General features: G+C 39.2%; 3 protein-coding genes across 5 annotated transcripts; 1 reads left to right on the plus strand and 2 right to left on the minus strand.

Annotated features, from left to right (window-relative positions):
- Window positions 1-8,995: 8,995 nt before the first annotated feature.
- On the minus strand, window positions 8,996-52,688 carry LOC130921858 (RNA-binding protein 38-like). Its single transcript, XM_057846189.1, has 4 exons — window positions 52,283-52,688; window positions 31,792-31,915; window positions 26,118-26,172; window positions 8,996-10,557 (listed from the first exon to the last, which is right to left on the minus strand). Exons 1-4 carry the CDS (start codon window positions 52,493-52,495, stop codon window positions 10,221-10,223), a joined length of 729 nt encoding a protein of 242 aa, XP_057702172.1. The 5' UTR covers window positions 52,496-52,688; the 3' UTR covers window positions 8,996-10,220.
- A 2,204-nt stretch (window positions 52,689-54,892) lies between these two features.
- Window positions 54,893-64,753, minus strand: rae1 (ribonucleic acid export 1). 3 transcript variants are annotated; one of them, XM_057846041.1, is made up of 13 exons: window positions 64,626-64,753; window positions 64,055-64,173; window positions 63,851-63,955; window positions 63,671-63,763; window positions 63,506-63,592; window positions 62,355-62,441; window positions 62,208-62,279; window positions 62,005-62,112; window positions 57,414-57,520; window positions 57,182-57,257; window positions 56,789-56,983; window positions 56,580-56,665; window positions 54,894-55,917 (listed from the first exon to the last, which is right to left on the minus strand). In XM_057846041.1, coding segments are annotated over exons 2-13 (1,107 nt in total). In that variant the 5' UTR covers window positions 64,145-64,173; window positions 64,626-64,753; the 3' UTR covers window positions 54,894-55,916. The 3 variants fall into 3 exon arrangements, with proteins under 3 accessions (XP_057702025.1, XP_057702024.1, XP_057702023.1); XM_057846042.1 differs by lacking the exon at window positions 64,055-64,173 and having other exon boundaries at window positions 54,893-55,917; window positions 64,626-64,730; XM_057846040.1 differs by lacking the exon at window positions 54,894-55,917 and having other exon boundaries at window positions 56,576-56,665.
- Window positions 64,754-77,893: 13,140 nt separating this feature from the next.
- On the plus strand, window positions 77,894-99,146 carry LOC130921763 (bone morphogenetic protein 7-like). The gene is made up of 7 exons (XM_057846025.1): window positions 77,894-78,332; window positions 87,908-88,097; window positions 89,425-89,573; window positions 91,642-91,848; window positions 91,969-92,039; window positions 95,682-95,792; window positions 95,878-99,146. The coding sequence occupies exons 1-7, from the start codon at window positions 77,939-77,941 to the stop codon at window positions 96,025-96,027; spliced, it is 1,272 nt and encodes a 423-aa protein (XP_057702008.1). The 5' UTR covers window positions 77,894-77,938; the 3' UTR covers window positions 96,028-99,146.
- The last annotated feature ends 3,278 nt before the right edge of the window (window positions 99,147-102,424 follow it).

Genomic DNA, 102,424 nt, shown 5'->3' on the forward strand with positions numbered 1-102,424 from the left:
TTGTGACATAATTTGTTTAAAAGTTTAAAATATGCGAGTGAATAATTTTTTTAAAGTCGTTTTTAAGTCGGGCAAATTAATAATAGTTCAGGGGCTTAATGCGCCATGAATCTGCTATGGCAGCATATACTGGACTGTCTCAGAAAATTAGAATACACAATATTCTAATTTTTTGAGACAGTCCTGTGTATATATACAGGACTGTCTCAGGAAATTAGAATACACAATATTCTAATTTCCTGAGACAGTCAGGAAATTAGAATATTGTGTATTCAGGAAAGTCAGGAAATTAGAATATTGTGTATTCTAATTTCCTGAGACAGTCCAGTAGACATATTGTTCTATCAAACACAACAGTTGTTTTGGCTTAAAATACAGCAGTTTCTTTTAAAGAGGAGTGCAAGAGCAGAAACTGCTTTTTCAGTCTTGTCTGTGTTTTCCGCCATAAACAAATACTATTTTCTTGTGATATTTAGTGGGTGTAACGTTTTGTCAGGTGTGGCTTAGAGTCTGGAAATTACGGTATAGTTTTAAAAACACTACTAAGTAAATGCTCGCTGATAAAGCAACATTGTTTCGTCAATGGCAGCTAATGAGTTAAAATGTCGCACTCACCCTACCCTGTCGTACCCGAGTGTTGCCTGTCTTCCTTCTTGGATGTCTTGTCTCCAACCATAGCACTGAAAGAGTTGACTTGTTTAATTGAACACAGAACAATGTGCAAATAGGCATGTGCAGGTATGATATTCTGACGGTATGATAACCTTAAGCCAAAATGTCATGGTTTCACGGTTTTGCAATTACAGCTCTAAAATGTGTTACTTTGAGATATCTGGGTTAAAAGACATTTTTATTTATTTATTTATTTTTTTTTTTTTTTAAAGAAGCTTTTTTCCATTTAATAGGATTTTTATTTTTCAAAACATATTCGCAAATTGGAACATAAGTATAACGTTGAGTTAAAAAATATATACAGTGGGGCAAATAAGTATTTAGTCAACCACTAATTGTGCAAGTTCTCCCACTTGAAAATATTAGAGAGGCCTGTAATTGTCAACATGGGTAAACTTCAACCATGAGAGACAGAATGTGGGAAAAAAACAGAAAACTACATTGTTTGATTTTTAAAGAATTTATTTGCAAAACATGGTGGAAAATAAGTATTTGGTCAATACCAAAAGTTCATCCCAATACTTTGTTATGTACCCTTTGTTGGCAATAACGGAGGCCAAACGTTTTCTGTAACTCTTCACAAGCTTTTCACACACTGTTGCTGGTATTTTGGCCGATTCCTCCATGCAGATCTCCTCTAGAGCAGGGATGTTTTGGGGGCTGTCGTTGGGCAACACGGACTTTCAACTCCCTCCACAGATTTTCTATGGGGTTGAGATCTGGAGACTGGCTAGGCCACTCCAGCACCTTGAAATGCTTCTTACGAAGCCACTCCTTTGTTGCCCTGGCTGTGTGTTTGGGATCATTGTCATGCTAAAAGACCCAGCCACGTCTCATCTTCAATGCCCTTGCTGGTGGAAGGAGATTTTCACTCAAAATCTCTTGATAAATGGCCCCATTCATTCTTTCCTTTACACAGATCAGTCGTCCTGGTCCCTTTGTAGAAAAACAGCCCCAAAGCATTATGTTTCCACCCCCATGCTTCACAGTAGGTATGGTGTTCTTCGGACGCAATTCAGTATTCTTTCTCCTCCAAACACGAGAACCTGTGTTTCTACCAAAAGGTTCTATTTTGGTTTCATCTGACCATAACACATTCTCCCAGTCCTCTTCAGGATCATCCAAATGCTGTCTAGTGAACCTCAGACAGGCCTGGACGTGTACTGGCTTCAGCAGGAGGACACATCTGGCAATGCAGGATTTGAGTCCCTGGCGGCGCATTGTGTTACTGATAGTAGCCTTTGTTACTGTGTTCCCAGCTCTCTGTAGGTCATTCATTAGGTTCCCCCCGTGTGGTTCTGGGATTTTTGCTCACCTTTCTTATCATCATTTTGACGCCACGGGGTGAGATCTTGCATGGAGTCCCAGATCGAGGGAGATTATCAGTGGTCTTGTATGTCTTCCTTTTTCTAATAATTGCTCCCACAGTTGATTTCTTTACATCAAGTGTTTTACCTAAAGACCCCAATCACCAACGTCACACAATCACGTGATCGCTGTATTGCGCCGCCATATTGTCCGTCATTATGTGTCCGTTTTGTCATTGATCGTAGTTTCTAAAGGTGGATTCACTTGCAAATTATGGAAGCTTTATGTGCTTTCAGACGCTGTAAACTCATTGGATGAGTTGCATGAAAGCCGTTATTTGGAAAAGCTTCGGTCGATCCAGTCACCAGATCCATATTTGATGCCCAAACCGATGTTTCCTCCCGTCCGGTCCGGTCCCGTGCGTCAGAGCTTGTCCTGAGACCACAAAATTTCCAATCATACTCCAGTTTATGTCACAATGTGGAGTCGAGTACCCAAAATCGGCACCGGCCCGAACATAAACCGACATTTGGTCAGCTGAGCGTCACCGTTGTCACGATTGTAAAACGAAACTTGATCGACAACGGGCCTGTGTGTGCCGAAAAATAGCTCGCCTGGATGGAATGTCCCCCCTGACGGGAGCGCGTATTTATAACGCTTTATTGAGGTGAAAACTTCAAATGTTTTCATGGACGCATTACAGTAATGGATTTACGACTGTAAGATCAGTTTTAAATAATTAAATTACACAAAATATTAGTACTGTATTTTAGTAACAAATCGTGGACTGGGCCACATAACCATCTTTGAACAGAAATGTATTAGTCTACAGGTTTTCACGACCATATCCCAATGACAACCACACAGGTATGACATTTATTAGTTCAAGCAGAGTAAAATAATACATATTCACGGTACAAGAAAGTCGTTTCCGTTTGGGCGCTCCCGTCAGGGGGGACATTTCACGCAGGGCGGCTATTTTCCGGCACAACACCTGTTGTTGCGCTCACCGGGGCGACGAGCTTCGTAGTCTCCGTCTGATGATGTCTGACTGCTGTCTGACCGACGGCTGTCGACACAAACGCATCATGGGCCGAGATAAAACAAACCGTGCTGCTTTCGAGATTTGCCCTTTTAACAATGAGCACACAGCAACTACTAAAATGACCGTTTATCTTCTCTGTTACTGCAACCAACCGCCACACATGCCTTCACCATTTTGATTAATCAATGTTAACGATTGTCAGGAAGGTTTCTGGGTTCCTTTACTAGGCGGTGATTCCTTAGACAAGCAGAAAAACATAAAGTAATAGGAGGAATGTACGTAGCGGTAATATTTAAACACGATGAGCTGACCAATATGGCGGCACCAGTCAAGGGGGCGGAGTTGTGACGTCACGTGATTGGGGTCTATTGTAGATTCAGTCTTCCCAGCCTGGTGCAGGTCGACAATTTTGTCTCTGGTGTCTTTCGACAGCTCCTTGGTCTTGGCCATAGTTGATTTTGTAGTGTGACTGACTGACATTGTGGACAGGTGTCTTTTATACCGATAATGAGTTAAAACAGGTGCCATTAATACATGTAACGAGTGGAGCTTTGTTAGACCTCTTTGACAGCCAGAAATCTTGCTTGTTTGTAGGTGACCAAATACTTATTTTCCACTCTAATTTGGAAATAAATTCTTTAAAAATCAAACAATGTGATTTTCTGGTTTTTTTTCCACATTCTGTCTCTCATGGTTGAGGTTTACCCATATTGACAACTACAGGCCTCTCTAATCTTTTCAAATCGGAGAACTTGCACAATTGGTGGTTGACTAAATACTTATTTGCCCCACTGTATATATACTAAATAAAATTAAAATAAATGCAGTCCTTTAAGTGAGCCTAAACCCACTGCCACAGCTTAACATTATTACCATCAGAACAAAAATAATTGTTATTTTGTTATTTTCCATAAAATACACGTGTTTATGACTCGTATCATGTTTACGTTATACACACATGTTTACGTTATACACACTCTCTTTCTCAACACAGACAGTTAAGAAAAAAACACACCACGTTTTACCACCGCTAGACTAACTAGAAATGCTGGAGTTACCTCTTGTAGCTGGTGGGAAACATTCATGACAATGTTTAATAACCTTTAATTTTGTATAAATGCGAAATCATATTGGAGGTATTGCCTCCTCGACAGCCACCATGTTTTACATGTCGGTTGGCTCTCCTCCTCTAAGCCGCGGCCATCTGTTTCTTTTCTGTAGCCGATGTATTCTCCTACCAGCGATTTTGTTTTCTACGATGGGCGGAAAAGTTCAGGAGTTTCACCTCCTCCAGCCATCGTGTAGCACAGCTGACTCACTGACACTGAGCAACAACCGGTGGGGGAGGGTTAAGCCTTACAGCTGCAAGCGAGGAATTTCCCCATGCATTTTGAGACATAAAAAATAGCTAATACCTTAGGGACGGTATGACAGAAATTTTTTGCGGTTTTGGAATTCTTGACGTTTTCATACCACTGTATACCTTGAAACCTGTAATCGGCACATGTCTCCGTGCAAAATAAGTTACATTGTGAAAATCATCTTTGTACAAGTTGTCTCCGGGTACCAAGGAGTCCGTTCCTACGCTGGCGACGTAACCCGAATTTCCACGTAAGTCAGAATGAACCCTTTAAGTACCCTAAGTCTCAAAATAACTATCCAAAAACATGTATTATACGTCATTGTACTCTCCTCGCCAAGACAATGGAGCTAAGTCCTACCTAGACAGCGAGATAAGCTCTGAAATGACAATAACAGACGTTTGTGTGGTTTGCTGACTTCATTCAGCTGCTCATGAAATTAAATCAGTTTCATCTTCAATAACAGCAATTCAAATTTGCGTTTATAACTAGCTGCTGATCCAGCAATAACAATCCACACCAACAATTAGCATGTGTCAGTTAGCTTCCGCACATTATCAAAAACAATCATATAAACCCGCCAAATTATTCAACCACAAAGAAAACGCATAATAAACGGTATAAAAGATGTTATATACAGGCGTTGCCCCTGTGGATGCTTCACAAGCAACACATGTGCGCGCTGTAAAGTATCCCCTCTCTCTCCCTCGCCCACTTCTTCATAGGCGTAAATGTGCTTTTCCTCGTGTGCGCGCATACGCTCTTACTCGCATGCTGAAGTACTACCTGCTCCGCACTTCCCGCGCCAAAATAAAACCATGCATCACAAAACAAAAGTCAACCACAGACTTGACCCTCATTTGACAAGACAGCTCCCACAGACATTTCTTTCACTGTGATAAGCTCAAACACAAGCTGCGTTCTTACGCCTGATTTAGTTGGAAATAGGACAAAGGTTTTACTGCATACAAGCAGGCAGGAGTGTCATTTACGTAAAATGAACGATAACTGCCCGTTTTTTGCTTTTTACCAAGAATCTAGACGTTCATATCTATAGAAATTCTGCAATTTAAGCATTTATTTACATGAATTTTCAACTTAAAAAGCTCTTTGTTTCGTGACGGCCGCCATGTTGGATTACACAATACCGTTACTTTTGCTTGAAATATTTACGTATAATGGACGATAACTGCCCGTTTTTTTGCTGTCAATCAAGAATCTAAACTGTTTTACGTTCAAATCTATAGAAATTCTGCTATTTAAGAATTTATTTAGAGGAATTTTCAACTTAAAAAAACTCTTTGTTTTGTGACGGCCACCATGTTGGATTACACAATACCATATCTTTGACTTGAAATATTTACGTAAAATGAATGATAACTGCCCGGTTTTTGCTTTTAACCAAGAATCTAGACTGTTATATGTAATATCTATAGAAATTGTGCGATTTAAGCATTTATTTACAAGAATTTTCAACTTAAAAAGCTATTTGTTTTGTGACGGCCGCCATGTTGGATTACACAATACTCTATCTTTGACTTGAAAAATTAACGTAAAATGAATGATAACTGCCGATTTTTAGCTTTTATCCGAGAATCTAGACTGTTTTACTTAATATCTATAGAAATTCTGCGATTTAAGCATTTATTTACAAGAATTTCCAACTAAAAAGCTTTTTTTCTTTTTTTTTTTTTGCGACGGCCGCCATGTTGTATTACACAATACTCTATCTTTGACTTGAAAAATTAACGTAAAATGAATGATAACTGCCGATTTTTAGCTTTTAACCAAGAATCTAGACCAGACATGTCCAAAGTCCGGCCCGGGGGCCAGATGCGGCCCTTGGTCAAATTTCATCCGGCCCCCAGCCTCTGTCATAAAATCAATAACGTCTGGCCCGCACACAGACTTATTAATAAATTGGTCAGCAGTACTGCTACTAGCATATGAAGTAGCTTACACACTAAATGCTGCTCCTCATTTACCCACTAAAAGGCAGCAGCACTCTAAGCAACATTACCCTATGTGACCCTATGCTCCCAATTTCCTAAAATGGTGACAATCAACAAAAAAAAGAAAGTTGACTGTGACGGTCAACGCTAGGATAGGTGGAAATTGGACTATTTCTTCACTAAAATACGCAACATCTATGTCTGCCTCATTTGCAAAAATACAGTTGCTGTTTTTAAACAGTTCAATGTGAGGCGATATTACCAAACAAGACACGCTGACATATACGACAAGATTACAGGGGAGATACGTAGCCAGAAATTGAAGCAACTTGAAGCTAGTTTAATTTTACAGCTGCAGTATTTCACAAGAGCCTGAGAGTCGAAAGAGTACGCTACAAAAGCTAGCTGCGAGATTGTTGAAATTATTCATTTAAAAAAATAATCAAGCAAATGTGACTCAGGGAATGGCTTGCTAAAATTATCTTAAATATATTGTTCTACGTAAAGGACGTCAGCCAAGGTCGGCCCCCCACAATTTTACCACACCAAATGTGGCCCCCTTTGCAATACTTGTATAAAAAATAATTAATTGGGATTTTATTCGGGAACACCTTTGAATTTTATGATGTCGCTGCGCATGGAGACTTATATACAGTGTATCATAAAAGTGAGTACACCCCTCGCATTTCTGCAGACATTTAAGTATATCTTTTCATGGGACAACACTGAAAAAATTACACTTTGACACAATGAAAAGTAGTCTGTGTGCAGCTTATATATAATAGAGTTAATTTATTTTCCCTTCAAAATATAGCCATTACCGTAATTTCCCGAATATAACGCGCACTTTTTTCCCCAAAAATCAACTTGTAAAATCATAGTGCGCATTATACACGGGTACAGTGACGGAGACAGAAATATATATATATATATATATATATATATACATATACAAAGACAGATTTTTTTTTTTTATTGATACGGCCATGTTGTGTTGAAGAAAACGTATGTGGCGATCCGTTGCCGACCATTACGTTACATGACGTTACCATTTTGTTTCGCTAATACTTCACTCTGATTGGTCGAATGGTTTAGTCTGTGTTAACTTCTGCTTTTTTCACTCTTCATAAAGCACCGAATTTAGTTTCTTGAACTCATTTGAGTCAACGTTTGTTGAAACCCCGACCATAACAAACGCAACACAACACAGACTTCCTGTGTCCGTCAACTATATCTGTCCCCCGGGAAACTCAAACCCAGATAACAATAGTTCCTCTTGTTAGTCTACAGCGTTTGCGCTCTTTCCGATTTCCGACTTCAGTCCTCACTTTTATTTTACCGTATCAATCCATGGAAGACACATTTATTCATCATGTTGAAATGAGCAAGTTATACTGCAGCCTTTAAAAGAAAAGTCACATCTGTTTTGTTTTCTCCTGGATTCTGGTAAGTTGGAGAAGTTGTCAGATCATATTATTACAGTACATATTGTCAGTTTACGGTAATGTTTTGAACTACCAATGTGCTATGCTTGTGCTGTGTTTCACCACTCAGTAAAATGACATTTCTGTATCTGTACACGAGCTGTTTTCTTGTATTCTTCTATTTATTAGTGCTAAAATTAGGGTGCGCGTTATACACGGGTACAACAATTTCCCCTAGATTTTACAAATAAATTTGGGGGGCGCATTATACACGGGTGCGCCTTATATTCAGGAAATTACGGTAATATCTAAACCCCTAGCAACAAAAGTGAGTACACCGCATGGGAACTATGTACATCCCTAAATGTCCAAGTTGAGTACTGCTTGTCATTTTCCCTCCAAAATGTCATGTGACTCTTTCCAGGAGTGCTGTCAGAGATTGAAGAGATGGGGGGGTCATTCCCACCACCATGCTTGACTGTAGGCATGACACACTTACCTTTGTACTCCTCACCTGGTCGCCGCCACACATGCTTGAGACCATCGGAACCAAACAAATTAATCTTCATCTCATCAGACCATAGGAAATGTTTCCAATAATCCATGTGCTTTGTTGACATGTCTTCAGAAAACTGTTTGCAGGCTTTCTTGTGTACAGTCTTCAGAAGAGGCTTCCTCCTGGGGTGACAGCCATGCACACCAATATGATGTACAGTATGGCGTATGGTCTGAGCACTAACAGGATGACCTCCCACCTCTTCAATCTCTGCAGCAATACTGACGGAAAATAAATTATGTAAGCTGCACACAAACTACTTTTCATTGTGTCAAAGTGTCATTTTGTCAGTGTTGTCCCATGAAAAGATATACTTAAATATCTGCAGAAATGCGACGGGTGTAATCACTTTTGTGATACACTGTATGCCTGAGGGAGGTGCCCGTTTTGGTTTTAGGTCACTAGCGGCTTTGGTTTTGAAAATATTTGAAGCTTTTGAAAATAGGCCCCCTACGGCTCGGCCCCAAGCTTTGTGTCCCGTCGAATGAGAGTGAATCTATAAATCAACATTATAAATACTAAAAAAAAAAAAAAAAAACGACTGGAGACAAAATATCAGCGTTATAAAGTCGAAATCACCTAAGTCGGGTACGTCTTGACCTGGAGACTACCTGTACTAAGTTACTGAAATGACTGGACTGAAAACGGATCAAATGACTACAACCAAAAAAAGTCTGGAGGCTTTTGTAAGTACAAATTCTTTATTCTCAATTGTTGTATGGCTTTTCTTAAAGGGACTATAAAAGTCATTTGCTGATGCAATCAGAAAGTGATGTACAAACAGGCATCTTCATCTGTGGCAGCACTCACAAATGCACTGACATGGCGACAAAACAATACCCAAAGATGTGCAGGTATGCGTCTGCAGGTTAATTGGCATCAGTGCTACAACTACAGTCATAGTACAAAAAGAAAAGAAAAGAAAAAACACTATTTAACTTAGTACCTCTTATAAATACCTAGATATAAATATTGTAAATGTACTTGAGGACTGAAAATATCTTTAATGCAGTGCTTGGACAATTGGTGACAGTGTGAGACAGAGGAGACCATCTATTACAGATACACAGCGCGTTTGGTCCAAAACGGCCACAAACTGCATGTTATCATCTCAGTCCACCTCACAAGTCAAGTTAATGACCGACTGCTGAAAACAGAGCACTTCAAAAGTCTGCACTTAGGAACTCTTGAGAATCAGGAAATTACAAAAAGGCGTACTGTACTTTTTTTCTTTTATTTAATAAGGCCTCCTTCAAATAAAAAGAATAAAATCTTTTCCTGATATTGTCCAGACAGAATACAATGCAGCTCTTAGTCTTGCATGTTTAGTCTTTTCCTTTTTGGGGGAGGGAGGTGAAACCTTGTGTCCTCCATATTGAACGCTGGAAGTTTGATCATTGCGGCACAGTGCTTTGATGACTGTGTGGGCTTCCGCAGTCGCAGTCATCACACCGTCACCCCCCCCTTCCACAGTGTCCGAGGGCAGCGGTCACCCTCGCATCCAGCTGAGATACTTTGGAGCGTGTAATATGTCCCCGAATGCTCTCAAAGCAATATGTACCACAGACGCGTCATTCAACTCACTGAGCCAAGAGGCTTCATCATCTTAACGATGGCATACGAATAAACAATGACATAACAAAGGACAATACGAATGATAATAATAATAACAATAATAATAAATGAAGAGTTAGCTTCTAGAAGCCCTTGGAAGCAATTGTGTACATTAAAGCTTCTCATTCTGCCTATCTGTAAACCCCCCACCCACCCGGTCACTCTTTACCCAATGGGCTACGAGGATGTCCTGATATATAGCGTATAGTGCATTAGTCCCAATCCTTTTCCTGAAAAGTCCCTGAAAACAGGGTAGCCGCTCTGTCAAGTCCCCCCTTCTCCCACCTCTCACTGCATTCGGTCGGGCTGGATTTGCTGCTGCGGCGCATAGTGCAGGAAGGCTGGGCCGGCGGCCGAAGGCAAGGCGGGGTGCGCGGTGGACGGCGCGGTGGCGGCAGGGGCCGGCCCTGCAGCAGCAGCGGGGCTGGTGGCGTAGCTGTAACCCAGGAAGCCCGCTGGCGAAGCAGCGTAGGGATACTGCTGCTCGTAGGCGGCCTGGGCGTACTGCGTGTAGGCCGCGGTGTAGTCCAGGTAGGGGCTGGTGCTCACAGAGGTGGACAACTGGGTGGGCAGCACCAGGCTGGGCTGCACATAGGCTTGCGGGTAGACATAAGGTGGGGCCAACCTGCAAATAAGACCAAAAAAGGCCAGTTAGACGAGAACTTCTAGTTTCTATCATTTACGTTGCTTTCAGAGCATCAACAAACTCTTGGTAGCGAGCTGGCCCGAGATGGAGATGACTCCACTTCCGGTCTGTGTCAGTTAGGTTGGGCCTTCTTAGCTCAAAGTGGGGGGAGGTGACATGACAGAGTCAGCCGTTACTGGCAGCTTTTCAAGTTCAGGCACCAGCAGAGTGTTTTAACAGCTGCTGCGTTTCGCTAACACGCAGGCACGCACACACTGTTGGGGGGCTTTATCAATGCTGCCGTCAGGTGCTGTAATTCTTAAAGCTGTTTGGCATGGGGTCACTAGGTTTCCTCCATTTTGTTTTTATTTTTATATAGTTTGTCAACTTGTTAGCAAGCTACTTTTGGGTCGATACAAGATGACCAATTGGGTGGATGTTGGTATTGTGAAACTTTCCGTTTGTGATATTTTTTATCAACTATATCAACGTTAGTGATGGCCCAAGTCATTTACATCATATTTTACAACAACAAAAACATCCAAATGACACACGTTTCCTGTTTCCTCATCCACTGCCAGTGAGTGCAACAGACATCAAATCCATATAAAATGGGATAGCTGGGATTGAAAAATCATATTTTAGCGCCAAGCTGTCAATCGTAGCCAATAAATTCTTTTATTAAATAATGTTAAGAGCAGTTACAACTCGAGATGTCCTGATCGATCGGGTCCGATCACGTCATTTTCAAAGAATCGGAATCGGCAAAAAAATATCGGACATGCCTTTTTTAAATATATATCAGGGGTCGCGTTAACTGAATATTTTCCGTCTTTGAACGGTGTTTTAAAACGGTGACGGAAGTCCATCCGTCATTTTGACAGGTTGCAATTCACACCCCAGACCACAGGGTGGCGAGTGAGCATATTAATTAGCTATTGTCTCTCTTGATGCATGACGTCGTTGGCCTTACTCGGAAAATCGTCAAGGCAACTGAGTGTTTGCCTGGCACGGCCAGACTGTTCTCCCTGTATTTTTCAAACACTGAGAGAAAAGTCTGGGACACAGCCTCTCGAGTAGGTACAAAATCAATCGACAAATCAGATTTGTTTATTTGCGTGACGTGTTCTTCACGAGCAACGTCACTCTTGCGCGCCGAAAGTCGTCTCTACAGCAACACGGATGGCGGGAGAGCCGACAATATGTTCCAATCCGCGGTAAATTCAGTTTTAAATGAGCTAAAACACATCGACACGAAACATTGACAACAGTCTGTCTCGCGCTAGCCATGTTGAATAAACTCCGTTCTCCTCGTATGTTTACTTCCGTGCGCAAGTCCCTCGTCCTGCCCTCGTCGCTTTGCTAACGGAACGTCTGCCCGTCGCTGATTGGTGCACTCCGCTGTCTGTTTGCCTCTTGTTAAGCTTGTTCGGACAGAATATTAATGAAAAATGAATGAAAACTAAATACTATTGAATATTTAATTATTATCATTTTAAAAATGTAAGTGACGGGTAAAAATAGATTATGACCGGATTTTTATGACACTGTCAGTCAAAATGACAGACAACGAAAAAGTCTAGCGCAACCTCTGATATATATATATATATATATATATATATATATTTTTAATTAAATCGTTTTTTAATTGTATTTAACGTTACAGACATAATATGTTACACTCATCCAGAGTCTTTAGTTTAGGCTTAAGGTAGGGTTATCAAATTTATCCCGTTAACGGCGGTAATTAATTTTTAAAAACTTTTATCACGTTACAGTATCCAACGCAACTAACGCATGCTCTGCACGACCCACTCACGCATTGTCGCGTTCAATCTATAATAGCGCCGTTTTACCTATATATAGAGCTAAAAGGCAGCGTAAAATGAGTAGAGTGAATTTTGGCAGCCTTTGGAGCCTTTTTTTTATTGGCTAAAGCTTTACAATCCCTCTCCCTACGATTAGAAATACCGTGGGAAACAATGTGGGGAAGAAAGGTAGTAATTGATCTTTGTCTTAACACCCAATATTATTTCCCAACGCAGAGAAGATATATCAATTGGTACCACTGCGCACAGTCATGGTTGCACTTCCCATCATGCATTTGGGCAGAAGTTAAGTGGCTACAGTATCATTTACTGAAAGCGCAACAAATACACTGGATGGCAATATTTAGTCACAATACACAAAGTCACATTTATCCTTTAAGAATTACAAGTCTTTCTATCCGTGGATCCCTCTCATAGAAAGAATGTTAATAATGTAAATGCCATCTTAAGGATTTATTGTCATAATATACAAATACAGTACTTATGTACTGTATGTTGAATGTATATATTCGTCCGAGTTTTATTCATTTTTTTCTTAATGCATTGCCAAAATGTATATGATCGGGAAAAATTATCGGGAATGATTGGAATTGAATCGGGAGCAAAAAAAAAAAGCAATCCGATCGGGAAATATCGGGATCGGCAAATACTCAAACTAAAACGATCGGGAGCAAAAAAACATGATCGGAACAACGCTAGTTACAACCAGTGTTGTTAACTCATTTGCTCCCAAAAACGTATAAATACCTTCTATTTTTAAATGTTTCAGTGTCCCAAAGACGTATTTATATGTCTTTTACATTATTTTTTTTTTTTTGTACAAGAGACATCCCTGGGTTCTTATTCAATTTAGCTCCAAATCACAAAGCTGAAAATCCATTTTAAAGCAATAAAACTAGCCACTGATGGCAGTAGCACATTTGGTAAGAACCGCAACCCGATTCAACGGCAACGAACGGCCGGGCTACACGCCCGGGGCGCCGGCAGAAGACGACCGAATGGATAATAACCTAGAGGACGCCCGGGATGCCAGGCGCTGTACGACCGAGTAGAATGACCGGGACCACCAGTGCAGCGGACGATGCCATTGAGTCAGTGCTGCTCGCTGAGCAGACCCCCGCAGAGACTCAAAAGAATCCATCTTTATGAGACAGGCGGCGATGAGGGAAAAGTTTACCCGACTGTCGCGGCAACAACAGCGTCATCTCTCAGTTAGTTATGTGTAAATAAATTGTTACTTTGCTATCAAACGCTCTATTTGTCTTGTTGTTTATGTTATTTTGTAAGAAAAAAAAAACATTGTTCAGATGTTTGGGATGTAACTAAACCAAAAAAATAGTTGTGTTAATGTCAAAGTTATGTTTGAAATGTGCTCAATTTCTCAGTTTTTTCATCAGAAATTGGAAAATTGCTCAAACTAAGCTATTTTCTAATGCTGATTTCTAAAGAAAGGAAAAATATATGAACTTATTTTTTTTCCTGCTAAAAGAAGAGTCTAATCTTTCTTTTGGTGGGTTCCATGTTTATATAGCAATAGAACAGAATTTTCTGTGGGCCTTGCAAAATCAGTCAAAATCCAGTAAAACGGCCAGGAGCGAAGAGGGTTGCACCAGTAAAAATGGTTGGGAGTGAATGAGTTAATAATAGTGCTGCAACGATTAATCGATTAACTCGAGTATTTGATTAGAAAAAAAAAAGATTCGAATTTTGCTGTTTCGAGTATTCGTTTAAGTGGTGTTTTTATGGTTTATTCTGAAAGTGTTTGCATTTACTTTTATTAATTTGGGTAGATAAAGTGCCTTCTAGTCTGCCTCATTTCACATGGCTGAATCCAGGTGCTCCTTGTTAAAGACCAACATAAGCAACGTTTTTCTTTGAGCTAATGTTTTTTTTAATGCATTCGTTATTTAGTTTATAGGTACTTTTAGCCATTTTATTGTGGAAATATGTGTCTGAACTCAAAGCAGCAAAATTTAATTCAAAGCTTTTTTTAGTGCTGCAACAATTAATCGATTATCTCGAGTATTCGATTAGGAAAAAAAAATCAATTTTGCTGCTTCGAGTATTCGTTTAATTAAAGTGGCAATGTAATGGTTTGTTTTGAAAGTGTTTGCAATTAGTTCTATTGATTTGACTGGATACACTGCCCTCTAGTCTGCCTCATTTCACATGGCTGAATCCAGCTGCTCCCTGTTAAGACCAACATAAGATAAGTTTTTGTTTGAGCTAATTTTTTTTAAAATGCATTTTTAATTTAGTTTATAGGTATATTTAGCTTTTTTTTGTGGGCATATGTGTTTGAACCATTTGCTAAGAGCATGGTAAAAAAAATAATGTTCGAATTTTATAGCATTTAAGCTAGCGGACTTTTACTGTGTAAGTTAGCCAATTGTTCTTTTGTTCCTCATTAATTTTTTTATACCGTTTGAGGCTGAGCTCAGGTATTTTAATTTTTTGATGTTCCTTATCCGATTACTCGATTATTCGAACTAAGTAGTTCATCGATTAATCGACGACTAAACTAATCGATAGCTGCAGCCCTACTTTTTTAGTAATCGAATACTCGAGTTAACTGATTAATCGTTGCAGCACCAATCGTCATGTAAGGATTCTCTGTCCGCCTATTGATGAACTGCAGTGTGTCGACTTCATTTCGTAGCTTACATGCAACTGCTTTAGAAAGTTGCATTGGTTACTGAATTTTTGAGAGTGGTAAAGCAAGAAAATGAATGGTGAACAGAGCAAAACTATACTGCTTGGGGAATATGATGCTTCCTTTGGCAGTCCAAGCAAGAGGATTTTCTCTGTTCGACACAGAAAAGTGTTTGAAAGGTAGCGCGGAGAGCAAGAGCAGATAGAAGTTCCCCTTTTATTTAAAAAAAAAAAAAATGTATAAACAGCTTGAGACCCCTTCCACTTTCTAAACATGATATCCGTTTTGCGTGGCAAAACATATGAGCTGCCTCTCAGTGCTGATACAAAACATTTCAGCGTCACTCTTCAATTATCAGTAATGAGAGGCCGCTGTGGAATCAGCACAGCAAGAGATGGGAAGCATGCAAGGACAGGGATGTCATCACGCGCACGTACACGCACACATACACGCCACCTCCCACACACCAGCGACCACTGCAGACCCCAAACCATGCCATAATAGGGAAAGAGTCACACCGCAATCAGTGGAAGCTCTTCACTTCATATCACTCGCACACAAAACGGGAAAGATAACAAGGAAGGCACTCCAATTCATCACAGCACACCGCACTGCACTGCACTCTCAAGCCATCACTGGCACCTTGCGGGGAGACGAGATGTGGGGGTGGGACATTTGCTGTCAAACCCTTCCTCGGGACTACTCCTATATTTGGGGAGAGCGTCCTCTGATCGTCAGCTGGCGGCATACAGCGACCGTGGCAGCAAGTTGGACAGGAGGAGGAGTGTTAAGAACAAAAATATAAAAAGTCGCAATGTGGTCATTATAGAAAGACAGGGAGAGACTTTTATTATGCACATTCCTCACAATAACGTTTGTCAAATGTCTTAATGAGAGGTTTGTGACACGCAAAATACACAAGAGGATAAAGAATGACCTCACACATGCTTTCGTTACCATGACAAGTAGGGAAGGCGTGTGACAATGCAACATGCTATTTAACCTTTACGCCTCGAGCTTTTTGTCGCTATATTAACTCGTTCACTGCTATTGACAGCGAAAGACATCAAATCCATTTGAACTGGCAAGGCTGGCAGCGATCGTCAGTTCAAGGGCGGTCGTCCATTGACGTCTATCACTGTCAGCAGCACCCATTAAGTTAATTTATAGTATAACCAGGGGTGCACATAATTTTTTTGCCCAGGTTCTCAGAGGAGGACCTGGAGATGTGACTTGGTCCTCATTGAGCTTGAGAGCCGACCCGCCTGATGCGATAAATTTATGACAAGCTTTACTTAGAGCCAATTAACGTTAATTAATTATATTAACAATTAATGCTTGATTAACATCAACTGGCACAACAAAATTGCCATTACTTTGAAGTGAAATGTAAAGAAATAAAAAGCACCAATTCAAAATAAAGGGCATTATGCGGCTCCCACATTAACTCCAAGCCTTTTTAAAAGTGGGATGTCCTCCTCATAAGACCTCATTGAACGTGCATGTTTAACTTTGTAAAATGCGAGCAAAAACACGTTTGTCAGTGCATGTCGCTGTTCATTACCTTTATTCCGCCCTAGTCAGCCACTTGTCCATAGGGCGAGTGGGGTCCTGTTTGACATCGATAGTTTGCTTAACTGCCACATGCTCTGTTTTTTTCGTGCTTTTCAAAGTTTGGATGGCTGAAATTCTTTGACCCTACATAAAATGCGCTGCTCTTATCGGCGACATTGGGATTCTCACGGCACATTTTGTACCGCATTTCCGTGCGGGCATCATTTGCTTCTAGCCATGGTACCTCCTGTAGCCACTTTTCAGCAAAAGTCCTTTTTTTCGGTAGCTCCGGTGACGTCTCTGTCGTCTGTCTGTCTTTTGACGGGGGTAGGGGAACACGGAAGTAATTACTCAGTGTGGCCTGCCTCTTCGACATTTTGAGAAGTTATTTTCTCGTGTCCGCCGCAAATACACTGGTCAGCCATCGGTACGCAAAAGCGTATGGAAGCCGTTGAGGGCCAGCGCGTTTGTCTACGTCCAGTACGCATGCGCATGCGGACCACTTATGTGCACCCCTGAGTATAACATTAAACTGTTTTCCATCTCTCAAGAAAAAAAAATCAAAGCTCAACTCCTAGCAATATATGTTTAACAAGCTGATTCTTTAGGTAAAGCTAATTCTGTACCTCACATCAATTCCAATGTAACCCGAATGTTAAATTGTGTGTCTGTGTGTGTATGTTGTCCAGGATGTAAATAAATAAATAAATAAAACATGTGGAAAAACATTTATAACATTTTTGACATATTAAAAAAAAAAGGTTACATTTTTTTTAATAATAAAAAAAAAAAGTCATTTAAAATGTTAGTCTGAGTATTTTTTTCAAATGTATATGGCGGAAACACACACACAAGGCTGAAAAAGCAGTTCCTGCTCTTGCACCCCTCTTTATAATAACTGCTGTAAGACAAAAGCACTGTTGTGTTTGATTGAACAATATGTCTATATGCTGTATAGGCCATAGCAGTTTCATGGCACATTATGCCCCCAGACAACTTTTTAATTTGTCCGTTTTACCCCGGAGACCCCAATTTACAGACACTGCGCAACTTCTTTTGTTTCAACCCAGCCAAAAATAATTAATTTGAAATGTCTATCATTTTTAGCTTTGCATCATTAAATGATGTCTAATATTTAGTTGGAAAAAAAGACTTTAAAAAACTGATTCAATTGCATATTTTAAACTTTTAAACAAATTACGTCACAATGAAAAAGTGTCTGTAAATAAGTCACAGATATCTGCCTCATAGCTATCGATTTATTGAATTTTTTTTTTGTCACTGTCGCATTTCCCCCAATATTTTAGATAAAAATCGATCCAAAAAAAGAAAAATTGTAAAAAAAAAAAAGTTTAAAAGGGTAAATATCTTAAAAAGAAAATCTCGACCACTCCTTTTTGTCCGTGACTTTCGCATGACCCATGTTATATTACCGTGTTTCATGTTATATTACCGTATTTCACCCATATTTATTCAGCTCAAGCTGTGTGCAGACGCACCCTTCCGAGCTCCCACGAGCAACTCTCAGCCGATATAGCTTAAGTGCCATGCAATTAATAACTTTTGGGAAGATAATTCATGTGAAAAAGGAAAAGCTCATGTAATGTGATGTATGCAACTCTACCATGTTTGATTGTGCGTCTTTAGCTGTATGGGGGACGGGAAAATGATACATGGTACACCGAGTTTTTGGATAAAAACAACGTACGTACGCGATAATATCTCGTTAAAATCAGCGTGTCTTTAATGATGCTCGCACCTCGAGTTACCAGATAGCCACAAAAAGACGTAAAAAAGCATTTGAACGCTGGCGCGAGAGTTATGGACACAGCAGGCTAACTGAATAGCATGCTATTCATTATTTTTTCGACCCTTGTTATCGTTTGGATTGCTTATTATGGGATGATATTGATGTATTCGATACATTAGATGCTTAAATCATAAAGACTAGATCCTACACTTCAAGGCTATAAACAATAAATAGATAGTTATGTACTCACATTGGCAGTGTATCAAATACTTGTTCTCCCCACTGTATGTGTTCCCTTTATGCATATGGAGCCTTTTAATCTCAGTCAATGCAGCCATGCATTCACTTTCTGTAATCATAATTGAATATATATTTTGAAAGGCCACTGCAAAAATGAAAATATTATAGTATTGGAATTTAACCTCTAAAATTCCCCTGGAATTGTTTTTTCTTTGCACTGATTAATATCAAGCCAGATCAAAAACATGTTTGCAGTAAAGTTATCATTAGCCAACTCCCAGTTTAGCCATGTTTATTTACAAAACACAGGGCTAAATTAAATTTACTTTTACTCACATACCAATTTCCTTTCCAATTAGTTAATTTATGAAATGACATTAAAGCTGCTATAACAGTCAGGATTTAGTTAAAAAGTTATTGTGTGGGCAATGTAAAAAAAAATAGATTTACATTAATTTAGGGCTGTCAAACGATTAAAAATTTGAATCGAGTTAATCACAGCTTAAAAATTAATTAATCGTAATTAATCGCAATTCAAACATCTATAAAATATGCCATATTTTTATGTAAATTATTGTTGGAATGGAAAGATAAGACACAAGACGGATATATATATTCAATATATTGTACATAAGTACTGTGTTTATTATAACAAATCAACAACATGGCATTAACATTATTAACATTTTGTTAAAGCGATCCATGGATATAAAGATTTGTAGTTCTTAAAAGATAAATGTTAATACAAGTGATAGACATTTTATATTAAACCCCCTCTTAATGTTTTCGTTTTAATAAAATTTGTAAAATTTTCAATCAAAAAATAAACTAGTAGCCCGCCATTGTTGATGTCAATAATTACTTACACAATGCTCATGGGTGCTGAAACCCATAAAACCAGTCGCACCCAAAGCGCCAGCAGAGGGCAACAAAACACCAAAAAACACATGTAACAAATGGACATGACACTGTGCTGTCATTTTAATCTGTCTGAGCAGGGCATGAGCGTTAAATACGTTAAATTTTTTAACGTGATTAATTTAAAAAATTAATTACCGCCCGTTAACGCGATAATTTTGACAGCCCTACATTAATTACATTTACATTTATGAAGTACATTTTTAGAGCAACTCAGGTTCATCTATCACAGTAAATGGCAGCCAATAATCTAAGTGACTTTGTAGCCAATACACATATACATTATGTCAAATCAACTACAAACAAATCTACGGAGTTTGTGTCACTAAAATGTACTCGGTAGTTCAATTTCACACTTCAAAGGTGGACAAGCACTTCAGAGTCAATTTTCTAAAATACGAAGTAGGTACGTCCCCCCTAATCTAATCAGATTAAGTGTAGAGAACGTGCCTTGTCTCCATCCTTGGCTGCAGGCTGCTGATGTCATCTATCAAACAAAAATCTAAAGGGATGACAAGTCTTTGAAATCGAAATGCGTAGGATAAGGCAAAACAAAGGGGAACCCTTTTATTGCAACAATGCAAAGAGGTGTTCGCTTGACTATAGCAGTGAGAGGATGCGGAGCGGTCCGGTGTGGGGGGATGTGGACGTCGGCCAGAAAATCCGAGGTCAGCTGGTTTTGTGCTGACGGCCGGCCGGCCGGCCTGTGTGATTTTGACACAATGGCACTGTAGGGATAGCCTGCTCACAGACGCATACATGAACTGAATGCTTGTAAATATTACAAATACAGGCAGGAAAAGCCTGACGGTCACATTGTTGTTGGGATAGTGCACAGGGGAGAGACAATCTGGTGAAATGAACTCAAATGATGTTTACCTTTTTCAGTTTAACGTTCACACAAAAAAAATTTTTAAAAAAAGGGTACATTTACAATAAGATACCAGCAACTGTGGCTCCGCTAAAAACAACATTTAAACATTTTTTTTTTTTACAGGAAACGACTGTAAAATTTATGCGTAATCTGTTTGTGGATGTTATGTCACTACTTTCTTCTTATCACGGCTTTCCAAAAGGGATTTGAACCCACACCACTGCATTGGCAGTTGAGTGTGTTGATTATGGAGCACCATATATATATTTTTTAAAATAAATTCTCAGGGAGTAAGGTTTTCTAACCTTCTACACACTCTGTATTTGCTCAGTAGTCAGCACGCTCGACTACCTAGACAACTGATGGAGAGTAGGGACAATGAGAAAAGGAGCGCAGTCACCACCATAAAGATCGGTTAAATATGGATCACATTATGAAAAAAAAATATAATATTACATTTGTCTACTATGACTTTCAGTTAAAAAAAACTATCGTAAAATTTATATTTGTTTTTTTATGTACATTTTACGCCCCCCCCCCCTTTTTTTTTTCTTCTTTTTTAAAACCCGGCACATTTCTGGCAACCACAGCTGCCGGTATTTTCCTGTAATTTCTTTTATAATGACCTCTAACCTTTTTTGTTAGGAAACCAAAAATTAACACTTAACATTATTGAGCGAGCGTTGTTCATTTTTGGCGTTTACATGGAAACTTGCCACCTGGTATTCTTCCCTTCCCACTTGAAGATCAATGCGGGTTGCGACGTTTTATACCTGTAGTGCACCGTTTCCTAGGACGCATGATGCCTCATTAAAAAAAAAAAACAACCCACAGCCCCCTTTAACTACTGAACCCCGACCCCCCCACCTTTACTCCCACACCGTCTCACAGAAGTGTCACCTTTCACGCTGCTAGTGCTGGCCAGGCAATAGAGCCATTTCAATCAAAACACAAGACCAAAAGGGACAAGTTCACATAAATATATGGCTGTAGACTGAAAAAGTGGGAGTGAATTTATCAAAACAATGATACTACCCTCACCTCCTTTAACCCTTACAGTCCAAAGCATCTGCTGGCCATAGCTCTAATACAAACACTATATACAATACTGCAGTCCTGCTTCCAATCCCACTTGAGAGCATGTCAGCACGCCATATGTCGTCAAGGGGGGAGAAGAGGCTGAAAGAAAAGCCACTTGTAGGCTGCGTCTTAGGGAGGCCTGCGTCTGTCACTCACAGTCTCCTAGACTCAGGAGGACAGGTGCTCACTGTGGCCCTCTGCGTCTGTGGGCTGATTAAGGGGGTGCAGAAGGCTGTAACATGAGCCAGCGCCTGCCACAGCCGTACCTCAAAAACACAACATTTTGAAACCTCAGGGGCTTCCCCCCCCCCCTGCAATATATGGTCGCCATGGTAACAGACCCACGGCTAGGGGACTTTCCAGGGTCCTTCAGATCATGATGAGAAATATTCCCGTCGGATCATTAATACCCAGTGTGGGTTGATTTAACGGCTCGTCTGTAGACAATCACTGCCAGTTGAAGGGGTGGGGGGCATGTTATTTCATCATATTCCCTACAGAGTGTGGAAAATCCTGGGATTTCCAAGAAAATGCACAATTTAATGTTGACAAGCTTTGTGGTTTGTTCAACCAGAAAGAGCGTCACTTTCATTTTGGGAGAAAAAAAAAAAAAAAAAAAACATTTTCATTTTCACTGGACAATTTTTTTTGTTTTAAAGGGAACCTCAGACTTAAAGACCTGTCGTAAGCCACAATTGTTCTTCTTCTTTTTTTTTTTTTTTTTATTAAAATATGTTATTAGAAATAGAGATGATGCCGATCGATCGGGTCCGATCACGTCATTTTCAAAGTATCGGAATCGGCAAAAAAATATCGGCCATGCCTTTTTTTAATATATATATATTTTAATTAAATCGTATTCTAATTGTATTTAACGTTACAGACATAATATGTTACACTCATCCAGAGTCATTAGTTTAGGCTTAAGGTAGGGTTATCATAAATATCCCGATAACGGCGGCAATTAATTTATTAAAAAATGTGTCACGTTTAAATATTTAACGATGTTGATATATGCGCTGCACGACCCTCTCACTCATTGTCGCGCTCAATCTGTAAATACGCCGCCTTACCTATATAGAGAGATAAAAGGCAGCGCAAACTGAGTAGAGTGAATTTTGGCAGCCTTTGGAGCCTTTCTTCAATTTGCTAAAACCTTGCAATCGCTCTCCCCACGATTAGAAATATCATGGGAAGCAATGTGGTAAAGCAAGGTAGGCAATTGATCTTTGTCTAAACACCTTAAATTATTTCCCAAAGGAGAGAAGATATATCCATTGGTAGCATGACGCACAGTCATGGTTTTACTTCCCATCATGGTTCCACTTCCCATCATGCATTGGGGCATTGCTGCAGTATCATTTACTGAAAGCTCAACAAATACACTAGATGGCAATATTTAGTCACAATATACAAAGTCACAAGTCTTTCTATCCGTGGATCCCTCTCACAGAAAGAATCTTAACGTAAATGCCATCTTGAGGATTTATTGTCATAATAACCAAATACAGTACTTATGTACTGCATGTCGAATGTATATATTCGTCCGAGTTTTATAAATTTTTTTCTTAATGCATTGCAAAAATGTATATGATCGGGAAAAATTATCGGGAATGATTGGAATTGAATCGGGAGCAAAAAAAAAAAAAAAAAACAATCGGATCGGGAAATATCGGGATCGGCAGGTACTCAAACTAAAACGATCGGGATCAGATCGGGAGCAAAAAAAACAACCCTAATTAGAAACAAATTTATTATTGTTATTGATTTTAAAATCTATAATATTTATTTATGTTTTGACCAATGGAGGGTGCCATGTTTTACGCGCACAATGCACGCTGGGGGTGATGACGCTGTTGGACTGGACTGGGAAAATAGCTGTGCTAGCTAGCAAGCAAAGCTAGTATAATGACTGGCATGACTTTGTCACATTCTGTTACTGGTCAGATTGTTTTGTTACAGAGCTGTGGGATGAGTTTCCAACATCATACCTAGAACCAATTCCAGCTCATCAGCACTGTCTTTAAACCGATCCTAGGCGGCTTGCTGAGATATGAGATGAATTGCTGTTATTTGACAGTTTTTTGTATTAGGGGTGTAACAAAATATCGAAATGGTGATATATCGTGATACTTTCTATCTCAAAAGGTATTTTAACATTAATGTAGTTCAATATTTATGTAATACATAAGCCACCCATTTGAAATACCATACTGTCAAAATTAAATAAATTTTTATTCATTATTATTATCATTTTCCATCATTGTATTTAAAATCATTTTAAATGTTTTTTGATTTAATCACAAAATTTATGTCAAATATATGGCGGAAATCGCAAGGCTGAAAAAACAGTTTCTGCTCTTGCACCCCTCTTAAAAATAAACTGCTGTATTTTAAGCCAAAAGAACTGTTGTGGTTGATAGAACAACAGGTCTATATGCTGTCATAGCAGATTCATGGCGCAATAAGCCCCCAAACTATTTTTAATTTGTCCGTTTTACCCTGGAAACCCCTGTTTACATATGTTGCGCAACCGCTTGTTTCAACCCAGCCATAAAACGGAGGTAATATATTATATTTATTATTCAAAATGTCTCTCATTTTTAGCTTAGAATCTCGACCACTCCTTGATGTCTGCGATTTCTGCATTGCGACCCTTGTTATATTACCATGTTTCACCCATAAAATCCCCCCAAAATCCAGCTGTGCCCATTCACAGCTGTGTCTTGACACTCAGTGATACATGCAACATGGAGTTTTTGGATCGAAAAAAGGTAAGTACACGATAATATCTCTTTAAAGTTGTGGCGTCTGTAATTCTGATCTCGCGTGCTTTCACCTCCAGATAGGGTTTTGCTGTTTAAAAAACATAAAATTTTTTTTTTAAAAAAGCCCTCCTGTTCAAAATTTTTCTTCCCCCAGAAAATTGAGATTTTAAGCTTTCCAATGATGTATCACACGTGCATATAGGACAATTTTGAAATTTGGCCAAATTGGAGGTCCCAGAGCGGACTTCAAGTCAATTGAGTGTTTTCCGCCATATATATTGACAAAGTAAATATTGAAATAAATACATACTGAAACAATTACAAAATGACATTTTGAATAATTTCTAGCGGTGTCAAACGATTGAAATTTTTAATTGTGTTAATTACAGCTTAAAAATTAATTAATCGCAATTAATCGCAATTAATCGCAATTCAAACCATCTCTAAAATATGTCATATTTTTCTGTAAATTATTGTTGGAATGGAAAGATAAGACACAAGATGGATATATACAATCAACATACGGTACATAAGTACTGTATTTTTTTTATTATAACAATAAATCAGCAAGATGGCATTACCATTATTAACATTCTGTTAAAGCGATCCATGGATAGAAAGACTGGATAGAAAGACTTCTAGTTCTTAAAAGATCAATTTTAATACAAGTTATAGAAATTTTATATTAAAACCCCTCTTCATGTTTTCAGTTTAATAAAATTTGTAAAATTTTCAATCAAAAAATAAACTAGTAGCCCGCCGTTGTTGATGTCAATAATTACTTACACAATGCTCACGGATGCTGAAGCCTATAAAATCAGTCGCACCCAAGCACCAGCAGAGGGCGGCAAAACTCCGAAAAACACAACAAGTACACCTTTCACTGTACTGTCATTTTAATCTGTTTGAGCGGGGCATTTGTGCATTAATTGCGTCAAATATTTTAACGGGATTAATTTAAAAAATTAATTACCGCTCGTTAAAGCGATAATTTTGACAGCCCTAATAATTTCATTATTTAAATTTGCCATGCCATAAAACCAGGCAGCAGAATTAGGAGACTGACTGGGGTCATGTATGAATTTTACTATAAGACATTACATTTTGTCAAATTAGCAAAGTTAAAAATCGCCTCGTCATATTGTACCTAGTGTACAAGTTAACATTTGCTACTATTGAATTAAGTCATCACTATGCAGCAGCTGTTATATAGCAAATTGAGCCTGATGGCTGAACAAGTGTATTGTTTATTTTCTTTTCAATGAAGATCAATTAGAAATTGAGCCTGATGGCTGAACAAGTGTATTGTTTATTTTTTTTTCAATGAAGATCAATGGTGGATTCCCTTTGTAAATTGAATGATAGCAATGGTGGATTCCCTTTGTAAATTGAATGATAGTGTTTGACATGACCAATTCTGGATTTAAAATGTAAAACCACAAAAGGCAACCTTATGAATGTACATATACTATGAGTTTATCTTAAATCTGGAGGTGGTGCTATGCGGCAGTGTGGGGAGCGTTAGGAGTCACTAATTGAGTGAAACACTCATTTGCTGCTCAGCAGACCACAACGTCCCTGAGAGGTTAACCCTTCCAGAATAGCGAGTTCACCCAAAAGGGTTACAAAAGTCAATAGGCTGCTGGCAAAACTCAACAAGTGAGTCAAACATTCACCTTTGGAATTCCCTTCTATTACCGCAGATATGTGAGCTATTTCACTGGCCTAGAAAATTCTAATATGCTAATAGTGGAGCTGCATGCAGGTCCAGATACTGACATGTACTTTCCAGAGGCCCTGTTTGTCCAAGAAAAAGTGTCCTAGTGGCATCGCACAAAGCGTCTAACACAAGAGCCCGCACACACACAACAAGCGCCCACTCCCTTTCACTTACCCATACTGCCTCTGGATAAATGCTGGGTGAATGGGCTGCACTCCGATGGATATGCCTGCAAGATACGAGGTCGACTGTCAGACACACACACAAACGCACACATTTGCATTTGCAGAGGAGGAACAGAGAACAATACATAGAGACCATGGGGAGACAGAGGCAGGGCCTGTTTCCATCTTTGTGCAAACAATGTGCAGTACAGTGAAACCTCGCTGTATCTCGTGCCATTTTTCGCACAAAATTACGGATTTTTAAGTGATGGTTTCTATTGTTTTCACGCGATTATTCAGGTGTAGATGCAGCGGAATTCATACAGGTGAGACAGAACAGATCACACTGAAACTCATTTGACATGGGAGTCAGTCACATGATTGGTGAAAAACGAGAGCAAAACTGGTCAGGGAGGCTGCCAAAAGGCCGTCAGCAACACTGAAGGAAGAAATAGGAATTTTGTTTCGTAAATGTGACAACAATCTCCTATTTTTCTCATTCGGTAAGACGTTGTAATCTCCCAAATTCGTCCGGGAAGATTTGTTATGGTCTGACGAGAATGTGGCTAAACTTCTGGGCTATAATCCTAAAAGGTATGTTGGCCCAAACAACACTGCTCATCACTACAAAAACATACAGTGGGGCAAATAAGTACTTAGTCAACCACTGATTGTGCAAATTCTCCCACTTGAAAATATTAGAGAGGCCTGTAATTGTTAATATGGGTAAACCTCAATCAAGAGACAGAATGTGGAAAAAAAAAAAAAAGAAAATCACATTGTTTGATTTTTAAAGAATTTATTTCCAAATTAGAGTGGAAAATAAGTATTTGGTCACCTACAAACAAGCAAGATTTCTGGCTGTCAAAGAGGTCTAACTTCTTCTAATGAGGTCTAACGAGGCTCCACTCGTTACCTGTATTAATGGCACCTGTTTTAACTCATTATTGGTACAAAAGACACCTGTCCACAAGCTCAGTCAGTCTCACTCCAAACTCCACTATGGCCAAGACCAAAAAGCTGTCGAAGGACACCAGAGACAAAATTGTAGACCTGCAACAGGCTGGGAAGACTGAATCTGCAATAGGTAAAACGCTTGGTGTAAAGAAATCAACTGTGGGAGCAATTATTAGAAAATGGAAGACATACAAGACCACTGATAATCTCCCTTGATCTGGGTCTCCATGCAAGATCTCACCCCGTGGCGTCAAAATGATAACAAGAACGGTGAGCAAAAATCCCAGAACTACATGGGGGGACCTAGTGAATGACCTACAGAGAGCTGGGACCACAGTAACAAAGGTTACTATCAGTAACACAATGCGCCGCCAGGGACTCAAATCCTGCACTGCCAGACGTGTCCTCCTGCTGAAGCCAGTACACGTCCAGGCCCGTCTGCGGTTTGCTAGAGAGCATTTGGATGATCCAGAAGAGGACTGGGAGAATGTGTTATGGTCAGATGAAACCAAAATAGAACTTTTTGGTAGAAACACAGGTTCTCGTGTTTGGAGGAGAAAAAATACTGAATTGCATCCGAAGAACACCATACCCACTGTTAAGCATGGGGGTGGAAACATCATGCTTTGGGGCTGTTTTTCTGCAAAGGGACCAGGACGACTGATCTGCGTAAAGGAAAGAATGAATGGGGCTATGTATCGAGAGATTTTGAGTGAAAATCTCCTTCCATCAGCAAGGGCATTGAAGATGAGACGTGGCTGGGTCTTTCATAGGGGTGGGTATCTTTGGGCACCTAACGATTCGATTATAAATCGATTATTGATGCCCCCTCCCCCCATTTTTTATTTTTATTTTTATGGTTTGTATATTTGTTCCAAAATTGTTCAAAAATCCTCTCAGGCTAAATAAACCAAACTACTATTTTAGTATCAAGTTACCGGTTAAAAACAGTAAATAAAATACTCAAGTCCCCATTCTGTATCAGCAGCTTTAAACTACATTCAATTAATTTAATGTTGTGAATCAACCGTTAAAGTTGTTAAAATTGCGCCCGTTATTCCATATTTTCCCTCATGTCTACTTTCGACATGTGAAAGTTTTAAAACTGTTTCATCATTTAAAGACAGATTCAAGTCAAGATTTTGCCGATTTAGGGGTATTTTAGATAAAAAGTAATTAGGTTCTCTACAACAGAGCCTTCTAGAGAAGTGTACCGCTTTAAGATGGCGCCTGTTTACTAGCGCGGGAAAGTCTGTCATTTCACATCTAGTCTAGATATATGTTATATCTACCATAGCCGTATGTTGCCGTATGTTTGTAGCAACTAGCAACTGGACGCTGTTTGTAGCAGCTGACGGTCACAGTCAGGTATTATTGTTTTTTTTTTTAACCTAGCGGCATTAGCTGCCCATGATATTTACTCTCGGTCCATTCCTCATTGCGTCCCGAAGACCGCGCTGACTGCGTTTTATTTCCGCTTTACCTGGTATAATTCAATAATTGGAATTTGGATGTTTGTGAATCGTTCTTGAATCTTCCACGGCCGAATCGCGAATAATCTAAGAATCGGAAATTTTGCACGCCTCTAGTCTTTCAGCATGACAATGATCCCAAACACACAGCCAAGGCAACAAAGGAGGGGCTTCGTAAGAAGCATTTCAAGGTCCTGGAGTGGCCTAGCCAGTCTCCAGATCTCAACCCCATAGAAAATCTGTGGAGGGAGTTGAAAGTCCGTGTTGCCCAACGACAGCCCCAAAACATCACTGCTCTAGAGGAGATCTGCAAAAATACCAGCAACAGTGTGTGAAAAGCTTGTGACGAGTTTGGCCTCCGTTATTGCCAACAAAGGGTACATAACAAAGTATTGAGATGAACTTTTGGTATTGACCAAATACTTATTTTCCACCATGATTTGCAAATAAATTCTTTAAAAATCAAAATATGTGATTTTGGTTTTTTTCCCACATTCTGTCTCTCATGGTTGACGTTTACCCATGTTGACAATTACAGGCCTCTCTAATATTTTCAAGTGGGAGAAATTGCACAATTAGTGGTTGACTAAATACTTATTTGCTACACACTAGCTAAACTGGTGGCATCATTATTATTAGTTTTTTTTGTGTTTTTTTTTTTTTTTTTTAATATTTTTTTATTTTGATTATTATATATACTCGCCTCTTGATTTGGTTTTAATTAATTGAAATTTACATGCTATAAATCACATATTAACTCATTGTCTGCCATTGACAGATGTTCAGTTCATTTAAACTGGGAAGTCTGGCTGTGAGCGCTCAAGTATCACTGCCACTGACGGGTGGCGGTAGATGTCCAATCCATTTTGACTAGGAGGTTATTCCGTGCCAACCCTCCCAGTCAAAATGGATAGGACGTCTAGCACAGTCAGTGGTAGCCAATGAGCTACTGATGAAAATGTTTAGAATGCTCCATCTTTGAATTTATAGAGGGGTGCATAGACCTTTTTGTTTATATATCTACTGTCTGCCTGTCAGTGATACACTGTATGTTTTGTTGTTTTAAGTATTTGGTGTTTAAACATGCAAGGTTTAATTTTCTCTTGTTTACAAAGAAATTTATCCCAAAAACTTCAACTGGGCGTGACAGATGATTGAAGGAAGCATTTGCCTCCCATTAGATGAACTGTGCCAATGGTTCTGATGTTACTGATGGGTCTTTCCTGGTTTTCTTATAATGTACGGTGGTACCTCTACATACGAAGTTAATTCGTTCCAGGAACTTGTTTGTAAGTCGAAATGATCGTATGTCAAGCAGGATTTCCCCATAAGAATACATTATAATTCCATTAATTTGTTCCACAGCCAAAAAACCTTCACTAAATCCTTAATGCGTGCTGTACCTGAACGCATCGTGTGGCTGACGTCACAGTGAGATAGAGAGTGTGTTAGACGTGTTCCTTTCCTTTTAAATCTTTTTTTTTTGCTGGCGTCAGCGGACAGTAGGCGTGTTGTGTTGCGCAAGTTGATGGAATAAATGTTTAGAAATCTGATGAAACTGGCGAAATCGTTGGCAATGTTATCAGGTCATAATAATTGTCACCTTAACTTATTAAGGCTGGTGAACTGAGGTCAGAGGAGGACCGTCGAGACCGTCGACATTCTACTGCCATATTGGCGAGCCAGTTCATGGATGCGCACGCCATGCTCATATTTTTCAATCATCTTCATTTCAATGGTAAGCGTTAGAGATGTCCGATACTTTGAAAATGACGTGGGTCCGATCACGTCATTTTCAAAGTATTGGAATCGGCAAAAAAATATCGGACATGCCTTTTTTTAATATAGATATATTTTTAATTAAATCGTTTTCTAATTGTATGTAACGTTACAGACAAAATGTCTTACACTCATCCAGAGTCTGTAGTTTTGGCTTAAAGTAGGGCTATCAAATTTATCAAGTTAACGGCGGTAATAACATTTAAATGTTTAATGCAATGAACGCATGCGCTGCACAACCCACTCACGCATTTTCGCGTTGAATCTATAATGGCCCCATCTTACGTATTCATAGAATTAAAAGGCAACGTAAAATGAGTAGAGAGAATTTTGGCAGCCTTTGAAGCCTTTTTTTAATTGGCTAAAGCCTTACAATCCCTCTCTCAACCATTAGAATTATCGTGGCAAGCAATGTGGGGAAGAAAGGTAGTAGTTAATCTTTTTCTTAACACCCTATGTTATATCCCAACGCAGAGAAAATATATCAATTGGTACCATGACGCACAGTCATGGTTGCACTTCCCATCAAGCATTTGGGCAGAAGTTAAATGGCAGCAGTATCATTTACTGAAAGCTCAACAAATACACTCGATGGCAGTATTTAGTCACAATATACAAAGTCACATTTATCCTTTATGAATGACAAGTCTTTCTATCCGTGGATCCCTCTCACAGAAAGAATGTTAATAATGTAAATGCCATCTTGAAGATTTATTGTCGTAATAAACAAATACAGTACTTATGTACTGTATGTTGAATGTATATATTCGTCCGAGATTTATTCATTTTTTTCTTAATGCATTGCCAAAATGTATATGATCGGGAAAAATTATCGGGAATGATTGGAATTAAATCGGGAGCAAAAAAAAAAAAAAAAAAAAAAAAAGCAATCGGATCGGGATATATCGGGATCGGCAGATACTCAAACTAAAATGATCGGGATCGGATCGGGAGCAAAAAAAACATGATCGGAACAACCCTAGTAAGCGTCACCTTTTTCACCACCTGCACTAACCTTGGAACCCGAGTTTTCTCTCACAAGAAAATCCGCCATGCGTCAATCTTTCGGCAAAACAAAGAAACAGCGGCGTTGTCATAACAGTCATATTTCGAGCATGTCGTCGGATGTAGAAACAGATGGAGAGTCAAATTTTATGTCGCATGTCAACAAAATCGTGTGTCGAAGCGATCGTAAGTTGAGGTACCACTGTATTTTAAACCTCTGTGACAAAGATTGGTTCACCGTCGTAGAAAAATGGCTGATTATTACTCTGGATATGACAAATGTTAAATAACAGTTTGCAAGCCTTTTTTCATATATATATTTAAGCCTGTATATCAAGAACAGGCTCTGGTTTGATCTTTCAAATCAGCCATAACTGGATTGGGCTGATTGATCAGGATGGAAACATGTTAGGTTCCTGAAATGAATCCAAAAAAAAAAAAAAAAAAAAAAAGAAAGAAAACATGTCCCACCTGTTTGTATACTGCGAGGCTTCGCACCAAGGTAGGCCAGGTTGACGTTGGCTTTCCTGCCGTCAATAATGGGGTTGGGATCCTTGCAAGCTCTCTCAGCAGCCCCTCGGTCTGTCATCGTTACCTGGTGAGAAACATTGTAATGTGAATAATTATGGATTGCAGGATTTTCAAGACGGTAGTCTACAGGCAAAGACTGTTTTTGGAAAAACGACAAAGAAATAAATAAAAATGTTAAGTTGAAAAAAATGAGAAATTACAAATATGTGTTATTATAAGCCATTTATTAACAATACTTAAATTAGTCTTGCAAAAAGGCTCTGTTTTGAAATACAGTTTTAACAAACAAACAAAAATACAATCCATTGGTACAGGTTTGTTCGGATATAGAACATACAATTTCGCCATTGCGTTTCCAAACGTAGCACCGGGCGCAATTAAAATGTGGTTAAAATAATGAAACTTTTTACGCTTTTTCTTAATAGCACGTTTTAGCCTGGTTTTCCATGCTGCCAGGCTTATAAAAAAACCTAATTTGTTAAGAATTAGGACAGAGTTATGTCTTGCGGTAGAGGCGTCAAAACGTTGGCTATACACCAAACAAAACTTCATGACATTGTTGTTTTTGGCAGCCCTTTTAATTTTCCTCTTAGTCTTAGTCTTTTTGGAACACTTATTAGTCTTAGTCATATTTTAGTCATTTCAAAATCTGACAGTGTTCGTCCAGTTTTAGTATACAATTCTCAAAATATTTTTGTCTATAAACTTCAAAAGTTTTAGTCCATGAATAAATCAATAAATACAAGGTTTGACATTGACAGACGAGCACATAATTGTAGTCTACAACGACATCACCATCTTCATGATGATAATAGACACTCAGCAGGAAAACAGCACATTATTTGCAATTACCGTATTGGCCCGAATATAAGACAGCCCTGATTATAAGACGACCCCCTCTTTTTCAAGACTCAAGTTTGAAAAAGACTTTTTGAACACCAACTTAATTTTTATACAGAAAATAATTACAGTACATCTAAAACAAATAATTATAACAATATATTTGAGAGAAAAAGCATGTTATTTTGCCTCAAATATTAATATCTGAACATTTAAATATGTAAACTAAAGTGCAGTCACATTTGTAAATGAATGGCTTCTGGTTTTTGAAATGTAAATAAACCAGTCTATAGTGATAAAACAACAAAATTGCAATAACTGCATTAACCATCCAAGTCAAGTCTAACTGTAACTGTAGTCTTGAAACAAATCTGAATAAGGAAAAACATTGCAATAAAATAATGTAAACTGGTTAAACTTGAGAGTAGCTGAGATGTGTCATGACAGAACATCGCTTCAATAATATCTGGCGCCATCTAGGTAGTAAATGGGTATAATGACTAGACCGCCAATATAAGATGACCCCAATTTTTCAGTCTTATTTCAATGCTAAAAACACCGTCCTACATTCGGGCCCATACGGTAATTAAACTCACCTGGATGCCATGAACTGCATGTAAAAAGGTTTCCAAGAGTTTAAGAAGACACTCACCGTGCTAAATGCTAATGTTACAAGTTAGTTTAGTGTGTGGTGATCACTCATCACAGACCTTTAAAGGCTAAAGCAACATGGCAGATAGATCTAGCAAAGATAAGAAAGCAAAACTTACCAAGCAGCACCTGACACGTTTCACAAAAGGAGCCTGGAATGGGCACACGCTTTCTTAACGGTATATGGGGCGGGGCTGGGGATGGGGGGCGCAGCACGTCACATGAGTGAAACGACCAAACACTGCTAAAATGCGTGCTAACCACACATACAATAAGAAAATGTCGCACATTGTAAACTTATGACTGGAACTAAGGCAACCTTTCATCTTGTTAGAGGACAACTGGCATCCATCTTGTCATGCTCTTGTCTCCCAAGAAAAGTAGTATACACACACAGCTATTAGCTGCTTATAATGTTTCATACATTAGTTACAAAAATTGTACAAATGTCCTGTCAGGCTTAAATAAACTACTATTTCAGTATCAAGTTAACAGTTCAAAACAGTAAATAAAATACTCAAGTCCCCATTCTTTATCAGCAGCTTTAAACTACATTGAATTAATTTAATGTTGTGAATCAACCGTTAAAGTTATTAAAATTGCTCCCGTTATTCCATAATTTCCCTTCTGTCTACTATCGACATGTTAAAGTTTTAAAACTGTTGCATCATTTCAAGATAGATTCAAGTCAAGATTTTGCCGATATAGGGGTATTTTAGATAAAAAGTTAATTAGGTTCGCTCGGAAGGTTCGCTACAACAGCCTTTCAGAGAAGTCTACTGCTTTAGGTTGGCGGCTGTTTACTAACGCTCACAAGTCTGTCATTTCGCATCTAGTTCTCCTATATGTGCCAATGCCGCCGAGTCCATCATTTTGCATCTAGTTCCATATACATGTGATATCTACTGTAGCATTATGTGGATGTAGCTTGTAGCAACGTGGGCGTTGTTTGTAGCGGCTGTCGGCCGCAGTCAGGTATTATTTTTTTATCTAGCGGCATAAGTTGTCGGTCCGTGCCTCATTGCGTCCCGCAGACCACGCTGACTGCGTTTTATTTCCTCTTTATTTGGCATAATTCAATAATCGGAATTTGGATGTTTGTGAATCTTTCTTGAATCTTCTACAACCGAATCGCGAATACTGTAAGAATTGGAAATTTCGCACGCCTCTAGTTTTTAGCGCGTCACCGTGACGTCATCGTCATGAAAAACTTGTTCGTTGACAAAATATTTTCGTTATCGTCAGGGGCGTTACCAGGGGGATGCAGGGGTGGGTGTTGCCCAACCACGGACACGCTCTGCCCACCCAAAGAAAACTGGATGTAGTACTAACAGCAGTCTGTGCACCGCGTATGGTATCCCATTCATATAGTACTGATGTGTTCTAAGTTTTAACCTTTGCGTAGTTACCTCCTCTTTCACCTTAAAAAAAAAAAAAAAATGAAATGAAATGTTGGTTTTGTTCTTAGGGGGCGCTACACACATTTACGCATATTTTTATTTATCTATTTATTTATTTATTTATTTTACATTTTATTAAAGTTTTCACCAGTGTTCACCTGGCTGTTGAGTTTGGTGAGTTTCGAAGCATTCTGAGGGGGTCAAAGTAGGGCTCAAAGCGTCAGCGGGACAAAGAATGACTGCTAGGGGGCGCTACATAGTGTATTTGGAATTTTTCTTTACACGGTGTCAAAGATTGCACCTGTCTTGACCTGCCTGCTGATTTTGGTGTATTTTGAAGCATTCTAAGGAGGTCAAATTGAGCTCAAAGCGGCTGCGGAACAAAGAATAACTATAATAACTAGAAACTGCAATTTCGGGAGAAATTACACACCTTGGTCTTTCCTCTGTGGAGATACAGATCTTAGCCCCACTCAGGTCTATCAATAGAATGGATCATAATGCCAGTCATTGGCAAAAAACAAAGTAAAAGCCGTTAGAAATGAATGGGAGAATTGGACGTCGATGGACGTCAATGGCGGCACCTTTCATAATTGTTAATGGAATCGGGGAAGTTTGGGGGACACGTCCTAATGATATCTAGTCATTTTCTGTTGATTTGGGGAAAAAAAAAAATTTCCCATTGAAAATGAATGGGAAAAATTTTGGACGTCCATGGACGTCAATGGCATCACCCCCCATAAGCGGAAATGCAATCGGGGACATTTGGGGGACAAGTCCTAATGATATCTAGTCATTTTCTGTTGATTTGGGGAAAAAAAAAAAATTCCCATTGAAAATGAATGGGAAAAATTTTGGACGTCCATGGACGTCAATGGTATCAATTTACATAAGCGTCAATGGAATCCAAGTACATTGGCATCAATAAAATGAACAAACATGAAGAAATGCCATTGGAAATGAATGGGAAGTTTGGACGTCCCTGGACGTCAATGGCATCACCCTCCATAAGCAGCAATGCAATCGGGGACATTTGGGGGCCACGTCCTATTGATATCTAGTCATTTTCTGTTGATTTGGGGAAAAAAAAAATTTTCCCATTGAAAATGAATGGGAAAAATTTTGGACGTCCATGGACGTCAATGGCAGCACCCCCCATAAGCGTCAATGGAGTTGGAGACGTTTGGGGTATACGTCCTATTGATATCTGGTCATTTTCTGTTGATTTGGAGAAATTTAGTTTTTTCCCCATTGAAAATGATTGGGAAAAATTTTGGACGTCCATGGAAGTCAATGGCGGCACCCTTCATAAGCGTCAATGGAATTGGGGAAGTTTGGGGGACACGTCCTATTGATATCTGGTCATTTTCTGTTGATTTGGGGAAATTTTGTTTTTTCCCCATTGAAAATGAATGGGAAAAATTTTGGACGTCCATGGCAGTCAATGGCATCGACATCCATATAGTCAATAGAATCCAAGTACATTGGCATCAATAGATTTGACATGCATGGCCGTCAATGGCATCAATGCAATGTAAATTCCATTGAAATCCCATTGTAAGTGAATGGGAACTTTTCCCATTAGAAATGAATGGGAGAGTTTTTGGCCAATTTCCGGGGAACCGTAAAGTTTTGCCAAATTCTGTATACAACTTTTATGCCCCTCACCGTCCCGGAATTTTTGATACCCAAATTATGTGATTTGGTCAAAAATTGTAGGACTAGATACATTTTGAAACTTTTTTTTTTTTCCGGAAAATTGCCGTTTACGGGCGAAGGGAAAATTTTTCGGGTCCGTTTGAAAAATTCCCATCGTTGCGCGAAAATTCCGGTCGTGCCGATATTTGAACGGTGCCGATCGGTCAAACGGTTCGGGCTGTGCAGCGTGCGTTTTTTTTTCATTCAAAATGAATAGGAAAGTTTTTGGCAAATTTCCGGGGAACCGTAAATTTTTGCCAAATTCTGTATACAACTTTTATGCCCCTCATCGTCCCGGAATTTTTGATACCCAAATTATGTGATTTGGTCAAAAATTGTAGGACTAGATACATTTTGAAAAAAAAAAAAAATTCTGGAAAATTGCCGTTTGCGGGAAAACGGAAAATTTTTCGGGGCCGTTTTTAAAAAAGCCATCGTCGCGCAAAAATTCCGGACGTTTCGATATTTGAACGGTGCCGATCGGTGCAGCGGTTCGGGCTGTGCGGCGCGCCGAAAAAACGCGGAGAATAAGATGAATAATAACTAGAAACTGCAATTTCGGGAGAAATTACACACCTTGGTCTTTCCTCTGTGGAGATACAGATCTTAGCCCCACTCAGGTCTATCAATAGAATGGATCATAATGCCAGTCATTGGCAAAAAACAAAGTAAAAGCCGTTAGAAATGAATGGGAGAATTGGACGTCCATGAATGTCAATGGCATCACCCTCCATAAGCGGCAATGCAATCGGGGACATTTGGGGGACACGTCCTAATGATATCTAGTCATTTTCTGTTGATTTGGGAGAAAAAAAAAAATCCCATTGAAAATGAATGGGAAAAATTTTGGACGTCCATGGACGTCAATGGTATCAACTTACATAAGCGTCAATGGAATCCAAGTACATTGGCATCAATAGAATGAACAAACATGAAGAAATGCCTTTGGAAATGAATGGGAAGTTTGGACGTCCGTGGACGTCAATGGCATCACCCCCCATAAGCGGCAATGCAATCGGGGACATTTGGGGGAGACGTCCTAATGATATCTAGTCATTTTCTGTTGATTTGGGGAAAAAAAAAATTTCCCATTGAAAATGAATGGGAAAAATTTTGGACGTCCATGGACGTCAATGGTATCAACTTACATAAGCGTCAATGGAATCCAAGTACATTGGCATCAATAGAATGAACAAACATGAAGAAATGCCATTGGAAATTAATGGGAAGTTTGGACGTCCGTGGACGTCAATGGCATCACCCTCCATAAGCAGCAATGCAATCGGGCACATTTGGGGGAAACGTCCTATTGATATCTAGTCATTTTCTGTTGATTGGGGGAAAAAAAAAAAAATTCCCATTGAAAATGAATGGGAAAAATTTTGGACGTCCATGGACGTCAATGGTATCAACTTACATAAGCGTCAATGGAATCCAAGTACATTGGCATCAAAAGAATGAACAAACATGAAGAAATGCCATTGGAAATGAATGGGAAGTTTGGACGTCCCTGGACTTCAATGGCATCACCCTCCATAAGCAGCAATGCAATCGGGGACATTTGGGGGACAGGTCCTATTGATATCTAGTCATTTTCTGTTGATTTGGGGAAAAAAAAAAATTTCCCATTGAAAATGAATGGGTAAAATTTTGGACGTCCATGGACGTCCATGGCAGCACCCCCCATAAGCGGCAATGCAATCGGGGACATTTGGGGGACACGTCCTAATGATATCTAGTCATTTTCTGTTGATTTGGGGAAAAAAAAAAATTTCCCATTGAAAATGAATGGGAAAAATTTTGGACGTCCATGGACGTCAATGGTATCAACTTACATAAGCGTCAATGGAATTGGGGAAGTTTGGGGGACACGTCCTATTGATATCTGGTCATTTTCTGTTGATTTGGGGTAATTTTGTTTTTTCCCCATTGAAAATGAATGGGAAAAATTTTGGACGTCCATGGCAGTCAATGGCATCGACATCCATATAATCAATTGAATCCAAGTACATTGGCATCAGTAGATTTGACATGCATGGCCGTCAATGGCATCAATGCAATGTAAATTCCATTGGAAATCCCATTGGAAGTGAATGGGACTTTTCCCATTCGAAATGAATGGGATAGTTTTTGGCAAATTTCCGAGGAAGCGTAATTTTTTTCCAAATTCTGTATACAACTTTTATGCCCCTCACCGTCCCGGAATTTTTTATGCCCAAATTATGTGATTTGGTCAAAAATTGTAGGACTAGATACATTTTGAAACTTTTTTTTTTTTTCGGAAAATTGCCGTTTACGGGCGAACGGAAAATTTTTCGGGGCCGTTTGAAAAATTCCCATCGTCGCGCGAAAATTCCGGTCGTGCCGATACTTGAACGGTACCGATCGGAGGTACGGTTCGGGCTGTGCGGCGCGCCGAAAAAAACGTCGACAATTATTGAATAATAATAATAATAACTAGAAACTGCAATTTCGGGAGAAATTACACACCTTGGTCTTTCCTCTGTGGAGATACAGATCTTAGCCCCACTCAGGTCTATCAATAGAATGGATCATAATGCCAGTCATTGGCACTAAACAAAGTAAAAGCCATTAGAAATGATTGGGAGAATTGGACGTCCGTGGACGTCAATGGCGGCACCACTCATGAGCCTCAATAGAATTGGAGAAGTTTGGGGGGACACGTCCTATTGATATCTGGTCATTTTTTGTTGATTTGGGAAAAAAAAAAAAATTCCCATTGAAAATGAATGGGAAAATTTTTGGACGTCCATGCACGTCAATGGTATCAACTTACATAGGCGTCAATGGAATCCAAGTACATCGGCATCAATAGAATGAAAAAACATAATTAAATGCCATTAGAAATGAATGGGAAATTTGGACTTGCATAGCCGTCAATGGCGGCACCCTCCATAAGCGTCAATGGAATTGGGGAAGTTTGGGGGACACGTCCTATTGATATCTGGTCATTTTTTGTTGATTTGGGGAAAAAAAAAAAATTCCCATTGAAAATGAATGGGAAAAATTTTGGACGTCCATGGACGTCAATGGTATCAACTTACATAAGCGTCAATGGATACCAAGTACATTGGCATCAATAGAATGAACAAACATGAAGAAATGCCATTGGAAATGAATGGGAAGTTTGGACGTCCATGAACGTCAATGGCATCACCCTCCATAAGCAGCAATGCAATCGGGGACATTTGGGGGACACGTCCTATTGATATCTAGTCATTTTCTGTTGATTTGGGGAAAAAAAAAAAATTCCCATTGAAAATGAATGGGAAAATTTTTGGACGTCCATGGCCGTCAATGGCATCGATATCCATATAGTCAATTGAATCCAAGAACATTGGCATCAATAGATTCGACATGCATGGCCGTCAATGGCAATGCAATGTAAAGTCCATTGGAAATCCTATTGAAAGTGAATGGGAACTTTTCCCATTAGAAATGAATGGGATAGTTTTTGGCAAATATCCGGGGAACCGTAAATTTTTTCCAAATTCTGTATACAACTTTTATGCCCCTCACCGTCCCGGAATTTTTGATGCCCAAATTATGTGATTTGGTCAAAAATTGTAGGACTAGATACATTTTGAAACTTTTTTTTTTTTCACGGAAAATTGCCGTTTGCGGACGAACGGAAACATTTTCGGGGCCATTTGTAAAATTTCCTGTGTCACGCGAAAATTCCGGTCGTGCCGATACTTGAACGGTGCCGATCGGTCTAACGGTTCGGGCTGTGAAGCGCGCGTTTTTTTTCCATTCAAAATGAATAGGAAAGTTTTTGGCAAATTTCCGGGGAACCGTAAAGTTTTGCCAAATTCTGTATACAACTTTTATGCCCCTCAATGTCCTGGAATTTTTGATGCCCAAATTATGTGATTTGGTCCAAAATTGTAGGACTAGATACATTTTGAAACTTTTTTTTTTTTCCGGAAAATTGCCGTTTACGGGCGAACGGAAAATTTTTCGGGGCCGTTTGAAAAATTCCCATCGTCGCGCGAAAATTCCGGTCGTGCCGATACTTGAACGGTACCGATCGGAGGTACGGTTCGGGCTGCGCGGCGCGCCGAAAAAAACGTCGACAATTATTGAATAATAATAATAATAACTAGAAACTGCAATTTCGGGAGAAATTACACACCTTGGTCTTTCCTCTGTGGTGATACAGATCTTAGCCCCACTCAGGTCTATCAATAGAATGGATCATAATGCCAGTCATTGGCACAAAACAAAGTAAAAGCCATTAGAAATGAATGGGAGAATTGGACGTCCATGGACGTCAATGGCGGCACCTTTCATAATTGTTAATGGAATCGGGGAAGTTTGGGGGACACGTCCTAATGATATCTAGTCATTTTCTGTTGATTTGGGGAAAAAAAAAAATTACCATTGAAAATGAATGGGAAAAATTTTGGACGTCCATGGACGTCAATGGTATCAACTTACATAAGCGTCAATGGAATCCAAGTACATTGGCATCAATAGAATGAACAAACATGAAGAAATGCCTTTGGAAATGAATGGGAAGTTTGGACGTCCATGGACGTCAATGGCATCACCCCCCATAAGCGGCAATGCAATCGGGGACATTTGGGGGACACGTCCTAATGATATCTAGTCATTTTCTGTTGATTTGGGGAAAAAAAAAAATTTCCCATTGAAAATGAATGGGAAAAATTTTGGACGTCCATGGACGTCAATGGTATCAACTTACATAACCGTCAATGGAATCCAAGTACATTGGCATCAAAAGAATGAACAAACATGAAGAAATGCCATTGGAAATGAATGGGAAGTTTGGACGTCCCTGGACGTCAATGGCATCACCCTCCATAAGCAGCAATGCAATCGGGGACATTTGGGGGACAGGTCCTATTGATATCTAGTCATTTTCTGTTGATTTGGGAAAAAAAAAAAATTTCCCATTGAAAATGAATGGGAAAAATTTTGGACGTCCATGGACGTCAATGGTATCAACTTACATAAGCGTCAATGGAATCCAAGTACATTGGCATCAATAAAATGAACAAACATGAAGAAATGCCATTGGAAATTAATGGGAAGTTTGGACGTCCGTGGACGTCAATGGCATCACCCTCCATAAGCGGCAATGCAATCGGGCACATTTGGGGGAAACGTCCTATTGATATCTAGTCATTTTCTGTTGATTTGGGGAAAAAAAAAAAATTCCCATTGAAAATGAATGGGAAAAATTTTGGACGTCCATGGACGTCAATGGTATCAACTTACATAAGCGTCAATGGAATGCAAGTACATTGGCATCAATAGAATGAACAAACATGAAGAAATGCCATTGGAATAAATGGGAAGTTTGGACGTCCCTGGACGTCAATGGCATCACCCTCCATAAGCAGCAATGCAATCGGGGATATTTGTGGGACACGTCCTATTGATATCTAGTCATTTTCTGTTGATTTTGGGAAAAAAAAAAAAATTCCCATTGAAAATGAATGGGTAAAATTTTGGACGTCCATGGACGTCAATGGTATCAACTTACATAAGCGTCAATGGAATCCAAGTACATTGGCATCAATAGAATGAACAAACATGAAGAAATGCCATTGGAATAAATGGGAAGTTTGGACGTCCCTGGACGTCAATGGCATCACCCTCCATAAGCAGCAATGCAATCGGGGATATTTGGGGGACACGTCCTATTGATATCTAGTCATTTTCTGTTGATTTGGGGAAAAAAAAAAAATTCCCATTGAAAATGAATGGGTAAAATTTTGGACGTCCATGGACGTCAATGGCAGCACCCCCCATAAGCGTCAATGGAGTTGGGGACGTTTGGGGTATACGTCCTATTGATATCTGGTCATTTTCTGTTGATTTGGAGAAATTTATTTTTTTCCCCATTGAAAATGAATGGGAAAAATTTTGGACGTCCATGTAAGTCAATGGCGGCACCCTTCATAAGCGTCAATGGAATTGGGGAAGTTTGGGGGACACGTCCTATTGATATCTGGCCATTTTCTGTTGATTTGGGGTAATTTTGTTTTTTCCCCATTGAAAATGAATGGGAAAAATTTTGGACGTCCATGGCAGTCAATGGCATCGACATCCATATAATCAATTGAATCCAAGTACATTGGCATCAGTAGATTCGACATGCATGGCCGTCAATGGCATCAATGCAATGTAAATTCCATTGGAAATCCCATTGGAAGTGAATGGGAACTTTTCCCATTCGAAATGAATGGGATAGTTTTTGGCAAATTTCCGAGGAAGCGTAATTTTTTTCCAAATTCTGTATACAACTTTTATGCCCCTCACCGTCCCGGAATTTTTGATGCCCAAATTATGTGATTTGGTCAAAAATTGTAGGACTAGATACATTTTGAAACTTTTTTTTTTTTCACGGAAAATTGCCGTTTACGGACGAACGGAAAATTTTTCGGGGCCATTTGTAAAGTTTCCTGTGTCACGCGAAAATTCCGGTCGTGCCGATACTTGAACGGTGCCGATCGGTCTAACGGTTCGGGCTGTGAAGCGCGCGTTTTTTTTCCATTCAAAATGAATAGGAAAGTTTTTGGCAAATTTCCGGGAAACCGTAAATTTTTGCCAAATTCTGTATACAACTTTTATGCCCCTCACCGTCCCGGAATTTTTGATGCCCAAATTATGTGATTTGGTCAAAAATTGTAGGACTAGATACATTTTGAAACTTTTTTTATTTTTCGGAAAATTGCCGTTTACGGGCGAACGGAAAATTTTTCGTGGCGGTTTGAAAAATTCCCATCGTCACGCGAAAATTCCGGTCGTGCCGATACTTGAACTGTGCCGATCGGTGCTACGGTTTGGGCTGTGCGTTGGCTCAAAAAAACGCGGAGAATAAGATGAATAAATAACTAGAAACTGCAATTTCGGGAGAAATTACACACCTTGGTCTTTCCTCTGTGGAGATACAGATCTTAGCCCCACTCAGGTCTATCAATAGAATGGATCATAATGCCAGTCATTGGCAAAAAACAAAGTAAAAGCCGTTAGAAATGAATGGGAGAATTGGACGTCCATGGACGTCAATGGCGGCACCTTTCATAATTGTTAATGGAATCGGGGAAGTTTGGGGGACACGTCCTAATGATATCTAGTCATTTTCTGTTGATTTTGGGAAAAAAAAAAAAATCCCATTGAAAATGAATGGGAAAATTTTTGGACGTCCATGGACGTCAATGGTATCAACTTACATAAGCGTCAATGGAATCCAAGTACATTGGCATCAATAGAATGAACAAACATGAAGAAATGCCATTGGAAATGAATGGGAAGTTTGGACGTCCATGAACGTCAATGGCATCACCCCCCATAAGCGGCAATGCAATCGGGGACATTTGGGGGACACGTCCTAATGATATCTAGTCATTTTCTGTTGATTTGGGGAAAAAAAAAAATTTCCCATTGAAAATGAGTGGGAAAAATTTTGGACGTCCATGGACGTCAATGGTATCAACTTACATAAGCGTCAATGGAATCCAAGTACATTGGCATCAAAAGAATGAACAAACATGAAGAAATGCCATTGGAAATGAATGGGAAGTTTGGACGTCCCTGGACGTCAATGGCATCACCCTCCAAAAGCAGCAATGCAATCGGGGACATTTGGGGGACAGGTCCTATTGATATGTAGTCATTTTCTGTTGATTTGGGGAAAAAAAAAAAATTCCCATTGAAAATGAATGGGTAAAATTTTGGACGTCCATGGACGTCAATGGCAGCACCCCCCATAAGCGTCAATGGAATTGGGGACGTTTGGGATATACGTCCTATTGATATCTGGTCATTTTCTGTTGATTTGGAGAAATTTAGTTTTTTCCCCATTGAAAATGAATGGGAAAAATTTTGGACGTCCATGTAAGTCAATGGCGGCACCCTTCATAAGCGTCAATGGAATTGGGGAAGTTTGGGGGACACGTCCTATTGATATCTGGTCATTTTCTGTTGATTTGGGGTAATTTTGTTTTTTCCCCATTGAAAATGAATGGGAAAAATTTTGGACGTCCATGGCAGTCAATGGCATCGACATCCATATAATCAATTGAATCCAAGTACATTGGCATCAGTAGATTCGACATGCATGGCCGTCAATGGCATCAATGCAATGTAAATTCCATTGGAAATCCCACTGGAAGTGAATGGGACTTTTCCCATTCGAAATGAATGGGATAGTTTTTGGCAAATTTCCGAGGAAGCGTAATTTTTTTCCAAATTCTGTATACAACTTTTATGCCCCTCACCGTCCCGGAATTTTTGATGCCCAAATTATGTGATTTGGTCAAAAATTGTAGGACTAGATACATTTTGAAACTTTTTTTTTTTTCACGGAAAATTGCCGTTTACGGACGAACGGAAAAATTTTCGGGGCCATTTGTAAAGTTTCCTGTGTCACGCGAAAATTCCGGTCGTGCCGATACTTGAACGGTGCCGATCGGTCTAACGGTTCGGGCTGTGAAGCGCGCGTTTTTTTTCCATTCAAAATGAATAGGAAAGTTTTTGGCAAATTTCCGGGGAACCGTAAATTTTTGCCAAATTCTGTATACAACTTTTATGCCCCTCACCGTCCCGGAATTTTTGATGCCCAAATTATGTGATTTGGTCAAAAATTGTAGGACTAGATACATTTTGAAACTTTTTTTATTTTTCGGAAAATTGCCGTTTACGGGCGAACGGAAAATTTTTCGTGGCGGTTTGAAAAATTCCCATCGTCACGCGAAAATTCCGGTCGTGCCGATACTTGAACTGTGCCGATCGGTGCTACGGTTTGGGCTGTGCGTTGGCTCAAAAAAACGCGGAGAATAAGATGAATAAATAATAAGTACAACTAGAAACTGCAATTTCGGGAGAAATTACACACCTTGGTCTTTCCTCTGTGGAGATACAGATCTTAGCCCCACTCAGGTCTATCAATAGAATGGATCATAATACCAGTCATTGGCACAAAACAAAAAGCCATTAGAAATGAACTGGAGAATTGGACGTCCATGGACGTCAATGGCGGCACCCTTCATAATTGTTAATGCAATCGGAGACATTTGGGGGACACGTCCTATTGATATCTAGTCATTTTCTGTTGATTTGTGGAAAATAAAAAAATTCCCATTGAAAATGAATGGGAAAAATTTTGGACGTCCATGGACGTCAATGGTATCAACTTACATAAGCGTCAATGGAATCCAAGTACATTGGCATCAATAGAATGAACAAACAATGAAGAAATGCCATTGGAAATTAATGGGAAGTTTGGACGTCCATGGACGTCAATGGCATCACCCTCCATAAGCGGCAATGCAATCGGGGACATTTGGGGGAAACGTCCTATTGATATCTAGTCATTTTCTGTTGATTTGGGGAAAAAAAAAAAATTCCCATTGAAAATGAATGGGAAAAATTTTGGACGTCCATGGACGTCAATGGTATCAACTTACATAAGCGTCAATGGAATCCAAGTACATTGGCATCAATAGAATGAACAAACATGAAGAAATGCCATTGGAAATGAATGGGAAGTTTGGACGTCCCTGGACGTCAATGGCATCACCCTCCATAAGCAGCAATGCAATCGGGCACATTTGGGGGAAACGTCCTATTGATATCTAGTCATTTTCTGTTGATTTGGGGAAAAAAAAAAAATTCCCATTGAAAATGAATGGGAAAAATTTTGGACGTCCATGGACGTCAATGGTATCAACTTACATAAGCGTCAATGGAATCCAAGTACATTGGCATCAATAGAATGAACAAACATGAAGAAATGCCATTGGGATTTAATGGGAAGTTTGGACGTCCCTGGATGTCAATGGCATCACCCTCCATAAGCAGCAATGCAATTGGGGACATTTGGGGGACACGTCCTATTGATATCTAGTCATTTTCTGTTGATTTGGGGTAATTTTGTTTTTTCCCCATTGAAAATGAATGGGAAAAATTTTGGACGTCCATGGCAGTCAATGGCATCGACATCCATATAATCAATTGAATCCAAGTACATTGGCATCAGTAGATTTGACATGCATGGCCGTCAATGGCATCAATGCAATGTAAATTCCATTGGAAATCCCATTGGAAGTGAATGGGACTTTTCCCATTCGAAATGAATGGGATAGTTTTTGGCAAATTTCCGAGGAAGCGTAATTTTTTTCCAAATTCTGTATACAACTTTTATGCCCCTCACCGTCCCGGAATTTTTGATGCCCAAATTATGTGATTTGGTCAAAAATTGTAGGACTAGATACATTTTGAAACTTTTTTTTTTTTCACGGAAAATTGCCGTTTACGGACGAATGGAAAAATTTTCGGGGCCATTTGTAAAGTTTCCTGTGTCACGCGAAAATTCCGGTCGTGCCGATACTTGAACGGTGCCGATCGGTCTAACGGTTCGGGCTGTGAAGCGCGCGTTTTTTTTCCATTCAAAATGAATAGGAAAGTTTTTGGCAAATTTCCGGGGAACCGTAAATTTTTGCCAAATTCTGTATACAACTTTTATGCCCCTCACCGTCCCGGAATTTTTGATGCCCAAATTATGTGATTTGGTCAAAAATTGTAGGACTAGATACATTTTGAAACTTTTTTTATTTTTCGGAAAATTGCCGTTTACGGGCGAACGGAAAATTTTTCGTGGCGGTTTGAAAAATTCCCATCGTCACGCGAAAATTCCGGTCGTGCCGATACTTGAACTGTGCCGATCGGTGCTACGGTTTGGGCTGTGCGTTGGCTCAAAAAAACGCGGAGAATAAGATGAATAAATAATAAGTACAACTAGAAACTGCAATTTCGGGAGAAATTACACCTTGGTCTTTCCTCTGTGGAGATACAAATCTTAGCCCCACTCAGGTCTATCAATAGAATGGACCATAATGCCAGTCAATGGCACTAAACAAAGTAAAAGCCATTAGAAAAGATTGGGAGAATTGGACGTCCATGGCCGTCAATGGCATCACCCTCCATAAGCGGCAATCCAATCAGGGACATTTGGGGGACACGTCCTAATGATATCTAGTCATTTTCTGTTGATTTGGGGAAAAAAAAAAAATTCCCATTGAAAATGAATGGGAAAAATTTTGGACGTCCATGGACGTCAATGGTATCAATTTACATAAGCGTCAATGGAATCCAAGTACATTGGCATCAATAGAATGAACAAACATGAAGAAATGCCATTGGAAATGAATGGGAAGTTTGGACGTCCGTGGCCGTCAATGGCATCACCCTCCATAAGAGGCAATGCAATCGGGGACATTTGGGGGACACGTCCTATTGATATCTAGTCATTTTCTGTTGATTTGGGGAAAAAAAAAAAATTCCCATTGAAAATGAATGGGAAAAATTTTGGACGTCCATGGACGTCAATGGTATCAACTTAGATAAGCGTCAATGGAATCCAAGTACATTGGCATCAATAGAATGAACAAACATGAAGAAATGCCATTGGGATTTAATGGGAAGTTTGGACGTCCATGAACGTCAATGGCATCACCCTCCATAAGCGGCAATGCAATCGGGGACATTTGGGGGACACGTCCTAATGATATCTAGTCATTTTCTGTTGATTTGGGGAAAAAAAAAAAATTTCCCATTGAAAATGAATGGGAAAAATTTTGGACGTCTATGGACGTCAATGGTATCAACTTACATAAGCGTCAATGGAATCTAAGTACATTGGCATCAATAGAATGAACAAACATGAAAAAATGCCATTGGAATAAATGGGAAGTTTGGACGTCCCTGGACGTCAATGGCATCACCCTCCATAAGCAGCAATGCAATTGGGGACATTTGGGGGACACGTCCTATTGATATCTAGTCATTTTCTGTTGATTTGGGGAAAAAAAAAAATTTCCCATTGAAAATGAATGGGTAAAATTTTGGACGTCCATGGACGTCAATGGCAGCACCCCCCATAAGCGTCAATGGAGTTGGGGACGTTTGGGGTATACGTCCTATTGATATCTGGTCATTTTCTGTTGATTTAGAAAATGTAGTTTTTTCCCCATTGAAAATGAATGGGAAAAATTTTGGACGTCCATGTAAGTCAATGGCGGCACCCTTCATAAGCGTCAATGGAATTGGGGAAGTTTGGGGGACACGTCCTATTGATATCTGGTCATTTTCTGTTGATTTGGGGTAATTTTGTTTTTTCCCCATTGAAAATGAATGGGAAAAATTTTGGACGTCCATGGCCGTCAATGGCATCGACATCCATACAGTCAATTGAATCCAAGTACATTGGCATCAGTAGATTCGACATGCATGGCCGTCAATGGCATCAATGCAATGTAAATTCCATTGGAAATCCCATTGGAAGTGAATGGGACTTTTCCCATTTGAAATGAATGGGATAGTTTTTGGCAAATTTCCAATGAAGCGTAATTTTTTTCCAAATTCTGTATACAACTTTTATGCCCCTCACCGTCCCGGAATTTTTGATGCCCAAATTATGTGATTTGGTCAAAAATTGTAGGACTAGATACATTTTGAAACTTTTTTTTTTTTCACGGAAAATTGCCGTTTACGGACGAACGGAAAAATTTTCGGGGCCATTTGTAAAGTTTCCTGTGTCACGCGAAAATTCCGGTCGTGCCGATACTTGAACGGTGCCGATCGGTCTAACGGTTCGGGCTGTGAAGCGCGCGTTTTTTTTCCATTCAAAATGAATAGGAAAGTTTTTGGCAAATTTCCAGGGAACCGTAAATTTTTGCCAAATTCTGTATACAACTTTTATGCCCCTCACCGTCCCGGAATTTTTGATGCCCAAATTATGTGATTTGGTCAAAAATTGTAGGACTAGATACATTTTTAAACTTTTTTTATTTTTCGGAAAATTGCCGTTTACGGGCGAACGGAAAATTTTTCGTGGCGGTTTGAAAAATTCCCATCGTCACGCGAGAATTCCGGTCGTGCCGATACTTCAACGGTGCCGATCGGTGCTACGGTTTGGGCTGTGCGTTGGCTCAAAAAAACGCGGAGAATAAGATGAATAATAATAAGTACAATAAAGTTGTAGAATATCATTACCTTGTTCTTTCCTTTGGAAAGACCAAGGTAATAAAGTTGCACAATAACAATACCTTGTTCTTTCTTTCAGAAAGACCAAGGTAATAAAGTTGCACAATAACAATACCTTGTTCTTTCTTTCAGAAAGACCAAGGTAATAAGTACAATAAAGTTGCACAATAACAATACCTTGTTCTTTCTTTCAGAAAGACCAAGGTAATAATAATAAAATAATAAAAAGTACAATAAAGTTGTACAACAACATAACCTTGTTCTTTCCCTTGGAAAGACCAAGGTAATAATAATAATAAAAAGTACAATAAAGTTGTACAACAACATAACCTTGTTCTTTCCCTTGGAAAGACCAAGGTAATAATAAAAATAAAAATAAGTACGATAAAGTTGCACAACAACATAACCTTGTTCTTTCCCTTGGAAAGACCAAGGTAATAATAATAATAATAATAATAATAATAATAAAACCCAGGAATCACAATAGGTTACCTTAAAAAAAAACATTGTCACCTGCATGTCCATACTGTTCAGTTATGGATGTGTTCCAAGTCAAAATCAAATCAACTTTTATTTGTTTAGACCAAATCACAACAACAATTATCTCAAGGAGAAAACAAAACATGTTTTAAGGTGCAGTAGCCCTACGCTGGATTTTGACCTACTTGAGCATTGCAGCTTGTTTTTTTGTTTTTTTTCTTTCTGCCCCGCCAGGTACGGCTAATGCCCACCCACACCTGGCATCCTGGTAACACCACTGGTTATTGCCATCGTTGACGAAAACAACACTGCTTCACTGAATACACTGAATACATCTAATTCACATTCTGATTCTTAAAATACATGCGAAGCCCTTAGTTATTGTTTCAATTTCAGCCCGCAGCAGCATGGGCACACCCGCTGAAATATGGATCTAAGCAGGGTAATAATTAAGGAGCTTATCCAATTAGGTATGTCATATTAAGGCGCTTGTCTTCGTCCGCCCCCTCCTTTCTCCCTGCTGGCATTACACAAGTCCTTCTGTTTTGATTGCCATGTTCTGCCAACTCGGTGGCTTCAGTCGGCTCATTGATTAGACCAAACTGGGTACGAATGTAGGCCACGGCTATCATTGTTTTCAAGGGTATTTTAAAGCGCAGCAAGGCCGCCAAAAGCCCGCTTCGGCGTCTGTGTTGTAAACACACAGGAAGGAACCAAGCTTTGTTTACACTGTGTGGAGCCTTGCTGTGGGGGTCCCACTAATCCACTTCTGAAGTGTGTTTGGATAAAAGGTGAGCTCAGCTTTGGGGCACTCCGCCCAGCCCCTTTCTACTGGTTTATACCCACCGCCCCCAAACCGAACAAGCAGTTTGACTTCTGCTGGTCAACTAACTGCGCACATGGGTGACAACACGCACATGCAGACCAACCTAGCCTGTTTAACCAGACACACCGGTCCCCGCGCTCAACCGTTAGCGACAAGACTTGTAGGACAGTTTTCTCCAGTTTAGTAGTTGATGTGTAAACACCAAGTGATTGTCTTCCATACTGCCTGTAAACATAACACACACATAACCGTTTTCCTTTCCTTCTTTGGCTTGACACAACTAGTACTGATGGGTCTTTCCAGAGTTCTGGTAAATATTTGCATTGCTCACATGGCTTCTGTGCTTTGTGTCAAAGGGAGAATGGCCGGTTTTATCTGGCAGGGACGGACGGGATAAGTCACCTATTAGCAATGACTGAGAATGCAAAAGGACACTTTTTGTTCACCGGCTTTTTAAACAATAACATCATGATTTATGTAGCTGACATTTGACGATTTAGGAGGACGCCGCAACTCGATACCTACTAAACTGGCACAAAGTCAATTTATTCCAAAGCAGCCAAGTTTAACTTGTTAGGTCGTGGTGCAGTTGGTAGCTTGAGTTGTCCTGGGACCGAAGGGTCCGCGGTTCGATTCCTGGCCACTATTGAAGTGTCCATGGGCAAGGCACTGAACCCTAATTTGCCGCCAATGGGTTGGCAGCCATTGATGTGTGAGTGAAAGGGTAAATGTGTGCTAATGTAATGCGCTTTGGGCGTTGTAACAATGTAGATAAATGCCCTATATAAGTACATTAACTGCCATAGACGGAGCTGGACGTCCAATCTGTTTTGACTGGGAGATGCTGGCCACGACTGATCACTGTCAAAATAGATTGGACAACTAGCACCATCAATGGCATTGAAAGATTAGCATTCACAGCCAGTGCTTCAGTTCAAATGAACTGGAAGTCTATCACTGTCAATGGCAGCCAATGGGTTAAATGTGAATGAGATAAACTGTGAGCAATGGAGTTCCGTCCATGACAATGGAGGGCACATTGTCCAAGGTCAACCTCTCCCACTGCTGCTGCTCCAAAATAACCATATAAAGGAACTAAGAGCAGACTCTCACATTTTTAAGCCATAAGCCGGGTTGCTTAGAGGTGAATGGGGGTGTCTTTAGGGTTAGGGGCAGACGTGTGGAAATATAATCTTCTTAGTTAACTTGTGTGACCCCTCATCTTAATTAAGAAACAAAAATAAGACTATTCTATTATGATCAGGGTATGAAGTCGACAAGATAGTGTGCTTTTCCCAATTTCTGATGGATGATTAGAGAATAAAATAGGTTTAGTAAATTTAAATGTACTTTAAATTTAATCGTGTATTATATATTCCAATAAGCTTACTTAAAATTACTTTTCCGGTAGAGTTGCTAGTACAGTAAGTTTGTTATATGAGGGTAACGTATATAGTCCATCACGGTGAGAAGTGAGTGACTTTTATCTTGTACTTACAAAGCCGTATCCTCTGGATTTGGCTGTCTGCCTGTCCGTTATCACCACAGCCTCGTCAATGTCTCCAAAGGCCTCGAAGTATTTTCTCAGCGAGGCGTCGGTGGTGTGGTAAGGCAGTCCGCCGACGAAGATTTTAGTAAAAGTGGTGTCCTTCTGGAGAGATGTGGGATGCATGGCTTCCAGAGCTCCGTTCATAAACTGATGCAGAAGCATTGGTGAGCCGTCCGAGACACCCGTTGAGTAACCTGACTTAAATAAGCTTTACTGACTGCCCGGCATTAGTGAAATAAATGTTGTAAAATAGTACACAGACGAGATATTCTGCCCGTATAACAACCTGAGAGTAAGCGCCAGCTAATATACTAAAGTGAAGGGAACTACTATCGCGTGTGCAACTGGTCGATTCTTGTACCCACAACGACAAACGAGAAGCGAGTGTTTATATACGCCTGGGATGTGGCCCGCCCCCTTGCAACTCTTAGCCAATCATATTAGCGCGTAGTTGCCAACTTTTTTTGTGTTGACCCTAATCGCCCCGCCCACTCAGAACCGCCGTGGCACCTGTCCTTTGTTTTACTGACACTTCAAGGAACTTGAACAAAAAATTGACGTCTTCTCCTTTTTAGTTTAAATTTACTTCATTTGTTTTGTCTCTTTACAAAGAAAAACACACCAATACACAATGACAATTGCATCAACTTTAGAATCCCAAATATAAACATTTTCAAAACAACTAACAAAACAAAGCAACTGTTCATAAAGCTAACATTCACTAACCACGAACTTTTTCAGTCATTCATCTTCTGAGCCGCTTATCCTCACAAGGGTCGCGGGGGTGCTGGAGCCTATCCCATATAGGAGGTAGGTCTGCACAATATATCGTTTGAACATCGCCATCGCAATGTGTGCACGCGCAATAGTCCTATCGCAGGACGTGCAATTGTTTTTTTTGTTTTCCTTCATAACAGTAGCCAAAAATTGTACTCAAGTAAGAGTAGCGTTACTTCAAAAAAATATTACTCAAGTTAACGTAGTCATCATCCAAAAAATGTACTCAAGTACAAGTAAAAAAGTGTTTTGTAAAAAAGAAAAAAAAAACCTCATGTAATGAGTAACATTGTGAGTAACTGCTTGCAATGTTTGATTTTTATCATTATTATTTTTTAAATGTTTTCTCAGCACATGCAACAAAAAATTATTCTCTTTACGGTGCTTTAAAGACGACGTGCTTGGCGTGATAGAAGAACGGCAAGCTTGAGTCTAATATAATGGTGGTATAATGATGTCTTGTGATTTTTTTTTTTTTGCGACATCTCATTGGTGAAACTGGTGCAGCTACTGTTGGTATCGCTGACAAAAATAAAGTCACTATGTAGAATAAAGAGGAAAATGTAATGACTCTAGTGTAGTCCAAAGTAGCAGCGTAAGAGTAGTGTTTCTTCACGAATCTACTCAAGTAAAAAGTGCATTTTTCTCAAAAAGTGACTCAAGTAAATGTAACGTGTTACTACCTACCTCTGCCTTTTATATACAGCAGTCTTCATCAAGCAAATCTTCACAAATTAAACCCCTTAGCCTGGAATAAATGGTATTTTATGACTACAATGCAGTTTTAATTTCGCAATATATATCGCAAACCCCTAAAAAGTTGCAATGTCAATTTTTTCCAATATCGTTCAGCCCTGGTAGGCGGGGTACACCCTGAATTAGTTGTTAGCCAACCGCAGAACTACTAACTCAATTTTTAGAAATAAACATTAATATTGCCTTATAAATTAATGAGTTGGCAACCAGTCCAGCAAGTGTACCCCACTTCTCAATCCCTAATAAAACAAGTGTAAAGGAAATAAAAGGTCTGAGAGTTTCACTTTTTGTCTAAGTAGCAGTATTCCACTTTTTGTAGGGTCTAACTCTAAGCCTTGCTTCGTGCGCAGCTTTAACCCGTTATTGAGATAATTATTATTTTTGGTATAGAAAAAAAAAACAAAAAAAAACAAGCTGAACTCCATAAAGACCTGTTGTCCACATAAGTGGACTAGGGCCGCAACGATTAATCAATTAACTCGAGTTATTGGAGAACAAAAGCTTCAAATCAAATTTAGCTGCCTCAAAGAGCCGTTTAATTAGAGTGGTGTTGTCATGGTTTGTTTTGAAAGTGTTTCCATTTAGTATTATTGATTTGGGTAGATATACTGCCTTCTAGTGGCAACAGTGAATATAACATAACTCATTTAACATGGCTGAATCCAGCTGCTTCCTGTTACGACCAACATAAGTTAGAGTGGTGTTGTTATGGTTTGTTTTGAAAGGGTTTGCATTTAGTATTATTAGTCAGGCCACAAAACGGTTCCTCTTAGTTTCCTGTATCTGCAGTTGTCCAAAACATTGCACAACAGGTATTATTTTGCTATATATTGTTATTTTTGTCCTATTTTAAAAGTGTCAGCAATATACCCACCGTTAAAAATATTTCTTTGCAATAATTTTGTCCTGGCCATAAAATTTTAAACTGAATTTGCAGGGTTTACAGAAAAAAAATCCAGGGCCAGATTTAGATTTTTTAATGAATACATAAAGTTATACATTAGAAAGTAAAATAAAATCTTAATAAAAATCAACAAAAACAAATACACTGTGGTTATGGCCGTGAATAAAACTCAAAATATTTTTTTTTCCAATTTAAATTCCATAGAACACATTGCTTGCCGTTGACGGCGATAGACGTCCAGTTCGTTTAAACTGGGAAATCCAGCTCATCTTTCGACAAATGATCGTTGCCATCCCTCCAGTCAAAATGGTTGGAGTGCCCTAGAAAGGGTTAAACACTGAAGGGTCTGCACTGAACTGATGGTTTACATTTAACACCAAAGAGGCAAGTGGTGTAAGAAAGTGGTGCCAGTTGCTCTCATGCACTTTTGAGATGAGTCAGTGAAGTGCAGCCTCAGAAAAATCTTCCCACCCTTAGCGACTTGAGTCCCACTGCTAAGTACCAAGGGTCAAACTCACAGTGATGTGAAACTCTAATACCCTCAATAAAATGGCATTTAATTCACACCTTGTGCTCCAAGACCTAACTCACTTTTCGCACATGGCCTTTGTTACTCCCCCATGACAACCCCCTCCCCACTTTCACAGATATGCATCACCAGGTTAAAAGGATTCAACTTGTATGAACAATCTTTGATCTAGTTTATTCCTCAGATCTTTGACCTCAATTGACACCTACAGTTAACAGCTACAAAGACAACCTACTCCACCTACTGGACAATGTGGTTAAAACAAGTATACAAGATGAACAGACAAAAATGCAATTTTCTTAACGCATGTGCACTGACGTCTTTATTGTACATTTTAATTCAATTTAGAGCTAAACCACAGAGTAACAAATAAAAAAATGGACAGTCTTTTGAGAGGTGTAAAAAAAAGGACACAAAAGAAAACCATTCCCAGATGTTCCATGTTTTTAAACTTACACAAGTTTGCCCTCACTATTGGTCCAGGATGGAGGTCGCATCACAGCAGCTGGTCCATGCATTTGACGAAAAGGAGTCTCTCTTGAGCGTATACATACACAGAAGCAAAAAGCATCTGGTTGTCTTGTGTCTCCACACCAGATGCGACTTGGCACGAAGAATCTAAAGAAAGCAGAGGAGGCAGTCCGTGAAAAAGAACAGTTTATTGGGTGTTTATTACTTTGCAAGTGATGCCACATTTGGCACAAGATAAATAGCACAAAAATAGTAGTCAATTCACAGCCAATCCTTTAAGTAGTGATGAGGTGAAGGGATCTAATGTGTTTTTGATTAGAGGAGGTGATTTATTTTCAAGTATATTTTATTTTTTGTGTACATTATATTGTACAGTTCGTTATAAATGTATTTGCTTTCATTGTCTTTGTTTTTAATCTGCTGTCTAATGCAAGGTCAACATCGCTAGAGAGAACTTGTTTGCCTTACCTGATAAATACATTCATTTCAATTTTTTGATAAATAATTGTTTTCTTATATAGCCTAAGAACATTTGACACAATCCTTACTGCAAAGAAAGCTACAAAAGCCTGCAGGCTGTAATTCCAGCCCACGCATTGTAAATGCAGCTGGTATCAAGCAGACATCACACAAGCCATCAAAGATATTGAGTCACTTGTGTATAGCACTACTCCCACTGAATCAGTTTGCTAAAAATCTCTGCTTCATAGAGGAAGTGGCTTGGAATCAGTGGTTGCGAAGGCGAAGCGAGGATCCCGTTTGGTGAACACGATTTCCCGGCTAATGGACAGTCGAGGCCTGCGTCTCACCATTTCTTGTTCCGAGGCTTCAGCTCCTCTGCAGAATTCCTCAAGAAAATGTAGTTCTTCTTTTGGGAGTTGAAGTACTCGTGGCCCTGAGGAAATCAGACGGCTTGATTCATGACCTCAATGCTCTTCTATTAGTCACAACATAAAGCTTTGCAGTCTACTCAAACAAACCCGTTGAAAATTTGTCGATCAGGTTCAAGACAGCTTACCTTCGACCAGTCGTAGCTGGAAGCATATGCAAAGATGTTGCCATTGTGGTTAAAGCAGCAGGCTGTTATGGGCTGATCAAGCTGCTCCGACGTCTTCAACTTTGTGCGGGCGTCTTTGTCCCAAAAACTGAAGCGACCATCTGAGCCGACAGTTGCCAAAGTTCCATGGACGGGATGGAAGGAGATGGCGTTGACCTGGTTAAGAAGGTTAAAAACAATGATTCGTTGAGGTTTGTTAGTGTAGGCAAAATATGAACAAGATATTGACATTGTCAGAGAAGGATGATTAGATTTCAAAGGTAAGGTCCCTTGGCTGTTTATTCCAGCTGTGAAGTAAGTTTTGGTTGCAATCTTGTGAAGTATAGTCAAATATAGTCAAGATTTAAGTCTTACGGCGTAAATGTCCTGTGGCGTTGCTGTGTTGGTTCCATTAGATCTGTGGCACTTGAAGGTGAAGTTGTCTTTGGCTCTGCCCCCCCCCCCCCAAAAAAAAAACGGTAAACATTCAAGTCACTGGTTTGCACATTAGACAGCTTTACTATTAATGCTGAAGTTAATTGATGGTAATAGAAATTCATGAAATATTATTGTAAAAGAGACAAAAAACTTCGGTTTAAATGCTTACGGGTTGGGAGGGTTTATATAGTGGATGGCAACACGTCCCTCAATGCTTCCCAGTGCAAAGCCCGTTGGCTTGTTCTGCTTGTCTTTGAATATGGCCACACAGCGGCTCTACAAGTCATAACGGGAAAAGTGACTTAAAGGTTTGATCAAATACATCGCAGTAGAAAGAATGTTAAACAACTAAAAAAAGAGAAAAAAACAATTGGAATTTTTCTGCAGTCTAAGGTGGAGAAAAACACATGTAAAAATCTTTTTTTCTCCAGCAAATAGACAAAGTTGCTGTTAACAGACATTTTAAACGCCATAACTTATAGCGAATCAAATGTATTTCAGAAGGTCCGCCATTGCTCGTGACGTAAGTTATACCCACAATTTCCTAGGCTATTATGATAGCAATATTGTTTCGTTGTCGTCACTTCAAGTTGTGTGAACGCAGATTTTGCCTGAAAAACGTATATCAAGAAAAAGAGAATGTTGCGTATTTTGTTTCTGTAGGTTGGTCAGTGTTGCTGTTAGGAGTGGGAACCTCTTGTTACCTCACGATACGATACAATTTGCGATACAAAGCTCACAACGATGATCTGACGATGTGGCGATACGACGATTATCGATACATTGGTCAGGAAATCATTTTAGGATATTCTACAAACAACTAAAAAACAGAAAAACAAGCTTCTGCTGGGAATTGGAATGAGTTTATCACTAGTAGACGTCCAATCCATTTGAACTGGGAGGGTTGGGAGGGACCCTCCCACTTTAAACAGATTGTACGTCTATGGCCGTCAGTGGCAGCCAATACCAGGCAATGAGATATTTTTGGGCCATTTAAGGTCATTTACCTGTTGATTTTCAGTTACTTCCTGTTGATTTTGGGGTATTTTATGGGTAACTTCCTTTTTATTTTGAGTTAGAGAACAGGAACTGACCTAGGAATCACCAGAATGAATAGGCAGTGACTCAAACTCAACAGGAAATGACCTGTAAATTAAGAGCAAGCGACCTGTAAATACCCCGAATATCGGACAGAATGACTGCGAATGCTCTGGTTGCGAATTAGTGCAGCAACGGTTAATCGATTGAGTATTCGATTAGAAAAAAAGATTCAAATTAAATTTTGGTGCTTCGAGTATTCGTTTAATTAAAGTGGCGTTGTAATTGTTTTGAAAGTGTTTGCATTTATTTTTATTGATTTGGGTGGATACACGGGCCTCTAGTCTACCTCATTTCACATTGCTGAAACCATCTGCTCCCTGTTAAGTTTTTGTTTGAGCTAATGATTTTTTTTTTTATGTATTCGTAATTTAGTTTAAGGGTATATTTAGCCATTTTTTCAGGGTCCCCCCAGGATTGATAAATCTAAATTCAAGACTTTTAAGACCTTTTTTAATGCCATTTCAACTGAAAATTAATACTTTTCTCGCACCCATTATTTAGATAATATTGAATCGTATTAAAAAAATAAAGCACTGAACATCAAATTTAACCTCAATTACTAAGTGTGTTTGACAAAAGAATGCACATTTATTGAAGATACAATCAAAACACATTTAAATATAAGGTCTTTCAGAATTTTTTTTCCCAGGATAAAATGGATTTTACACTGGTATTGTAAAGCAACTTCAGAAATTACATTTGCAATACAACAGGTTTCCCTTTTAAGAGGACCTAGTCAAGGTGGTAGGTAGGTGATTGTCAAGTTGGCCACCTTAACTGTAAAGTGCTTGCAATTGGCAGTGAAAGTTTAAAAAACAGCCACTAAATGGCAGTAGTTTACCATTAATTACCACAAAATAAAAAAGCTATACATGACCATTTCCCTTGGTAATCGTTTTTTCCTTATCACATTACAAGAAGTATACAAAACACATGTTAATCCTTTGTTAGCTATTGAAGACATTTCTTTAATCAGATAGAGAAAATCCATACTCTTATTTAATCAAGAAAAACATTTAAATATACCAGGAGGTGTTTTACGATCACCTACATTATAATTTGTCTAACACCATGCCATGTTATTCAGATCAACGTTACCCCGCACTCGTTCCAATAATAGACAGTGTCAACCTTGTTGTGTATCTGAGAGTGATGGTAAAATCTACGACTCTAGTTTATCCATGCTAAGGCTAGTGCACTTGCCAATACCCCATTGAACATGGCTAACTCTTGAGTTAAAACTGCGAAATTTACATTCAATCGAAAGGCAAACCGTGCAGAAATACATTATTGCATCTAACACATTTTAATTGGAGAAATTGGCAACTTACTTTGAAATGTTAAGCAGGTCCACTGCCTTCGCATGACCCATAAACTGCGACCTAAAGTATCTGGATGAGACTTGGTCGCCGATCCAATACCTCACATGCTGGTCCAACTGTTTGGACTTGGTTGTCTTGTTGAGGCTTTCGTCGAACATAACAACTAAGGCATCTGAGCAGTTCCTTGCGTTAGCACACAGTACTGTGCGATTGCCTGCTGTTGTGATGTTGATGCTAATGATGCTAACGGCGCGCACGCTCGAGGTGCAGGGCATCGTAAAAATTCTACGTGTCACCTTCGTTATGGATTAAAAAAAACAAAACAAAAAAACTTTGTCACGGATATAATTTAGGTTGCACTGAGATGTTCTTGAAAATTAAAACCACGGTGAAAAAATTCCAGACTTACGACAGCTAATTTAATACTTTTAATACCTTTAATAATGGAAAATTAATTCTATGCTTTTTTAACACTTTTAATAACCCGCGGGTATCGTTTTTTGTGGGAATATGTGTCTGAGCCATTTGTTAAGAGCATTGTAAAAAAAGCGTTAGCATTTTATAGCATTTAAGCTAGCGGACTTTTGCTATGTTAGTTAGCCAATTGTTCTTTTGTTGTACATAGATCCTCTTTTTTTTATATACCGTGTGAGGTTCAGCTCAGGTATTTAAATTTTTTATGTTCCTTATCCGATTACTTGAATATTTGAACTAAACAGTTAATCGAATAATCGACTACTAAAATAATCGATAGCTGCAGCTCTATTTCGAATGAATGAACGTTACCAGTCTAAATGGATTGGGCGTCGAGCACCGTCAATGGCAGCCTTAGAGTTACCTGAGACACTATTATGGTGGAAGATTTTGGTGGCAACTTGTTGGTCCCTTTTGCCACTTTTTTAAAACGATATCTCGATTCTTGGCAGGAGCATATCGATAACCTTTTAGAATACAAAGTATCACGATATATCACCATTTCGATATTTTGTCACACCCCTAGTTGCTGTAGTTTGGTTCAGTATTAAAATAAATAAATAAATAATTAAATAAATAAGAAAAGAAAAGGATGATTTGTCCCCACATTGATTCTTCTCCCAATGAAAACTCTAAATCTTAGTTCGGCACAGACTTTTTGCCTCCAGTCCTTTAGATCTTATTAAAATATAAATATATTTATACCTAAAAATGCCATTACGCTTGATAACACACATCACTTAAAAGTTAGGATTTTTTCCCACCTGTTTCAATTGAATTTCTATTTGTGTCAAGCCATTTTTAAGTTCTAGTTAAGTTTTACGCTACTCTAAACTGTAAGTCCTGATAGGATTTTGTGTTTTTGCAGTGTTCAAGATAATTGTATGATACAGGCTGTATTGGAGCACATTAGGGACCAGTGCTACTTGGTGTTTTATCCAGCAATGACTACTAAGCTAAAATTGATAGTTAGCATGATTAAGTTTTTATTTTACACCCTCATCACTCCACAATGCTATGTTATGTTAAAGCCTGTATGTAAGACACGTTAGCCACGCATCGAAAGTGGTCATAATTAATAGAAACCTAGCCCTCCGCAGGGCTAACGTTGCGTGAGCTAGTGACTCAGACAGTAACGTTAATCTTATTTTTTAGCGCTTAGCGCTCTTTATTAGCGCTTAGCGCTCTACTGCTTTAAGATGGCCGCTGTTTATTACCGCTGCCCAGATGCGGCCGAGTCTATCATAGTGCATCTAGTTCAACATACATGTGATCTCTATGAGACTCCTCAGATGCTACCTGCTACCAACTTAACATCACGCGGGCTAGTTTTTAGCAACGTCGGCGTAGTTTGGAGCGGCTGTCGGCTGCGGAAATGTTTTATATATTTTTTTATTGCTTCTTCCTCTACGCACGTGATGTCAGCGCGTTGTCCCGCATTAAAAGTAGTCCGAGCGAAACGTGATGCTTAGAGCTGTCAAAATAAACGATTACTCGAGGTGAATAAAATTACTCGGATCAGTTTTTAAACTCGAGTTACTCGAGTTGCTCGAGTATTCGTTTCAGCTCTAATTCTGACACATCCTGGCCAGTATTCCGTAAGATACCTCATGCAAAAATGAATGTGGGTAGAACCAATGTCACATTTGTTTCAAAATGGAAAGCCTATGAGTTGTCATTTTCCGTGTTTAAACATTATCTTCTTCTGTTATCATAGTTCTAAAAATCTCATGATTTGCATATTTACATTCTTTGAGCATCCATCTTTTATATGAAGGTCATTTATACTAGGACGTGTCTGTTCTCTTAAATATTCATAGTTTGAGAGTGAATACATGTTAATTAAAGAGTAAAAGTACTTACCTGATGTTTAAGAGGAGATTCAACTCTGCGAAATTCAGACGGCTGGTTCTCCAACTGGTACACAATCAGTCCCCGCTCAGCTGTGGACACCACTGCCATCGGATACACCTGCAGAGTCGCATCCAAGATTTTCAGAGTAAACTCACTCAACACATCATCCACAGGCGAGAAAAAAGGCAACATTTTTTGCTGAGGAAACGTACTACATCTGCACAGTAACATCTCTCTGGTAGTTGCAGAGACATCATAGGATTGGGAGAGCGGGTGTCCCAAAACTACAAAACAAACGAGGAGAGCATGTCATAAATGAAATGTTCAAAATGTACTTAGTGCAGATGGAAATGGAGAACCTTCAGTGTTTTGTCCCAGCTTCCTGTCATGACACAGCTGTAGTTAGGTGCTTTTATCCAGTGAATCGACTTGATCGGGCCATCATGCTGTTAAGTGAAATTGATGCACATTTGATTATATTACTAATGTATCTACCGTAATTTCTCAAATATAACGCGCACTTTTCCCCCCCAAAATCACCTTGTAAAATCATGGTGCGCATTATAAACAGGTACATGGATGGAGACAAATATATATATATATATATATATATATATATATATATATATAAACCGATTTTTTCTTTAATTGACACGGCCACGTTGTTGAAGAAACGTATGCAGCGACCCGTTGCCAACCATTACGGTACGTGACGTCACCATTTTGTTTCAGTAATACTTCACTCTAATCGGCCGAATGATTTCGTCTGTGTTAAATTCTGCTTTTTTCACTCTTCATAAAGCACAGAATTTAGTTTCTTGAACTCATTTGAGTCAACGTTTATTGCAGCTCCGCAATAAACCCTCGGGAAACTCAAACCCAAATAACAATAGTTCCTATTGTTACTGTCGTGTTGACAGCGATGAGCTCTCACGGATTTCCGACATACGTTCTCACTTTCATTTTACCGTATCAATCCATGGAAGAAACATTTATTCATCATGATGAAACGAGCAAGTTATACAGTAGCCTTTTAAAAAAAGTCACATCTGTTTTGTTTTCTCCTAGATTCTGGTAAGTTGGAGAAGTTGTCAAATCATATTATTACCGTAAATATTGTCAGTTTATGGTAATGTTTTGTACTACCAATGTGCTATGCTTGTGCTGTGTTTCACCAGTTAGTAAAATGACATTTCTGTATCTGTACACGAGCTCTGTTTTCTTGTATTCTTCTATTTATTGGTGCTAAAATTAGGGTGTGCGTTATAAACAGGTACAATAATTTCCCCTAGATTTTAGAAGTAAATTTGGGGTGCGCATTATACACGGGTGCGCCTTATATTCGGGAAATTACGGTGTGGTTGCAGGACCAAGAGTTAATTCCGATTCAATGCCTAGGGTATATTAAATCAGAGAGCAAAAATTAATAAATAGAGATGGGTCACTTCGACTAAGAAATTTAAATCCAACTTGTAAACATATATTGGATCCAAAGTGCAATCCATATTACCTGTGCAATCTGCATCGCTTGATTACTATTGAGATCCCACATTTTGGCTGTCTTGTCACAGGAAGCTGTGAACACTTTACTCCCATCCTGGATAAAAAGCAAATTTGTTGATGATATTTCAGTTCCTTAATTTCACAAGAAAGTTTCCTTTATGCTAAGACTTACATCACTCCAGCATGTATCAAGCACAGGACCGGTGTGCATTTGTTGAGCTTTGGGGACAGTTTGTCCATTGTCCTGTACCTCCCAACAGCGGACCTTATGACAAACCATACAAAAAAATATTCATAAATAAACAGCTTGCCTTAAAGCACTCACGAAAATGAAACACTCATAACTACTCACGTCGTTAGCCCAGGATCCTCCAATGAGGAAATTCCCCGGCATTGTGGGGGGGCTGAAAGCCAGGCAGCTGATGCTGTCATCAGGTGGAGAAGACACTTCAATATCCTGAAATGCCAAAACAAAACCAGTTTGTCAAACGAACATCGAGTCATCTACAACAGCAACAGAAAAGAAGTCCTTGTATTGTCAGTTTATGTTTTTCACCTTCATGGGATTATGTGTGTCAGTCGTGGCGCTTCCAAAAACGCCAGTTCCCGTCGTTCCAAAACCGGAGTTTGTGCCAAATAAACTCATGGTACATTACCGTAATTCCTGACCTATACCTGGTAAAAGAAATACAGTCACTAGACTCTGTACAATTAAATGGCCTGATCGGGATTGCACTTCACAATTTAGAGAGGTGCCTAAAAACCTGAACGTACTTCCAAACAGATATTCTGTCACGTAATAGTTACACAAAGTGACGAAGTGAGTAAATGACAGAGCTATGGATTTCATTAATACCAGACCACGAGTTTGGCAGTAAGCGCGTTAGCGATAAAGACCAAATATCAACTACGGATATGGCTTCATTATTGCTATCATAATACAAATCTTTTTTAATCGGATGTTAGTGTGATGCTAATGTTGGGAAGTGTTCTGAATTTAGAGCTAGCCGACGTTAGCTAGCTCCGTGTTGGAAATCGTCCCTTCAAACCGGTAAGTGTCCCGTGAGCAACAGCGGTAATAACAGTGTTAATAATATGAATTGGCCGTTGTCCATGAAAATACTTACCTTCAATTTTTTAATCCCTCATTTGGATTTGGAAGGCCGAATATCGGGAATTATTCGGCGCAACAAAAAATGTGGCGCTTGTGTTGCTCCGTGTCGCAGTGTGATGACGTATGAGCACCGGGCGGATGTTGCACTTTGCTGATCTGACACATTGGAGGCAGTGTAGGACAAACATTTTGCCCCAGACCTGCGTTGGTAAATCGGTAAGACACGAAAAAAGGTTACACACATATCTCTGTAACAAGTTAGAGTTGTGTAGAACAGTTTTGCATTTATGACATTTTTCTTAGAGATTTAAAGAAGAAGCCTATTTTGACAAAAGGAGCAGAAAATAAGACATGTTTCAAATAAGGGGTGTGACAAAATATCGAAATGGAGATATATCGTGGACTTTGTAACCCAAAAGGTTATCAATATGCTCCTACTAAGGATCGAGATATCGTTTAAAAAAGGTGCAACAAATAAAAGGAACCAACAAGTTGCTGAATCTTCCACCATAATAGTGACAGTTCACTCTAAGGCTGCCATTGACAGTGCTGGATGCCCAATCCATTTTAGACTGGGAACGTTCGTTCATTCAAAACCAGAGCATTCACAGTCATCCGGTCCGATTTTAGGGGCATTTACAGGTCACTTACTGTTCATTTTAGGGCATTTACAGGTCATTTCCTGTTGAGTTTGAGTCACTGCCTATAAATTTAGGTGATTTCCAGGGTCACTTCCAGGAACTGACCCATAAAATACCCCAAAATCATAGGCGGAGTTTGACTTTTGGGGCAAGGGGGGGCACAACATGTTGATGACCCCGAAACGCAGTGTGAGCAATAAAATTAACTTACAAGAATATTTATAATAATAAGTTGACAATGAGCGGTTTTTTGTTTCCCATCATTTTATAAGGGGGGAAATTTTAATCAGGCTGCTTAGGCAATACTTTTCGCCAAGATCGTCACCCAGTGAAAAGGGAACGCCGGCTGGTGTTGTGGCAATGTCGTTACCCAAGTCAGAAATTGTATCCCCTGGGCGGAGCCATATGGAGGTAGATTTGTGTCTTTATTATTCAATCCAAAAAAAGTTGCTTCAATAAAAACAAAGTCGCTTTAATCAAAATACTAGTATATATTTTCGACAAAAAAAAAAAAGTCGCTTCAATTAAAAAAAAAAAAAAAAAAAAAAAAGTGTTTGAATGCAAAAATAAATATGAAATGCGTGTGAAAGCTATTTTTCTTTGATTGAATTTTTTTTTTTTTTTTTGATTGGAGTCAAGCTTTTATTTTTTTGATTGAAGCAACTTTTTTGGTTGAAGTAAGATTTGTGTTTGGGCCACATTTTCGCAAGGACGTTTTTGTCTTTTTCAATCAAAAAATAGGTTGCTCAAAAAAAATATGTTTCAAAAAGAAAAATCACTTCAATCAAAAAAACTAAAATTTCAATCATAGAAAATGTTTTGGAATGCGAAAAAATATTTGCGATTAGAAAATTTGCATTTGAACACTTAATTTTTAATTGAAAAAGTTTTCTTTGATTGAAGCAATCCTTTTTGTGTTTGGGCCATATTATGGGTAGGACATTTGTGTCTAAATCATTCAATCCCAAAAAAAGATGCTTCAATCAAAGAAAAAAGTCATTTGAAAACTAAATTTGCCCTCCCTCTAATTTTTGTTGTTGTTGAAAATTATATGCAAAGCAAATGACCGTCTAAGCTGCTAGTCAAATTATATGTTCGAAAAACTATTTTGACCCAATATAAAAATGTATTTTTTGTTCATCCCATTCATTTTTGTTGCAGTTTTATTGCTTTGCAACTTATATATATATATATGTATATATGTGTGTGTGTGTGTGTGTGTGTGTGTGTGTGTGTGTGTGTGTGTGTGTGTGTGTGTGTGTGTGTATAGGAAAGTCAATTTCATGCAATGGCACTTTTCGGCCACCGGGGGGGCTGGCCCCCTGCCCCCCCCCTTAAAGGGGAACTTTGAAGTAAGGTTGGCCAACCATGTTTTTGAATAATATCAATGGCTAAACAATAATAAGCATATTTTCATTATTTTTTTTAACGCAACCCTTCCAGATTCTTTGTTTAACCCATAGCAACGCCCTTGACAACGAAAATGCTTTTCTTCGGCAATCTTCGGAAATCTTCGGAAATTACGTCACACCTAGACGTGCGAGGGAAATCCACCATAGAACAGTATTGTTTGTTGCATTGCTTCTCGGTAAGATGCCACAGCGGTGTGTGGCGATGTTTTGTTCTCGCTCAAACGAAAAGTTGTATGAGTGGCCAAAGGATAGCAGGGCACGTAAATGGACATCTTTCGTTCGCACGAAGCGAATGAATTTCACGCCATCATCGAGTAGTGTTCTCTGCTGCAAACACTTTGAAGATGCCTGCTTCCTTAACCGGTCTGCTTATGATCAAGGATTTGCCAAAAAGTAAGTGTGATTTTTGGATAGATGACTGATGACTTTGTCAAAGCATAGCTGCCTACTGTTGTGGAATTGAACAGTATAAGCTATGAGAGCCGCTGACAGGTGACAGCTGAAAAATAGCGTGTTGGTTTAGCGTAGCCATTGAGTCAGTCTCGCAGCCAATCAGCGAGCGCGCAGGTCACGCAGTGAATCATGGGAAATGTAGTCTCGTGACAACACTGAAGTGGTGCTTTGTAATCTGTTCGCTTGTGTGAAAAAAACTACATTTCCTCACGCCATTAGACGCCAATTCCTGCCGAGAGCTGTGCCGAGCTGTGTTCTAACTTTTCCATAAGAACTGCTCCATGTGTTAATAAAGAGACAAGGTTGTCAGGGCGTCGTGTGTTCGATACATTTGTAAACAAAAAGCTCATAACAAGACACTATGCACAATCCGTTTAAGAGACGCTGGAGTGGGAGGCGAGGAGGAGATCGGCGAGAAGCAAAACTTCGCGGTCGAATGTGGCGGCAGTCCGCTATTATTTTGTTTTCTTATTGTTGCCACAATAAAGTGGAGAAAGCCATCGAAGACTCATCTCCTTCTTTCCCCCCAACGTTTTTATATTATTATTTTATATGCACGAGAGCTGCCGGATCTGCCAAAATGAACATGAAGTCTGATTATTATTTTTTTTAACAATGTCATCAGATAGACAAAAACATAACATTATGTGCAAATGTCTGCATCTTCAAATCATAAAAATAATAACAGCCTATATCTTACCAATGTTGTAATCTCGATGGGTCTTGTATCCATTCCATGTCAGGTAGTCTAGGTACATTGTTTGCATTCTGATTAGCGTCTGGCTAACACATGTTAGATCCAACATAAAATTCCAAGCTCCTCTTCTTCCTCCAACTCTTCAAAAACTTGGATCTCCTCCCTTGCGCTCGGTCTATCGCTTATATCGCTGTTTGAATCATTGTTTGAAGGGCTTTGTTTGGCGGCCGTATGTATGGAGCTGCCAACACTGTTCCCGGTGTGACGTATCACTTCCGGGTTCGTCCCCTTTCATGCTCGAACTTCGGAAACGCGATTATTTTGTCAAATATACAACATATAAATTATTTTTTCATGCTTTATTTGGTGGACAATGTTTAATTACTTTACTTGTGACTCTATTTGGCATGTGAAGAAATTAGTTCACACTACAGCTTTAAAATCCGCTTATGTCCAAAATCTACAGGAAGTAACTGAAAATCTACTGCCACCCTCCCAGTTCAAAAGGATTGGACGTCTACTCGTGATAAACTCATTCCAATTCACAGCAAAAGCTTGTTTTTCTGTTTATTAGTTGTTTGTAGAATATCTTAGAATCATTTCCATACCAATGTATCGATAATCGTTGTATCGCCATATCGTCAGATCATGGTAATCGTGAGCTTTGTATTGCAAATAGTATCGTATCGTGAGGTACAAAGAGGTTCCCACTCCTAGTTTCAAATATGAGTGCAGAAAAAAGCCACCAGACGAATAGGGCAGAAATAACCCACTAAAGTACAGATATAGAGTAGCAGTTGAAAAAGCTACTTAAATGAGTACACTATCAAAGTATGACTTAACTACTAATGACTAATAATGACACACCAATTGCAATGGGCTCAATCTATCAAATGATAAATAAAAGTTAGTTCCTTTAAAACACAAGGAAAATCACTGCCAGTTTATTTAACACATCGCTTAAAGTTTTGATTTCCAGTATTGGAGAACTACATCAAGGGCGTAGGTCTGGTCACAACATTGGTCGGGTCGCTATAACAGCATAACCTGCATGTACACTTTTTGTTGGGGTCGGGACATTAATAAGACCAAACAGATTGTGTAAATTTCTCACAAATAGCTGGTAAAATGAAATACAGTTAAAATTATTTACATGGGAGAAAGTCATTTTTCAAAATGCTTGCTTCATATAAAGGAAATTTAGAGTGGTTGTGTTTTGTGTTTTTTTTTTTTTTTTTTTGGGGGGGGGGTAAAACATGCATAGGCTGCAAATAAAAATATAGCTTTTAAATGATGTAGAAACTAAATACATTTTAAATAATGAATAAATGCACAAAATGCACAGTTGAATTAACGTTAACAGTAGCAGCTTTCTACTCGAGTTTTACAGGTTAGCTAGTTCACACAGTTTAATGTTATGCTAATACTGATGCAAGTCGGACTTTCAGTAGCAAAATTAGTGTCATGTTGCCCATTTCCACAACAATAATCTTTTTACATTACTTGCAGTGGCTGCTGCTGCTGCTGCTGGCCGAAAAAAACTTCTAATATCCCTCTTCTTCAAAGGGGGCGGAGGAGGCGGCATGTTGACATGTATTTCTGTCGGGATTGTGTGCATTTGGGGGTTCTAGTCATCTGCCAATCAAACGTGCATTTGAGGGAAAAAAAGTGGACCGCCACATTCAGCAAGTGAGAAAAGGTAAGTGTAAGTCTGCACAAAAAAACAACAACCAGTGATTCACTTAATAAAGGTAGGGTCAATTCTATCCTTAGAACATATGGGAAGACAATATAAAAAATTACCTATATAACTGAACTCATTATATGATACAAATAAGGTGGCTTAAAAATTGGTGGGGACAATTTGAGCATCCTGAAAAGTTGGTAGTGTTATGTCCCTACCGTCCCTATGCAAACCTACTTCCTTGAACGACATAATATAATACCATGATGTATTTCTTATTGTAGGGTGAGTTAAAGTATTATCATATAATTTACTCTTGTTGTTCCACATTCTCCATATATTTTGGCTGTTAGAAACTCGACAACAAGTCAAATACGATAAAATGTCAGGTTGCGTTTGGACACACATTTGTGCAAACTGTTGCTGGGAGGTGGCACAGTCCTTTGAAACCCTGAGCAAACTTTAAAAAAAAAAAAAAAAAAAAGGCATAGCCGGTCTCTCTCTCCTTTTTCCTTGGCAATGCGGGATGGAGGCTTGTTTATGAGACACATTTATCTCCCCGCTATAAGCTACAGAATCATATACTTTTATACACTATATGAAATACAGACTTGACATGCCTCATCTGTGTCTGCTACATCAGGTTTGGCATGCAACTCCAAAACTTTGAGGCAGATGTGTTAACCATTGGGTCACTAATGTCAGTCATGAAAACTACTTGATGAAATCTAATTTCAATTGACGTGTAACACACGTCTTCAATATGCTATGCAAATGCTATAATGTTGTATAAAACAGATGCGTGTAAAACTTTTTTGACACACGTTCACAAGAAGTGTTTGCTTCAATTACTCTTCTTAAAGTAGTGCTCGTGTAATTTGCACCTCAAAGTAGCACTCGTGTAATTTGCACATTTAACAGTTGGATTTAGTCTCTCATCAGCCACACCTTCACCCATTAGCTGCCTATTAAAGTAACAGTGAACACTTTGCACATTGTTGCAGTAATTCACTGGGGCCACTGGCAAGTCCCTTCATGCACCTAAACAGCATCTGATCAGTCCTCACAGAAGACCCCCCCCTCCCCCAAATGAAAAGTTTGGGACCAACTTCATTGTTGTTCATTGTTCAAAGAAAGACTGGACTGGGTGATTTTTTCGCCATAACGTTTGGTTGGTCATTTAGGGTAGGTACTGTATATGCTGCAGCGCTTTGATTTTTTTCTCTTTTAAACAATTTCAATGGATTCATCTTAATATTATGTGTTAAAATGTGTATTTAAACATGTATTTTTGTTCTTGTACTGGTAGCTTTGCCAGCAATTTATAGTTAATTGCTCTACTACGGTGAATCTAATTTTGTTAGCTGGTGTAAAGTGATGGTAGTGATGCGATAGGATTTTAATTTATGCATAAATCATAATTTTTTGTCTTGCATGTTTTCATTACCTTCAAATAAGACTGTGGCTGTAGGTTTGTTTGTGATGGGTAATTAAAAAAAAAAAAAAAAAAAATTATTTAAAAAAAATCAAATCGCAATAAATTGGAAATATATATATATATACATTGGGGCAAAAATGTATTTGGTCAGCCACCAATTGTGCAAGGTCTCCCACTTAAAAAAATCAGTCAGGAAGCTGCAGCTAGTACAGAATGCAGCAGCCAGAGTCCTCACAAATACAAGGAAACTGGACCAGATTACACCGGTTTTGAAATCGTTACACTGGCTTCCAGTGAGTCAAGGGATAGACTATAAAATACTACTTGTCGTGTACAAAACACTTAATGGCCTTGGACCAAAATACATGTTTGATTTGTTAGATTCCTCTGAAACATCTAGACTCCTAAGGTCGTCTGGAACCGGTCTCCTGTATGTTCCAAGAACAAGAACCAAGCAGGGTGAGGCAGCATTTAGTTATTATGCTCCTCACCTCTGGAACAAGTTACCTGAAGGTCTGAAGTATGCTCCAACTGTTAGCTCCTTTAAATCAGGGCTAAAAACGTTTTTGTTTAGCACTGCATATCCATAACTGCCTATATATTTCAATCTATTTGCTTTCTATTCCTCTTGTGCTTTATCTCCATTGCTGATTTAAATAGAAGTATTTTTTTTTTTATTATTATTATTTTTTTTTAATTCTATTCGTGATTAAATGCGATTTTCATGTATTTTATTTCCTATTTTGATTGTCTGTTTTTATGTTCTATTGATTTAACGTGATTTTTATGATCTTCATGTGATGCAAAGCACTTTGAATTGCCTTGTGTTGAATTGTGCTATATAAATAAATTTGCCATGCCTTAAAAAGATGAAAGAGGCCTGTAACTTTCATCATAGGTATACCTCAACTATGAGAGACAGAATGAGAAAAAAATCCATTAAATCAATTTGTCTGATTTGTAAATATTTGTATAGCGCTTTTCCACCTTTCAAGGTGCTCAAAGCACTTTACACTACATTGCCATCTAGCTACTGGTGACGCAGGAGCAATGTGGGCTTCAGTAACTTGCTCGAGGATACTTAGGCGAGTTCATCAGGGCAGAGAATCAGACCCACAACCTCTGGATTGGGGGACAACTACTCAACCACTGAGCCATGCCACCCCTATATCTGTATATTATGGTCGAAAATAAGTATTTGGTCAAGAACAAAATTTCATCTCAATACTTTGTTAAATTCCTTTGTTGGCAATGACAGAGGTCAAAACGTTTTCTGTAAGTCTTCAATGTTTTTCACACGCTGTTGCAGGTATTTTGGCCCATCCTCCATGCAGATTTCCTTGAGAGCAGTGATGTTTTGGGGCTGTCGATGGGCAACAAGGACTTTCAACTCCCTCCAAGGAGTTTGTATGTGGTTGAGATCTGGAGACCGGCTAGGCCACTCCAGGACCTTGAAATGCTTCTTACGAAGCCACTCTTTGTTTCCCGGGCAATGTGTTTGGGATCATTGTCATGCTGAAAAACCCAGCTACGTTTCATCTTCAATGCCTTTGGTGATGGAAGGAGTTTTTCACTCAAAATCTCACAATACATGGCCCAATTCATTCTTTCCTATACACGAATCAGGTGTCCTGGTCCCTTGGCAGAAAAAAAATGTCGTAAAGCATGATGTTTCCAACCCCATGCTTCACAGTGGGTGTGGTGTCCTTTGGATACAATTCAGCATTCTTTCTTCTTCAAACACGAAAAGTTGCATTTCTACCCCCCAAAAATATTTTTTTGTTTCATCTGACTAAATGACATTCTCCCAGTCCTCTTCTGGATCATCCAAATGCTCTCTAGCAAACTTCAGACAGGCCTGTAATTGTATTGGCTTAAGCAGGGGGACGTGTCTGGCACTGCGGGATTTGAGTCCCTTGTGGCGGACAGTGTTATTGATAGTAGCCTTTGTTACTTTGGTCCCAGCTCTCCCCAGGTCATTCACGAGGTCCCCCAGTGTGGTTCTGGGATTTTTGCTCGCTGTTCTTGCGATCATTTTGACCCCACGGGGTGATATCTAGCGTGGAGCCCCAGATTGAGGGAGATTATCAGTGGTCTTGTATATTTTCCGTTTTCTAATAACTGCTCCCACGGTTGATTTCTTCACACCATACTGCTTACCTATTGCAGATTAAGTCTTCCCAGCGAGGTTCAGGTCTACAATTTTGTTTCTGGTGTGTCCTTTGACAGCTCTTTGGTCTTGGCCAACTGTTTGAAGTTATGGACAGGTGTCTTTTATACTGAGAATGAGTTCAAACACGTGCCATTAATACATTTAATGAGTGGAGGACAGAGAAGCCTCTTAGGCTATGTCTGAACTAGGCGTCTAGGACAGATAATTTTCTCCAGGGTATTTTGCCGACTATTTATATACCTGTCCGCACTATTTTTAAGGTTCGTTTAACGCCCCCTCGCTTCTACAAGCGATGCATGTCTTACGTTATTGCCCACGCAGTTTACCGCTGAACCGGAAACTCTTTATTCGCTGGCGGTAAATTTCGAAATTACTACAGCTTCTAGACCAGGGGTTTGGAACTCTGTTTTGTGATCACTATTTTTTTTTTTGTGAACGCAATTGGAACACATCACGTGGGAGCAAAAGTAAAGGAAGGGCACGCTCGGCTTTTACGAGCAGTCGCCGAGTTGTGATTGAAATATTTCTTTAGAAAATAACAACGAAAGCCTGACATCTTTACTTGGGATGTTACAATCGATGCTCACTTGCGCTCTCACCACTTGGAAAATAACTAAATAAATATAGAAAAAATATGGTGGTGTACCTAGTATATTTCCTGGAAGCTGAAACCAGGAGTGCTTGTGTATAACAGTGGTAATCCTGGAAGTGGTGACAGTTTTGACAGGTGGAAATGTCATGACAAAAAAACCCTCTGTGACTGGGGGTACCACGCAGTTCACTTTTATGGGTTTAATTTTCCTCTGTGCATTTTTATATACTCATGTTCAGTCAGTATTGAGTTGGGATAAATAAAAATAAAAATAAATTAAAAAATTTTCTTGACTTAAAATACAAATACAAAAAAACATGCAAGTACAATGTTTACACATGTACACTAAATAATTGACACGAGCTGTCATTAAGGTGCAAACAATCACTGCTGACAATACATTTTGCAACTGTAAAACACTGCTGGACAAAAAAGAAAACGTGCAAGTAGTACAGTACATGTTCACGTGTACAGAACATAAATGACAAGCTCTGTCATTAAGGTGCAAACATTAATAAGTAATTACAGTGCCTTGCAAAAGTATTCGGCCCCCTTGAATCTTGCAACCTTTTGCCACATTTCAGGCTTCAAACATAAAGATATGAAATTTAATTTTTTTGTCAAGAATCAACAACAAGTGGGAAACAATCGTGAAGTGGAACAACATTTATTGGATAATTTAAACTTTTTTAACAAATAAAAAACTGAAAAGTGGGGCGTGCAATATTATTCGGCCCCTTTACTTTCAGTGCAGCAAACTCACTCCAGAAGTTCAGTGAGGATCTCTGAATGATCCAATGTTGTCCTAAATGACCGATGATGATAAATAGAATCCAAATGTGTGTAATCAAGTCTCCGTATAAATGCACCTGCTCTGTGATAGTCTCAGGGTTCTGTTTAAAGTGCAGAGAGCATTATGAAAACCAAGGAACACACCAGGCAGGTCCGAGATACTGTTGTGGAGAAGTTTAAAGCCGGATTTGGATACAAAAGGATTTCCCAAGCTTTAAACATCTCAAGGAGCACTGTGCAAGCCATCATATTGAAATGGAAGGAGCATCAGACCACTGCAAATATACCAAGACCCGGCCGTCCTTCCAAACTTTCTTCTCAAACAAGGAGAAAACTGATCAGAGATGCAGCCAAGAGGCCCATGATCACTCTGGATGAACTGCAGAGATCTACAGCTGAGGTGGGAGAGTCTGTCCATAGGACAACAATCAGTCGTACACTGCACAAATCTGGCCTTTATGGAAGAGTGGCAAGAAGAAAGCCATTTCTTAAAGATATCCATAAAAAGTCTTGTTTAAAGTTTGCCACAAGCCACCTGGGAGACACACCAAACATGTGGAAGAAGGTGCTCTGGTCAGATGAAACCAAAATTGAACTTTTTGGCCACAATGCAAAACGATATGTTTGGCGTAAAAGCAACACAGCTCATCACCCTGAACACACCATCCCCACTGTCAAACATGGTGGCAGCATCATGGTTCGGGCCTGCTTTTCTTCAGCAGGGACAGGGAAGATGGTTAAAATTGACGGGAAGATGGATGCAGCCAAATACAGGAACATTCTGGAAGAAAACCTGTTGGTATCTGCACAAGACCTGAGACTGGGACGGAGATTTATCTTCCAACAGGACAATGATCCAAAACATAAAGCCAAATCTACAATGGAATGGTTAAAAAATAAACGTATCCAGGTGTTAGAATGGCCAAGTCAAAGTCCAGACCTGAATCCAATCGAGAATCTGTGGAAAGAGCTGAAGACTGCTGTTCACAAACTCCATCCAATCTCCATCCAATCTCACTGAGCTCGAGCTGTTTTGCAAGGAAGAATGGGCAAGAATGTCAGTCTCTTGATGTACAAAGCTGATAGAAACATACCCCAAGCGACTTGCAGCTGTAATTGGAGCAAAAGGTGGCGCTACAAAGTATTAACGCAAGGGGGCCGAATAATATTGCACGCCCCACTTTTCAGTTTTTTATTTGTTAAAAAAGTTTAAATTATCCAATAAATTTTGTTCCACTTCACGATTGTGTCCCACTTGTTGTTGATTCTTGACAAAAAATTAAAATTTTATATCTTTATGTTTGAAGCCTGAAATGTGGCGAAAGGTTGCAAGGTTCAAGGGGGGCGAATACTTTTGCAAGGCACTGTATTGACACTAACTTTAACTGTAAAACACTGCTCAGTGAGAGAAATGGCATTTGGAGGTCACAAAGCTGTTTACTCACATCATTAGCCAGTACTTCAGTGCGTCTTGTGGTTGATGAATCAGAGAGGGAGATTTGTTTGATTTTTGTTGTCATTTCCTCCTTTTCTTTTCATTTGAACATTGCTGCCATCACTTCAGTCATAGACTCTTTTATTATTTCTCCGTCAGAGAACAGCTTCTTATGTTTGGCCAACACCCACGTCACTCTGAGTGAGCACTCCGTTGCAATTTGTTCTTGTGTCATAGATTTAACAATAACCTTCCTTGACTCTTGATATGACTGCTTCAACCTGTCAATTTCTTGCCTTTTCAATTCTGATTTAGGAGGAAACTTATCTTCAAAAGAGCTGTGCGCTATAAAATAATGGTGTTTCACATTTTCACTCTTTATCAGAGCAACTGTCTTTAAGCATATTAAGCACATAGGTTTGGTACTTGCAGTTTGGTAAAATGGACGCGTAATTGTCAGTCCATTCCTCATTGAAATGGCGATTTTTGTTGTTCACTTTTCTTCTCTTGGTCAACTTTGAGCATGCCATTTTGTAAGATTCGGTCTTCTACTGGGATTGCACAGTGCCGGGTGCGACTCGTGTTTCACACTGCTGCAGTCGGTCCACTCTCAGCTAATCAGCGCATCCATGCAGGCTCTCTCAGCCAATCAGCGCATCGTTGTCATAGATATGACAACGGAAGTGGGAACATGGAAGATATTTGACTAAAAATGAAACAGAATTTAGCAATAGAATAGTAGCGCATAGCGATATATCGGCGATTCATATAATAATATATGGTTATGGTTTTATCGTTTTTTTGTTTTCTTGTTTTTTTTTTTTGAAAAGTGCCATTTGCACTTGGTCCGCAGAGAGGTGTGCCGTGGTGCGGTCGTGGATAGCGGTCCGCTAATTAAGGACCCCAGCTCTAGATGATAACCTGTAAACAATGACTGTAGAAAAGAAAAGAGGAGCAGGAATGCCACGTCTTCATCATCCGCCTCCATTGTTTACAATGCCGTCATGCCGCACTTAAAATGGCGATGGCACGCTCCATTACGTCACTTTTTTAGTATCCAATTTTTGCATGGAGACAATCGTCTATATTAAGTGGCGGGTAATATTAGCCGGCTAACATATCAGTGTAAGTTCTTTCACGGATAAGAGCCGCATTAGTGTAGCCGACATGCCGTATAGTCTAACTAATTACAGGTTTAAGGCCATTATCTGTCCTAGTGTAGATGAAGTTACAGCTCTGTGAGAGCCAGAAATCTTGCTTATTTGTATGTGACTAAATACTTATTTTCCACCATAATTTGTTAATAAATTCTTTAAAAATCAGACAAAGTGATTTTCTGGATTTGTTGTCCTCATTGTCTCTCATAGTTGAGGTATACCTGTGATGGTAATTACAGGCCTCTCTCATGTTTTTAAGAGGGAGAACTTGCACAATTGGTGGCTGACTAAATACTGTTTTGCCCCACTGTAGACATACTTTCAAATACCTGTGTATTTTGCTGGGGCAATCTTACATTATTTTTTGTTTGGTTTGATAATTTCTGGTGACATCACACACCTTAACTCTTTGGCTGCCATTGACGACAATAAACGTCCAATCCATTTGAACTGGGAGGGGCTTCAACTGGGTAAGGTTGGGGAACACTTATTTATTTTTCAAACAATCATCAAGACTAACATGCCGGAAAGACATCGAGCCATTCTTCATCTTGTTTTTTCATAGTAGATAATCCCACCCTGACGCCCGCTGCTCCACCTCCTCCCCTTTACTCAGGGTCTCTAAACGCGCTCCAAAATTGCCACAAGAAACACGACAGGAACACTCTTGAGGGCACATCGGATTTATGTAGTTCTGAAACATTTATGAGAGCATTATCCTCCCACTGAGAATATTTCCAATTGATCGATTACCTCATATTTTTTATCTTTTTCTTATTTTCTCTTTTTTTTTTGTTTGTTTTTTTTGTTCTAATATTTTTAATAGAAAAGCTACAAGCGCTCGTAACAAAAATGGTCCAAAAGGTGGCAGTCATTATTTTATTGACTTGGATTTGCGGCGTCTTTTCCACTAAGATGTCCTTCTCTAACTTCTCCGTGGACAACGAGGTGCGCTCCAGTTTCATTCATCGCCGACTGAGGAGCCAGGAGCGCAGGGACATGCAGCGGGAGATCCTCTCCATCATGGGACTGACTCATCGCCCGCGACCCACGCAGGTCCACACAAGGCTCAACGCTGCCCCGATGTTCATGCTGGACCTTTACAATACCGCCTCGACGGACGCACCACAGATGAGATATTCCAGCTACAATCCTCATTTGGACCCTGACGCTTCCAATTTGGTGACTTTGCAGGACAGTCGCTTCCTGGATGATGCCGATATGGTGATGAGTTTTGTCAGTCTAGGTAAGTTTGTTATTATATACCTGATTCCAAATGTTTAAAAAATAATTTATAGTTGAGATGTGCCTGTTAACACAAAGTAAATAGTCCACTTGTTGAGCATGCACAATTGAACATGATAAAACTGGGGAAAGAGTTTTTGTTGAGTAGGGTTTGACAGTTGTTTTGAGCTATTTTTTGGGTGGCCACTCTTTCTTTATCATATGTTTTTGAATTTTAGAATACCCCTTTCTTACAAAATATTTAAAAAACTTAACAGCAACGGCGTAGGTTTTGTCTCTACATTGGCGAGGACAATATACATAACAGCATAACCTACATGTACACTTTTTGCTGGGGACGGGGCATTAATAAGACCAAACCGATTGGGTGAACGGGGGTCAGGGATACATTTCTCACAAATATGAACCTAATTAATTGATAGGCAAATGATCAATGCAAAATAAATCTGTATCGACTTATACTAACTTTCATGTGTATTGGTTCAAGTGATACATCGTTCGATTCAAACCTTTGTTTTCAAAAACTACGTATACTAGAGAAACATTTTGAAAACTTCCAGAATAATTGTCTGGATTTTTTTTTTTGTTTCGCAAATTTGAATTGCAAATTTAAATTGTATGAACACACACAATGATCTTTTAACTATCTAGGGATGCAAAAAATAAACAATTGTCTTAAGACCACTCAACATTGTCTAAATAAAGAAATTAAATACAACTGAAAAAACGTCTTAGTTTTGGAATACCGAAATATACCTTCCTTCAGGTAAAACACTACTGCTTTTGTCAACAAATACAACCAAACTCAACAGCAACAAAAAAGAAAGCTCCTTTGGGCTGCTTTAAGACCACATAAATAAAATAAAAATGAAAATTGGGGAGAAGGGGCTAAACCTCGGTTCACAACATTTCTCACAATTAACGTTAACAGTAGAAAATATATTGAAGGACACGTCTCTCGAAGGAGATTCCTACTCGAGTTTTGCAGGTTAGGAAATTCATACAGTTTAATGTTATGCTATCTTTGATGCAGGTCGGACTTTCAGTAGCAAAATTATTGGTGTGTTCCCCACCTCCACAACATTGACATCTTTTTACGTTTCTTACAGTGGTTGCTACTGGCCGAAATAAAATTCTAATATCCGTCGTCTTCGAAGGAGGCATAGGAGGCGGCATGTTGTTGACATGTTGTATTTCAGTCTGGGCTGGATTAGGTTATGGTAGGGTCAATTCTATCCATACAACATATGGAAAGACAATCTAAATTATCTATATAAATGAAGTCATGATATAATGCCAATAAGGTTGCTTAAACGTTGGTGGGGACAATTTCAGCATCCTGAAAAGTTGGTAGTGTCATGTCCCTACTGTCCCCTATGCAAATCTACGCCCTTGCTTAACAGGTTCTTGTTTAATACATAAAAAATGTTTATACATTGACATATGATGATATATAAAAGAAAGAGGCATAATTGCAATGTTTATTTAACACGATTACGTTCTTACAAATGACATGGCTACTGTAATTATAGTTCTAAGTAGTGAAGGTGAACATTTAAAGTTCTTTCTGTGGTGTTCAATTTGAGGATTATCATATTGGATGCTCCAGTAAGTAAAATTTTGCTTATTGGGAGGTTAAACTGTGGGGGAAAAAATGGCTGCAATTCTGGAATCGGCAACTAATTCTAGTTTTAATCAACATAGAAAACTCTCACTCAACGGAGTATTTTTCAATTCCAAATTGTTCCCCAGTACAATTACCGTAGCGTATATGATCACACCATTACAAATTTTCGAAGATTTTTACAGTATACATGGCCCTGTAGCGTGGAGGTGTTTTGTTTTTAATCCAGGCTGGCATTCTATTTTCTCACCTACATATTTGAGCTGTAGCCTATTGGAGGAAACTACAGAGGAGTACATTTAAGTCAGATCCAGCAGGTGACAGTTTTTACCCTTTCGCTGCTCTCTGGGGCATCATGTCCTGGATATGAATTGAAATGTGGTTTAATATGAACACAGTAGGAAATTCAACAATTTTTTTTAATCTCATGAAAGTGCTGAGGGGTTGCAGTGAAGTTGCAATGTTGCTGAAGTTGGTGGAGCAGTTGTATCCTATTGCTTTTACTTCTTAAAAGGTAAATAAAGTTCCTTTGCCTCCAACAAAGACATTTATGATAGAAGCGTGTAGACAGCTTGGTGCCAGTGTGGATGTCACATTTCATCCTGCAGCAATGCTGCCTCAGGGCCTGGTGGAAGGTTAAAGGTCAACCAAGTATAGATGAATTCAATCTGAAAAAAATGTTTATATTCTTAGCCAATTGAGTTTGAACTTATACACACAAATTAATAGCCATCTGAGTTGAATAAATCGGTAAGACTTCTTGGCGCGCTCCTGCTTCCACCTTCCCCCCTCTTTTCTGCCTGGGCGTCCTCCCTGCGCTCGGGCGCTGGTCGCTGGCTGGGTGCCGGTGGGTCGGCTGGATATCGCCTGTTTCAGGTGGGGATCCTGCCCTATCCTGGGTTTAGTGGGCCACTGGGGGTCCCGCGGTGTGCCGTGCCGGTTGGGCGGCTATGGCCGCGGCTAGTGGGCCTGGGTGGGTGGCGGTGGCGCGTCCCCTTGTCCCATCCCTGAAGGCTGGTTGTTGGGCGCGGATGGCCTGGGGGACCACCCTGGATCCTGGGGGGATGACGCCGGCCCCCTTGCTGGGCTGCGGGAGCAGTGGCACCCCCAGGGGGTGGCCAGGGGTGGCCACGGCCACCCCTATAAACTTGTTGGCCACCCCACTGGCCACCCCGCTTGGAGTGTATCGTTAGATTGTTGTAGCATCAGTTATGCATTTCATCCCATCACGTGTCCTTAAGCCTTTTTGATAGTTTTCCCCTGACCTTTTTACTGCAATAATATAATGAAAACCTAAAATTATGGCTTTTAGTTTTGGTGTGCCACCCCAAGATTTTAAGTGGCCCCATCTGGCCACCCCAATGAAAAATTTCTGGAGGCGCCACTGTGCGGGAGGAGAGATGGGCTGCCCTGGCTCGCCTCCCGATTGGCTAGGTAAGGGCCGCGGCCCTGGGTTGGCCTCCACCGGCATTTCTATTCGTCTGCAAGACTATCACATGTCTGATGGGATTCATGCATGACTAGGTGTAATTAGACACACTCAAGTAGTAAAACCCGGTGTCAGGATTAGCGATCAGATAGCATAGAATAGGATACCAGCATAGTCAGAGTCACAAGGGATTCACACAAATACTGAGTTCTCCACCTCACATGGCTGATTTGTTTACATTCCGCCCCAATAACTTATCATTATGACCACCCCTTCTTCTTTTTTCCTTGGTCATCAGGCCCCCACAAGGTGTCAACTAGAACTACAACTGGCTAACGATAGCACCAACATATTCATAGTTAGCGTAGGCCTTCAATGTATTTCTTGTTGTTGTTTGTATTTCTTCCATCCCTCTCTCTCATTCTTTTCTTCTGTCCCCCCCATAATTCCTTCCTGTTCTCTGCTTTCTATTAATAAACGAGGCATGTTGAGTGGTAACAATGGAAGTATGTCATACTCCCATGTGTTTCATTAAAACTTTTCAGACCAATCGGACTTTCAGATGATTTCCATTCTCGTGTCAAGCTGCTGAACAAGACAGGTTTAAAAATTTTTTTTTAAAAAAATCAGAAAGAACACAACATTTGCTAATGTTTTTAGAATTTATTTGTATACGTTTAAAATATACAGTAAAGTAGCTAACACAGGCATCATAAATGTGGTTTTCCTTCTTAATCTCACTATGAACTCCCCTGTCGATCATTTTTCTACATTTTTTTTTAACTTGAGCCCCACTCATTGAGATGGAGCGGCATGGTGGTCTCCAGATGATGGCTTGGAGACTTAAATGGATTATGGTATTTCCCCCTGTAAAGATCACAGCTTCAAACAGATGAAGGTATATCCTGCAGGTGTTCGGTGCTCAAGTGTTAATTGCTTTCATCAGTCAGAAAGAGGTTTTCAATTCATTCAACAGTATTATAGAGTAATTATTCTGAAATGCGTAGTGTTAGTTGGCAAATATGTTTGTATCGCTGTAGAATAATGTACTTTTCTGAACTAACAGATTTAAAAGAAAACTATATATATACTTTTTTTTGCTAAATTATTATTAGATTTACTTAATCCGAAACAAGTGCATGTAGGCTTCCATCCTTGCAGTAGTTTTACACTCCAAACATACTGATTTTCAAACTTCATGATTCCGTACTGTTCAAATCCTAAACAAACAGACGCTGGAACAGATGTATGGATACGAGGAACATTTGTTTTGACAAGGTCCTCCTGGTAACTCTGATAATCTGTAAGAAAACAGTTTTGAGTTTGTACAATGCTATCAAACTTGTCAACACATGCAGGCTTTAAATGGTGTGAATGAGGCTAAAGTGTTCTCTTGAGTAATAAACCGCATGAAAAGGCTGAGCTTCAAGTGATACATTTAATTTTTTTAAAGGTCTTCACAAATAATTCCCTAGTCAGTTTTTTTTCTCTCTCGCCACCACTCCAAAAAGACTGAAAACCACCCATGTTGTTTCTTTAAAAGAAAAAAAAAGTCTCAAAATCACAACCGGTTAATGGAAGCTGCATGTCTGTGTGGCCCTGCAGTGTCAGGGGCAAACTGAAGTGTCGAAATCCCTCCCAGAGGGAAGTTTGCATATCTGAGGTCTGATCTTAGCAGCTAATGGTCCCTAACGTAAACACGCCAAGTCCTTACAAGCAATTATTGCTTTCATAAAAATACCCCCTGTTCCCTTCCCGCATTTAATTGCGGTCACACAAATGACTAGCAGGGTTCAAAATGCTCAGCTCTTGGGAGCGAGTAGACTATGTGTGTTTTTGTGGCGTTAGAAGTGTTTTGAAAAGACTGTCGGTGTGTATGTGGAATTAAAATTGTAGCGTTGGAGGCTTTTGTGTTATGATGTTAGAATGATGTCATGGTGTTGTTTCAAGCTGCTGATCGCTGCACTGGTCTGTTCTGCCGGAGACCTTCAGCGATCTTTCCAAGGACAAACATGTTGCCTAACGCTGCAAAAACATTGGGAAGTGTCAGGAAGCTTTGGGGTCTTTTCTGACCACTATTCTTCTGGAAAGTCTGACAAGCTTCCATACGGAAGGGAGGAAAAGCCACAATGCTACTGAGTTGACGTCTTTCCTCAATCATCAGGGACATTCCAGAATTGAGGGACATTTGGGCTTTGAAATTCTTCAAATTCAAGCCTTAACTTCTCTGATTTTCTGTGGTATGAAAAAGTACCTGAACCTTTTGGAATTTCTCACATTTCTGCATAAAATCACCATCACATGTGATATGATCTTTGTCAAAATCACACAGATGAAAAAACTCTGCTTTAACTAAAACCATCTTCATATTTTAATGAGGATAGTATGCAAACAATGACAGATGGGAGAAAACTAAGTAAGTGAACCATCACATTTAATATTTTGTGGACCCCCTTTTGGCAGCAATACTTCAACCAGATGCTTCCTGTAGCTGCGGATCAGTCTGGCACATCGATCAGGACTAATCTTGGCCCATTCTTCTCTACAAAACTGCTGTAGTGCTGGGATGTCTGGCATGAATCGCTGTTTTAGGTCATGTCAAAGTATCTCAATGGGGTTCAAGACTGGACTTTGACTTGGCCACTCCAGAACGTGTATTTTGTTCTTCTGAAACCATTCTGAAGTTGATTTTCTTCTGTGTTTCGGATCATTGTCTTGTTGCAGCATCCATCCCATTTTTAGCTTCAACTGTCTAACAGACGGCCTCAGGTTTTCCTGCAAAACATCCTGATAAACTTTTGAATTCATTCTTCCATTAATGATTGCAAGTTATCCAGGCCCGTAAAGTTCAGATACTTTTTCATACCACTTTATTCATTAATAATATGTAAGAAACTATCAATGGCTTGATTAGCTCAGTTTAGAGATTGAATGAAACATTTAACGACATTATTTATTTGGTATTTACAATATTCGGCGTAATCATATTAACATTGTTCCAGTTAATAGGTTTGCACATCAGTAGTGTTTGCTTATTTTCAGGTGTAGAAGCTAGCTCTTTCGCTTGCTAGCTGTGACCGCTGGATGTAGTAGCTAGATATTACTACCGATCAAGAGGGCAAATTTACTTATGCAAATATGTATTATTCTGATCACATACATAAAAGGACTTGCATGATTTAGCCATTCACCCATTCAGACCATAAACGGATTTTAAGGGGGGCCAGGCCCCCCCGGTGGCCGAAAAGTGTCATTGCATGTAATTGACTTTCCTATATATACAAAAGTTGTAAAGTAATAAAACTGCAACAAAAATGAATGAAATGAACAAAAAAAAAATTTCATAATGGGTCAAAATTATTTTTCGAACAGATCATGGGACTAGCACCTTAGACGGTCATTTGCATTGCATATAATTTTCAACAACAACAACAAAAAATTAGGGAGGGCAATGTTATTTTTCAAATGATTTTTTTTCTTTGATTGAAAATATTTTTTTTGATTGGAATAATTTTTGTGGGGATTAAATGATATAGACACAAATGTCCTACCCATAATATGGCCCAAACACAAAAAGGATTGCTTCAATCAAAGAAAACTTTTTCAATGAAAAATTAAGTGTTCAAATGCAATTTTTTCAATCTCAAACATTTTTTCGCATTCAAAAACTTTTTTTATGATTGAAATTTTTCTTCTTTTTTTTTTGATTGAACTGATTTTTCTTTTTGAAAATATGTATTTTTTTAAAGTAACTTATTTTTTTATTGAATAATAAAGACAAAAATGTCTTAACCAAAATGTGGCCCAAACAAAAATCAACATTCCTTATATCAAAAAAGTTGCTTCAATAAAAATAAATAAATAAATAAATAAAAAAGTCAAAGAAAAATAGCTTTCACATGCATTTATGGAGTTTTTCCAGTTTCAATTTATTTTTGCATTCAAACATTGTTTTTTTTCTTTTTATTGAAACGACTTTTTGGGGGGGGTTGAAAATATATATTTTGATTGAAGCAACTTTTTTTTTTTTTTTTTTTAATGAAACAACTTTTTTTGATTGAATAATAAAGACACAAATCTACCTCCATACCATATAGGCGTACCATATTCAATGGATGACGATCTTGGCGAAAAGTATTGCCTAAGCAGCCTGATTTAGAATGATGGGAAACAAAAAAACGCTCATTGTCAACTTATCATTATGAATATTCTTGTAAGTTCATTTTATTGCTGACACTGCGTTTCAGGGTCATCAAGATGTTGTGCCCCCCCTGCCCCAAATGTCAAACTCTGCCTATGCTTCAGACCTAAGCATGCTACTGAAGGGCATGACGCGTTTGCATACAGTATCTAAACCAATAAACACACAGAATTTCGTGGCTATTGCCACTTCTGGGAAATGATTGGATGAAAATGTATCCATCGGAATCAAATAATGATGTTTGGCATGCCATAATTGCTATTTTGGGGTTTTTGAAAATGGCTGACCAAACGCAACTTTAAAAAGGAGAATGTAAAGTGCTCATTTCTCATCAAAAATAACCAATAAAAGCATGGAATATCCCCAACCAAATAATTGCACTTTGTTCTAGTGTTTGTGTACAGTAAAAATCTGCGCAGATTATTATTATTTTTTGCCCAGTAGAAAAAATGTGGGTCGGATGGGGTTAAATCATGGTTTATTAATAAGTAATATGACTATTTTATAGATGGCGGAAAACACTCAAGTGACTTGAAGTTCCGCTCTGAGACCCCCATTTTGGCCAAATTTCAAAATTGTCCTATATGCATGTGCATCAGTGGAAAGCTTAAAATCTCAATTTTCTGGGGGAAGAAAATTTTTGAACAGGAGAGCATTTTAAAAAAACAGGAAATATTTTTAAACCCTAGCTCGAGGTGAGAGCATAAGACAGCATAATTAAAAACACCATGATTTTAACGAGATATTATTGCGTACTTACCTTGTTTCGATCCAAAAACTCCATGTAGCATATCTTACTGAGTGTCAAGACACAGCTGTGAATGGCCACAGCCGGATTTTGGGGGGATTTTATGGGTGAAACACGGTAATATAACAAGGGTTGCAATGCAGAAATCGCAGACATCAAGGAGTGGTCAAGATTTTCTTTTTCAAATATTTAACCTTTTAAAGTTTTTTTTTTTCTTCTTTTCTTTGTTTGGATCGATTATTTATCATCTCAAATATCAGGGAAAATGCGACAGTAACAAAACGGACAAATTAAAAACAGTTTGGGGGCTTAATGCGCCAAGAAATTGCTATGGCAGCATATAGACATATTTTTCTATCAAACACAACAGTTCTTTTGGCTAAAAATACCACAGTTTATTTTAAAGAGGGGTGCTTGTCTGTGTTTTCTGCCATACATTAAAAAAATGAATAAATAATAGAGGCAAAGACAAATTTACTCTCATTCTTTTAATAAACTGCAGATAAATTCAAGTTTAGCTTATGTGATTCAGTTTTTTTTTTTTCTTGTACTAGGATAAAAGTTTCATCGTAGGGTTGCATTCATGTTGTTGGGCACATGTTCCATGAATTATAATTAATATTAGAAACATTATGTTTGTGAAAACAAATGTTCCCACATTTAAAGCAATGACACAAATAATACCCCACATTTGAGATATAATTTTGTCAATGGAGGGGTGAGACAATAGAAAAATGGCATTTTAGGGTTTACTCCAGACATAGTTGGTATTTTACAAAAAATATTTCCAAGTATTCTTTTTCCTCCTTTTTCCTCCTTTTTTTTTTTTTTTTTTTTTAAGAAGTATTTGCTGTGTAAATTGACTAAGAAACTCCAATTTTTTTCAGTGTTTTGTATGTGGATTATTTCAAATTTGAAGGGCGTGACATAAAATGCCCTACAATTCTGGAATGACCCACATGGGAAACGGATCAGGGAGGTGTGGGTGGTACACAATCTGGCAGTGACATGAATTGCGTGGATTTCTATACTTCATAATGTGTTTGTAAAAGCACACTGGCAGCTGTGGTTTTCCGGGCAGTGCCTTAATGGCCCTTTTCTTGTGGTCCACACATGTGGAAGCCAAATTGTGTGCTGGGTGTGTTTTTATTCCTCGTATTGGCATGCATGGCAGACTTAAGTGATGTTTAGATCAATCATGTCGCTAACTGGGGCGAGAGTTTTTCTATTCCTGCTGCTGCGTTTCCGAAATGTGGCAAGAGGCGACACACATCAGAGAATTGTTGGAGTCTCTAACGGTTTTGACAGATCTTGACATTCCTGACTGGTTTAGTATCTTAGTGGCTTAACTTTTCCTCACAAGGGAGGAACTTTCTCTTTGAGAGTTTTATGTTTAGTGTGTGGCAGCTGCTTTAAAATAATAAACCATTAATCATGGTGTTATTGTAATGGAGTGGATTGTAAATTGTGGATGAAAGCCTCAATCAAATGTTGATTTATAGCTTTGGTCAGAAGTTTGGTTGTTAATGTATGAATAAAGAATTTCCTCATGTCTATTTGTCTTTTCCTAACAGTTGATCAGAATCAAGAACTTCTGTACCAGAAGCACCAAAAGGAATTCAGATTTGATCTTTCGCGTATTCCAGAGGGAGAAGCTGTCACAGCGGCAGAGTTGAGGATTTTTAAGGATTTCGTGCAGGAACGCTATGAGAATGAAACGTTTCGAATAAGCATCTACCAGGTTTTGCAGGAAGGCGCAGACAGGTAAGTGTCTTTTTCATGTCATTTTTCCAGATTTTTTTCCTTTTTACGTACATTAAAAGTAAGAAAAAACAGCTTGCTGAGCTTTTTTGTAGTCCTTGTTGTGGTAATTTAGCTATTTGAAAAAGAAAGCGCCCCCCCCCCCCCCTTCCCCCACCACCACAAAAAAAAGTCGAAAGTAAATGCTATGCAGCAGTTTACATTTCAACAACTAAATTGATTCACAAATAATTATGGAAATGTAGTCGATAATATGATCATTGAAAGACATCTAATAAGTAAGCTTTTCTTGTGCTCATATTAATTGCTCAAATGTGCTTTTTTTAAACAAAAAAAACTGAACTTAACATTTTATACATTCTTGTGAGATTTTTCCTTCCACAAACCTGATGATTTAAGGCTTCAAAGTAGCCGTTTTGTCCTAAGGCAGTCTTACAAGCATCTCTGTTCAAATATTTACGACATACACTCGAATTATTCACCTAATAGATTTTACTGGATTTTTTTTTTTTTTTAGTTTTAAGTAAATTGGGGGAATTATTTATTCTTTTTTTCCCTTTGGGATATATCTAGCAGTAAAACCTGTAATACAAGTTTTGGTCATAGATGTCAGTTTAAAGCAGCAGTAATCAACCCTTTTCTGTCACCTTAAATTACCCTGTCATTTATGGTTTGCAAACATTATAGTGTATTATACTAGCAATTTATGATGTTTATGATTTCTAACCAGACTGTACCAACAAATGTCAGTTATTGTGATTTTATTAGACAACTGTTACAAAAGAGTGTTTTTCCACATTTTCAAAGTCTTTTTATTAACCTGTTGGGGGGAATGGAGCTGGGGACGGGGATCGGGGTGCATCAACGGTGACAGTAGGGCTCCCGGCACTGATGAAGGCAAGACCATTGTCATTCAAGGCCCTTACAAAAAGGCACAGACAAACAGGCAACAGGACAAAAGACAGACGTCTAGCTTGAGGGTCTAAAAATCACTCTGTAAACAGAGCCATTGTCTGTGAAATTTGCCCTATGTTTGAGCGAGACCACACACAAATCAGCAATATTGCTCCAGCAGTGTCTGTGTTAATAACAAGATTTTGAGGTCAACCATGACATTCCTCCTGAGGTCTTACTGCTAGTAAGCTGTAACGCTTACTTTACTCTGTCAGCGACATAAATTGATTGTACCTTAAACTCAAGTTTCTAATTACTACTTGTTGGGATATCGTATTATTTTGTGGATGCTTTTTGAATGCCTTTTCCTCAGTATTTTGAGAATTTTCAGTGTATTCATAAACCCCCACCCCCCAATATAATTATCTTTTCCCAGTGAAGTGGAGTTGTTGCTAGTGGAACAGCGAGAGGTGTGGTCTGCAGAAGAGGGCTGGCTCATCTTTGACTTGACCGCGACTAGTAATATTTGGCTAGCCAACCCAGAACACAACTTTGGCCTGCATCTGGTCGTGGAAGACACCTATGGTCAGTTAACAAAATGCATTGTTCACCTCATCTAAAATAGTCCCCTCCAGGAAAGAAAAGACCATTATTATTATTATTTTTTTTGTTATATGAATTGCTTTCACATCTATAGCGGTGGCTGCAATGTATCATGCAAATTACAAACCAAACGTTTTGTAAAAGAAATGAATGTAGATGCTATAGCTGCGACACAAATTAATAATGACCACAAAAGAAGCACTAACTTTCAACTACGCATGTGGCGGTATTTTGACTGTATGATAACCTTAAGCAAAAATACCGCAGTTTCACCGTATTGCACTTATAGCTCTAAAATGTGTTATTTTGAGATGCATGGGTTAAAAAAAATTCCATCCATTGAACAGGATTTTAAATTTTTTCACAACATATTTGCAAATTGGCACATGAACATGATAATAATGTTAAAATAAATAAATAATATAACAAAAAATTAATATCTGAAATATTTTAAATAAAATTGAAATAAATACAATTTATAGACTAAACCCACACCACCGCTCAAGTTGCTAAACAATAGAACAAAAATAATAATTTTCCATAAAAAAGTAAAGCACTTCTAAATAAAATAATGTATATCAGGCACTTCATTTACTTTATAGCTCCATCTCAACATTTTAGAGACTTGCACATAGTCGACATATTTCTCTCTCACCCCAAGTTATGATGCTGGAATGTGAGTATGTTCACCTTTTCTGGGTTAATATACCACTACTACTATTAATATTAATTAGTTTAATAATAATGGTGAGTGAGTGTGTTGCCAGAGAGATAAAAAACAAAGGCTATATTATGAAAATGTTATTTTGAACAGATGTTTACAATGGCGAAATAATTAAGGTCACCAACAGTCCCGGATTGTGCGGGACAACTCGCAATATAGGAATTTCCGATTGGTTCCGTCGGCAACCGCGGTACCAATCAAAACTTCCGTACATTCCGGGTTGTCCCGCACAATCCGGGACTGTTGGCAAATGCCCTTGCGCGGAAGACTTTAGAAAAGTTGGCTAATGGTAGAGAGGAACCCGGTTAGCCGTCTTGGCATGCTAAGCAGCCACATTATCTGCCTCGTTAACAAGCTAGTTACGTGACGTTATAGTAATCGTTTTACTTTCGCTAGACACACTAAACACGCTGGAGAGAACTCTCGTAGCTGGTAGGAAACGTAAATGACAGCGTTTACTTACCTTAAATTTTGTATAAAGTGACGGATGATGGTCATGTAAATGTGAAATCAAGTTTGAGGTGTTACCCCCCCCTTGCAGCCACCCACCGCAAGCAAGTCTTGACGTCGGATGTCCTTCCTCCTCTAACCCGCGGCCGTCTGCTTCTTTTCGGTAGCCAAAATACTGCCATACAAGCGATTTTTTTTTTGACAGCGGAAAAAGCTCACCACTTTCAGCCATTGTGTCAAATCTAGTGTATAGCACAGAGTAACGTCACTGACAGACATAGCAACAACCAGAGGGTTAGGGGTGAGCGATCCGGCTCCATTTCTTGTTGCCTTTTTGGGACATAGAAAATAGCTAATACCGTATAACGCTATGACGGAAAATTTTGGTGGTTTTGAAACTGTGACGTTTTAATACCACGGTAAACCTTGAAACCGGTAACCAGCACATGCCTACTTTCAACGTAAATGAACTTGCAACAGTAAATATACTATGGTGTATTCTGTCTCTGCTCAGAAATAGGCATCTAGACGTTAGCCGTTATCATCCAGTAAAAGAAATTGTTGTAGCGATAGAAAAACATAAGCCAATCAGACGTTAGTATGTGCTTACTTCCAGTCGTTTTAAATAAAGCACTTCTGAGGGTGCAAAATAACAAACACTTTTTTTTTGTTGTGTTCAAAAAAAGAAAATGGATTGTTCTGAATTGCCTGGCTGAATGTTTAACCGCGTCCTACAGTGAGGTGGCACCAATTTTGCATAAATGATCAAAATGAGACTCAGAAGTCTATGCTAATGACTTTTGGAAGGAAACCACGGCGAATTTTCTCTGGCAAGTTCATAATGCTCCGCCTGTTGATGACTCCGTTCCTTTTCAGGTCATAGAAGAACTCCACATCTGATGGGGCTGTTAACAGGGAGCGAAGCTAAAGGAAAGCAACCCTTTTTGGTTGCCTTCTTCAAATCCAATGAGGTCCGCTTTCGCAATATCCGCTCCGCACATGGCCACAGAGGGCGCTATTCGAACCGCTCAAAACCACAGAGGACTGTCCAAGATGCACTAAAAGCCGCCGAGGCCGCAACAGGTGTCCATTTTCAACCAATGTCATTGTCATTCTAGACAGTATATTTGATATCACAGCTGAGATAAATACATTAAAAAAAAGTGTTTATATTTGTCAATATTTTTACATGTTCAATTTTAGATCTCGGCATATCTAAAGGTGGATGTAAGAAACACGAACTGTATGTCAGTTTCAGAGATTTGGGATGGCAGGTAAGGTACTTTTTTTGGTATGAAATATTACCATATTTTTTGTAACTATAAGTCACACCTTTTTCATATACAGTAGTTTGGCTAGTCCACACTTAAATGTCCTCCTTTTTGGAGTTAAACCTGAATGCAGCACACTCCAGTGTGTTCGTAAGTTCTCCAGTGTTGTTTTTGGCAGCCCTTTAAATTTTTATTTCAGTTAGTTAGTTCTTATTTTATTTAAATTTTTAATACTTATTAGTCTTAGTCATATTTTAGTCATTTCAAAATGTGTTTGTCTTCGTCTAGTTTTAGCACATCACATTCGGCACATCACGAGTTACACGATCAAAACACTGCTACGACCCAAGCTGATGTACTCCACATACAATATGAAACTGTCACGCATTGTGAATATGACAGAAACGATGCCTCATTTTTGTGTCGTTGTCGTCTCGTCAGACAAAAACTGGCATTTGTCTCATTATGTTCTAGCCTCCCAAGCCCATTTTTAGCTCGTCATTATCATGAAAAAAATTGTTCGTCGAAGAAATAGTTTCGTTATCGTCATAGCTGACAAAAACAACACTGGAGTGCTCGCTGCATTAAAAGCAGCTAGAGATAGACAAACATAGGCACTTAGAAAAGTGCTAATCTACTTTAACGCCATGATTCCTATAATCACACTGGTGTGATAAATCACGTGTCTTTAAACCCCATAAAAAATAAAGGATTTTTTACAGAGCGCTGCTGTTAACATTACTCCAAACTGTGGTTCTCAAACTCACAGTTTTTATTTGGTACCAATGGGATGGGATGGCTGATGCTTCATTTCTGTATATTTTTACATTTGGAATTTGATGATTATAGTGTATTTTTGGCCCGATATGGTAATATAATAGGTCCTATTGTAATAATAACAGTTCATATGGATGATGCTTTGCTGCGAAAAAAATATACCAAGCATTACATCGCATATAAAGACAAAATAAAAAGTATTTAATATCCTAAATTCAGAATACACTGAATATGGACTGCATGTTTTGTTGAATCACTTTATATCTCTTGTTGTGTTCTGTTCTTTATTCTGTTATTCTTATACCTAACTCAAGTGTAATAATAACAGTTCGTATAGATGATGTTGTGCTGCGAAAAAAAAACAACCAAACATTACATTGTATATAAGACAAAATAAAAAGTATTTAATATGCTAAATTAACAATACACTGAATATGTACTGCATGTTATGTTAACTTACTTTATACCTCTTGTTGTGTTCTGTTCTTTATTCTGTTATTCTTATAGTTAATTCAAAATAAAATGTCTGTTCTAGGTCTCAATTTTCGAAAATATAGTTCCCCATAAAAAATGTCTCTTTTTTATTTTTCTTCGTTACTGGTTTGATTTACACTCTAGAGCCGGGTTCCTCAATTAGCGGACCGCGGTCCACGACCCGACCACGACACTCCTCTCTGCGGACCCACTGACGGACGGACGAAAAAACGAAAAAAACAACTTTTATTCAACATATATCATATGTGGGCGGCACGGTGGCTGAGTGGTTAGCACGTCTGCCTCACAGTTCTGAGATCAAGGGTTCAATCCCGGCCTTCGGCCTTCCTGTGTGGAGTTTGCATGTTCTCCCCGTGCCTGCGTGGGTTTCCTCCGGGCACTCCGGTTTCCTCCCACATCCCAAAAACATGCATGGTAGGCTGATTGAACACTCTAAATTGTCCATAGGTGTGAATGGTTGTGTGTCTCCTTGTGCCCTGCGATTGGCTGGCAACCAATTCAGGGTGTCCCCTGCCTACTGCCCGAAGTTAGCTGGGATAGGCTCCAGCACCTCCGCGACCCTCGTGAGGAATAAGCGGCATGGAAAATGAATGAATGAATATCATATGTATGAAACGCCGATCTATCGCTATGCGCTACTATTCTATCGCTAAATTCTTATCTTCCATGTTCTCACTTGTCATCTCTATGACAATGATGCCCTGATTGGCTGAGAGAGCGTGCATAGATGCGCTGATTGGCTGAGAGAGCCTGCATGCTACTAGCTGGCGTCGACAGACCGGAGCAGTGTCAGCAACCTCAAACAAGAGTCGCACCCGGCACTTTCCAATCTGTTTGTACATGCTTTAGTGTTCTTTATTTTTCATTCAAGAATGTGAGTCATACTGTGAGCAAACGTGATTGATTAATTTTTTTCCCCGGCACTCGTTTAAGATCACAACGTCAAGCAACGTTCACTAACACCACACATGCCACCAGTAGGAGACAACAAACAAACAAACAAACAAACAAAACAGCATGCTCAAAGTTTACCAAGGGAAGATAAGTGGACAATGAAAATCGCTGTTTCACTGAGGAGTTGAATGACAAATATGCGTCCATTTTACCAACTGCAAGTACCAAACCTATGTGCTTAATATGCTTAATGACAGTTGCTCTGATAAAAAGTGAAAATGTGAAACGCCATTTTTTTTTTTTTGTAAAGCGCTCAGCTCTATTGAAGATAAGTTTCCTCCTAAATCAGAATTGAGAAGGCAATAAATTGACAGGTTGAAGCAGTCATATCAAGAGTCAAGCAAGGTTATTGTTAAATCTATGACACAACAACAAATTGCAACAGAGTGCTCACTCAGAGTGTCATGGGTGTTGGCCAAACATAAGAAGCCGTTCTCTGATGGAGAAATAATTTTTTAAAAAGTGTATAACTGAAGTGATGACAGCAATGTTCAAACGGAAAGAAAAGGAGGAAATGACAACAAAAATCAAACAAATCTCACTCTCAGATTTATCAACCACAAGACGCACTGAAGTACTGGCTGATGATGTGAGTAAACAGCTTTGTGGCCCCCAAATGCCATTTCTCTCATTGAGCAGTGTTTTACAGTTAGTTACTGTCAATAATTGTTATGTTTGCATCTTAATGACAGAGTTTGTTATTTATGTTCTGATCAAGTGAACATGTATTGTAGTACTTGCATATTTTCTTCTTTGTCCAGCAGTGTTTTACAGTTACAAAATGTACTGTCAAGAGTTATTGTTTGCACCTTAATGACAGATCTTGTCAGTTAGTTAGTGTACATGTGTAAACATTGTAGCCTACTTGCATGTTCTTGTATTTTTATTTCAAGTCAAAAAACGTTTTGTTAATTTTTATTTAATTAGAAAATACATTGTATTTTTGTTTGGTCAAAAGAAAACCACCTTTACCACCTTCGACCTGCTTGTACTTCACCGACATTAATAAATGGACCCATGCTTGTATGGAAAAAAAAAAATTGTGGACCTTCAAGATTTGCATTTGAGGACCCCTGCTCTAGAGCGACTAGAGTGTAGAAAACTACGTTACATACTGTATATCGGGGATCTCCAAACTGGTTCTCAGGGGCCGTTGTGGGTCCTGGTTTTTGTTCCTACCGATTGAACACAGACAGTTTATCCAATGAGTTTTGTGCTAAAACGACTGACTGCATTCAACTGATTACACTCGCAAAAACGGGGCCGTATTGTTTTGTTGAAATTAAATCCTGCATTACACTGCGGCCCTATGTGGAATAGTTTAAAGCTGCTGTATATTCTTGATATTTGTCAAAGTTTTTATGTTTTCATTATTCAAATGTAATGTCTGTTATGTAATGTCTAATTTATACCCTCCAGGACTGGATCATTGCACCAGAGGGCTACGCAGCATACTATTGCGAGGGGGAGTGCGCCTTCCCACTCAATTCCTACATGAATGCCACAAACCACGCCATTGTGCAAACTCTGGTAGGTCTCGGACAGCCACTTTTACCGCACACATCATGCTCTGTGACAAACTGTGTAAGCTGATTTATAAGTCTTCTAAACACAGGTGCACTTTATCAACCCGGGAACTGTGCCTAAGCCCTGCTGCGCTCCCACGCAACTCCACGGAATCTCTGTGCTCTACTTTGATGACAGCTCCAACGTCATCCTAAAGAAGTACCGCAACATGGTGGTCAGAGCCTGTGGCTGTCATTGACCACGGAGCGTCCATTATACAGTATGAGCTCATTCCATTCCTGAGGGATGTTAAAATAAAAAGAGAAAGCAGCACAACCACAGACAAGATATGGTTTACTGCCTGTTACAGAGAAGGCTTTTATCTGTGGGACTGTATTTATGACCAGCAGCTGAGCAATTGGAACCACTGGTTACACGGCTTATATTTTATGTTCGTCACTGCAACTCTGAAATATGCACTAAAATCAATCCGAGCAGAGATGCTTGGACTGGTGTATTCAAACAGCAGTTATCACTGTCAGAATCAGTTATTGTACTGATACTATATTTTATTTGGAACCTTTAAGCCAAGAGAGACTTCCACTTCAATTTCTTGCATGGAAGTATGCTGGAATTGTGAATTGAAAATTGACTTTTAACTGCTGACCTCCCTTGAGAACAACACTTCATATGAAGGAAATCATAGCTGCATGAAAAGCTAAGGTTTGTTCTGGACTGTTAAGCTGGTGTTGCTGTTTGACAACATTCCTGCTGACAAATTGGCAGCTGAGACCGTAAGTAACTATGATAAAATGGTGCATATTTACATCATATTTAAAGTGTGTCAGTTAATTGATGCTAATGAATTTTCATGTTAGGTTTTGCACCTTCTTCCTTCTGCTGATGACTTAACGTTTGCATCTGTTTGGTCCGTTATCCCATTTATAACTTATGAGTGACATACGTCTAGCTTGAGGGTCTTTCTTGTAACATTAGACTAATGCTAATGTTGCAAGAAAAAGTAGAGATGTAAAGCTTGAAATAATCTACCTGAATTTTTTAAATCTGCAGGAATATAGAAATTTGACCAGATAACAGCTCACGTTCCTTAAGTATTAATACAACTTGCTTCATTATCGTCATTCTCGCAGTCAGCGTGATGTCACGATGACGTCATCTCGCATAGCAACGTGTCGCCATTTTGAGAGGGGGGCACAGGTAAACATCCTTAGACAAACATCTGAAATTCATGTATTTCAGCTGTATTTTGCGCTTTTTTTTTTTTCATAAAAATGTCTTAAACATGACTTATTATTATCACGAGTCACTGCAGACAGACGCGAGGAGGCGATACAACTTAAAATTAGCGTGTATTGACCTGCAAATCTGCCCATACAAAGTCGCAGCTGATAGCTGGATAAACAATCCAAAGGAATTGCCTGCAGTGGAGTTCGGAAACACCTACAACTACCTCATAAAGTCACCCAGTAAGTTGACTTTTATCAATTACGTAGAATATGTACTGTGTGGAACAATGAAAACTGTTAGTATATACATGGAGTGATTATTTCTGCCGTAACCGGTAATTCGTCTCCAAGCGTTATTTAGCCGTGAACACGTCAAGGCAAAATAACCAATTCCCACCAGGCCAATAATATACCGATTGACCGATGAGAGCAATTCACAGCAAAAGAAAAATAACGCTTTGCGAGTTGTTGGTTCCGGTAATAATAACCACTGCCTAGTCTATTGAATCCTCGCAGCTGATTGGGGAAAAAAAAAAAAAAAAAAAATCGATTAAAGTTTACTCACCAGTAATGAAATGTCGGCTGCAAAGGTAAATGTGCCTGGTCCACGGAACCGTCTTCTTTTACTGTTCCTCGATTTATTGCTTTCAGCCAATCACTTGTCATTTTCTTCTCACGAGGAAGAATGAAAAACTTCAAATGCGGCTCCGAACTCTTCCTTGTGTTACAATCCACAACACGGCAACTTTTAGTCATTCCGACGGAAAAAAAGACCGCAAATAAGACAAAAGTTCAACGCGTTTGTACTATAATCAGTGTTGGGCACGTTACTTTAAAAAAGTAATTAGTTACATTACTCACTACTTCTTCCAAAAAGTAACTGAGTTAGTAACTGAATTACTCTATAGTAAAAGTAACTAGTTACCAGGGAAAGTAACTATTTCCGTTACTTTAAAAAGAACTTGTTGTATGTCAAAGAATTTGAAATTTTCTGAGCAGTATTCGAGTCAGTGGAATAGAGAAGAACAGACAGGTAGTTAACTTGTTAGGTGCTTCAGCAGATTTGAATTACTTACCACAGATGTCGACAAAAGCTTTGCCCCGGGACATAAATTACACATTACATGCAGGTTCTTTCCTTTAATTTCGACAAACTTGAAATAGTGTCTATATCTCCACCTCTTAAAGGACAATTTTTCTTCTGAATGCTCTGCCATCCCGACCCTGTGCATCTGTTTTGCGTGTGTGTGTTTGCCGCACGCGCTGTTCCTGTTTGCTTGTGAAATCACCGGCTCTGATTGGCTTACCACGACACATGGCTCTAACCGTCAGCCAATCACAATCACTTCCATCGCATCTCTCGAGGGGCTGCATTTAGGAAGGCTCGTTTCCCGACAATTCACGTCACCTTCAAAACGCCTGCCGTCCTCAAGATGGAAGCAGAATTATTGCTGGCTGACAGTGGGAGATGGAAACAAGGCTAGCATCAGGTGTAGCAAACACAGAAACGTTACCAAATTTTGGAAAGCATTGTCTAATTGAATGAGCAGGGACAAACAGCTTGGAGTCAGAAGTATGTGCGCTATTCTCGAACCTGAACGCACCCCAAGTCTTGGATGACAAATCAACAGAGCAGAGAGTCGACTCGACACGGCTTGTAGTTTCTTCAGTTTATTCAGAGTAAGTAACGCACTGCTTTTGACCGTCAGTAACGGTAACGGCTTTGTAACGGCGGAAAAAGAAATTGGTTAGATTACCCCGTTACTGAAAAAATAACGCCGTTACGTAACGGCGTTTCTCCCAACACTGACTATAATGCACGACAGAGCAACTGCTTGTGACTCGTGTTTTGCCCCCATTTCAATATGGTGACGCTTTGTTGTGGCTGGTGACGCCATTAATGCCCATATGTCCGACTGCAAGAATAGATGAAATGAAGCCCATCCCAGTACAGTGTACTGTATGAAATAACCATTAAATGGAACATATTGGTGCTCTGACCACATTTGTTGTTGTCTTGATCAACAACTCCCATGATGAGAGTTTGAAGTAGACACGCTGTCTTGTGATCTAATTATTTTGCTTGGACTGGAATTCCAACGATATTAAATCTGCTTGGTGGTCCATTGTAATCAGGAAAAATACTTGTCTTTCAAGACAGATGTTATCACGTTCTTGTCTCATGATTTTATGTCGCAGATGTTTGAAAATGTAATTATTTTTTGCTGAATAATGATGTTACAATAAAGGAAGAAAAGTTGAGCAACACAAATATTTTACAGGCACTGCTTAATATTGTACTGTACTTGAGTTTGAAAAGTGTGCGTGTATGAATAAATGCCTTCAACGCTATTTCCAACCCAGTCCCTAAAGTTTACCCAGATCAGAGAGGGTAAACCCAATCCTAAATCCTCCCAGACCCAATTAGCGCATACAGTAGAATGTGAATGTACGGAGGGATAATGCAGCTTGTAATGGTGAACGCCAGGGGGTGGTAATGTTCTTAATTTTAGTATTAGATACTCGCCTTGAAGTTACCCTTTGTAGGGCAAGTGAATATTTTTGGTAATAATAATAATTACTATTATTTTTAATAAAAGCCTTAACTTTAACCTGACCCTTGTTTATATGGACATCACATTTTGGTATAATCTTATTTTATAATAATTATTATTACTACTAATGATTATTTTATACCTTACATGCAATTCTAAATATATAAAACATTCATTATGAGAATAAATAAAAACAGAAATACTTTCTAGTTATAGCTCCCAACAAACCCCAAAATTGACAGATTTTTTTTTTTTTTTTTTTTAAGATTTCACAGTATTCAAATGAGGACCCTATGAAGGGTTAACTACTAATCCACATTGTTTTCAGATTTTTTGTTCATTGTAAAGGTGTATTATAACATAAAAAAAGATACAAGGGGATGCCTATAAGCACATTTTTAACAAGAAACAAGGGAAATGGTCATAGATAGCATGATCTATGTACAGTGGGGCAAATAAGTATTTAGTCACCCACTAATTGTGCAAGTTCTCCCACTTGAAAATATTAGAGAGGCCTGTAATTGTCAACATGGGTAAACATCAACCATGAGAGACAGAATGTGGGAAAAAAATATATCAAATTGTTTGATTTTTAAAGAATTTATTTGCAAATCACGGTGGAAAATAAGTATTTGGTCAATACCAAAAGTTCATCTCAATACTTTGTTATGTACCCTTTGTTGGCAATAACGGAGGCCAAACGTTTTCTGTAACTCTTCACAAGCTTTTCACACACTGTTGCTGGTATTTTGGCCCATTCCTCCATGCATATCTCCTCTAGAGCAGTGATGTTTTGGGGCTGTCGTTGGACAACACGGACTTTCAACTCCCTCTACAGATTTTCTATGGGGTTGAGATCTGGAGACTGGCTGGGCCACTCCAGGACCTTGAAATGCTTCTTACGGAGCCACTCCTTTGTTGCCCTGGCTGTGTGTTTGGGATCATTATCACGCTGAAAGACCCAGTCACGTCTCAACTTCAATGCCCTAGCTGATGGAAGTAGATTTTCCCTCAAAATCTCTTGATACATGGCCCCATTCATTCTTTCCTTTTCACAGATCAGTCGTCCTGGTCCCTTTACAGAAAAACAGCCCCAAAGCATGATGTTTCCACCCCCATGCTTCACAGTGGGTATGGTGTTCTTCGGATGCAATTCAGTATTCTTTCTCCTCCAAACACGAGAACCTCTGTTTCTACCAAAAAGTTCTATTTTGGTTTCATCTGACCATAACACATTCTCCCAGTCCTCTTCTGGATCATCCAAATGCTCTCTAGCGAACTGCAGACGGGCCTGGACATGTACTGGCTTCAGCAGGGGGACATGTCTGGCAGTGCAGGATTTGAGTCCTTGGTGGCGCATTGTGTTACTGATAGTAGCCTTTGTTACTGTGGTCCCAGCTCTCTGTAGGTCATTCACTAGGTCCCTCCGTGTGGTTCTGGGATTTTTACTCACCGTTTTTGTTATCATTTTGACGCCACGGGGTGACATCTTGCATGGAGCCCCAGATCGAGGGAGATTATCAATGGTCTTGTATGTCTTCCATTTTCTAATAATTGTTCCCACAGTTGATTTCTTTACACCAAGCGTTTTACCTATTGCAGATTCAAGGCCCAAGTACACCGCATGCGTGATCGTTGCGTTTGCGTTCCGGTTCAGTGTTGCCTGCGTGCCACGCAGTCCGTCAAAAACAGGCAAATCATACCGGCTGCTGCACGGCTGCGGTCCGCCAACCTCGTCCCCCCCCTCCCCCGTGAGCTCTCGCGTGATCGCGCGCGATAGTGTGCCATTTAAAACAACGAAAAACACACGGAGTCTATATTCATCAGAGAAGCAGAGAGAGAGCACATATTTTCTTTGCATTATATTTTAGTTAATCTGGAATTAAGAGACAGACATGACTGCATCATGATGAGATCGGGACAGAAAAACACACATAATAGGACACCTTGCAGCTTCCTTTTTTATATTGTCCTTATAGAAAGGATCTGCTGCATCATAAATTATTTTGTGGGTTTCCACCTCCATGATGAAGCGCTCATCATCCATCTTCGCTCGTGTTTAAACCGTGATTAGGCACCTGGGTTGTTACGTCCAGGCCCAGCTCCGCCCATTTTGCCGGATGCGTGTCCGGCAAAAATAGAAAATAGCCTATACCATCCGGCGGGCATGCGGCACGCCGGAGGTGGTACGCAGTCAAGCCGGAGCACTGACGCGGCCGGTATACGTTGAACAATAGGATATAATGGGAACGGATTGGCTCCGGCGCTATTTTTTGCCGGAGTCGGAACGCAAACGCAACGATCACGCATGCGGTGTACTTGGGCCTTTAGTCTTCCCAGCCTGCTGCAGGTCTACAATTTTGTCTCGGGTGTCTTTCGACAGCTCTTTGGTCTTGGCGATAGTGGAGTTTGGAGTGTGACTGACTGAGGTTGTGGTCAGGTGTCTTTTATACCGATAATGAGTTAAAACATGTGCCATTAACACAGGTAACGAGTGGAGTCTCGTTACAACTCGTTAGACCTCGTTAGAAGAAGTAAGACCTCTTTGACAGCCAGAAATCTTGCTTGTTTGTAGGTGACCAAATACTTATTTTCCACTCTAATTTGGAAATACATTCTTTAAAAATCAAACAATATGATTTTGTGTTTTTTGTCCACATTCTGTCTCTCATGGTTGAGGTCTACCTATGTTGATAATTACATGCTTCTCTTATCTTTTCAAGTAGGAGAACTTGCACAATTGGTGGTTGACTAAATACTTATTTGCCCCACTGTATGTGATTATACTCTTACGAGTCAAATTGGTGGTCATCCTCATACAGTGTATCAAAAAAGTGAGTACACCCCTCGCATT

The sequence above is a fragment of the Corythoichthys intestinalis genome, chromosome 9 (assembly GCF_030265065.1).
Source record: "Corythoichthys intestinalis isolate RoL2023-P3 chromosome 9, ASM3026506v1, whole genome shotgun sequence".
Lineage (NCBI taxonomy): Eukaryota > Metazoa > Chordata > Actinopteri > Syngnathiformes > Syngnathidae > Corythoichthys > Corythoichthys intestinalis.

Bases quoted from the DNA above. Each gene is read 5' to 3' on its own strand.
- LOC130921858 (XM_057846189.1), bottom strand. From the start codon at position 52,495: ATGCTTCTGCATCAGTTTATGAACGGAGCTCTGGAAGCCATGCATCCC. The intron at 31,916-52,282 runs GTAAGTACAAGA...GTTTCTCACCAG, and splicing joins AATCCAGAGGATACGGCTTT to GTAACGATGACAGACCGAGG. The intron at 10,558-26,117 runs GTAAGTGAAAGG...TCTTATTTGCAG, and splicing joins TTTATCCAGAGGCAGTATGG to GTTGGCCCCACCTTATGTCT.
- rae1 (XM_057846040.1), bottom strand. From the start codon at position 64,144: ATGAGTTTATTTGGCACAAACTCCGGTTTTGGAACGACGGGAACTGGC. The intron at 63,593-63,670 runs GTAAGTCTTAGC...CTTTTTATCCAG, and splicing joins TTGATACATGCTGGAGTGAT to GATGGGAGTAAAGTGTTCAC. The intron at 56,984-57,181 runs GTAAGACTTAAA...CTTCTTAACCAG, and splicing joins CGCCACAGGACATTTACGCC to GTCAACGCCATCTCCTTCCA.
- LOC130921763 (XM_057846025.1), top strand. From the start codon at position 77,939: ATGGTCCAAAAGGTGGCAGTCATTATTTTATTGACTTGGATTTGCGGC. The intron at 88,098-89,424 runs GTAAGTGTCTTT...ATCTTTTCCCAG, and splicing joins TTGCAGGAAGGCGCAGACAG to TGAAGTGGAGTTGTTGCTAG. The intron at 91,849-91,968 runs GTGTCCATTTTC...GTTCAATTTTAG, and splicing joins AGCCGCCGAGGCCGCAACAG to ATCTCGGCATATCTAAAGGT.